This window comes from Cyprinus carpio, chromosome A20 (assembly GCF_018340385.1).
Source record: "Cyprinus carpio isolate SPL01 chromosome A20, ASM1834038v1, whole genome shotgun sequence".
NCBI classification, from domain to species: domain Eukaryota; kingdom Metazoa; phylum Chordata; class Actinopteri; order Cypriniformes; family Cyprinidae; genus Cyprinus; species Cyprinus carpio.
The window spans coordinates 2701452-2807371 of NC_056591.1; the positions used below are offsets into that span (position 1 = coordinate 2701452).

At 37.3% G+C, this 105920-nt stretch overlaps 2 protein-coding genes and 3 long non-coding RNA genes across 6 annotated transcripts; 3 read left to right on the top strand and 2 right to left on the bottom strand.

Annotated features, from left to right (window-relative positions):
* Nucleotides 1-10050: 10050 nt before the first annotated feature.
* Nucleotides 10051-65744, top strand: LOC109110747. The gene is made up of 7 exons (XR_006162711.1): nucleotides 10051-10801; nucleotides 11239-12498; nucleotides 12665-12774; nucleotides 12944-13023; nucleotides 13174-13254; nucleotides 65213-65387; nucleotides 65699-65744. It is a non-coding gene; the product is annotated as an uncharacterized LOC109110747 (long non-coding RNA).
* LOC122148929 (collagen alpha-1(X) chain-like) lies at nucleotides 13566-18174 on the bottom strand. Its single transcript, XM_042777364.1, has 3 exons — nucleotides 18051-18174; nucleotides 17550-17673; nucleotides 13566-15945 (listed from the first exon to the last, which is right to left on the bottom strand). The coding sequence occupies exons 2-3, from the start codon at nucleotides 17656-17658 to the stop codon at nucleotides 14075-14077; spliced, it is 1980 nt and encodes a 659-aa protein (XP_042633298.1). The 5' UTR covers nucleotides 17659-17673; nucleotides 18051-18174; the 3' UTR covers nucleotides 13566-14074.
* On the bottom strand, nucleotides 31277-33628 carry LOC122148931. The gene is made up of 3 exons (XR_006162714.1): nucleotides 33100-33628; nucleotides 32340-32403; nucleotides 31277-32127 (listed from the first exon to the last, which is right to left on the bottom strand). It is a non-coding gene; the product is annotated as an uncharacterized LOC122148931 (long non-coding RNA).
* Nucleotides 65745-65921: 177 nt separating the features above from the next.
* LOC122148930 lies at nucleotides 65922-82225 on the top strand. Of its 2 annotated transcripts, XR_006162713.1 has the most exons (5): nucleotides 65922-66806; nucleotides 74380-74561; nucleotides 79228-79383; nucleotides 80076-80151; nucleotides 81245-82225. It is a non-coding gene; the product is annotated as an uncharacterized LOC122148930 (long non-coding RNA). The 2 variants fall into 2 exon arrangements; XR_006162712.1 differs by lacking the exon at nucleotides 80076-80151 and having other exon boundaries at nucleotides 65941-66806.
* A 1525-nt stretch (nucleotides 82226-83750) lies between these two features.
* LOC109073796 (dermatan-sulfate epimerase-like) lies at nucleotides 83751-103712 on the top strand. The gene is made up of 6 exons (XM_042777365.1): nucleotides 83751-84135; nucleotides 85993-86451; nucleotides 90233-90486; nucleotides 97740-97979; nucleotides 99003-99210; nucleotides 101196-103712. Exons 2-6 carry the CDS (start codon nucleotides 86039-86041, stop codon nucleotides 102919-102921), a joined length of 2841 nt encoding a protein of 946 aa, XP_042633299.1. The 5' UTR covers nucleotides 83751-84135; nucleotides 85993-86038; the 3' UTR covers nucleotides 102922-103712.
* Nucleotides 103713-105920: the final 2208 nt, after the last annotated feature.

Consider the following 105920-nt stretch of genomic DNA (forward strand, 5'->3'; position numbering starts at 1 on the left):
ACACCCAGGAACTTGGTGCTGCTCACTCTCTCCACAGTCACACCATTGATGGTCAGAGGAGCATGCTGAGTGTGCACTCTCCTGAAGTCAACAAAAATCTCCTTCGTCTTTTCCACGTTCAGAGAGAGATTGTTGTCACTGCACCACCCGGCCAGGCGGCTCACCTCGCTCCTGTAGTTTGTCTCATCTCTGTTGCTAATGAGACCCACCACAGTCATGTCATCCGCAAACTTAATAAAGTGGTTGGAGTTGTGTGATGGTGTGCAATCTTGGGTCAGTAAAGTGAAGAGGAGGGGACCGTACACATCCTTGGGGGGCCCCAGTGTTCAGTGTGATGGTGCTGGATGTGTTGCTACCGACCCGTACTGCCTGAGGTCTTCCAGTCAGAAAGTCCAACAGCCAGTTGCACAGCGAAGTGTTGAGTCCCAGCTGGACCAGTTTGTAAATGAGCTGTTGAGGTATGATTGTGTTGAATGCTGAACTGAAATCTATGAACAGCATTCTGACGTATGACTCCTTTTTGTCTGTATGCGTGAGTGCTGTCGAAGTGTCGGTTAGACCAATATGCAAACTGGTAGGGGGGAGGGGAGACTTGATATGGTGAATGACTAGCTGTTCAAAGCACTTCATGAGGATGGGAGTAAGTGCAACAGGACGGTAGTCATTGAAGCAGGATGGAGACGGCTTCTTTGGGACTGGAATGATGGTGGTAGTTTTGAAGCATGTGGGAACAACAGCCTGACTAAGTGAGATGTTGAAAATGTCTGTGAAGACATCAGTGAGTTCCACTGCACAGTCTCTCAGTACACGCCCAGGGATGTTGTCGGGACCCGGAGCTTTGCATGCATTGATCCTGCTGAAGGATCTTCTCACGCTGTCTGGGGTCAGCGTCATCTCCTGGTTCCTCAAAGCGAGTGAAGAAGGCGTTTAGCTCGTTCAGCAGGGAGATGTTGCTGTCACAGGTCCGCAGTGGGGGCTTGTAGTCCGTAATGGTCTGTATCCCCTGCCACAGGCTCAGAGTGTCTCTGCTGTCGCTGAAACAATAGGCTATCCTCCTGGAGTACTGTCTCTTAGCCTGTCTGATGCCGCAGGATAGGTTGGCCCTAGCTGTCCTCAGGCCCCCCTCATCTCCAGCTCTGAAGGCAGCGTTCCGAACCTTCAGGAGTCTGTAGACCTCCCCTGTCATCCATGGCTTCTGGTTGGCCCGGACAGTGATGGTCTTTGTGACGGTTACATCATCAATACACTTGGTGATGTAGGCAGTGACAGTCTCTGAGTACTCTTGGAGGTCTGTGGTGTTATTGTATGTGGCAGCTTGCTTAAATATATTCCAGTCAGTGGTGTCAAAACAGTCTTGAAGAGCCTCTGATGACCCTTCCGGCCACACTTGAATTTGTTTGTGAACTGGTTTGGCGACTTTAACGAGCGGTCTGTATGCAGGCATTAGCATGACAGTGATGTGGTCTGAGGCACCGAGGTGGAGGAGGGGGAGGGCCTTGTAAGCTCCTCTCTGTGTGGTATAAACAAAGTCTAAAATGTTTTTACCTCTTGTTGGGAAGTTAATGTGTTGGTGTATTTTTGGAAACACACTCTTTAAGGCTGCATGGTTGAAATCCCCAGCTATGATGAGAAAAGCATCAGGGTGGGCTGATACAGTTAATTTGGTGCATCGTTCCTGTTGCTGTAGTTGTTGTTCAGAGGAATGTATACAGCAACGAGCAGTATGGCTGTATATTCCCTCCGTGGATAGAACGGCTGGCACTTAATAATCATAAACTCCATCCAGGGGTGAGCAGTGTTTGCAGAGCACAACAGCATAGCGGCACCATGCGTCACTGATGTAAACACAAAGCCTGCTGCCGCGGGTTTTACCTCCACGACAAGAGCTCTGTCCATTTGATAGCACGTCAGTTGATCGAGCTGAATAGTGCCGTCTGGAACGCTGTTGCTAAGCCATGTTTCCGTGAACACAAAAAAACACAACAGTCTCTTACAGTCCTCTGAGTTGAGCACAGTAATCAGATGTAGTCCAGTTTATTGTCCAAAGAGCGTACGTTAGCCAGTACGATGGTGGGGATAGCTGGCTTGTGTGGGTTAGCCGTTAGCCTAGCCTGGATATCTCCGCGCTTACCCCTCTTCTGCTTCCTCTCACGCCGCTTGTGGCGCCTCCGCTGTGGGCGAGATGCAGTAGTGGGGGTCGGTGATGGTGTAGGCCTCCGGAGCAGACCGAGGTCCCGCAGCTCTTCCACGTGCATGGAGTTTAACTCTAAAAATGTGGATCTGCGGACATCCAGCAGAAACTCATGACTGTATGCGCGACTAAAGAATTTTTTCCAGAGGGATAGAGGGCAGGTCCATGAGGAAGTGGAGAAAAGGAGAATGAGGCAGAGCCGGTGGTGCAGAAAGCCATGGTGGAGCAGGGAGCCAAGGTGGAGCCAGCAGAGCAGATGACCAGGGCGGAGCAGAGAGCCAGGGCAGAGCAGGAAGCCAAGGCGGAGCAGGGAGCCAAGGTGGAGCCGACGGGTGCCAGTTCAATAAAGTCACTTACATAATCCTCAATACTGCGATCACCTTGTCGGGATTCATTTTTGCTAGTCTGGAAACACTCACAAAGCTGCTGGATATATGTTAAAGGGGTCATGTGATGTTGCTAAAAAGAACACTATTTTGTGTATTTGGTGTAATGAAATGGGTTTATGCGGTTTAATTGTTTCTCCTCTATGCCCCGCCTTTCTGAAACGCTTCGATTTTTACAAATCTCATCGTTCTGAAAAGTGAGGTGTGCTCTGATTGGCCAGGTATCCAGTGTGTTGTGATTGGTCGAATATCTCAAGTGTGTGAAAGAAATGTTATGCCTATCTTACTATATAGTGTTCCTGTAACTCAAGCGGTAGAGCATTGCGTTAACAAGCGCAAGGTTGGGGGTTTGATTCCCCGGGAACAAATTATAGGTAAAAATTGATAGACTGAATGCACTGTAAGTCGCTTTGGATAAAAGTGTCTGCTAAATGCATAAATTTAATTTAATTTAAATTTTAAATGTAACTATACTGTGATGCCGTGTGTCTCAGACCGCAGAGACAAAAATATTGAAACTCATTATAAACGAGGCATTTGTTGCATCCAGTGGGGACATAATTACAGATTATAATGACAATACCAGCATTCCTCAATTCCAGTTCTCGCGCACTCCAAGCTCTGCATATTTTGCATGTCTCTCTTTGTTAACAAACCTGATTCAGATAATTAGCTCATTAGAAGTGAGCTCCGTGCATGAACTGGGTTCCAATTGACATGGTCCCTACACAGTGTTCATTGCTCCCTACTCCCTTAAAAAAAGTTTACTTCACTTCAGAACATTCATTCATGGATTTGCGCTGTGCAACGTCTTCACACACGGACAAGTGTGACATCATATACCTCTGTAAATAAATAAAATTTAAATTCACGTCTCACACACTTCAAATGCACTTTGAGTGGAACATATACAGTACGTTCGCTTCGAACTGGAATCATGGCAGAATATCCTGTGATGTCCACTTTGCAGGGCACTTACTTCGAATAGAACAAATGTCTGAAGCGAAGAGAAACATAGAAAATGTACAGAGCAGGGGGGCACGAGGACTTGAATTGAGAACTGCTTACTTATACTGTCTTTCAAACTTGCATTTGAATCATATGTGGCAGATCCTTTACATATGTAAACGTACTTACAGACTGTGGGTCAGAACAGCCGGCATTGTAGTCTAGTCTCCCAGGATCAGGAAACAGTCCTACATGAAATGCACTGCACACATCTGGATATTTGGGTTGAACTTAACCACTGATGTCTAGTTGTGTTCTCTTTTGGAAGGCCAAACAAAGTAGTTTCGCTTTCACAAGGAAACACACAGCATGTCCACAACATGGCGCCAGCGGCAACAGCGAGAATAAAAGTTACGCCTTCTTTCTTTGAATGAACATTTGGGCGGCGTTATGCAAATCTTCCTACATCATGACGTAGACATGTTAAAATGAGCCATTTCTAGGAGGGTGTGGTTGACTCTTAACTTTTATAAAGAATATCTCTTTGGATTTGAGACTTTAGTCTTTGCAACTTTACAGATATTCTTTATGCACAAAGAGCTTGTAACACTCTAAAGAGAAAGGAAAAGTTGAAATCGCATCATATGTCCCCTTTAACCCTCTGGGGTATAAGGGGTTTTGGGGGCCTGGAGAAGTTTTGACATCCCCTGAGTTTTGTGCATTTTTCAGTTGCTTATAAACATATACATGGCTAAAGTCTGGTCTAGGGGGTTTTGGGGGCCTGGAGAAGTTTTGACATCCCCTGATTTTTATATGTACATGAGTGTGATTTTGAGAAAACAACGTTAATGCGTGGTTAGTGAAAAACTACAATTTTGAAGTCACTGAAATAAGGTCATAAAACACCTAGAGAACATTGGTTCACAAGACTGTCAAACCTGGAGCTTGTAGCCTAGAATTTGTGCTTCAAAATGATAAAATCATCTTGTTTACTCACTCACAGAAAACAATAGATTGGAATAAATTTTCTGAGACACTTTTTATTTCGAAAGGGCATATGCGAGTAGGCGTGATTGACCATGAATATTAGTGTGATTCACACCTGAGAAGACAAAGGCCTGCATAATGAGCCTTTCAGCCAGGTGTGTGACCAAGAGGGAAGAGTTACAATAAAGAATGTGAGGACAAAATAAATTTATAGATTTTTAGGTTTGTAGTTTATTTAGAATATATTTAATTATCCCACAAAATAACTTGAGATTCACTTGCGAGTGCAGTTAAACAGTTTATTAGGAACAATCAAAGCTGACTTTCAAAGCTGAATTTTTAGCATCGTTACTCCAGTCACACGGTCCTTCAGAAATCATTCTAATATTCTGATATGCTACTAAAAAAAACATTTGTTATTATATATATATATATATATATATATATATATATATATATATATATATATATATATATATTATTGATTAATTGAAAGAACAGCATCGTTTGTAACCAGATTATCGTATTTATCATCACTTGTGTGCTAAATAAAAGTTTTAATTTCTATATATACTGACTCCCAGCTTTTAGATGGTATAGTGTATATTGTTACACTTGGAGTAAGACTGGAGTAGTGATGCTGAATTTAGCTTTGATCACAGGAATAAATTAAATTTTAAAATATATTCAAATAGAAAGCAGTTATTTAAAATAGTACAACTATTTCACAATATTACTGCTTTAGCAAATGCAGCTTTCTGTATTTTGGATCAAATGAATACAGGCTTGGTCAGCAGAAGAAAATTCTTTACAAAAACATTAAAAATTTTACTGTTCAAAAGTTTTGACTGGTATTGTTTCATGTTGAAATAAATAAATGAACATCACATACCTGGCACATACCTCATATAACTTTAATATCGTATTGCTGTCTATGTTATACTTTAGAACAGCGCAAAGAGGACAGTAAAATAAAAAAAATACTTGAAGAACAGTCTCGCTGCTTTGTTTGCTGTCATGTGGGCGGTTACCCACCGCAAGCTTCACGTAGACGATTGTAATATCAATAGGGCGCTCGGCACGTGGGCGTGGTCGCATTAGATATACATGAAAGACTGGACATCGCATTGTTTTCATATGGATTACTTTATCACAGAATATTTGTTTTTGATAAGATTTGCTTAGTTTAAAAGTAGACATGTCAAGCTTTCTATAGATATCTCTCTCATGTCTCTTTGTTGAGTATTTGCTGAGTTACAATTCATTTTAATGACGCATTTCTAAATGAAGATCACGCAGAACCAAGGCGGCAGACAACGCACTCTGTTTGTTTTCTTTATTTTATAAATGCACAAAGATTTGTTGTTATTATGTGTGTATACAAATAAAAGTAGACCCTTTACAGATTCGATTGATGTATTGCTCTTATCTGTACGATCAAAACTGAAAGTGTAATTTAAGTTATTTTCGGAGATATCAGGAGAAGATGCCACAAAACGCGTCTCGCGTTGATCGACTCCAGAGGGTTAAGCCGGACGCTCGATAAACCCACTTGATCCGGGTGTGGCTGCGTATTCTGTAACGATGGGAGGCATGACAATGGAATTTTGGATCCATATGCAACTGTTATTGAAATTGTGGTCAGACAAGCAGGGTCAAACACCAGCAAACAATCATAATCCAGGGCAAGACAAAAGAGTAATCCACACAAGAGGCGAAGGCCAACAACAATCAGAAACAAGGAAACAGTCCAGGATCAAAAAGCACTAAGGCAAGGCTAGGCAAGAAAAGAAATCAAGAAACTAGGAAACACAGGAAACCACAAAGACATCATAGGCTATCAATACTCAGCAGTGTGAGTGTGTGTATAGGTGCATTCACGCCATATCGTAACTACTGTGATTACGAGATTCCAACTTGTAAAAAGTGTTCACGTCCTCATAGAATTCTTAATTACAACTTGTGAACTTGTACCACTAGTCCAAGGGTGTGAACAGCTCCAAGTAGAACATCACATGTTGTCATCTCGAAATCACAGTAATTACGACATGGCGTGAATGCAACATATGTGCATCTTTTATAGTGTCACTGATGGAAAACAGGTGTGAGTGTGATAATGAATTTCTAGGCAGAGGTTATGGGAAATGTAGTCCAGAGTAGAGTGACAAGAGTTAGTGGTGAAAGGTAAAGAGTATTTGATGGGGTGGCTGCGCTATAAATAGAGATATAGGTAAATGTATGTGCTGTTGTTGGTTTCAATGACATGCTACATGCTGTATATTTTAATGTTTTAATGACAGCAACAATTTAAAATAATTAAGGTTTCAGGACATTCAGAGCAAACAGTATATGTGCAAAGGGATATAGTAAATGGGTGAATATGATTTCATCGAATAAAACGTTCATGAATGTACATCCTTTTTTATCCTGGAGCAGCATTCCATTATATTTGAGGGGTTTACAGTGTACAGAAGAATTTACACACGTTTGCAGTTAATATCAATTTCAGGCAACGTATGCAGCTACTAAGCTCCAAGAAAATGAACAAACCACAGATAACAGACAGCCAGTCATCACATCACATCATTTTTTTTTGATAACTTTTATGACAGGCATAATAAAGTTCCAACTGAGATCGTTTAGCGAATATTGTGCAGTTCCTTAATTCTTTAGATAGTAGCCTACATAACTCATTAGTATTAAATCACAAAAATAAATGTATAGCCATATATATATATATATATATATATATATATATATATATATATATATATATATATATATATATATATATAGTATAGACCAAAAGTTTGGAAACATTACTCTTTTTAATGTTTTTGAAAGAAGTTTCTTCTGCTCATCAAGCCTGCATTTATTTGATCAAAAATACAGAAAAAAAAACAGTAATATTGTGAAATATTATTACAACTTAAAATAATAGTTTTCTATTTGAATATACTTTAAAAAAATTATTTATTCCTGTGATGCAAAGCTGAATTTTCAGCATCATTACTCCAGCCTTCAGTGTCTATCACATGATCATTTAGAAATCATTCTAATATTCTGATTTATTATGAGTGTTGGAAACAGTTCTGCTGTCTAATATATTTGATGAGTAAAAGGTTAAAAATAACTGCATTTATTCAAAAAAAAAATCTAATAATATATATTCTAATAATATATTTTCTATACTATCACTTTTTATCAATTTAACACATCCTTGTTGAATAAAAGTATTGATTTTATTTAAAAAAAAGAAAGAAAAAAAAATACTGACCCCAAATTACTGACTAGTAGTGTATATTGTTATTACAAAATATTTATATTTTAAAAACATAGCTTCTTTTTTTTTTTTTTTTTACTTTTTATTCATCAAAGTATTATAAAAAAGTATCACATGTTCTGAAAAAATATTAAGCAGCAGAACTGTTTCCAACTTTGATAATGAATCATAATATTAGAATGATTTCTAAAGGATCATGTGATAATGATCCTAAAAATTCAGCTTTGCATCACAGAAATAAATGATAATTTAAAGTATAATTAATTTAAAAACAATTATTTTAAATTGTAATAATATATCACAATATTACATTTTTTTCTGTATTTTTGATCAAATAAATGCAGGCTTGATGAGCAGAAGAAACTTCTTTCAAAAACATTAAAAATAGTAATGTTTCCAAACTTTTGGTCTGTACTGTATATATAATGTATACATAATTGTTTTTAAATTTATTATACTTTAAATTATCATTTATTTCTGTGATGCAAAGCTGAATTTTTAGGATCATTATCACATTCATTATTAAAGTGTTATGTCTTGTCATGTCTTGTTCGTTCTTTTTACTCTGTCTCCCTCTGCTGGTCGTTTTAGGTTACTTTCTCTTTCCCCAGCTGTTCTTCATCTTATCTGACTACCTCGTTTACTCTCTTCCCACCTGTTCCCTTTTTCCCCTCTGATTACTCCCCTATTTCTCCTTCTGTTTTCGCTGCCTCCTTTGTCAGATTCTCGTTTGAGTTTTTCTGGCATGAAGCAGACAACTATCCTGTCCGTCTCCTCTCTAGTTCCATCCAGTCTTGTCCTGTTGAGACCTGCCTGGTAACCCTCCCTGTTCTCTGTTTATCGCCTTCACATTTGTATTCTGTCCAGTTTTGCCTGATGCCGGGAGAGAACCATCCATCCCTGTCTGCCCGCTACCCGCGTCTGCTTTGAGAGACCTGCGGTCGGTCGCCACTATCACTACAGACCCAGACTGCTGCCAAAGGGGCCTATTCAAGTCACCTGCTGTCATTTCTGTTTTGTTTTCTATCACCCTCTCTGCGGGTTGCTAAGTTGCCTTTTTCTCAGAAGAACATTTGAGTTTCACATTGTTGACTACCGGAGTTTACATTAAAGACTATTTTTGTTCAATCGCATTTGGGTCCTCTCTTACTTTGTTAACACAAAGTTGGAAACAGTTCTGCTGCTTAATTTTTTTTTTTTCAGAACATGTGATACTTTTTTAGGATACTTTGATGAATAAAAAGTAAAAAAAAAAGCTATGTTTTTAAAATATGAAAATATTTTGTAATAACAATATACACTACTGGTCAGTAATTTGGGGTCAGTAATTTTTTTTTTTCTTTTTTAAAAAAAAATAAAATCAATACTTTTATTCAGCAAGGATGTGTTTAAATTGATAAAAAAGTGATAGTAAAGAAAATATATTATTAGAATATATATTATTAGAATTTTTATTTTATTTTTTTGAAATGCAGTTCTTTTTAACCTTTTATTCATCAAATATATTAGACAGCAGAACTGTTTCCAACACTCATAATAAATCAGAATATTAGAATGATTTCTAAATGATCATGTGATAGACTGGATGTCACATGTGACACTGAAGGCTGGAGTAATGATGCTGAAAATTCAGCTTTGCATCACAGGAATGAATTATTTTTGAAAGTATATTCAAATAGAAAACTATTATTTTGAGTTGTAATAATATTTCACAATATTACTGTTTTTTCTGTATTTTTGATCAAATAAATGCAGGCTTGATGAGCAGAAGAATATAGTAATGTTTCCAAACTTTTGACCTGTACTACTGTATATTTGACATGCATAAATTAACGCAAATACACTTAAAATGAATTACATGTTTTAATCTAGGAGCTTACTCTAACAATTAAAGTATTTAAATTTTTATGATTTTTTTTTATTAACCAAAATACGACCATGAAAAAAATCATGTTTGCAGTTTCATTTTTAATAATAATATAAAAAAGCCAATGATTTTGTGTTGAAGTTTTATTCACAAATATGGAGAAGGCGTGACATAGCTACACGAAGAACAGAAGTCTTGAACTGAAGACATCTTCTAAACGTCTATTTGACATCTAATAGGAAACGTCCTAGACATGTTGCAGATGAACAAGCACTCTAAAAAATGTCTTGCAGATGTAAATGCAGACTTCAAAAAGACGTCTCCATGATGTCTGTTAGGGTTTACCTGTATACCCCGGCATTTAACTTTTGCATGATTTTCAGCTAAAAATGGAATCAAAATTCATGGAGCAGTGAAAATATACAAAAATTAACAAACCATTTTTGCCAACAAACATGTCAAAACACCCATGTTTGTTTATTCAAAAAAATTGCAAAAACATGATATTGAAATCTTTGTTTATAAAGAGAAAATTAAGAACGCACGAACACACACATAGCCAGCACGCACTTTTTTTTGTAATCGATGACTTGAAAACTTTATTCGTGAGAATAATGGTTTGCAGCGTATAATCAAAAGTGACATGTTCCTGTCCATTTCCTTCGCGTTATTACGGTAATAGCACCCGGGAATGCGCGAATATTCAGAAATTCTTACGTTTGTTCAAGTATGATACAAAGATCCGTGTTGTTCATATGCAGTGTTTTAACGGGCACCGCAATATTTCCGCGTGAAATGCCGAAACACGTTCTGGGGGTGACTGCGCTTTCGCTGTAACCCTTTCCGTAGAAACACAGCTTGTAGTCTTTTGTGACATTGTTGTCGCCGCTATCCCACGTGTTGCAGAAGAGACAAATGCATTGCAGACTCCCGCCACCGAGCGAGCGAGCTGCATCGACAGCTTTAAGTCATCGCTGTCACTGCAAGATATTACGAAACTGTAGTCTTTACAGTTCACATCTCCCATTCCTTCCAAAGGCTATACAATGAGTGAATACTTCTCGCTGTCGGAGTGTGATGTAATTGGCTTTGATTTGGACCACAGGCTTTGTCGGTACAATTTGAAGGAGACCTCCAGGGTGAGTTGCACTGGCATCATGCATATGATGACACAACCGACCTCAAACGCACAATAGGGCTTACACTGCACGAACACTTACACAATGGTTATGATAAATCAGAAATACAAGATTGGTTCTGTCTGCTTTACATTAATGGACCTGAAGCGGAACAGTGTTGATGTGCTAATCTAAAAGATCGATCTATTCGGCAGGCCTTGTGAGAACACATTGAGATTACAAGAGGTTTGTCTCCTTTATCTGTCATTCCAGGAGGATATTAATGCAAACACCATTTGCGCTGATTTCATCTGACGTGTAGTTTATGGGCAGCGAGATAAAGCCTTATTGTAATAACTCGAGATTAAGTTTTATTTATGGTTAGGTCTGACATCTTCATGTCACTGTACCTCCACTAGTAGCTACTTAAATTTATTTCTTCTTCTGTTTCTTTGCAGCTGATCTATGAGAGTTTTGCAAAGTATCTGGTGGAACACAAGGGCTATGATAAAGATCTGCTTCATTTAACACCCTCTACTTGGGATTTCCGGGGAGTTTTAGTAACAGATTTATCAATAAAACTGAGAATACTTGCATGGAACCAGATTTATCATGACCGATGCCCATATATACTCAAAACAGATGCAGATGTTGATGCTAAAAGACCTTGATAGTTAGTGCCATTAATCGTTCTTTAATAAATATTTAAATCATTATTAAGTATTACATAACTATTTACAGCATAATTCAGAATCAAAACTTCATTAAATCTTTAATGGTTGAACAAGGTCATGACCTTAATCACATCATCCAGGGAATCAAACTGCTCACCCTTTGTCAAAATTCACCATTTTGAATGCAGAATCACTCATCTATGTTTATGTGCGAACAGGTTTTTTCCTTGATAAATGTTAGAGGCTTTTTTAAAGATATATATACACAAAGAACATAGAATATAGTCATATATATTTATTTTATTTTTGCTGTTAAAATATGCTAATTAAAAACAATAGGACAAATAAAAGAACAAAGATACAAATTAAATAAACGTAAAGTTTCAAGTTTTAAAATGAAATAAAAGTTTTTCAGGTACAATTGGTTTATTTAACATCTAGTAAGATGTCCACAGAAATGGAATAATTAAATGTAAATAAAAATCTGCATAGTTTTCACTGTATTATTTAAATATAAATTAAATCTTATTAGAGATTGATACAAAAGTTAAGCAGTCAAGAGCAGTGAATGATTTTTTTCTTTATTTTGCTCTTTAATTAACATTAAAATACACAGGCAGCAGCAGGTTCATTAGGCTCCACATGATGGATATTGAGTACATCATGCACATGCTATATTGGAAATTTACATGCATATATAGCAAAATCTCTAACGATAGACACTTTATACTGTTGCCGCGATATGTCATCATACTGCCAGCCTTACTCATTAACAAACTGAATCTTGTTTCATGCAAGTATTCTTGTCACTCATACAGATTATGAAAAGAAATTAATTGGTTATGTATATATCTATAATATTTTCATTTGCGTAGGCTTTTTTTTCTTAACAAAGAAATAAGTTGTTGTCCTAGTATGAGCCTGTTTATCTCTCTAGTACACAAACACAGTTGCTTGTTGTCATGTGACCAGTTTTAAAGGTCTTGTGGTGCACCTTGAGGAGGGCAATCTTGTCAAGTTGGCAGAGGACGGTACTGTCTTGCGGTGAGTCAATTTTAGTATGACTTGTGTGTGTATAATTGATTACTTAGCAGTAAATTTTAAATCTCCATTTTCTGGAAAAAGATTAATTGTACATAAAGAAATATATAAATTTCTCTTAACCTGTTATATTAAGCTGTTAATCTATTTAAAACATATTCATTTGTAGAGCAACTCATGGCAGTAAAAACCTTAGTACTGACGACATTATAAAGCATTACGGTCCAAAAAGAGAATGGAAGCATTTTAATAGCCTCAATACCTCATATACACGATCTGGTAAGGATGTGTTCTTGAAGTTCATTTTATAATGTCTGATGACAATTTAACAATTTTTTTTTGTGATGTGGTATTTATTTTTGTACAAATTTAGTGTTTACCATGTGATCATATTATCAAATTAATGTCCTTGCTTAAATATGTGTTTTAATGCACTCATTTGTTGCAGCAAAATACTATTTTTATGACAACTATTTTGACCTCCCTGGTGCTCTTCTCTGTGCCAGAGTGGTGGATATGTTGAATAAGGTAAAAATAAATCAATGCTTTTCAAAAATGCTATATTTCTATTGTAGATCAGAAGCAGCTTTTGTTAATTAGCTGTAAGGGTAAATGTTTAATTAACAAAATGTATGTTGTCACATGTTAATGTTTTCATTTATAATTTTTTAATCCTAGCGAGGAGCTGAAATCACATCTGATGTTTGGAAAGACATTGTTGCTGCTATTGACCATAATTACAACACATCTGCATTTCGGGTATGTAGAAATAACCCTCTTATAACTCTTATACTCTGTTTATGACCAGCACTTCAAAGAGTATTTTAATTCTGATATTATATAATGGCTGTAAAAATCTAAAGTTTGTTTATCAGACTGGTACAGAACACAGTCTTTGACCTATCTACATAACATTTTGTATGTTTATTATTAGTTAGCCTAAGATGATTTGCAAAGTTTGAAGTCAGGGTATGATATCTTTCAGGATGAAAAGGTAAAGGTCTTTGTACTGAGCACTTACCTTTGAAAAACATTAACCTTTTACCACAGTTATAAACAAACAGCAGCACTAGCACTAAAACTTTATTTGTGTTGGTTATTATAATGCACACCTTGTGAGATAATACAGAGTTAAATGAACAAAAACAAACAAAAAACAAAACATACAATTATTATTATTATTATTATTATTATTATTATTCACTTAGAAATCCATTTTATTTCAAAACCTGGCTCATTAAGGATACTAAACACAGGAACCTTTTGTTAAAATGTGAGCACAGGAAAAAGGCAAACACATAGCACCATTTTAATACAAAACCATTAGTTGAGGTTTCAGGCAAATGCAACAGGTCTGTTGTCTAATTTCTTGGATAATTTTATTGATGTTCCATAATAATTGAGTTAATAAAACTATTTCCATTTCAGTAGGTCTTATGTAAATCAACAAGCTACGGACATATTTTCTAAATTAGTCATCCTTTTTCATTCTGCATGACTCTTGGGGCAATGAGAAAATGAGTATAAAGGCAGACAATTTTTGAAAAAATAAAAATTGAGGTTTTCTCGAGTGTGTTTATCACGTTGAGGCAATCAAGAAGCCAGAGAAAGAACAGTGAACATTATCATCAGCATAAATGCCGTTGGACTGGTCATCTGGAACCTGGATGTACACTGTGTCATGGGAATGCAGCATGAGGACAGTACTGCCAGACATCTGGTCAAGGAAACCTTTGTTGTACTCATCATATGAGAACATGACTGGCTCTCTGTTTTTGTAAAGTGCTACCAATGCATTTGCTCCATTGACATGCATATGGAAAGAAAAGTAGTAAAGTCCTGGAACCTGACAGGTGAATATGCCAGTGTTAGGATCATAGTGGTTTTCTCCATTGTATACAACCTGGTTGAATGCAATTGGTGTTCCAGCATTAGGATAAGCTGTGGTAAGCAGAGCTGTGAATGCTGACATGGGTGCCTTCATCAGCTCGTGACTAACAGGCATTACCATCTCATGGGATTTAATTGGCATGCTTTTTTCGTAATGATAAACAATCTCGCCTGGGGGTCCAGGTGGCCCAGCAGGTCCTGGTTGACCTGGGAGACCATCATGACCTCTGGCACCAGGAATTCCAGGAGGACCCTGAGGTCCAGAAATTCCCTTGGCTGTGATCCCTGCTGGGCCAGGGGGGCCTGGATGTCCTGGATGACCCTTAAGCCCTGGTGGACCAGCAGGTCCGACTGGGCCTGTTGGTCCTCTTGCTCCAGGGATACCATTTTCACCCCTTGCACCTGTTGGCCCTTGAAATCCTGTATGTCCCTTTTCTCCTGGTGGCCCCTTGCTACCTGGGATACCTGGTGCACCAGTAAATCCTGGTTCACCCTTGGGACCCTGATGCCCCATATGACCTATTGGACCTGGTGGACCTGCTGCACCTGGAATACCAGGTTTTCCTGAGAAGCCTTGTGCACCTTGTTCACCTTTTGCACCTCTTAAGCCTGGTGCTCCAACCAAACCAATATCACCTTTAGCTCCCTGTGGACCATGTTCTCCCTGGAATCCCCTAGCACCCTGAGGACCTGCTGGACCTATTTGACCAATAGCACCTGGCTGACCTGTGTGACCCATTGGCCCTGGTTCTCCCTTTTGGCCTGTTGTTCCTGAGGTTCCAGGCACTCCCCTTTCTCCTGGAAGTCCAGTTGGTCCAGGTTTGCCAATACCTGGCAGACCTGGAGCGCCTGGCTGTCCTGCTGGTCCTTGAGGACCTTTTTGTCCTATTGGCCCAGACATACCTGGAGCGCCATTCAGGCCTGGTTTTCCTGGTGCTCCTATTCCAGGTGCCCCTGTATGACCCTTTGGTCCTGGGATTCCCATAGGACCTGGTGACCCATCCCTACCTGGCATTCCTGACTTTCCAGGCTCTCCAGGAAATCCACTTGGTCCAGGTTTTCCAACTCCAGGCTGACCTGGCTGACCAGGAGGTCCCTGAGGGCCCATTGGACCTTGGCCACCAGGTGCTCCTGAAATACCATGGCCAGGTTCTCCTTTCTGGCCTGGCAGTCCAGGAATTCCAGGATGACCCTTTAGGCCAGATTCTCCACGTGGGCCCATTGCTCCTGGAAGACCGTGTGGTCCAGGCTTTCCAGGAGCAGAAATGCCAGAAGGTCCAGGGCTTCCAGGTGATCCTGGCACTCCTCTTGCACCTTGAGGTCCTGCAGGCCCTGGATATCCCTTCTCGCCTGGAATTCCAGGTGCGCCTGGTTTTCCAGGTGAACCTGGGCTTCCAGGTTTACCAGGTGAGGAGTAGCCTGCTGGACCTGGTGGTCCAGGTGGACCAATCGGACCGGGGTGTCCAACTCCATTCTTTCCAGGAATCCCTGGTGGGCCAGGTAGGCCGGGGGCACCAGGTTCACCTGGGGCACCTGGAATACCAGGTTCACCAGCAACAGCTAAAAATAAGATAAAAATATAATGTAATTTAGATACAATCTAAAGAATATAAATAAAATTACAATTCTTAATTTGCTTGTAAGACATTCCTTAACATACACACTTGGCTTAATAACATGGTGACAACTTAATTTAAACCTTTGAAATTTGACAAGCTAAATTTTCATGCTTGACGTTCTTAATAAGAGATCGATCAGTTGGTATATTATCTGTCAAATGGTCAATTTTTTCATCTCACTGGTGATTTAGTCACGTGTAGACAAAAAAGAAATATATTAGAATAAATAAATATATTAGAATAACGTTTATTTTAAATGGACTTAATGCATTGTGTGTGCGTGTGTGTATATAGGTTTGTAAAATGTCCTCACTATTCAAAAATATAGTGAAACCCGCTAAACACCAACTAGTAAGCTGGACCTCACTAGTTAAAAAGGTTTATAATGTCGGCGCCAATAGCCTCGTGGGCAGCGTGCCGACATGTAGTGCCGTTGCACTTTGGGCATCCCGAGTTTGAGTCCCAGCTCGTGGACCTTTCCCGATCCCACCCACCCCTCTCTCTTGCCGACATTGCTTCCTGTTGACCTACTGTCCTATCTAAATAAAAGGCATAAAACGCCAAAAATAAATCTAACAAAAAAAAAGGTTTATAACTCCAAATAAGGTTACAATTTAAATATCTAGTGATTTGCACAAATTTCTGTGAGGGTTGTTTTTAGGGGCAAGGGTAGAGTTAGGCGATAGAAAATATTAACCTGATATAAAAACAATGGAAGTCTTTGAGATTATATTATTCCTCACTATCATAGTAAAAAACGTGTGTGTTAAAATGTTTGTAAGTTGTTATACCCTTTGTTTAGATAGTTAGATAGTACTTGACAAGAGACATCTTAATCTAGAAGTGAATCACCTGCACAAGTATATTTTAGAGTAAAATATGCTGTTAAATTAAGTATATGTAGAGGCTGCACGGTTGGGTTGGATTGTTTGACCACCTTAGAAAACGCAGGGAAAAGCCCTTTTTTCAGTTTGAAAGAGTGCTTGTCCAGAAACTAATGGTATAGTTTAACACCACAATGTGGCTTATATTGGGCATGCCTGTTGTATAATGTGGTTACATCTGTTTTGGAGATTTTACAATTTTCTAAAGTAGTAGATTGTATAAACTGTGGTGTATACCAACTGAAGAGTAATTAACTAACAGTATTTGTAATTATGCTCTTTGGACAAGGATATAAGCACTATTTCTCCCTTTGGTAAAGTTAATAAATTCTGGGCATTGCATGTAGTTTGGCAATTAAAGAAGTGTTGGATATCTAAAGTGATGTTTGATACATTTGTTGACTGAAGATCCAGATCATAGATCCATATTTGTGTACATCTGAGTTACCCTCATGGCAAAGAGGCAAATCTAATTTTTCAGTCTAATTAGTTATTTGTATATATGTATGTATTTTTTGGCAAGGCAATCTTCCTTAGTGTAGTGTCTCTTAATGTTGCACCTGCTACTGTTATTCTGTATAAATATTCTGACGTATTTCTCATGACAGAACATTACAGTGATGAAATACATTAATTTTATATACAACAGAAGTAAACTCACTTTCAGATTTTGTAGGATAAGGCTGTTTCCTCACATGATAGTATCTTTCAGGGGTGGCCTCAGCCAGTACCACAAGAAGAAGAAGAATGCTTGTTACTCTGAGGTCCATTTTCTAAAGCAAAACCTGTAAAGAAATTATGAAATAAAAACAATAATGAATAAGTGACAAAGAAATCAGAGGACAAACATCTCCCTCTCATAACACTTAAAAATGGGCATTATTAACAAGATTGTGATTTCAGTATATCTAAACAAGCTGCATAAAATCAACATAAAAACCAAATTACTAAAAAAAAATAAAAAAGCATCAGATGCATGTCTAATCACCCAGAAAGCCTGGTCATTCAAATTGCATACTTAATTAACATAGCCCAGGAACTCATTGACACGCATACAAAGGAGCATCTAAATGAACATCTTCTCCCACCGGTTCCAGCAGTACCACATGCTTCCCCACCAGCATTAAGCTGGAGCAGAGGGCTATAGAACAGCTGTACCTACCAGCAGGCTGGAGCTCCAGAAGTCAGAGGTGGTCGGGCTGCTGTCCCGGCCAATCTGTATATTTGTAAGTTTCCAGTCAGTCCGTGGAAGTCCTGTTCACAGGAGTGGATTCTGCTATTTATACCAAATTTGCTTCCCCAGCAGCACCCAAAATCTCCCTCCCTCCTTGTGTGATGTCAGTTTTAATGAAGGGTATGGTGTCCCATGTGAGTGCATGGCAGTTCTGCATAATATGATAGTTCCTATCATTTTGATCTGTGGCCATGCTTTCTTTTGATCCTTACAGACAATAATAACAATAATCAAATAAAAAAAATGGATGTTGATATATTAAACACTGTTCTTTAAAGGGACATTTCCACTTTCTTGAAGTATTGTGCATATTTTATAAGGTTTTAACTTAATGCATTTTTGAGGAATCTCATTCCTTGCAGCTGCTTTGTGCAGGTGTTTTATTTATTTATTTATTTAACATTTATTATGTTACTGTGCATGAAGGATGGTTATTACATAATGTTTTTGTATAACCTTTCAAAGGTAAGATAACTGGTTGAAAACAGTGTAGCATTTGTTTATGTATTTCCTCTCCTTTTTGATTTATTTCTTTAAAAGCATCTCAGGATCAGTGTCAAACCACAGCTCAGAATATGGGTGGAAGTGTGGTTAATTCTACTGTAGGACAGCAGAGGGCAGAACTAAAGTCCTTTTTGTCTTCAGGTAGGAACTGTTGGGTGCACTAGCCACAGAGGTCATGATTAAGGTTATGTTTAGGATTTTGATGATAGGAAAGTGTCAGATGAACAACATTGGTCAATTGAAGTTTTATGCTTGTAATTATGGGTCATACATAGCTGTCAATTATGTGTTCCAGTCATGTTTCCGTGCTGTTTGGATTTGTGGAGTTTTCACTATTTAAAAAGGAGTTTTAAAAAAAGTTTACTTGCATGGTGTTAAGGCCCTTGCACATATTCATTCGAAATTCTCACTCGTTAAAAAATAAATACGATCTCACGTTGTGTCAATCACATTTGCACAATGTTTTGTAAATTTTTTTTAATCAATGTATATTTGGATCAGGTTTGATTTTCTGCATTTTTTGCATCCATAGTAAGCATTTTAAGAGGTGTTTTGACAGAGTTGAATTGTTTTGACAATTCGTACAAGCGAATGCCAAAATTCAGAATGGCATCTGACAAGTTGATCCACTTCTTTTCACTGCACAAAGCACTGTATAGGTCTTTACATACTGAGTTCACTGAAATTGGTGGTCTTCTTTTTAATATGTGGCTCCAGTATCGCTAGCAAGGCATCAAACTGAGCCACTGACATCCTGAAGTAAACTTTGAATCGCCCGGGATAATCCCGCACTCTCCAACCCAAGGCACTCTCCTTGGGTTGGATGATGGATCCAATATTTAGGGCCCGAGCACAGCAGTGCGAGGACCCTATTGGAATTGCTCTGTTTATTATTATTAGGGCCCGAGCACCGGTGGTGCGAGGACCCTCTTGGAATTGCTCCGTTTATTCTTCTTCTTCTTCTTCTTCTTCTTCTTCTTCTTCTCCGAAATGAATCGCATTTTTGAGGGCCTAAACATGCTCCAAAACTCACGAAAGTTGTCTGAGTCTTTACTGGTCACAATGACCTATGAATTATCGGTATCGGCCCTGAAATTCCATATCGTGCACCCCTAATCAAAAGTGACACTGAAGATAACCTACATATTGATACCAAAACTTTGACAGTTTAATCTCTTACTTTGTGTCTGATTCAAAAACCAGAAGCAAACCAGACAGTGTTCCCATAATGAGTTCTGCTGTGGTTTTACCCAGAGCCCTAAGGAGTTTGGGTTTTGCTGTCTAGTGAGGTAATCTGCCTTCTCTCTGATGTGGTCTTCCACTGAGATTCTGTCTTGAGTGGAGAGGTGGTGCTGGAAAAAACTTAACGTTCATTTACAGAGCTCCTATATATAGTTAAATACACTACTATCACTTTCCATATGTGATACCTTGTTTGCTACGTTGAATCCCAACTGTACACAGTACAAGTGATATAAATTTGTTTAAGCCCATTTTCTAACTATAGCTATCACTCCCGAATTATAGAACAAAACCAATAAAAGGCCTCAAATCAGTAGACTACACATATATAAGTGTCTCATATAAAATTATCTCATAGGCCATGTGTTACAAGCACTGACTATGTTGTACTGCCCATTTTCACAGAAAATAAAAAGATAAGCTCATAATGTCAACATTCACAAAGCACAAAACGTCAAAAAAACACAAGCATGATTTATCTGCATAATATTAATACAAATCATTGTACTGTATGATTTATGAATATGTGTAGTTGTCTAAAGCCTCGTTCAGACTCGTTTGTTCTTGATTTTAATTCACCTATAAATAATCATTGTTGTAGTATTTTTCCATCTGTCAGACAAGTAGTGGAGTTAAATTGTCTGGCAATGATTTATTTTTATTTTGGGCAATTACAGTATATTTGTTTCCTTAGATCTACTATATTAGGAGAAACTTGCGTGAATATTTTGGAAACGTAAACATTGTCCGGGATGGTGAAATTAAAAATTTAAGCTAATGTTTTGTTTTGCTTTGTTTTCATTTCCCTCCTGTTTTAAACCACCCCCTCAAGCAAGAAAGGAGACTGCATAACTGAAAACTTGTCAGACAAAATATTGACTGAGGTTATGTTGGGTTAGAGTCAAGAGCACTTAAAGATAGAGTTGACACATCTTGTTTCCCAAAATGGATACTATACAGGTCCTTCTCAAAAAATTAGCATATTGTGATAAAAGTTAATTATTTTCCATAATGTAATGATAAAAATTAAACTTTCATATATTTTAGATTCATTGCACACCAACTGAAATATTTCAGGTCTTTTATTGTTTTAATACTGATGATTTTGGCATACAGCTCATGAAAACCCAAAAATCTCAAAAAATTAGCATATCATGAAAAGGTTCTCTAAACGAGCTATTAACCTAATCATCTGAATCAACTAATTAACTCTAAACACCTGCAAAAGATTCCTGAGGCTTTTAAGAACTCCCAGCCTGGTTCATTACTCAAAACCGCAATCATGGGTAAGACTGCCGACCTGACTGCTGTCCAGGAGGCCATCATTGACACCCTCAAGCGAGAGGGTAAGACACAGAAAGAAATTTCTGAATGAATAGGCTGTTCCCAGAGTGCTGTATCAAGGCACCTCAGTGGGAAGTCTGTGGGAAGAAAAAAGTGTGGCAAAAAATGCTGCACAACGAGAAGAGGTGACCGGACCCTGAGGAAGATTGTGGAGGAGGACCGATTCCAGACCTTGGGGGACCTGCTGAAGCAGTGGACTGAGTCTGGAGTAGAAACATCCAGAGCCACCGTGCACAGGCGTGTGCTTTTGAACCAGAAACAGCGGCAGAAGCGCCTGACCTGGGCTACAGAGAAGCAGCACTGGACTGTTGCTCAGTGGTCCAAAGTACTTTTTTCGGATGAAAGCAAATTTTGCATGTCATTCGGAAATCAAGGTGCCAGAGTCTGGAGGAAGACTGGGGAGAAGGAAATGCCAAAATGCAGTGTCAAGTACCCACAGTCAGTGATGGTCTGGGGTGCCATGTCAGCTGCTGGTGTTGGTCCACTGTGTTCTATCAAGGGCAGGGTCAATGCAGCTAGCTATCAGGAGATTTTGGAGCACTTCATGCTTCCATCTGGTGAAAAGCTTTATGGAGATGAAGATTTTGTTTTTCAGCACGACCTGGCACCTGCTCACAGTAGAAAAACCACTGGTAAATGGTTTACTGACCATGGTATTACTGTGCTCAATTGGCCTGCCAACTCTTCTGACCTGAACCCCATAGAGAATCTGTGGGATATTGTGAAGAGAAAGTTGAGAGACGCAAGACCCAACACTCTGGATGAGCTTAAGGCCGCTATCGAAGCATCCTGGGCCTCCATAACACCTCAGCAGTGCCACAGGCTGATTGCCTCCATGCCACGCCGCATTGAAGCAGTCATTTCTGCAAAAGGATTCCCAACCAAGTATTGAGTGCATAACTGAACATAATTATTTGAAGGTTGACTTTTTTTGTATTAAAAACACTTTTCTTTTATTGGTCGGATTAAATATGCTAATTTTTTGAGATAGGAATTTTGGGTTTTCATGAGCTGTATGCCAAAATCATCAGTATTAAAATAATAAAAGACCTGAAATATTTCAGTTGGTGTGCAATGAATCTAAAATATATGAAAGTTTAATTTTTATCATTACATTATGGAAAATAATTAACTTTTATCACAATATGCTAATTTTTTGAGAAGGACCTGTACATGCCCAGCGACCATTACTGGGTTGTTGGATTTGCCAAGGTTGTTGCTAGCTGATGTGCCGCTATTGTATCCTGGGACAATTAACTATATGTGGATGCATGTTGACTGCATGTTGAAGTTTTCATTAATCTCCAGATGTGTCAACAAGATACTTACAAACATTTTAGCTTCTGCGTTTGTGTTTACATTTGGATTATCAATATACAGTTTTTCTCTAAAAAGTATCCAGTCACAGGGGTATTGCCTGGCCATTGCCATTTGGTCTTTCTATATGACCAAATTGCGACTGTAATAGGGAGTTGGGGAGGCAGACATCGACCCTTAATGAGAGGCTGTTCAGTTGAGTCAGGCCACCATGGAAATAGAGACCTGTGAGACATGTGAGGGTCACTATGAAGGCTTGAATTATTCTTCCTTGTATAAACCAATAGCTGGCTAGCAAAATCACTGTAATTGCCATAGACTCTAAAATGGTCCTGTAATAACCATTGGTAAAGGCGTTGGTTGTGTGGTGGATCCAATGTCAATTTTAGCAGAATTTAAGGAGTAAGTCTGCGTAATTTTCTGAAATTTGTCTCAAATTCTCTCTCTAATTCTATGACTTTGGCTGAATTCACACAGCAGCAGAATAAGGTGGCCAGTCTGGTTTGGAGTGCTAAATAAAGTTCTGTTTATACATGGTTAGTTTTGAGAGTGAGAACTGAAGTCACTACATTTTTGGACAACAAGTTCTATTGATACTGAATGTATAGTATATGTTGTGTTGAACAGAACAGCAATTAGTTGTGTGTCAGGTCATTGACACCCATGACATCAGCCATGCAATGCTGTTTAAAAAAAAAATGCAGCAACGCAGTGTGTATATGTACACTGACCAATTAAAAAAATTCTCACACTTAAAATGCTTAACTCAGGTCATCCTAAACCCTGGTTTACCTCTCCATGTTTCATGCTCCTCAGTCTTTACCCTGGATTAGGAATTAACTGAGTATTCATTTTTCACATTTGAATATGATTTTATAAACACAGCATGTGACCCATTTAAAGAACAGCTTGTCTTGCTCTTCCTCATCAGCTGCACTTATATTCCTGACTGTGCCACACAGAATGTCCTGAATAGGCTTTTGGGACCAGGACCATAACCTTAAATGGCAAGTGAATGTTTTTGTGACTATACAAAACATACAAGTATTTATTGAGGCAGGTGCTATTTAATTTAGGATTGATAGTTTGCTGCTAAACATGTTATTGCATGTTTACATGGCATTGTTTTACACTGTATACCTATTTGATACCTGTATATGCAGTCATCATTTGATCTGTTCCTGTCTGCTGTTGTATGTAAAGGACAAACTGCTGATACAAACTGTTTATGTAAAGGAAAATAAAATTAAAAAAACAACTGTACCAAATTAATTTAAAAGGTAATTTAATTTTTGGGTGCTGCTCAGGACCATTATCTGCTTTTAGATAGAAATGCTATTGCATTGCAAAATTAAATGGGTCATATGATGCGATTTCAATTTTTACAAGATCTTGGTGCATAAAGAAGATCTGTAAAGTTTCAAAGACTAAAGTCTCAAATCCAAAGAGATATTCTTTATAAAAGTTAAGAGTCAACCACACCCCCCTAAAATGGCTCATTCTAACACACCCCCACATGTCTACGTTACGATGTGGGAAGATTTGCATGCCATGTTGTGGAGGCGCTGTGTGTTTCGTTGTGAAAGCGAAGCTACTTTGTTTGGCTTTCCCAAAAAGGACACAACTAGAAATCAGTGGTTAAGTTGTATTTCAACACTGTTCCAGAAAAGTTCAACCCAAATATTCAGATGTGTGCTGTGCATTTTATGGAGGATGAGGACTGTTTCCTGAACCAGTAGTATGCAATGCGTCTGTGGCACAAAGGCTGTTTCTGTAAATTGGGGCAGTTCCAACTTTGCAAGGACAGTCTGGTGCTTCTGACTCGCAGCCTGTAAGTAAGTTTTTTATATTTAAATAATTTGCCACTGATGATTCAAACGCGAGTTTTGAGCAGTGTAGAGTAGCGCTTGTTGTTTGTTGTTTCTCAGATCACAGATGCAGGCATTTTTTTATGTTTCCGCAGCGCGATATGCAATGCGTAAAAATACAGTATAAGCCATTATAATCGGTAATTATGTCCCCGCTGGATGCAAGAAATGCCTAGTTTGTAATGGGTTTTATTGGTTTTGTCTCGTCATGTGATCGGATCGCGAAAGAATCGTTCTATTCAACCGGATATTCTTAGTGCAGGGTTTCCGTGGGGTCTTAAAAAGTCTTACAAATTCTTAAATTTAGTTGTAACAAATTTAAGGCCTTAAAAAGTCTTTAATTATACAAGAAATTCTTAATTATGATATCAAGAGGTCTTAAATTTGAGGAAGGAAAGACCGGAATTGCAATATGGCTGAATGTGATGATTAAACTTTAAAGGCTATGATTTCATTAAATAAACATGAGCGCTGCAAGTTCAAATTCTGGTGCTGCACTGCTTTGTGTTCTGCTGTTACCGGGGAAACAGTTATAAAGCACTCCACCTGCTGGCATAGAATGAATGAGCATTTTCAATAATACTTGTTTTGTTCAGAGTTCATACCAATGCAAAAACTGCCCCATGTTTTTACCCTGCAAACATGCAGATCTTTAAATGTGAACTGGTGGATCGATAAGAAGACAATGCATTATAAAAATCTAAACATAGGGGTGTGCGATATGTATGGTCTGCGATAATATTGTAATTGTTGTTTTAACAATGTGCGATTTGATATTATCGAGTATTTCCCGAAAAGTAAACAAAACACACATACAGAGTGTGCGCATACATTACGTGATGAAGTCTAGCAGTTTAGACTTAGGCCTTGTTTACACAGCCAGTTAAAAATGACCCAATTCCGATTTTTTGCTCATATGTGACACAGATCGGATCTGTTTTATGACAGTGTAAATGGGAAAAAAAATGCATGCATTCGGATATTTCAAGATCGGTTTCAGACCTCATTCATATGACAAAGTCAAGTCAAGTCACCTTCATTTATATAGCGCTTTAAACAAAAAAGATTGCGTCAAAGCAACTGAACAACATTAATTAGGAAAACAGTGTATCAATAATGCAAAATGACAGTTAAAGGCAGTTCATCATTGAATTCAGTGATGTCATCATGCAGCTCAGTTCAGTTTAAATCATATCTGTGCAATAATTTGCAATTAAGTCAACGATATCGCTGTAAATTGAGTGTCCCCAACTAAGCAAGCCAGAGGCAACAGCGGCAAGGAACCAAAACTCCATCGGTGACAGAATGGAGAAAAAACCAGGCTCAGTCGGGGGGCCAGTTCTCATCTGACCAGACAAAACCAGCAGTTCAATTCCAGGCTGCAGCAAACTCAGATTGTGCAGAAGAATCATCTGTTTCCTGTGGTCTTGTTCCAGTGGTCGTCTGAGACAAGGTCTTTACAGGGGATCTGTCTCTGGGGCTCTAGTTGTCCGGGTCTCCGCTGTCTTTCAGGGCTGTAGAGGTCCTTTCTAGGTGCTGATCCACCATCTGGGCTGGATACGTACTGGATCCGTGTGACTGCAGTGGCCCTCTGACTTGGATACAGACTGGATCTGGTGGCTATGGTGACCTCGGGATAAGAGAGAAACAGACTAATATTAGCGTAGATGCCATTCTTCTAATGATGTAGCAAGTACATCGGGTGTTATGGGAAGTGTTCCTAATTTACCTAATTAATGCAGCCTAAAAATCCTTTAACGGATTTGGATATTAGAACGTATTAGTGTGCTATGTGTAAGCCAGGTTAAAGAGATGGGTCTTTAATCTAGATTTAAACTGCAAGAGTGTGTCTGCCTCCCGAACAATGTTAGGTAGGTTATTCCAGAGTTTGGGCGCTAAATAGGAAAAGGATCTGCCGCCCGCAGTTGACTTTGATATTCTAGGTATTATCAAATTGAGTTTTCAGAACAGAGTGGACTTGGAGGACTATAATGTAACAAGAGCTCGTTCAAATACTGAGGCGCTAAACCATTCAGGGCTTTATAACTAATAAGCAAGATTTTAAAATCTATACGATGTTTGATAGGGAGCCAGTGCAGTGTTGACAGAACCGGGCTAATATGATAATATTTCCTGGTTCTAGTAAGAACTCTAGCTGCTGCATTTTGGACTAACTGGAGTTTGTTTACTAAGCGTGCAGAACAACCACCCAATAAAGCATTACAATAATCTGAACTTGAGGTCATAAACGCATGGATTAACATTTCTGCATTTGACATTGAGAGCATAGCTGTAATTTTCTAAGGAAAGGTTGCTATCAAATAGCACACCTAGGTTCCTAACTGATGACGAAGAATTGACAGAGCAGCCATCAAGTCTTAGACAGTGTTCTAGGTTGTTACATGCAGAGTTTTTAATTCCTATAATTAACACCTCTGTTTTTTCAGAATTTAGCAGTAAGAAATTACTCGTCATCCAGTTTTTAATATCGACTATGCATTCCATTAGTTTTTCAAATTGGTATGTTTCGCCGGGCCACAAGAAATATAGAGCTGAGTATCATCAGCATATAAGTGAAAGCTAACACCATGTTTCCTAATGATATTTCCCAAGGGTAACATGTAAAGTGTGAAGAGTAACGGTCCTAGTAGTGAGCCTTGAGGTACTCCATACTGCACTTGTGATCGATATGATACCTCTTCATTCACTGCTACGAATTGATGGCGGTCATGTAAGTACAATTTAAACCATGCTAATGCACTTCCATTAATGCCAACAAAGTGTTCTAGTCACAAAGTGATGTGACATACAGCCAAGTATGGTGACCCATACTCAGAATTCGTGCTCTGCATTTAACCCATCCAAAGTGCACACACACAGCAGTGAACACACACACACCAGTAAACACACACACACCGTGAACACACACCCGGAGCAGTGGGCAGCCATTTATGCATCCATATGTGGAAATATCAGATCTAAATGAGATATGTGCCAGTGCGACTGTCATGTAAGCAGGCAGATTGGATTTTCTGAGGCACTGCGTTCTGTACGTCATTAAAACAGTGACAATTTGGTACTTCTCCACGGTTTAATGACATCATATGTGGCCTGTGCTGGCAAAATGAGTGTAAATTCGCACTGGCTATTTTGAGCTACAGGCAAAAAAAAAATTCATGCAGACATTATCTGCTCTGTCTTAAGTGAACGCTTAGGGAACTTTTGTGGGAAAACATCTGATGTGTAACATTATATTAGATCCATGCACTACAGTATAGGACATCTGTATCATTATCATAATGTTAATCTAACAATAAAAGAAAAGAGGGAATCACTCGCTGCACTTCATTGAACTGCTTTTGTACTTTTAATAATCAATTTATTCGTAATGAACACACTTAAGTTATTTTTTACATTTGATTGTTTTTCGTACATGAATGCCTTAGTTTAGATACAAAATGATAAATGTAATGCATTATTTGTTTCTTTTTAGGCTATTTGTTCTGCCGTTTTTTTTTTTTTTTTTTTTTTTTTTTTTTTTTTTTTTTGCATCTGTTCTTATTTATAATAGCAAAGATAAAATAAAAAAATAGCTGTACTGTGATTATTAATATAGTAATTAATAAGGAAAATTGCTTTTGTGACTCGTTTTGTCAGCACAAGTCACATTATTCTCATGAGGAAGCACATGTGGAGATGGTAAATGCCAAAAACATTTCAGATGGTATGGCAAGTGTAAACACGTGAATTGGATATGGGTCACAATTGAAAGAACGTGTAAATGGACAGCAAAAAAAATCAGATATAGGCAACGAATCAGAATTGGGCATCAAGACCTGCAGTGTAAATGAGGCCTTAGAGTGCGTTCTTTCACTGCATGCATTAATCAGTCTATTAAAAATGCATTTAGAGTTATCACATAATTCAAGATGTAGGGCAGAAAATATATTTATATTATTTCATATAGTTAATCTCCAAAAAATCAGCTTGATTACAAATCTGATATTGATTTTATACAGCAGTTTAATAAACAAGTAGTTAATATTAAGAGATTTACATTTTAGACACCCTGTTTCTTACATTTTAGACATTTCCTGTTTTTGCTCTATTTCTCCCAACAAAAATCATTCCAAACACAGCCACAGCGCTGTTTTGCGTCTCTGAGCAACACGACAGTGTTTCGTTCCTGAATGAATCACCCGTTTAAATGATTCGGTTCAATCACAATGACTCACTTAACAGTGACTTGCTGCCACCTACTGGCGGTTTTAATTTCATATTTAAAGCTGCAGTCGGTAACTTTCAAGTAGATATAACTGCAGGCTGGAGATCTCCAAAATGGGGCGTGAACTCCAAAATTGGGCAGAACCTCCAAAATGGGGTGGGGTCTCCTCGCGCAAAGACTTTCACCATTGGCTCTGGCTCCAGCCAATTGTTATTGACTTACATTTCAAAATAAAATTTTATAAATTAAACATTGTTTCTAGTTCATTTTATTTTCATAAAATAAAATATGCTATATAAATAAATATTCTCTGTGAGAGCAACCCCAAAGCTTGTGGCCAGTGATGTTCGGACTGGAGTTTGAACCTCTGCTTAATGATAAAAACGTGAATCACCCACGAGGTCTCCCGCGAGCCGTCCCAGCGCAGCTCTAACGCTTTTTTCTCAGCAACGGGGGCATCCTGGGGCTCGAAATTTGCAGGGTAGAAAGGGGTAGTGACGCTGGGTGTAACTAAAAAGGTGCCATTGTCCAGCGAGGTTCCCGCCCCCATTTGGAGATCTCCAGGCTGCAGTTATACCCTTCTCAAAAAGTTACGGAGAAGGGTATAACTACAAACTGGAGATCTCCAAATGGGGGCGGGAACTCCAAAACGGGGTGGGAGCTCCAAAATAGGGCGTGGCTTCCTCCCATTGACAGACAGGCACATGACAACGCAAGCGCAAATTCCCCCCCCCAATCAACTTAAGTGCAAACGCCGCCCCATAACTGATTCTAAAGATTTTATTGGTTGTGTCAGTTAAAGTGTTTGTTTCCTACACTATGCGATATGAGATCATTCCATAACTCCCCAACTGGACCTTGCCGGACAATGGCACCTTTTTAGTTACACCCAGCGTCACTACCCCTTTCTACCCTGCAAATTTCGAGCCCCAGGATGCCCCCGTTGCTGAGAAAAAAGCGTTAGAGCTGCACTGGGACGGCTCACGGGAGACCTGGTGGGTTATTCACGTTTATATCATTAAGCAGAGGTTCAAACTCCAGTCCGAACATCACTGGCCACAAGCTTTGGGGTTGCTCTCACAGAGAATATTTATTTATATAGCATATTTTATTTTATGAAAATAAAATGAACTAGGAACAATGTTTAATTTATACAATTTTATTTTGATATGTAAGTCAATAACAATTGGCTGGAGCCAGAGCCAATGGTGAAAGTCTTTGCGCGAGGAGACCCCACCCCATTTTTGGAGGTTCTGCCCAATTTTGGAGTTCACGCCCCATTTTGGAGATCTCCGGCCTGCAGTTATATCTACTTGGACTTTTGGGGCTCGCGTCTGGCGGAAGAGCATTGTAGCCGGAGCTACTTCTCCAATATAAACAAAATCCACCGCTCCCGGCTCTTCTGGTCCAATCAGCGCAGGGCTGTGCCACAGTGTTGTTTTGTGTTGAAAATGTAAAAAATATATATAATGAGCGAGTACATAATGAATCCATTTTCCAAACCGTGTTTTTGTCTTATCCTGAATCACTACGGTACACCTATAATAAGTGTTTATATTCTGACTATTTTAGTCTGGTTGGGGTCGAGAAGGGTCTGTCTGCAGACTGCAAGACAGGGGCGTAACTTGTAGTGGGCGTAACTTGACGCAAGAGGCGTAACTTGAAGTTGTCCAAATCACACAGAACCACGCGAGATGTCAAAACGAGATTTTGTCGGGCTGCGTTCGAAACCGCATACCCTTTAATTAGGCCCTTAATTTCAATAAGAACTAATTTAACGAGCGATAAAAAGAGTACATACTCTACAGCCTGAATGCGTATTTGTGTATGAAGCATTAATGCGATTTGGATATCATCATCCGCTATGTTGATCATGTGACCTACAAAGTTAAAATGAGCAAACTTAAAAGATATGAGTGACAGGTTTAATGAATGTATTTGTATCTTGATAATGAAGATTGTAGTATAGCCAATACTGTTAATTTAAGTTTTTATATTTTTAACTCCACTAATGTGATTTTTTTTTATAGAATTAGAAAACCCAAAATCGTTATCTCTAGAATATTTTTTCAATTATTTTATGTGATTTTTTTTTCTTGTATAGTATCTTATACTATGATGAACACGTTATTTTTTTATTTACTGTTTTATGGCGTTATGATTGTTAATGTTAGATACAACCGTCTTACCATGATCTTTTATGTAATAAGTTTGGCAATAATAATAAAAAAGAGGTACAGGTGCACTACCACCTCACAGCATCACTAACTCAACAGTCCAGTACAGTTTCTCTCTCAGCGACTCTGCAATATCTGCACAAACGAAATCGTCGAACAGCTGCTCGAAGATCTCACCTTTGGAGAAGATTGTTGATTTTTTACTCTTCAAAAATTAACATTACCCCATAATGAATTGCATCTTTTGCTCACCCCAACACTTACATGCAATAATAATGATAAATGCCAACCAATAATTATATAATTTTTTTTCCTTAAAATTACATTTTAGTTAAAAAGAAGCAAAATGTTTTTTCTGTCGTGACATAGCTATACATGAATATACACTAATGCAGTTGATGTGAATACATCAGTTTTCAGTCAAGCAATTAATACATGAATAGATAAAATATTTATATTTTATTTACTGACAACAAGAAACATGTCTAAATGATTAAAAGAATGTATAAATGTTAGCATCACAATAAATACAGACATGTACAAGTCAACAACACATGAAACAAAGCTTCTTTCAAACTTACTGTTCTAACAATCATGTATTTACTGACGGTGAACCCCACATCTTACTATCATCTCAACACAGCTGAGACAGTTCTGGTGCTGCGCTGTGCTTCACAATCTCACTCTTCTCAACGGGGATGTCGTTGAGCAACAGGATGAGGAAGACCTTGATGACGGCTCTCTGAACCACACAACCTTGAAACGAGAGCAGAAGAACACATGCAGGACAATCTGAGTGCTGCTGTGTCTGCTCCAAACAATCGTGTGCTGCTCTCCATGAGCACCACTACCTGGAAAACATTTACACAGAGTTTACAAGTACATGCATTGATTTATTACTTTTGTAGTGTGCTAAACCACTGAACTGGTTCAAAACTGTGCTTGAGCACGGCTCTTTTCTCCAGGTTGATCAGAGGATTGTAGGCCCCTGTAATAAGAGCACTGTCAATCACTTCAGATAAAAGCTCCATCACATTTTTTGAGGATGCTTTTGAAGCTTCTGAAAGTCAGCCTTCGTCTTATAAACAGAAACCAGCAGAACAAACTTTACCAAAGTCAAATCCTCAGTGTCTTTTGGTCTTTCTCTAGATGCTCTCGCTGCTCTGGGGTCACTGATGATGAATAGACCACAGCAGCATCTGGTCTTGATGAGACAGTAATAGCTGGAGTGATGGAGCGTCTCATCCGTGTCTCTGGACCATTTCCGGATGCTGCAGTGGACTTCTCCATCCTCAGTGCACACACCAGTCTGCAGACATTTTCATAACCTACAGAAATACACACACACAATACAAAAAGTCATTACTTTATTCTTTTGTTTTTCTGGTTTTTCCTTTTTTTTCCCCTTTCCTTGCAGGTCCTGCTCCACCACAAAAGATCTGCAGCAAATGCACAGAAATCAACAATAAGAAAAGTGCTGTAATAACTGTTTGAAATTACACTAATTAAAATGTTTTATTTATTTTTGTAGTGTACTTACACAAATCCTTTGATGGCAGCATTCCTTCATCAGTCACTCTACAGCAGATAAACATAATCTGTTCCTGTAACATCCAGACAAGAGTCAAGTAACCTCTGTGATTTATCTGTGATATACAGTACTGCATCTGCATGTTGAGTTAGTAACTGATGTAACTCGCTTTTTATCCAACACAAATGTTCCTAAAATTATCAATATTGCCAAATGGACAAATAAAATAGATAACTAGTGTTTAGTTACTGTATGTAGATTTGTTTGTTTACATGACTTACACTCATCTAAAGCAGTGTTGTGAGTGAATAATAGCACACAGACATCACTCAGATGCCTGTTTCATGTCTGTTAAATGTGCTTATCTGCAATACTTATTAAAGACTATCCTGTCAGATGATAAATAGACAATTAGTAATAGTCTTCAAGATGTATATATGGTTTATGTAAATCCACTTTAAAAGAAGTGTACTTAATGGAGCTCCCCTGTTAGTTATTCATTATAAAACGTGTTTTTACAGCACAATCACAAATATGCTATATTATGTAAGTAACAAACAGGGTTTAGATTAAGCCAGGATCAGGCCATAGCTCAATTAGTCTTGTCTGTGAAACCGGAGGATAGCGTCTTTACACCTTTTGCTTATATGTTGCTGACTTTACACCTTAGTTTTTAAAAGATTATTAACTCCAAAATCAATAACACTGTATGAAAATAACTTGTACTCTTAAATTTAAATTATTATTTCGTGAAAAAATATATTCTCACCATTGTAACTCATTGTAACTTCTTTCCAGTTTAACGGCGGTTGGCATCCAGCTTATTGGTGCAATACCGCCCTCTTCTGTCCCGGAGTGTGGATCAGATAATAGATTTTCCTACTAAACGTACACATCACTCACATTGTCCCCTAACATTAATATCTACACACACCTTATGCATCAAATCCTGCCTAAAACCCCTGCTTTCCTTAAAAAAACGTAATCAATATTCTACTCTGTGCCCTACTGAAAGAAGCCATATTGCCAACAACTTATCATTTTGACATCTCGCGTGATTCTGTGAGATTTCGACAACTTCAAGTTACGCCTCCTACTTCAAGTTACGCCTCTTTCAAGTTACGCCCCTGTCTTGCAGTCTGCAGATGTACACGCTTGGGTTGGGGTCGGCAACGCTGCGGAGTAGCACAGTACCTGCGTGACTCGCCATAGATGTAAACAGAGAGAAGTAGCTCCGGCTACAATGTTCTTCCGCCAGACGCGAGCCCCAAAAGTTACCGACTGCAGCTTTAATTTTTTTTTTTTTTATAATTTCAAACGTCAGTTTTCAATGTTTTATGTTTAAAATATCAAAACATTATTTATGCATTTGTAATTGCAGGTCAAAGTATTTATTGTCCCTCAGAGCTGCATTAAACAGTGTATAAATGCATCTAAATGCCACTTCTAATGCCGCTTCTGTGTTTCCTCTGCATTGCAAAGATAGATTTTGTTGATACTGATTTCATTTGATTGGTAACAGCCCAAATGCAAGAATTTGACACAAAAGATGGTGCACACTTCTAGAAAAAAAATGGCTTAAAGGTAAAAATGCCCATAAAACTTGTTGGAAATGATTCATTTCTATCACTGCTGTGAACTGACCACACAAAATATGAAGAATATCCAAAAATTCAGGAGTCAGCTATCCATTGTAGTCCTTAAGATATCAGCATAATAACAAACTCAGCAAAATATTGTCTAATCATCGTTATTAATAAAATCTCAGAAAATTATCTAGATATTTTTTTGTCATTAACACACACCTAATTTATTTAATTAATATAATAAATTATTGATAATAATTGTTTAAATTAATATAATAATTAGCCTAATACTTTTGACATTTAAAAATGGTTTAAAGGCTGAAATGTAAAGTTTATCATTTTATAAAACTTTTGTTTTTGTAAAAACTTGTATCTGAACTGTAAATTATGCTTTTTACAGTAATTTTACAGTTTAATATGGTACTATAGACATTGCCTCACCACATTCATATGGTATTCATTTTATTTGTGCTGTTCTTTAAAAAATTCTTAAAAAGTCTTAAATTTGAGCATAAAAATCCTGCAGAAACCCTGTAGTGAACCGGTCTAACCAGTTCACCAAATCAAACTGAATCGTTTGAAACGGTTCACGTCTACAGTATGCACTAATAAACAAATTACTTGAGTTATTCGATTTATAAACATTCCTAACACTCCCTCTGACGCGAAATCAATATCCACCAATATCCCGAGTTATTCAGTTACTCCAGTACATTGACTGAACTGCTAAAAGAGAACCGATGATGGGATGTGCACGAGCAGAGCAGCTGGACTGAGTCTCGTCCTGCTTGGAGACGGCATAAGCACAGTATGGTAAGGGCCATAACATTTCCGTCACACACTTGAGGCATTCGGCCAATCACTGGTTAGCTGGCCAATCAGAGCACACCTTGCTTTTTTAGAATGATGAGCTTTGTAAAAATCGATGCGTTTCAGAAAGGCGGAGCATAGACACGAAACAATAATGTACAGTATATGGAAAATAATGTGTTTTTTTAACCTTAAACCACAAAAACACATTGCATTACACCAGATGTACAAATACACCAACACAAAATAATGTTCTTTTTAGCAACATCATATGACCCCTTTAAAGGGATAGTTCACCAAAAAATGAAAATTCTGTCATCTTTTACTCGCCCGCATGCTGGTTCAAATCCTATTCTGGAGTAGTTCACTTCCAGAATAAAAATGTTCTGATAATTTAACCACACACATGTCATCCAAGATGTTCATGTCTTTCTTTCTTCAGGTGCAAAGAACTGAAGTTTGTTTTTGTTTTTTTAAAGAAAACATTACAGGATTTTTCCCCATATAATGGACTTGGTGTTCCCCAAAGGATTGAAAGTTAAAAATGCAATTTCAATGCAGCTCTACATGATCCCAGCTGAGAAATAAAAGTCTTACAGCAATCAGTCATTTTCTAAAAAAATAAATAACAATTTATATACTTTGCTTGATGGGTGAGAACCAATGAGGTTAATTCTTGTGTGTTACGCAGCACGTTTGAGCTTCCGTAAGAACCAATGAGGTTTGCGTCAAGCATGTACAGTCCAGTTTTTGTTTCTGTTTGCTGATCAATGTAAATATGTGAATAAAAGCCTGTTCATCATTTAAAATGATCAAGTCTCTTCAGAACATTTTGGACTAAACTGCTCAATTCATATGGATTAGTTCTCTCTTTATGAACTTTTTGTAGTAGTTGCATACAGTAGACTATCAATGGATGGACAGGAATCTCTCAGATTTCATTAGAAACATCTTCATTTGTGTTCCCAAAATGAACGAAAGTCAAACAGGGTTGGAACGATGTGAGGGTGAGTAAATGATGACCAATCTTTGATGACTATATGAAGGCAAAATGTATAAAACATGATGTTCCCTGCAAGTGAAAGAAGTATTTACATTTTTAATGATTAAACAAATGACCTTAAAAATGTATTCTCAAACACTGATGGATGTAAGTTTATGTGAATTAAAGACATAATGGAGAAATGGGCTAAACTCATTATTACACCATGTCATTAATTGAGTAGCATTTCATAATAAAAAGTCATATATATTTGATAACATACACATGCAGGCCTTTAAATTCTTTGGTCCACTGGTTCAGAAGCACGTGTAGATTTCCATCTAAATGATATTGTGTGTGGCGGTCTAAGCTGCTTGGCCAGTCGTGATTCTGTTCTAGAGCTCTGCACAGTTGTCACCCTGTTTTCCTCTCTATTTAAAGCCAAATGTTCCACCCCAAATCATATGTGGGAAGAACACATATAATTGTGGCATGCTTTGTTTACATCCTTATTTTCTACTTCTGTTGACCTTGAAGGATTTTCTGCGAGAGGATGATGAGTCATGATTGTCTGCCTGTTGTCTCAGGAGTGGTTTGATGTTGCTAAAAATGAAGACAATTTTGTTTGCTGCTGTGTGTTTTCTTTAATTGGTGCATCCTTAAGTTCCTCAAAAAGTCATTACCCACAGTGTTTGTTTCTACTTCTGTTTGGCTGCACCAATTATTTTTGAAGACATTTGCATTTGACTGCTTACAGTGGTAGCCAATAGGAACAAGCTTGGAAATCACTGGGTTACCTGCATCCACACAAACATTCATAGTACCTTTTCCTCACACACTAACCCTGCATCCCAATGTGCATACTTGTGGTTATATGTGGGCTAAATTGTATTTGTTATTACTAATATCACATAGAATTTAGGAAGAATAGTATGCACATTGGGACGCAGGTATAGATTACATATCCTTAGATGTATATAGATAACATTATGTGAAATAAATGTTACACACACATCTGCTTTCATTTATGCTTACACATAATTTCAGTTTGACTGTGGAAGATTATTTTGTTAATTTTTTTATTAGAAATTAAATGTACTAGTACATGTTTAAAACGATGTTATTATCTTACCTATGGTAAACCTGTCATAATGATTTAAATACAAAGCTGTCGAGGACAGTTTGGCTGGAAATTTCAGGCTTCTGTCATCTGTTTTTGTGTGATTGATTTTAAGGATATTTCTGATTATATTTGTACAGTAAACAGTTTTGGTATTTTGTTGTCTCTATACCTGATGTCCAGTATGAAATCTATTTGAGGTCAACAAGATTTTTTGAAAGAAGTCTCTTTGGCTGCACTTATTTGATCAAAAAAAAAAAAAAATCTAGTGAAATATTATTACAACTCAAGATAACAGTTCTCTATTTTTTTATATACTTGAATTTTCACTGAACCTTTGAACTGTATAGTGTATTTTCTTTCAATCTTAAGCTGTAGTGATCATGTGAACAGAACACATGTTGACATGGCAACATTCCTACTGTTTATTTTTTGGTGCATGTTAAACCTGTCAGATGAAGCTATGGAACCATGATGAAATCCTTTTTTCATGACCAAAGTAATTTTACAGTGGAAAGTTTAACATGTTTGTCTCCACATTGTCTGGAATCATTAGAGAAATAAATAGACTTATAGAAACCAAACTGCTCTTACATACATACAACTTAACTATAGTGCTGTTAAATGAGCTGTACTGCCATCGTAATGATTTAATACCCTCAAATAACTATGCAACTTTATTTTTTAAACTTTATTGTGAAAAGTGTTGGTTTTGCTTAAAGTAGAGACCTGCACAGGATGGATTTTTCAGTCCAGCTCCCACAGGATTCTGTCCCACACCCACAGAAATATGTTATCTCGTCCCGCTCCCATCGCAAAAGCCTGCATAAAATTAGCCTATATAGTTTTATTTTCAGTACATCCATGAAATTTACATTTAGTTCTGTGTCCCCTAGCCACAACAGCATAAATGCTCCAGATAAAATATTTGTTATTAAAGCATCAACTTTCACAAACTACTGTTCTTTTTTTAACAGAAAAGCAAGCATAGGCTGCTGTGTGCATGGTTTGGCATGGCAGAATGTGAGCAAAGAGCACTCCCGTTATATTCAATTCAATTCAAGTTTATTTGTATAGCGCTTTTTACGATACAAATCATTGCAAAGCAACTTTACAGAAAATTAAGTTTCTACAATATGTAGTAGTAGCTTATCAGTGATGACTGTCAGTTTATGTGCATATGGCAGAGATGTTAAGAAAAATCAATAAAAGACGTAAACAAACAGACGATTGACACTATTAACAGCAATTATGCAATCAAACATAGCAAAATGTGGTAGTTCTGTATGTTGTCTCTGGGTTAGCATCATCTGAGGTCCTCTGAGGGGTTGGCATCATCTCTTCTCAGGTGTTCTGGATCCAGACTGGAGCTTGTGTAAACAGAGAAACAAATAGAGACATAATTAGCATAATATACTCACTAAAAATCTGACATCTCGGTTCATTGCGATCTCACAAAGCCCTGTTATAACACAATGAATATATGCACAATATATCATTCATGAAGTCTAAATTTTGCGTGTTATAATGAAAAGACTCATGGGAACACAAATTTCCGCACTGTACAAGAACCGCGGCGTTTTGAGCGGTGAGTGGATTCTCACTTAAACACCTTTGATTGGCCATTGCGTTCCAAATATCAACAGATATGTCTGTGATTGGCTACATTACTCAACGCTGCAAACACATGTTAAAGAAACTCTGCCTATGTTTGCGCCTGTTAAACGCTTTTATTTAATATAAGTTGTTCTTGTTGCTTTTGTGCAATAGATGAATAACAATATATGTGACCCTGGACCACCAGTCATAAGGGTCAATTTTTGGGAAATTGATATTTATACATCATCTGAACGCTGAATAAATAAGCTTCCCATTGATGTAAGGTTTCTCAAGATAGGCCAATATTTGGCCGAGATACAACTGTTTGTATTTATCCAGTCAAATAGATATAGATTAAAAAATGTATTTCTTAAGATTTCAGTGAACGAGTGCTAGCATGCATATGAATACATAGAGCATTAGAATAGGAGTGCAATTATTTTGACTAAAATATTTCTGGTTAGACATTAAAGTTTGAAATTCTACATCTAACACAAGTAATTGTATTTTGTGAGAGCAGTAATAGTAAAGGTACTATTCTAAGTAAGGGATAATGTACATCCAGCCGGTTGTTCTAGCATGAATAAACCCCAACAGGGTGATCAGGACCCCGATGCGAAACAAACCAGTTTGTCAGTTCTCTTATAATCCATTACAGGGTACAAAACAATCGTAGGAAAATGGCAGCAGCTGGGTTTGTATGAAACGAGAGCGAGTCCGAGATACCAGGATGACATAATTAAACAATTGTACACCATTTTGAATCAAGTTTTAATATTTTATTAGCTAATCAGACAGAAAGCTTCCACCAAGAACAAAAATAGTTCAAGCAAGAGTACAGCGCCGACTGCTGTTACGAGCCTGTGTTATTAGCTTTTACAGGTTGTTATTCAGGGATAACATACCTAGGAATGTCACGACTGACCAATCAGAATCAAGTATTCCACAGAGCCGTGTAATAATGGTACCAGTTAACATTTAAAGGTGTCATATGACGTTGCTTAAAAGAACATTATGTTGTGTATTGGGTGTAATGCAATGTGTTTATCCGGTTTAATGTTCAAAAAACAAATTATTTTCCATATTATGTACATTATTGTTGCTTCTCTATGCCCCACCTTTCTGAAATGCGTGCGTTATGCCCCACCTTTCTATCCAGTTCGTTGTGATTGGTTGAATACCTCAAGTGTGACAGAAATGTTACTCCCCTTAACATACTTTGATGCCCTGTGTCCCGGGCGCAACAAGACGAAAACGGTTGCAATTTATTTTAAGGTGTCCTTGTTACAGTGTAATTATCCATTTAAGTACTGAGTAATATTATTTAACTATATGTACTTACTATATGGTTAGGCTTAGGGTTTGGCTTAGGGTTACTTGCATGTAGTTATGCATGATTAATTGTTAGTATAATAGAGATGTACCATGTGTAACAAGGACACCTTAAAATAAAGTGTAACCATTTGTTTTTTTTTTGTTTGTTTTTTTTGTTGTTGTTGTTTCTTTCCAGAAGAACTGCAAGGTTTAAATGTATATATGTAGGAAAATTAGGAGTACATGACCTTGCACAAATTTATAGAGCTGTGCAATTAAAATTACTCAGTTTTCAGGCTAGTTTGAGAAGTAAATAAATGTCAAGGTCCCTCAGTTCAACGTGGCGGTAATTGGCTCTGGGTGGGAACATACACAGCATTAAAGTTAATGTAAATACTGGTTGATGTTGTTTGGGCTGTAGTCTCTTTAGTACTGGCTATGAGATAAGTGTGCCAGCTTTGTTATTCTTCGATCAAACACAGGCCGAGGACATAGTGTTTAAAGTCAAAGTAAAGCAGGAACAAAGTCCTTCATTTTTGCAAACATATTTGGCAATATTTGTTTGTGGGGTGGGTGCAGTGATTGTTTATTTGGTCAAAAAGGCCATGTTTGAATGTGTTTATATATTGATATAGTCGTTCTGTCATGCAATAACTGGGCCTTGACACTGGGCACAGATTTCAAAGCAGGTCATTTTGTGACCACAGTCATTTTTGCACATTTTAATGGCCTCTTAACTTGCTCTTATCCCAACTGAAACACTGGAAAAAAGGATAAACTAAGATCAGTCTAAAATGTTTCTCTTTTTGTAAGTATTAAAGTGTCCCTTCCACCTTTAGTACAAGGTACCACTGAGCCTCAGGTCTGTTTTGGTGGCATCAAGGACAGTAGAGAAACTACAATACTAGACCTGTTACTAACCAGTCAGTTCTCAAAAGCATTTAATTTTTTTTTTTTTTTTTTTTTTTTTTTAACAGTATTTGCTAGGGTTGTTTATGTTTGCTTTCTGTCCTTGCAAGTTTTGGTCTTTTGTTTTTTTTTTATAAAATCTAAATCTGCATGGGGCGAACTCTTTCCAAGCAACCATGCAGCTCTCTAAATTTATGTTAAAGTTAGAGAATTTTTTTTTACGTATTTTCTTGTCAGTGTTCCATGCCATTATGATCACCTTTTAATACACATTTTTTTCTCTATTGAACAAATAAATATAATTCAAAGTGATCTAATGCTTCTCTGGACATCATATATTTGGAATGGTCAACATCAAAAGTACACAGTACAGTACAAGTACTAGTGGCAGTGTTACATTTTATTTTTTGGGAAAAGATCTTGGTCAGCTGCTTTCAGAAGACCCACTGTGTCCTCCTACTAGGCACTTGCTCATTCAGTGTAAAGTTGGGCACTGAGCCCATATGTCCAAAGTTAAATTAACTAGAACTGACCCTGAAACTAGCCCCCTTTGCAGATGGTTTGCTAATACACACATTCAGGTCCCAAGTTGGAGTATGTGTGTACAGTATGTGTGGCAAACTGTATTTGACACTCTCAGCTGTCCTTCAGCACAAAGAGCTGTAGAGGAGTTAGGGTTATCTGCAATCTGCACTCAAAAAATGTTTCGGTCTAAATTTACATTTTATGTAATTCAATTACATAACACATTTCCATCCATTTAGATTAAATAGTGTTAATATAAAAGAATTCAATAAATGTAATGTGATTTATATGTGTCAGTCATACGTGAATGAAACAGGTAAGATTTATGTAACAGTTCACAGCAAAGTCCCCACACTGTTCAGTGTTCATGTGTTTCCACGTATGTCTTTTATTTCAGTTGATTTCATCTTTGTCTGTGGCTGAAGTAGGTTTTTTTTTTGTTTTTTTTTTTTTTTAAGTGTATGTGTTTGTTTAATTTTTTTTTTTGTTGTTGGTGGTCAATCATCACATAATTATCTTCTAAACTCCAACACTGCTTCAGTTCTACTTTAACACTCTGTAGTGTGGAAACACATGAACACTGAGTGTGGGGACTTTGCTGTGAACTATTACATAAATCTTGTTTCATTTACGTATGACTGACGCATATGAATCACATTAAATTTATTGATTTCTTTTATGTTAAAGCTATGTAATCTAAATGGATGGAAATTTGTTATGTAATTGAATTACATAACATTTTAATTTAGACCGAAACATTTTTTTTTGAGTGAAATTCTGTGCATTTTTCCACCAGAATAAAAACTAGAAGTTATGTGGAATGCATGTTTTATTTCTGCCATTTAGGTGCCGTTCACTTCATTCACATGCATTGTGAGAATGCAAAGTGTTCCAGATTCACTTTGTTCTTCACATTTGTGGAACCATGACAATGTCATGTAATAAGACAACAGAAGATTTGAAGTTAAACTGCCTACTCCATGTCCTGCACATTCTTTGGTTTTCAGCACCATCTGCATATTTGAAATTGTCTAACAGTGACTGTATGCTGAGATTCAACTTTTCATTTTGAGGACAGTTGAGGGACTAAATTACGCAAGTATTATGAACATTTACTGATGCTCAAGAACTGGGGTGTTAAAACTTTTTAAAGGAGGCAGGATAACATAAACTCAACAGACTTTTAAACGATTATGTAACAAATATTAATATTTTACTTTTCTCAAAGACCCAAAGAGGTTCAACATCCTTGTACTCAAAGTTTGGGGAATTTTTCCTTTATTCAGAATTTTAACAGTCTAACACAGCAGAGAAGGCTTCAATCACTTTTGCATACTTTCCCACAAGCCCACATTTCCTGTGGGAAACAGTTCATTACCTCTCGCAGCACATGGAATTGTGAGGTGTTGGTTTTACTTTGTGACAGGTCTTTTTTTGCTTTTTCTTTTTTCTTTTTTTGAAGGCTGATTTGGTAAAGTGTTTGGTAAAGTCAACTACAAATGCCAAAATTGCCAGCCACTTAGGGTCTGAACGTTCTATCATTGCAGGACACTTTTCGTCCAAAAACTGGCCATTACCCCTTCAAAGAGATGAACAAACAAGCTGCAAGTCACAATGAGACATGTCAGCGAAAAAAACAGTTGATTTGTGAGAATTCATTTTATTTCTAAAATAGAAATAAATGTGAACACCTCAATTTCAATCAAATTAAGTCTCATTTAAGCTCAAAGGTGCTCAAAAAGGGAACAAGTAAATCAAAATCCTTTTAAAGTTCTCTTCAGCATAACCGATGAAGGAAATAAAATTAATTGAAGTAAAATTACGTTTTAGTTTCAAAGGGTGACCATATTTTTATTCAATTTCAATAAAAGCTGGTTCTCAAAGTTCTAGGCCTTTATTCTTGCTCTTTTTGGAATGAAAGAGTCGCTCACAAGAAGCAGATGCAGGTAGGGAAGTGATGAACCTTAATGACATAAATTAAACATCTGTGAGTTGGACACATGTAAATGTAATGAGTAAAGGTTGTCTTCATTTCAAATAAAGTGGAATAAAAAGTACATATGTTTATTCAAAAATGTACATGTAGTTGAGTAGAGAGTACATAATACCATTCATGCTCAAAATGCATAGCAGCCAAAAAGATACATTAGTAACAAAGTCAACAGATTATACACCATGCAGTGCAATCTCCCAACATAACATCATTGTGATAAATTACATCTCCATTTTTGGCAGAGGGAAAAATGTCAGAGGGAAATTTCTGAAAATGGCAGTGGTACAGGGCTTTGGCACGGATAGTGGCTTTCACCGGTGACTAGGAATGTGTACCGAAACCTGGTATTAAAAGGGCCCTGGGTCTAAATTATGAAAGACTGGAGTATCGATAAGCTCTGACGTTAACGGTTCTGCTGTCGGTACTGAAGAGATTATGAAAGCACACATACATTTGTTATTGCTATATAGACATTATCTTGCCATTTCTATCTCACCGGAGTCGCCAGCTGTTTTTATATGCAATAATATTCAGACATTCACATTTCAGAAGCGAGATCGCGCTCAGTGCATACAACATGAAAGCCCTGTTTAATTATAATAGAGGAGAGAACTAAACATTCAAACGTCTGCTTAGACTTTAGGACTCTGGCTGTGATATAAGCTAATTTTATATTTTATTTCGATTTTGGCTTAAGGATTATAAAAAAAGAAGATTAGAGGTAAAACTATTAAAAACTAGCCGTGTTTAACTTTATTCCCTTAATAACGGTGCACATTTGTTCCTCCCTAAAACCCAAACTTAACGTTAGAATCAGCACGGTTTGTTATTGTTGTGAAATGCCGTCTTTACGGTTGCTAAATTGTGGGACATGTTTGATAATAAAACGTTGAAAGCACAATAATCTTCGCAAGAGACACTGTTCCCCAGGCTGAAATGTGTGTTAAAACCTTAACAATACCCATCTGTACCAGTGACAATGGGATAGTGTACCCATAAACACATAGGCCAGCGATTTCCCAACCCTGCACCTGAAGAGCTATTGTTCTGTAGATATCAGCTTCAATCCTGCTCCAACACACCTGGCTGTAAGGAGTGATGTCGTCATCCAGCTCAGCTCAGTTCAGTTCTCTTCCAGTAGTGTCTGTGCGCGTTGTTGGGTCTTATTTATTTAAGTCGGGTCTTATTTTGGCCACATCTTTCCCTGTGTTTCAGCAAATGGAATGATTTTTGGTGACCAATCTTTTTTTACACATATTTTGGGAAAATGCTTTGAAACTCAAAAATACATTTTGGGCAAATTCACTACCCTTTCGTTATGTTCGTGTATTAAAACATCCACTAAATTAAACTGCTGTAAAAATGTATCAGATAAATATTTTTTTCTACTTTTTTGCATAAATCTATTAATCAACCTCAGTCCTGATCAAAACTACCAAATGTTTAAAAAAAATCCAAGATTTTAACTCTTTAATTACCAAGTTCATAAATGATGTCGCTGATTTGAAAAAAAAAAGACTTATTTTCAATATAAAAAGTGATTGTGGACTGGATTTTTTTTACCTTTTATCACAGTCGTGGGCATGTCAAAGATTAGTAAAAATATTGGCTTTGATGCATTTTTAGTTTTTGTGCAGCATTAGATTTTAATTTTTTCTCCCTCATTTATTGTTTGTGGCTGTTTTTGCCCCATTGACTTCCATTATAACGACATTTTGTGATTGCAAAACCATGACACCATATAATCATGCATTCTTGATTGTTCTCCAGGTTCACACACTCTGTCTGTGATGCGTATTTTTTCCGAGCCCATGTTAATGGATCAGAACGTTCACACTGCTCGCGGTAAAAGATGTGAACAGAAAATGTTAGAAATCGAAAGGTGTGAAAAGAATGAATATCTAGCGCATGAGCATAGAGAGAGTTGTGAGTGAGTGAGTGAGAGGAGACATGTTTTAAGTGCGCGCACTCTCTCCGGGCGTGAGCAGCATGTATCTGAGCACACGTGTCTGTTTTTGTTGCAAAACAAAGGAAATCTGCTTGCAAGCGGAGAGATTCGCGGAGCGGAGAGATTATTTTAATGTGCTTTCGCGTTACAATAACGCGCTCTCGCTGCTGCTTCTGCACCACATACACATACTGTATACGCACTGCAAACAGATTACGTGTGAACCTTGGGCAATCAATATATTTCAGCACCAGAGGCACCGCTACAATTAGCTCTATGACCAATGCATGGCAAAAAAAAAAGCCCTGGACACGGGTTTTATTTTATTTTATTTTTTATTTTTTTGCCATTTGTCTAGACGTTTTGTTTGACATCTTTACTTAGTGATTACTTTGACTTATGTCTGTTCTAGAGGCATGTTATAACTTTTTGATAAAGCTCTCATTGGTTTTCTTTTGGAAATATGTTTCAAATTTATACTGAATGCATTTATGACTGTAAAGCGTCAAAATCGTGATTAAAATCGAAATCGCAAAATTGATCAAAAAATCGTGATAGGTTTTTTTGTCCATATCGCACAGCCCTAGTTAAAATCTTGGATTTTTTTTTAAACATTTGGTAGTTTTGATCAGGACTGAGGTTGATTAATAGATTTATGCAAAAAATAATAATAATAATAATTTGAAAAAAAATATATATTTATCTGATACATTTTTACAGCAGTTTAATTTAGTGGATGTTTTCATCCCGAACATAACGAAAGGGTAGTGAATTTGAACAATGCACAAGGGTTAAGCCGATAATTTTGTCATATATCAAGTGTCCCAAAATAAGCAAGCCAAAAGGCAACAGCGGCAAGGAACCCACACTCCATCTGTGACAGAAATGGAAAAAAAAAAAAAAACCTTGAGAGAAACCAGGCTCAGTCGGCAGGCCAGTCCTGGCCAGACAAACCATAATTTGGTGACATTCCAAAAACATCACAAAATGTGCATGGTTACTAGGTGATAGTTGGGTGCTCTAATTTGATCAAAGGTTTTCTACCTGAAAACCTGAAAAGTTTGAGAAATACCGTCCAAATATATATATTTTTTGAAGTAATTACATTTTTTAAAGTACATTTTTTATGGGGTGTGCATACTGTACTTTAGAGGTAAGCCCTTTGTCTCATTGGAAACCATGGTTTCAACAATGACTCGAGAGTAAATTCAAGTTAATTTCTGGTTCTCCGGAACCAGAAATCAACTTGACTTTCACTTTGAATCTCCATTTGAGTCATAGGACACATTGCTGATGTCTTGCTTTGAAAGTGGGCTGAAACATTTTGTAAAACTGTTCATTTGCCTATGTTGCTCATTACTCAGCAGTTACTGTTGGCAAAATGTTGAAGGGGAAAACCTAAATAAGATCTTAATGTTTTCAATGTTTCCAAATTCTATGTTAAATATACATCTTTCTAGTAGTGTATTGAAGTTAATCCTTTCCAGTTGGATGGATTTTACTTTGCCTGTCATTAACCTAAGAACTGCCTTTCCCCTCTGTATTTTAATGTCCTTGAGAGAGTGAAAGTGTTGGATTTAAGAAGGAATTACTGACTTCTGCATCTTACTGACTCACACAGCACCTACAATCATCTTTGGCTAGGTTTGGGGGGAGGTGGGGGTTGCCCACTTGAATCTTTTGAAGACATTATGGGAGAATATATGGTTTAATTGCAGAGTCATTTTTTAGCAGATTGCCACAATCCATGGTGAAGGTGTGCCTGCCAGGTCGGAATGGGCTCCTGTATACCAGATGATTTCTGCTCATTCTATTACCTTATGGTTCAACTTTTTCTCTCTGACTGCTGATCACTATTTACAGGCATGACTGCCAGCTTGGCACAGGGGTCAAAGCACAAAGTTCTAGAAACCATTTTGTTTTTGCGAGATTCTCTTGTTTTTGGGGTTCAAGCATAAAGAGCTTTTTTCTCCCTTAAAACAGAATGTACAGACCAAACTGTAAATGGGTGATGTGAAATTTGCACTGAAGGTTTGAAACATCAGCCTCTACAGGAATATAAGGTAGATGAATTGCCCAACTGGAGGCAATATTGATTTATTTTTTCTAACCTGCTCCTGGAGTTCCCTTGTCAATAATGGAAAAATATGCTGAATATTTGAATTTAAGATGACAATGAGGGTGAATTAGGGTCGGGCAATATGGCCAAAATTGTCATGATACATTTTTTTTATATATCAGTCAATATTGATAATTATCACAATAAATATCAAATCTTTATTTATTAAAGGCAGATTTCTTCCCCTGAGTGAAAGTTGTCAGAACATGGCAAACACTTGCCCAAACAGGTGAACATTTCACAAATCTAAGGTACAAAGTGCATGAGTAAACTTAAGTAAAAATCTTTTGCTGTCTTTTTTCCTTTACAAAATGTCTTAATAGAGAAATTAATTTCTGCATGATCTTAACGGGTGATATTGTTTCAAATCATGAAACAGGTTTGTGTTCCCTAACTTTGATGGCTTTGATAACTTCATTCAAATCCTTCCCAGTTAACACATGAAGTACAAGTTATGTGATTTATTGGTACTTTGCTTTTATTTCACATGTTGCATGCTTGTAGTTTCTTTAGTCTAATGATATACACCGCGCGACAGAGTGCACACTACGAGCACAGTATATCGTCTGACAGGACAGAATAGTTCATTTTCTGAGGTGAAAGACTTTTTATTTCATAAGTTACAAAAATAAAGATTGAATAATGACACTGACATTAAGCCTGACAACATCTCATCAGACCACAGATATTGAATAAGAACAGTGCTATTTCCTCAGGCACTCTTTACTTAAACTGCATCTATAGTTGGGGGCAGCTGTGGCCTAATGGCTAGAGTGATGGCCTTGTAACCCGAAGGTCGCAGGTTCGAATCTCGGTGCTGGCAGGAGTTGTAGGTGAAAAGCACTCTCTTCCACCCTCAATACCCATGGCTGAAGTGCCCTTGAGCAAGGCACTGAATCCCCAGTTGCTCCCTGGGCACTGGATATATAGCTGCCCACTGCTCTGGGTGTGTGTTCATGGTGTGTTCACTTCTCACTGCTATGTGTGTGCACTTGGATGGGTTAAATGCAGAGCACCAATTCCGATTATGGGTTACTATACCTGGTAAATGTCATGACTTTCACTTATTTTTCAGGGGAAGTCGTGGCCTAATGGTTAGAGAGTTTGACTCCTAACCCTAAGGTTGTGGGTTCGAATCTCGGGCCGGCAGTACCATGACTGAGGTACCTTGAGCTCCGGGTGTGTGTTCACAGTGTGTGTTTGTTCACTGCTCTGTGTGTGCACCTTAGATGGGTTAAATGTAGAGCACGAATTTTGAGTATGGGTCACCATACTTGGCTGTATGTCACACCACTTTCACTTTCATAGTCTTTGATCTGACATAAGTGTCAACAGCTTTCACACATCTTTCAAAATGAAAGTCTCGCATCAGAAAAAAACATTTGGAATCCCGTTTTTTTTTTTTTGTTGTTGATTTTGTTTCTTTGACTGTACACTCCGAGACTCACTCAGGACCCACCAACAGAAACACTAATCTATATTATCACAAAGTTAGATCATCATAACCAATGGTAAAACATTTTATCTCAAATATAGACTGTTATAGATAATATTTTGGTTTTTCTTTTGCAGATGTGTGCAGAGGAATTAACTCTGACATGGTGCCTGATTTTTCAGCAATCATATGGTCCCACTATTATGGAAAAAGTCAATCGCAACAGCTGAACCCATAAAATTTGGTGCTTTTATTAATAATGATTTTAGACCAGTTGCTATAACATCCATAGTTATGAAACGTTTGGAGAAATATGTTGTGTCCAGACTGAAAAGCAATATAAATTCATTGTTGAATCCATTCCAGTTTGCTTATAAGGAGATAAGAGGGGCTGTTGATGCTGTCAATACTGTTGTTCACTTGACTCTCATGCTTATGCATGGTTACTTTTTGTGGATTTTAGTTCAGCTTTTAACATGCTTCTGCCAGAATTACTCTTGGACAAGCTTGTAAAAAGTTAAATTTAATCATTTTATTATTAAGTGGGTTTTTTCCTTCTTAACAAATCGTACTCAATGTGTTAAAGTAAATAACACACTATCTGATGTTAAATCAATTAGTATAGGTGCCCCTCAAGGTTGTGTATGCTCTCCCATTCTGTTCACTTTATATACAAATTGTTGCTTTAGTAGAAATAAGAACAACTATTTTATAAAAAAGACCTAAAAGTATTTTAGGAAAGAATCTGGACATAATAAAATATCAGGCTGAAATTAGGAACTTTGTGCAGTGGTGTAATGTAAATCACCTTATTTTCAGTGTTGGAAAAACTAAAGAAATGATAGTGGACCCAAAGAGATTGGGTGATTACAGTCATTATTCAAGGTAACACTGTTGAACAAGTAGATACATTCAAGTATCTTGGGGTGGTCATTAAACCATTCATTGACTTGGACAGCCCACACTGATTATCTCTGCTCAAGATTCCAGCAAAGGCTATATTTTTAAAGAAGACTTTGGTTGGTTGGAGTAAGTAAAATCAGAGTAAAATCATGTTGTTGTATTACCAAGCAGTCTTGTGAAGTTTATTAAACTATGGAATACTGACTTGGTATGGCAAACTTTCAGTTTCAATCTTCAACTTGTACGTCTTGCCAAAGTTGCTATGAAAATCATAGGTGTAAGAGTGTATACATCACTTCAGTCCATTTTTGAGTTGTTGGTTTTTAAGAACGCGCAAGCAATAGTAAGTGATTCAAGCCATGTTTTATTTTCAACATATCGATTACTGCCATCATTCACAAGCATTATAGAGTTCCATCATGCAGAAGCAATAGCTATAAGAATTATTTTATACCTGTATCTATTAGGATTTTAAACAGTACATTGCAGTAATAGTGATGGTATTTTAACTAACAAGTGTTGTTGTTGCTGTTTTGTGTGGTTGTTGTGTATTGCTGCAGCTTTGAGTCCAAGACAAATTTCCCTGCAAAGGACAATAAAGTATAACTCTACTGTAGACCTCCAGAGGGACAAGGGAGAAGTGGCGTTACGAGGGCACAATCGCGGTCTGGGGGCTCCTAAATCAAACCGAAAGGGGATATTGTGAAATATTATTACAATTTAAAATAAATTACAATTAAAAAACTTTTCTGTTTTAATACATTTTAAAATGTAATTTAGTCCTATGGTGTAAAGCTTAATTTTTAGCATCATTACTCTTCATATATCATTCTAATATGCTGATTTGCTGCTGCTTCCTGTGTCCCCGTAAAATAAAAGGCTTTAACCTGTTAACCTGCACCCCCCATTATGCGACTTACAGCTGAAAATGCCCTACTTAAAATTGCAACAGTTCCTGACTTCAGTGTGCTACACACAAATTTGGTGTCTTTGGAAAGAAGAACCTTTGGGCTTTACTATCCATCATCCAGAGTTGATAATGCTCAAAAAAATATACAAATTTATAGGCACTGAAATTTTATTTCATATAAAAATACATGATATCAGTCCTGGAGCAAACCAGAAAAGTAATGGGTTGAAAGTCAAATGTCTCATGAGTTTCTATTTCAAATCTAAGAAGATACCATTGAAAATTACATCCCCTCCACCACCCACATTGATACATTTATCAAATGTATTGAAGGGTCCTACAAACTATTTTAACATACCACTGCATATTTTTTCAATTATAAAACAATAGACAGAATCTTAGACATCGTATAAGTGATTTATTTGAGCACTAGAAAAATACAATAAGAATAATTTGTGTAATAAAAATAAATAAGAAAAAAAAGAATTAACTATGTATGCCAATTACAGTAAATCCTGAGAATAATAGAGATACAGCATTCACACTGATGAATGCTCATATAGTAAGTGATCACATGCTGATGGTAATCATACAGATGCGCCATATAGCGAACAATCACACTCTATTCATATATACCGCATTCACACTGATAGCTGTGATTACACAGTAATCACATGCTGATGTGCAGGCATACAGATGGTAATCATGCAGATACAGCCACATTCCCCACAAAACACACACAGATATACTGTATGAAAAATGTTGACGAAGAAAAAAAGAAAGAATTATATGTGCAAAAAGCCGATCGCTAAGTTACGCCCCCATCAGATGACAGGTGCGTCTCAGCGTGCATCACGAGCCGTCACGAGATAGCGACAGAATTCAAATAAACAATGTTCCGTATATCTTTTACTTTTATTTACACTTTCACCTGGCTTCGTTTCGCGAGCTTCTGCTGACTGCGAGCGCACCTTCCCAAACGGACAAGGCTTTTATACTTGTCACGTTCGCCGCTGTACTATTCCTTGAAACAACAGGGGGCGACAAGGAGTAATTGTCCTCTAAAACCATTGGGAATGCTGGTACAACATTTCTCGCATGATGAATGAGTTGATGAATTAATAATTTCTTTATGTACAAACTGGTTAAAATAATCGTAAGCTTTTTTGTTTATTTTGCATCAAACACAAGACAACTTTAAGCAAATAGTGTATAAATACTGTCTGAATTCTGTTCTTATTTTTATACAAAAATAAACGTACTTCAATTAAAAAGCCTTGGACAAACTATGCAAAAAAAAAACAAAAAAAAAAACCTTTGCATTGTTTTCCCTCAAAGCGTTAAAATTTGCACCTGGTGGAGTTTGAACTTAACATCAAACTACTTCTGTTTCACACAAATGCCGGCACAGATGTGCATGTTCGGCTAGAGTCGCTTTGAACTCCTGTGTCTTCGGAAGCGGAGCTGTGCAGAAATTTACACAAAATGTTGTGCACCCCACCACGCAAAATGAGGTCACGCACACTCAAAGCGAACTTCCATCAACACTGCGATGATGTCATATTTGCCGCGTGCACCCAAGCCCAAGTGAGCATGCAATGTCGTAGTAGTTATGTCATCAGTTAAGTCATGAATTTACCAAAAATGCAATTAAAGGTGCCTTAAAACTGTGCATGCATGTATTTGTTACATGAGTCACATTTAAGAACATGTCGCTGAAATGCAGTGGTTTTCCAAACTGTCCTGGATCTGCCCAGCACTGTCTCCCTTATCTAACACCCTCGATTCAACTCTTTAGAGACTTTAAGAACTGAAGTAGGTCAAAATAGGTAGAGATGTGTGTCAGATCCGTGTCACGTTTAGCATCGGCAGCTCTTAAAGGGGACAGCAGACAAAAAAAACTAATAACCAGCTGCTGTGATGTTTGGTGATCAAAGATAAAAAAAAAAAAATGAAATCAGTAACTTTTTTAGCTTTAAGTATTCATTTTTATTTAATTAAGAATTAATTGTTTGATAGCTTTATTTAATTTCTGTATATTTCATGAAGGGCACAGTTAAATATGACATTATAACAGGTTTATGTGAAGATTGTTTTGAGTTCACTTAAATTATAAGTTATTTTAAGTAGTCTAATAAATGTTAAAGTTGATAGCTTTTTAATGTTGAATGGCTAATCGATGTTTAAATATTAGGGGGAAAAATATCAGAGTGATACTGGCCTTCATACTGGCCATCTTTAAAAAGATGTCATTAAACAAATATTAAAAATGTACTGTCTTTGTTATTTCTACATTAATTTGAAGATTGAATGTGAAATTATTGCAATGTAAAAGTATTTTTAAAAACTTTAATGTTAGGTGGATTTAATCGTGATTCATTTCAGAATTTTTTTTTTTTTTTTTTTTTTTGATTGACAGCACTATATTAAAACCATTACACCTATGGAGAGTCCCCGTAAACCACAAATTCAAGTGCTTGCATGTATTCAGACATGAGCCTTGCATCATCAAGATGGTCTGCCAAGTCAAAAATAGTCAAACTTAAAAAAACAATAAACAAAGTGTACCAATATCGCTACATGTTACCTAAGAAACATGTCCTATCAAAAGGAGGTAAACTAGCCTAACAACACAGAGCTTTCTTAAGACTGGTTTGTCAACTAGCCTAGTTTGCTTGATTAATGTGTCACGCATGCTTAGATATGTATGTGTTATTTTACAAAGTATTTGCATCTGAATGTCTTTGAGCGAAGTGCAAGTTCTGAAGACCTTTTCCTTCACTCCGAGAGATTTGGAAGTGTGGTTGGGGTTTCTGTAATGACAGATTGTTATGTCCACAGTTTTCCACAGCCTCCGGGGATGAGTTAAGGGAAGGCTTACTTTGAAACTGGCGTCTGAGACTCTTAAATCTTAACCAAATCCCACCCTTAAACCCAACGCCCTGTTTAACTCTTTTGCCATTCATTCTTCTATCATACCGTTTCTCATCCATTGAGTTTTTAATTGTAACTCTCATACAATGTGTAGTTCTGCTTGGCATATGATCTTTATTCTTAGCTGTGAGGAAGAATAGCATATGCAGACGTAGGAAACCAAAACAACCTACAGTACAGCTTTCCGGAGAAAGTACTTATGGTTCAGCACTTGTGGTCAGAAAGCATGACTTTTATTTTACCTTTAACTGCTCATTTGTGCCAAGGATTTTTGATCTGTCTGTTGATTGTGTTTCAGTTGGTGAAAAAAGCAGAGAATACATCAGTCAGGTAGAGTGTGGTAAAATGAGTCAATGAGTTAGCAACTCAGCCTTAATCTAGCAAAATATACACAATATTATTATTATTGTTATTAATTAGCATGTGTTGTTGTTGCTGTATACTTTTTTAAGTTTCAAATATGATTACACTGGTCAAATTATTTTAAGTTAAAGCAAACTTAATCAGATCTAATGTACAATACATACTTGTCAATTTGGAGTAAAACCATATAAATGCTTTGGCTGAAGACTAACCTTGAAAATTAACTTTATATTTCAATGTTATTTTAAACGTTTAGTGGCCAAATTGGCTGGTGAGTAAGAAGTTAGTTGTACATTTAACATTTACATTTACAAATTTAATTTCAATGATAAAGAGGCTCTACAGAAAACCATATAGTGTCATCATTCAGCTCAATTTTATTTAATTATTCAATGATCTCATTCGATTAGTTTCAAATATATTGAAAATTGATACAGTTTACTAAACAGAAATTGGCTTTGAAGTACTTACTGAGTGATCCAACATTGAAAATTGTTTCTTTACAGTGTACAGCTTTGAGAATTTTTCAATTTCCAGGCTGCTTTCTAAAAAATGGAATAAAGTTCAGCTTTTTTTCATGGGGAGATTTGTAGAGGCGCCACAGAGGAAACACGCTTGCTACTGTTTTCTCTCAATTCTTATCCCCTGCTCTGATTGATTCTGTGTGATATATTCAGTGAAGGAGCTGTTTGACTGATTCCAACCATTTGGCAAGTCTTTCAAATAATTCATAAAAAGATCCGACTAATAAGATTAATTTGTTCATGGTCAAGCTGTCTGTTTATGTGTGCAGTCCACGAGGACAACTCAACAGAAGCACTGCCTGTCTTTGATTTGAAATTGAACCTCTGTGATTTTGTGTCATAGATGCTTCTAATTTCATTTGAAAACAGTTCACATCACTGTTGACATAATGGATTATAATTTTGAGTACTGTATTATCTTTACCTCAGTCTCATTTATGGTTGCATAGAGGGTAAAAAAAGAGGAAAAAGTGGCACAGCATTCACCACACTCCCATTTAGTTCATTCCTATAGAGCATTATATGTTTAAAAGATGGCATGTGATGATTTTGCAGAGTTCCAAATTCACTGTGTTTAGGTTCAGCTGGGTTTTTTGATGACCCTTTGAGACTGCACATTCAGTTCCTCTCTTGTCTTTTAGCAACTGCAGAAAAATGCCACATGGGACACGCACTCATTAGTGGCCTTGCTGCTAAAAATGTTGAGGGGTGGTTTCTTCAGGCTGTTTTACCAGGATTCAAACAGGTGTACAGCAGAAAGTAATGCAAAGTCAAATAAGGTCACTGCATCCTCATACAAATATTATAGATTCAGTCATGCCTTGTGTAGGTAAGGCAGAAAATAAAACTTAAGGCCTTTTTCCAGTTGTCACAAATAGACTGGTTGATATAAAAATATAAATAGCTTTATTTTGTGAGAGATGAATAGTGTGTCATGGGTGTGTGTACTTTGCAGTCTTAAATGGTCAGTATCTCTTTGATTCATTTCTTTATGAGGAGGTCACTGTGGTGTGAGTGGTTCTAAATGCAGTGGCACAGCTTATTTTGTCATCTTGCATTTTGTCTTTAAAAGTATTTGAGGATCTAATTCAAGCTTCTCACAGATGCTCAGCACTTCCACTGCCAACCCTGCACAGCACTAAAACACAGTAAAGTAAGTTAACACATAATAAAGCATAGAATGACATGACTGTTTTTTTTTTAACACATTTTTGGTTCCTCGTCTGTAATTTTGTAGTATTTTGTGCTATGTGTATTTGGGGTAAACAGCACCCTTATTTTTGGAGTACAATAATTTACATGATAAAAAGGTAGATGACTTTTCTATTTGTTGATATGACATGGTTAGGTTCAAATGCCCAGTATAGATTATTAAGATGAGTCACCATATTTATAAATAAACCATCACAAATAAAATTTGATATTAATCTTATAAAATTGAATTTGTTACTCTTAAAGCCATATTCAATTATTATTATTATTATTATTATTATTATTATTATTATTAGCAACAGTGTAAGAAGCTTTCCGTTTTAAGATTAACAGTTTTTAATGACAGTGTATTAAATAATTGTATTAATATAAAAATAATATGGTGCAAACTGAATTGTTGAATTGATTGTTTTAAACAAATATTAGATATTATGGCAATCATATTACTTGAAGATGCTAAAGTAATAAGCATTTGTATTAGTGCTGGGTGCCTTTTGCCCTATGCTGGTGAGCCTTTATTCTGAGTGTGGGATAAAATGCCTCGCCACCTTATATATTTATATGATTAAAAAATAATCATATAAAAAAAAAATATATATTTATCTTCCCACAAAATGTGTTGCGCTGTCAATGTTTAATAAACATATATTTTAGTAGAGAAGCACTGATTGCAATTTTCTTGGCCGATTCAGATTTGTTTGTTTTTTGGGAAGTGTGATCTGCCGATAAGCATATATTTTAGTAGAGAAGAACTGATTTCTATTTTATTTTCAGTTTAAAATTATTTACATAATAAAATAAATTATTAAACATTACAATTCCCCCAATCTGAACTAAGTTACAGATTTTCTCTCACTTAAACAACTCTCAAAATAAAGTGCTCTGTGACTGGAAAGAGGAAGAATAAGTTAATAAGGTTAGGGGAAAAAATTTTATTTTATAAAAATAGCAGGAAATTACATCTGTTTTGTTACATACAGCAACTCATTTTAAGTTAAATGTCATCTTTTACATCAAATTCTTACTTTGTTTCAAAAAATTCAGTTAGAATAATAAGAAACTGTAGAGTTGTTACCATTCAAATTAAATTAGTATTAACAAACTCTGTCTTTCCACTGCTGAGGAAACAGAAGCTGCATCTGAAGTGGCATTAGATGCATTTACACAGACAGTTTGATGAAGCTGAGGTGCCATAAATGGATTTACACTGCGAAATTTCAAATGCATAAATAACTTTATAAGATAAATGTTTTGCATATTTTTTAAACAGAGAAATAAATGTTACTTTTAAATATGACTAAAGCACCATTAGGTGGCGGCAAATGTCTGTTTTAATGAGTGAGTCATTTACTCATTCATTCAACCGATTCATTCAAACGGCTGATTCATTCAGAAATTAGGCAAGTGACTGTCCTTATGAATGGGCCAATGAATCAATGACTCACTCGATTTCAAAAATGTGGATTCATTCAGTAACTAAACACCACTGTGTGTTGCTCGGAGACACACAACAGTTCTGCTGTGGCTTTAAATGGATCTATTTTCGTCAGCGAAATTGAGCAAAAACAGTCAATATTTTGTCTAAAATCTAAGTCACTTAATTTTTACTTCTTATTTACTGAAATACTATTGTCTAAAATAAGTGTCATGTTGCAATCGTGTTGATATTGATATTTGGGGAAACATGGCCATATAATGTTGCTTACCTAAATCATATTTTGTAATCTTTTTTTTCTACCGCAGTATGCATCTATAAATTTCTGTGAGTTACTTTGTGTGTGCTGTCTCTCACACACTCACTCGGGCTGTGCAAGCCTCATCTGGCACAACATAAATACATTATCAATTGCCGTTTGGACTAAATGCAATTAAAATTAGAATCATTCTCACGCGAAAAGACATGTTTACACATGACTGTAAGTATGCGTGTGGCTGTGACTGTTAGTATGCTGCTGGAAATAAAAGGATTGGCTCGGAATCGGCAAGACGTGAGACTGACCAGCCTGTCACCGATCCGGGCCGGTCATGTGAAAAATCGGCCGATTCCAATCACTGGCCGGTCAATCGTTGCATCTGTAATTTTTAGGAGTAATGAAAAGCAATTTTCCTTGAGATGTGCCTTTAGCCCCATTGTGACCTAGTTATGTTCTGCTGATTAGTTCTGCAAATCTGCAGTGTTATTATTTATAGTACGAGGAGCAGTGTTGTTTTAGCCTACCTCTCTACAAGTTACAAGAACTTGTGGGGAAAGTTGTAACATTGGCAGAAAATATATATATATATATATATATTTATTATTTTTTGTATGTGTATATGTGTTTTGTTAGCTTATCATTCAATGAATCGTCAGTCTATCCGCTTATATTTAATGTGTCCGTGGTTAAATATTTATTTTGAAATTACAGACCTTATGCGCCAGAGAAACAAGCACAGAGCCATCTTTAGAATTTTAACTTTAGTAACTTTTGTCATTTCATCGCTGTTGAAGAGTAATTACAGTAGCTGGTGAAGTGGATTTACTTATTGAAGTTAACGAAAGTTATCATGAACATAGTAATGCTGGAAGTAGCTGTCATAACAAATGACCGGGAATATTTTAAAATAAGTAGTTCATTCATAAATCCGAAAGATCTTACCTTCATGCCATGAAAATACAAACCAGAAGACCGAACACAGTGCTGAAAATGGGCGGGGCTACACAATGTCTATATTTGAAATTTAAAACAGTGTTACAGAAATTTTGCGACAGATAGTGTTCAGTTTATGGCACTACTCATTCATTCCTATCTGAGTCTGCTATCTGCAAACAGTGGTTGACAGTTGTAAATTACTATAATGCAGGGGATGTCCTCCAGGAGGGCCACTGTCCTGCAGAGTTTAGCTCCAGCCCTTATGAAACACACCTGAACCAGCTAATCAAAGTCTTCAGACTCACTAGAAACTTCCAGGCAATTGTGTTGAACTCTGCTAGACATTGGCCCTCCAGGAGCAGGATTGGACACCCCTGCTACAATGTAACTATAACTAATGTGATTGGTTTATGAGGCACACATGATGCAGGTTGACCCTTATATTTTTTCTAATGGTAGAGCCATAGAGGTTGACATCTCCGCATATAAGAAGTTGTGTGTTGTGCTTTATCTAACAGTCAGCAGCCCTGTAAAACCCCGTCAGAAAAATGGCTCGTAATATTTAAAGCTTTGGTTGTGCAGCCATCAGAACACTGCTTGGGTTCAAATTCACTGCCTTCAACAATCAGTTCCAGTGTTCAGTTTTGCTGAATCCACATGTTTATTTGTGAGATATTGTGGAGAGATTAAAGGACTTTTTTGGAGTCAGTTGCAGATTCGTTATAGCGTGTTAAAAGCTCCCAGGTGAGTCGCCTAATAATTGAATTAGTAATTTAGTCATTTGTTGCAGTATACAGTGGACACAATAAACAGCCGTATACCGTGAACTAGGTTTTGTTTGTTTTGGTTTGTAGTTGTTAGCAAAACATCTGAAATCACTTATAGCCTAGAGTTGAAGTGTTTTTAAAATAGCATAATAGCTGGAAAGAATGATAGAACAAAAATCTCTAAGCGGAAGTAGCTGAATGAAAAATGTTGAATAATATCAGTCCAAAAAGTCTGACTTGTGATACAGTCTAAAATGACAAATCACACAAAATTTGTTTAATTGGCCAGAGGAGCTGGATAACCAAATGAGCCTGGTTTCTCCCAAGGTTTTTTTCTCTATTTCTGACACCTGATGGAGTTTAGGTTCCTTGCCACTGTCGCCTTTGGCTTGCTTAGTTGGGGTTTAAAAGATGGGGTTTAATATTCAGTAATATTATTAATTTGACTGCACTGATACAATCGGATGAGAACAAAACTTGAACTGAATTGAGCTAGATAATGATATTTTTGTTTTCAGCAGAGCTCCCTTTAAAGTCATTTCATAACTGATGAACTTTGCAACATTGACACTTATTGGACTGAACTGAATCAACAGCTAAACAACTTGAGCTGAATGACACTATTGTAACTTATCGATTTGCTTTATAGCTGAAATTGAAGTCATTTCATAATTGATGAATTTGAATTATTAGTTATAATTTCCGAACGTAGGTTGAAGAGGAGTCTAATCAATCCGTCCTATCAATCTTCATTGCATCCCTCCTCCTCCCCATCTCTTCCTCCTGGACAGGGGGGTTTAACTTGTGGATCAAGCCGAGCCTTGGGATCGATCCTTCTTTGAGGACAGCAAGCCATGTTCATTTTCCATTAGCCATTGAGATGAGAACTCGTGAAACACAATTTATTTATTTATTTATTTATTTATTACTGTGAATCCGCTTTGAATGTGTATTGTATAAAGCATATACTGTATAACCAGATGTGACTTCTATAGCATGTTACTTGCTCACAGGTGTCTGGTAGACAGATTTAATAATTGAATTATTCAGTAATTTGTTGCAGCATTCAAAATAAACTACTGGATCCTGTGAACTGGATGTTGAATGTTTTGGAGAAAGGGTGTGTAGTTCAAGTTATTGCACCTTTCAGAGGTTTTTAAGTGTTTTTTAAAATAGAATAAGAGCAGGAAATAATTTGAAAATACTGCAAATGTTAAGCACATACCTGTAAAGCACAATGCAGTACCTTCATGAAACCCCGTATTTTAGCAATGGTTAGTTCTCACCGCGGACTTGAAAAATGTAACAAAAAAAAAAAGCGGATGTGGTAGGCTGTGGAGGTGAAGGAGGGGTTACGCACAACACAATGGCTTCTGACTCAGAATGCTTAAAGCAGCATATGCAGCCTGAATTAAAGCCATTGCATGCAGCAAAATGAGCAAATACATTATATATGGAAAATTGTATAATACGTATGTGGTTTTGTAAGCTCACAGTACACTACAAAAATACACGCATATTCTGTGATACATATTTTATAGGTACTATATGTAAGAATCAAAACAGCTTGTATTGATACTGGTGGTTGTAAACTGCAGCCAGCTACCAGTTACTTGTGCATGCACTTTCAATAGAGATTCGAGTAAGCATCAGTCAAAACAGTGCCGTAGCATGTAAGAGACTGAACGATATTCACCGGCATCATGTTGAGGGACGAGGCAGCCTAATTAAAATGATACTGTTAAAATTTGTTTTACTATCCTCCAGGAATCAAATGCCCTGGGGATGTTCAGCCTAGTCGTTTGCGTTTTTGTATTGGAGCCTGTATTGGAGTTTGGGGAGCCGGCTGTTTGATTACATGAGTGGGCTCCATCTCTAAGCTGAAGTTAGCTAGTGTTGCACACAGTTGTTACTGTAGAGAGCAGAAAAGAGGCATTAAGGCAAGGCCCTTGGGAGTGAGCATAAACGTCACATCCTTTTGATTTTCCCAGCAAAATCTTCCAAAGTCCTGAAATGAGTCCTCTGCACAATGTGACTTTGCTGCAGCCTGGAATTGAACTGCTGGTTTCGTCTGGTCAGAGGAGAACTGGCCCCCCAACTGAGCCTGGTTTCTCCCAAGGTTTTTTCTCCATTCTGTCACTGATGGAGTTTTGGTTCCTTGCCGCTGTCGTCTCTGGCTTGCTTAGTTGGGGACACTTAATATCCAGCGATATTGTTGATACTATTTAAACTGAACTGAGCTGAATGATGACATCACTGAATTCAATGATGAACTGCCTTTAACTGAAAATTGAGTGTTTACTATTGTCATTTTGCATTGACACACTATTTTCCTATTTAATACTGTAAAGTTGCTTTGATACAATCTGTATTATTAAAAGCACTATATAAATAAAGGTGACTTGACTTGACATAAAAATCAGTCAACAGGCTTTCATAGGCAACCTAGGTGCATTAATACTTTACATCGAAAATATATGTTGATATCGAAAATGCACTGTGTGCTTTAGTGAGACTTATTTTGTGGTGTTTGTACCTATAAGCAGTGTCATCAGTTATATCAAGGAGCTCTAAACACCGGTTACACTCATGGGATGGATAGATTGCATTTGTGTCAAATGTCTATAGAAGATCATTTATGCCATGCAAAAGCTCTCACAAAGCAAAAACAAACACACTTGTGATCCATGAATGCATCTCTCTCTTGCTGTATTGATGAGTCATTGATGTATTCTAGGTGTGAGAAAACGTCACATTCTGTAACGTTGACACAATAAAGATTTTAACTCATAATTAAAAAATAGTGCATAAAAGCTCAAAAAGAAACCAGTTTTCTCCTACAGTTAAAACTAAAAGATGCTAACACTGTCTTCTGTGCAAACATCTCAGAGAATGTGTTACATGCCCCTTTGAAGCCCTGAATGTGAGCTCTGATCGTAATCATTGTGTATGCGGGTGGTCGCTGACTGCGCTCAGACGTCAAAACTACAAAGCACTGTTGTTTTTGTTTGTTAGACATTCCAAGTTTCACTTGCTGCTTCCATCAGAATGCTGGATAAGATCACGGGTCCACCCAGAGAGTGTCACGCTTCTGCTGACACCCCAGACCATTGCATGTGTCTGTCTGTATGGAGGAAATGCAGTTACAAAAGCAGAAACAAACAAATAAATGGGCATATCCTCACATTATTTCATATTCATCCCCCTCTGTGGTAAAGTTGTCCCTGTTCCCTTTTCTGCTATAGACATATTTGTTTTATAATTGTATAGAAGTGTTTCGGGTAATAAGAGTCGTTTTTTTAAGTATTTGGTTGCGTTAGCTATATCAGTCATGTGTGCACAATTTCTGCTATCACATGTGAATGTTCAGACAATATCCATGTTTCCGTGCATTAGTGTTGGTGAATACAGTGGTGTGTATCAGCTGCTAGAAGGCAGGAGTGAGTGCGATCTAATCAAACAATAGCGCTCTCTACTGATCATTGCTTAAAACAGAGATTCTCCACCTTTGATTTAGATGAGGGTTTGCTATTTTAATATATTAATAATAATTGAAATACTTTTAAATCATCCTATTTCCCTTTTGAAGTCTGCTGAGTCCCTCTAGAGGGTTCCTATATAATTCTTGTTTTTGTATTTGACAGAGGACTTTTTTTGCTCACTTGTTACCCATCATCACCAGTGACTGAATCATGATAAGAAAAATAATTTACTTATTTTTCATTTTCTTTTAGTGAATTATTAAAATGACAATCCACCCGTGTGCACCCCTTTTTATCGCTGTATTTTGAACTGCATGTGTTTAGTAAATCCTGACAGTAGTTTTGTTGCTGTCCACAGACCACCAGGGGGCGCTAGGCTGTCTGTTTAAAATTAGATTGAATATTTAAGAAAAGATTATAGTGAAAATGTGATTAGAAAAGCAATTAATATCTTTTAGATTATATTTTAATCAGTTGTTTTGTTAGTGTCATGGCAATATAAAAGACAATAATTTAAATTTGCAACACGTTGTCTTTATATATTATGCATTCTAGGGTTTTGTGCTTTTATCTATAATGCCCAGAAAGACAGAATCTATCTGATGATTTCTGTCTCACTAACAGTGTGTCCGATAAAAACCTTCAATGCTTTCAAAACAGTTTACAACACCAAAACCTTGACAAACTTTATCCTCAGTATCCAGCTTATTTGAGGTTCTTAACATCAAAATGTTTTAAAACTCCTGTAATCATGGACAAAAGCTTTTTTTCAAATTTATTTAACCCAACATCAATAATAAGAGACAACAACAACAATTTCTCAATGAAGTCTGAAAACATCTTTTCACATAAGTGCACTAAAAATGACATTAAATGTTTGTTTGTTTTTTAAAGCATTGTTGGAGTAATACAAGATGTTAACCACATGGGGGCAGCACAGTCAAAGTAATTCACTTGACTCTGTTGTTATGCTTTTTTTTTAAAGATTTGAATGTGTGAACCTCTTATTTTGTACAAATTGTAAGGCTGACAAAAAAAAAAATCAATTTAAAGGAGAATGTCTATATAACTGGTGTATGTCTAAATATTGTAACAGCAGTACTCTGATAAGATGTGTCCTTGCAAACACTGTCCACTTTAACACTCCAGAATCTACAAGATATGAATATGAGCTCTTACCGACCTGCGTGAACAGGCGAGCAAATATTTATGCATCTAAATAAAAATTGTGAGATGTGCAAACAATAGTGTTTCTGGAAGAGACCACTACTGTAAATCCTTCTATTCGCCTTGTAAATTTAAGTTTATTCTCTTTCTGTCTTTTATTACACACATGCTTTTCAGCAGAGCGCAGTGTGTTGTAGGCTGACAGCTGTTGTTGCTGTGTGAGATGAGTTGAGGGCTTGGGGACGTGGCTGTGTGTACGTGGTGCGGCAGTATTTGCCAATATAAACTGAAGACTAGTGAATATGCCTGTTTTTTCCTAAATCTCCTGTTCATGAAATGAAAACGCGGGACTTCTCACATATGGAGCACATTCCTTCACTCCAGGCAAGCATAGTCCACTTCCTGTTTTAGTAAGCCCGCTGTATACTGATACTTTTACTCTTTTACTAACTACTCTCCAATCTACACACCGCAGTGGTTCTATTTTTCCATTCTTCTTGGTTTTATTCCTCAAGTAATTCGGATCCGACATTTGACATGTTCTTATACTGATTTGTTTAAATCTGAGCGTGTCAGGGCAGGATGTGTGTATGGCTTAGGTTGAGTGCTGAACAGTGTTCAGTGTGATGCTCAATCTGGCTGCGATCTGGCGAACTCGTTTGAGAGATGTGGGCTGTGGAAAAAGTTTTGGAATCTTGAGTTGTGTGTCTGATTGATGTAAAGCATATGGGCTGGGTTAGGTCAGATAGAGCGTTAGGATAAGAAATAAAGATGAGATAGAAATAATATAAAGGATGTAAAATGCTATAGGCAGGGTCTAAAATTAACACAAACATTGTCAGTACAGACTTTTTACAGTATTACAAAACAATACTGTTCTTTTGAACTTTCTATTCATCAAAGACTCCTGAACAATTCCAGTAAGCTGCACAGCTGTTTTTAACATTGATAGTGAAAGAATTATTTTTCTTGAGCATTAAATCAGTGTATAGAATGATTTTGAAGGAGACAGGAATAGTGGCTGCTGAAATTTCAGCTTTGTATCACAGGAATAAATTACATTTTAAAACTTGTTGAAATAGAGAACAGTAAAACACATGAAAAATATTTCAGTATATTCATAATTCTAATAATGTTTTAGTATAAATGCAGCCTTGGTGAGTATATATGATCTTAAAAATAAACATATCTTAAGATCCATTTGTTTAATAATTGTACATATATTTCTTAGTCTTTATGGTTAATGTTAGTTTAATGTTTATAAATTAGATTTAAACTATGTTGTTTGCGAATTTAATGTTATTATAAATGTGATTATTTGATCTAATAACTGTTGTTCTATTATTTGTTGCATGTTGCTATTAAGTAATACTGTGGCATGCCTGAAGTTTTTTCAGTTTCTTTTATTGATTGATTGCTCACCAAGGCTGCATTTATTGTAAAATATTATTAAAAAATATTAATATATTGAAATATGTTTACATGTTTTACTGTTCTGTATTTTAATAATTTCATTACTGTATACTGTGTTACTCAAATTACATATTGATTAAAAAAAAATGTTTTTTGCTTTGTTTGAAACTTGTGAAAAATTTTATATAGATTCTATTCTTTTTCTTTCTGTTGTGTTCTTAAATGTTTAATGTTTAGAGAACACTGGGATATATTTCCCCAGTGTGAAGTGCTGTCCTGGCCGTTATCTGCAGCCCTGCTCCGATGCGGTGAAGAGATGGTTGAGGAGCATGAAGAACAGCGGTAAAATCATGCTGCTCATCACCAGCTCACACTCGGACTACTGCCGCCTCGTGTGCGAGCACATACTCGGGTGCGGTTTACGTCCTCCACAAATACACCATACACAAAAGAAATAAATGAATAATAAAATATTGAAATGAGAAAAAAAAAATGATGTTTTATTAAATCAAGACTTTGCCAGAGATATTAACAATATAAAATGATCAAACCTTTAGAATTTAAAGTCTTATTTACACAGTGAATAAGATCTAGTGTTTTGTTCGAATGCTCTATTACAAGGCTCAGTAAGAAAATGACATGGGAAATTACTTTTTATTTAGCATAGGATTCTGGGCAAGGCATTTCAAATATCTCCCTACAAATAATTTCTCATTTTTGCAGAATGGACTTTGAGGAGCTGTTTGACATCATTATCACTATTGTTCTGTGGAGCCTGGATTTTTCTTTTTTTTTACAGAGGAGAGATTTTTGAAGGACTTTTTGTGGGGATATAAGATGTTTTTTATAAGATGCTACAGTGGTTATGCTGTGTGTTGTGAGGACAGTGCAGAAAGATGTTCTCTATTTATTGGCTTTGTATTATTATTCTGTCAATTCAGACTTCAAATTCACACTTCTGCTAATGTTCAAGAAGCACAAACATAACTGAACATGATGAAAATAATTTGGTTCTGGGAAGTATTTATTTTAAAAAATGGAGCCAGTTCTAAATTAGAAGCAGTTCTTGATTCATAACCCACATCATAACATGCTTTTGATACAGTATTATAACTTCCATTTCTGGTACACTGTTTAATTCTAAGGGATTTTATTTTCCATGTTTTGTTTTTAACTAGATCACAGTTCAAGTTACAGATGTTTTGGGGTTATTTAAGCAATGGTATTTCATGCCATTACAGTTATTTGAAATGTAATTTGTTCCTCGGGACTAATTATACCTAAAATGGAAGCAAAATGGCTGAAAATCCCAGGCTTTTCACTACATGCAAAACCTAAACTGAAGAAATTAAGTTATTTTGTGAATTCTCCAGTAGCATGCCAATATTTTAAGAGTATAACACACTATGGGTAACAGATTGTGTAATAGTTTTTGCAGTTGGTTATTTTTATAGTAAGAAGACTGACTTCTTTCTTTGTTTATTTTTATCTCTGGTAAAGCATTTTGTGTGGATTTAGTCTTAAAAATATATCTGCACAAATGTCCAATATTTGTATCATTTTCATATTTGTTAAACCATACATGCTGTAGAAAAGCCATGTGTATTTAGTATTACTGTACAGAAGTATTATATACTCGTTGTGTATAGATGCAGTTTATTTCATCGGTCTTAAAATATAACCCACTTTCTCTTCTGGGTCTCAATAGTGAATGATGTTGGAGATAGTGAAGGACTGCCGTCTCTGGAAAAGCCTGGTTGGTATTCTCAGGGCAACTGGCCTCATCTACACAAACTACTGAAGACCATGACCCAACAAATCAGAGCCCAAGGTAGGACGGGACTGTTTCCTAGTCTTTCGATCTGACTGCAGATACTCCCTGTGTCAAGTCAAGTCACCTTTATTTATATAGCGCTTTAAACAAAAAAAGATTGCGTCAAAGCAACTGAACAACATTAATTAGGAAAACAGTGTGTCAATAATGCAAAATGACAGTTATAGGCAGTTTATCATTGAATTCAGTGATGTCATCATGCAGCTCAGTTCAGTTTAAATCGTATTTGTGCAATAATTTGCAATCAAGTCAACGATATCGCTGTCTAAGCAAGCCATCGGGTGTTATGGGAAGTGTTCCTGGTTCTGGTTTACCTAATTAATGCAGCCTAAAAATCCTTTAACGGATTTGGATATTCGAAGCGTATTAGTGGGCTATGTGTAAGCCAGGTTAAAGAGATGGGTCTTTAATCTAGATTTAAACTGCAAGAGTGTGTCTGCCTCCCGAACAATGTTAGGTAGGTTATTCCAGAGTTTGGGTGCTAAATAGGAGAAGGATCTGCCGCCCGCAGTTGGTTTTGATATTCTAGGTATTATCAAATTGCCAGAGTTTTGAGAACGGAGCGTCGTGGAGGACTATAATGTAACAAGAGCTCTTTCAAATAAAAAACATGTAAAGGTTTTTTTGATTTGTGAGTAATAAGCAAGATTTTAAAATCTATACGATGTTTGATAGGGAGCCAGTGCAGTGTTGACAGAACCGGGCTAATATGATCATACTTCCTGGTTCTAGTAAGAACTCTAGCTGCTGCATTTTGGACTAACTGGAGTTTGTTTACTAAGTGTGCAGAACAACCACCCAATAAATCATTACAATAATCTAACCTTGAGGTCATAAAGGCATGGATTAACATTTCTGCATTTGACATTGAGAGCATAGGCCGTAATTTAGATATATTTTTGAGATGGAAAAATGCAGTTATACAAATGCTAGAAATGTGGCTTTCTAAGGAAAGGTTGCTATCAAATAGCACACCTGGGTTCCTAACTGATGACGAAGAATTTACAGAACAGCCTTCAAGTCTTAGACAGCGTTCTAGGTTATTACATGCAGAGCTTTTAGGTCCTATTATTAACACCTCTGTTTTTTCAGAATTTAGCAGTAAGAAATTACTCGTCATCCAGTTTTTATATCTACTATGCATTCCGTTAGTTTTTCAAATTGGTATGTTTCGCCAGGCCGTGAAGAAATATAGAGCTGAGTATCATCAGCATAACAATGAAAGCTAACACTGTTTTTCCTTATGATATTTCCCAAGGGTAACATGTAAAGCGTGAAGAGTAATGGCCCTAGTACTGAGCCTTGAGGTACTCCATACTGCACTTGTGATCAATATTATACCTCTTCATTCACTGCTACGAATTGATGACGGTCATATAAGTATGATTTAAACCATGCTAATGCACTTCCATTAATGCCAACAAAGTTTTCTAGTCTATGCAAAAGAATGGTGTGGTCAATAGTGTCGAATGCAGCACTAAGATCCAATAGCACTAATAGAGAGATACAACCACGATCAGATGATAAGAGAAGGTCATTTGTAACTCTAAGGAGAGCAGTCTCAGTACTATGATACGGTCTAAATCCTGACTGGAAATCCTCACAGATGCCATTTTTCTCTAAGAAGGAATATAATTGTGAGGATATTACCTTTTCTAGTATCTTGGACAGAAAAGGGAGATTTGAGATCGGTCTATAATAAACTAGTTCTTTGGGGTCAAGTTGTGGTTTTTTGATGAGAGGCTTAATAACAGCCAGTTTGAAGGTTTTGGGGACATATCCTAATAACGATGAGGAATTAATAATAGTCAGAAGAGGATCTATGACTTCTGGAAGCACCTCTTTTAGGAGCTGTGTGTAATGCAGAGTTACAGAAGTATGACAGAAACAGGCTTGTGTGTATGGAGGCTTAGGCTTTTAGCATTTTGAAACCTACTTGAAATCCTTCAGGTTGTTTAGATCTTCCCATGGGTATTTTGAGAGGATTTTGCTCACAGGTGTGTCAGATGAGATTTTGGGTACAACCCTTTATCCCTACAGACACACAAGAGAGCTCATTGTATAGTTATTTTTGGGGAGCCTTCTGTATCAGATCACAACGCATTGCGATTCTCTGAAACAATTCTGAAATTTAATCGATTGTTCATTCATTGATTCTGTCAATGAAACACAAACACACAAGCATTGAATAAGAGTATAAACTTGCATAAAGTTTCATGTTTGAAGTCTTTAAGTATCTGGAAAACCTTTAGAGCACTGCTTGTAATTTGTTTCTATTTTCCCCTTAATTATTTTAAATTTGCTTGTATTTTGTGGAGCTATATTTTGTTCAATAATTAGAATAACATGCAAGTGTTTTGTTATATTATTCATTAGTAAAAATCGTTTTAGAATTGGATTGTGGTTCCTAAAATCGGAATTGGATCCAATAGTGCAGGGGTCGGCAACCTTTTCCGCATGACGTGTCATTTAAAATTTTTCTGGTTAACCAGTGTGCCACCGCAGCCCCCAGTACCCCACTGTACATTTACATGGAGAAACAGCAACGATTAAAAATCGCTGTTTTTTAAGTAACTAAACTCAGCTTCATTGTTTGTAGAGAGAGACACAGATGCAGATAATTTACACATCTCTCTCTCTCTCTCTCTCTTTAATCTATTAAAGTTGCCATATTTGAGAAAACAAATTGAGTAGTTTGCATCACTGGATATAGCTATTGGTCATTTAACATTTCTATCATAAAACGTATTGTTAAAATACTTATATTAAATGATTTGCAGCTTCATCTTACCTTGCTCTCTTTAACGTTAAACTGACGCTTCACACTCTGCTTCTGTGAACAGTAAACCCCTCCAACTTGGATTTGATTGGCCATCTAAGTCATTTTGACATTGACGAGCACTGTTAGACCGCTGAGGCTTTGATCTGAAGTGCCTAGTATGTGCAGCGGTCGCTCGCGCTTCCGTAGACTAGAGCAAGTTAACTCTCACACTTTAATAATATTTATAGCTCCTAACAGGCTGTGTGACTATGAGAAGTTATTACCTCAAAATGTACGTCAGTATGCAGTTTTCCCTATTGCTTGCTTGCCAGCGATTATCCCTCTGCATTCAAGTTAGTCTTAATGGCTTTGCTACAAATATTTGTACATAATATCTTTCATTATTGAGTGCTTAATTTACATGCAAATATGACTATGTATGAAAACCTAAAAATTAAAGTTTTGTGGCATCCTGACTGTTAAATTAGGGAATGCACCGATACCCCTTTTTCCATAACAAGTCTGATACTGATACTTTAATTTTTGGTACCTATTCCTATATTTTCATTTTGGGGTGGAGTATCCCTTTAAGTGTCCCCAACTAAGCAATCCAGAGGCTACAGCGGGAAGGAACCAAAACTCATATCGGTGACAGAAAAAACCCTTGGAGAAACCAGCCTCAGTCGGGGGGCCTGTTCTCCTCCGGCGAGACGAATCAAGCAGTTCAATTCCAGGCTGCAGCAAAGTCACATTGTGCAGAGGACTCAACTGGTTCCTGTGGTCTAGTCCCAGTGGCAGTGTAGGAGACAAGGTCTTTTAGTGATTATAAAGGGAGCGATCTTTGTGCCAAAGCAGTGAATGGCACAAAATATATGTGCATTTAGGCTAGAGCACCCTCACTCATTTCAGAAGTACCTCCAGTTGAACACATTCAGCAGAGTACAGCATTATAATTTCTTTCAACAAAATCAGCTAGTGAGATTTGTGTGTGTGTCGGTGTATCAGCACAAAATAGATTCACCTAGTAACCACTGAGCTATAATAATATACAGTGGGTACGGAAAGTATTCAGACCCCCTTAAATTTTTCACTTTTTGTTATATTGCAGCCATTTGCTAAAATCATTTAAGTTCATTCAACTTTTTTTCCTCATTAATGTACACACAGCAGCCCCATATAAGTGACAGAAAAACACAGAATTGTTGACATTTTTTTGCACATTTATTACAGATGAAAAAAGACTAAAACTGAAATATCACAGTGGTCCTAAGTATTCAGACCCTTTGCTGTGACACTCATGTATTTACACTCAGGTGCTGTTCATTTCTTCTGATCATCCTTGAGATGGTTCTACACCTTCATTTGAGTCCAGCTGTGCTTTTGATTATACTGATTGGACTTGATTAGGAAAGCCACACACCTGTCTATATAAGAACTTACAGCTCACAGTGCATGTCACAGCAAATGAGAATCATGAGGTCAAAGGAACTGCCTGAAGAGCTCAGAGACAGAATTGTGGCAAGGCACAGATCTGGCCAAGGTTACAAAAAAAATTCTGCTGAACTTAAGGTTCCATAGAGCACAGTGGCCTCCATAATCCTTAAATGGAAGACGTTTGGGATGACCAGAACCCTTCCTAGAGCTGGCCGTCCGGCCACACTGAGCTATCGGGGGAGAAGAGCCTTGGTGAAAGAGGTGAAGAAGAACCCAAAGATCACTGTGGCTGAGCTCCAGAGATGCAGTCGGGGGATGGGAGAAAGTTGTAGAAAGTCAACCATCACTGCAGCCCTCCGCCAGTCGGGATTTATGTCAGAGTGGCCCGACGGAAGCCTCTCCTCAGTGCAAGACACATTAAAAAACACCTTAAGGACTCCAAGATGGTCTGTGAGAAATAAGATTCTCTAATGTAAGCGGTATGTGTGGAGAAAACCAGGCACTGCTCATCACCTGTCCAATACAGTCCCAACAGTGAAGCATGGTGGTGGCAGCATCATGCTGTGGGGGTGTGTAACAATAAAACTCCATAATCACGGGAAGAAGGAGGCGGGAACCGGCGGACATTCAAATTAAACTTTAATAACCAAATAAAGATAAAACAGCGCGACAGCCCCTCACGGTCGACTGCCGCGCACAAACAAAAACCAAACCACAAAATAAAACCCAGGCCTGGTCCTCTCTGGTCCTTCACTGCTCGTCGCTCCTTTTTTGTATTCTTCTGATCTCCTCCGTGGGACTCGAGACCGGTGAGTAGAGCAGGTGTCACTCATTTCCCAATCACTCCACCGGCATCGCTTCGTTCCCACGGCTCTCGGCCCCGCCCCACTCGTCATATACCCCTCGGGGGGTACTCCCGAGACTGCACTCTACCCCCCCTCCCGGTGACCTGCAGGAACCTGGGGGTAAGGACAGACAACGAGGCGAGAGAAAAGGAGATGGAAGGATGAGGAGCCACAGAGACGAGAGAGGGGAGAGAGGAGAAAAAAAAAATTGTTCCGGTTTCCCAGACACGCTGCCGCTCGGCCCTCCACCAGCTTTGTAAACTCCTCCGTGGTGCCTGGCGGTGGCACTGGATGGCCCTCGGTGGACGGCATGACACTCCTCCGCCACCCGGTGGACAGCGACGGCTCCTCCGCTTTCGGGCAGCCGGCAGGAGTCCCCCGTTTCCTGCTCCTCCCAATTCCTCCGCTCCCTCACGGATGGCAGCCGTCCCTCCACATCGCGGGCGGCCGGCAGCGAGTTCGTCCGTTCCTGGCAACTCACTCCAGCCCACCGCCTCGTGCATCCACGGCGCCATCGAGCAGGACTAGCAGTCTGGCGCCGTGGATGCATGGCACCGTGGGCGGTGGGCTGGAGTGAGTTGCCAGGGACGGGCGATTGATCTTAGGGGGAGGGTATCTTTTTCATCACGTGTTTCAGCACCAGTGTAACAATAAAAACTTCATAATCACGGGAAGAAGGAGGCGGGAACCGGCGAACACTCAAATAAAACTTTAATTACAAAATAAACACATAACAGCGCGACAAATAAACACATAAAACAAACAAAAACCAAACCACAAAATAAAACCCAGGCCTGGTCCTCTCTCGTCCTTCACTGTCGTCCCTCCTCTTTTGTATCCTTCCGATCTCCTCCGTGGGACTCGAGACCGGTGAGTAGAGCAGGTGTCGCTCATTTCCCAATCACTCCACCGGCTTCGCGCCGTTCTCACGGCTCTCGGCCCCGCCCCGCCCCACTCGTCACAGGGTGTTTTTCAGCTGCAGGGACAGGACGACTGGTTGCAATCGAGGGAAAGATGAAGGGATATCCTGGACGAAAACCTTCTCCAGAGTGCTCAGGACCTCAGACTGGGCTGAAGGTTCACCTTCCAACAAGACAATGACCCTGAGCCAACAGCTAAAATAACGAAGGAGTGGCTTCACAACAACTCCGTGACTGTTCTTGAATGGCCCAGCCAGAGCCCTGACTTAAACCCAATTGAGCATCTCTGGAGAGACCTGAAAATGGCTGTCCACCATCGTTTACCATCCAACCTGACAGAACTGGAGAGGATCTGCAAGGAGGAATGGCAGAGGATCCCCAAATCCAGGTGTGAAAAATCTTTCCCAAAAAGACTCATGACTGTATTAGATCAAAAGGGTGCTTCTACTAAATTCTGAGCAAAGGGTCTGAATACTTAGGACCATGTGGTATTTCCATTTTTCTTTTTTAATAAATGTGCAAAAATGTCAACAATTCTGTGTTTTTCTGTCAATATGGGGTGCTGTGTGTACATTAATGAGGAAAAAAATGAACTTAAATGATTTTAGCAAATGGCTGCAATATAACAAAGAGTGAAAAATTTAAGGGGTCTGAATACTTTCTGTACCCACTGTACATAGATATAGTGTATGAGATGTGGTTGTATATGATTTGGTAATATGGAAGAGCCTATACACTGGTCAAAATTGGGCTGACACCCTGATTTTTGTAAGCATGTTTAAAAATTATTGGTAGCTCGGGAGACATTCGGGAGGTGCTCGGCTTGGCTCGTAATTTCCTCCCAAATGATGCAAGCCACTACCATATGAGCATCAACGATTTCCATGTGATTTCTCCTGATGGGACAAAATCATGTACAAGCTTGTACAACAACAAAAATCCTTGCAAGTTGGAATTGTCCCATTTTTCACAAACAGCCTTTGTGCACAGCTGGCCTTGTACTTTCCCAGGTTCAGGAAACTGTCCTCCATAAAAATGTGCTGCACACACTCAAACATTTGGGTTGTTCTGTTCTGGGACAGTGTTGTAAACAAATCTTAACCACTGATTCCTAAATGCATCCACTTTCGGAAGGCGTTTTTGCTTTCGCATAGAAACACACACCATCTCCACAACATGGCAGCAAACACTGCGGAGATACCTGAAACCACGGCTTCTTTCTTTGTGTATTAATCTGGGTGGCATTATGCAAAATATTTTGTCATAGTGACATAGATATGTGAGGGAGTGTTCGATCTGGGCTTTTTCGGCAAGCTCTGGTCAGCCTTCTCTTTTGGATCGAAAGAAATCCTTTTGTGGCAGACTTTTTAACTTAGCAGGTTTTACACATCCAAAAAAACAGCTATGTGAAAGAAAAAGGAAAACATGTAAAAGCATCATATGACCCCTTTAAGAATTACATAATGTAGTAATGTTGGTTATTATAAAATGTTTCCATAGCTAGAAATGAAATGAAATGAAATTAAATTTAGTTTGGTGTTGTGTGATTTTTTGTGTGTGTGAGCATGGGTGCACACTGATCTGAGGCTATGTGTGTGTCTTATCTGCAGGTGGTGTATTTCGGAGACAGCATGCACTCGGACATGTTCCCAGCCTCCAGCTTTGGAAAGTGGGAGACTGTGATGATTGTGGAGGAGATGGAGGGGGAGGGCGTTCCACGTGCTAACGCGACCCCCAGTAACAGCCCCACCTCCCGAGTGAAGGGCCGGTGGAGAAAAAGGGCAAATTTGAGGTGAGAATGAAAGGCTGTTTCTGTTTAGTCACACTCCATTTCAGGGGTACTGTGAGTTGGAAATATGCATGTACTTGCCTGTATGCGGCACAAATATATCACCATCAAAAAAACTATTTTTGTTCAGTTTATTCTGTAGGATCTTATTTTATTCCCATTAGTTCATAATAATCCTATTGGGAACTATGTAGTTTCAAAATATATAGTTTGTGTTTTGTTAGAATCCTATGATAAAATTCTTATTGAGATCTTTTGGAATGAGTCAGAAGTATGCTAGTAATTCCAATTCAAAAAATGCATGTGCTACATATATTGTGATCTTGAATGTTTCATCGGAGATCTGAAAAACAGCTGCATGTTTCTGCATTCAATCAGATGATCTGAATTGTATAGAGACACCACTGAGAGGAAATGCAGTTAGCAGGAAAGAGGATGTGGAGAATTACAGGAAAGATAGTGGATGTTCTTTTAAAAATGTGTTTATACAGCAGAAATATCATTTTTGAGGAAATAATTTTTAAGAAATCTGTTACATCAGTCAACACTTTAGTGTGTCATTTAGGGTTTATAATTCAGTTTTTGAGGTGAATGTATTTGACATTTTCCTTCATTTTCACTGAATTTTGACTGGTCTTTGGAAAGGTAACTTTGTCTAAAATGTTTGATTACGAGAAATTAGAGATATTGTAAACCAAATGTAACAAATTATTTTTTTAGGGTGTTTGTAACTGAAATTAAGAGAAAGAGTACATTAGTAGAATCATGGATTTTTGGGAAAAAAGACACTCCTCTTTTTTTCAACAAGACCAAATGAATATTTTCTCCATGTAAATGTAGAAATATGTGCAATTTAAATCATGCACAATGTCTTAGATTAAGGCACTGACACATCTTACCCTAATTTCTTTATCTCGTTCAGTTTTAGTGACCCTAATGATATTTAGTCACTGCTTATGTAATAATCGTATTCCAGTTTATGGACTATGCTCAATTTTATTATACTGATATTTTGAAAAACCTTGTTGAAAATTAGAGCTTATAAGAGGTTAATTTTTATTGGGAAATAAATAGATTTACATCTCAGACTTGGTTTCCTTTGTATTTTGTGATTCATTTATTTCCTTTTCTTCAAAAAGTCACAGAGCCAGTATTATGCAAGTTTATTTTCTGTCAAACTATGGGAATTTCTGATCAAACGCTTCCTTTTTTCACAGATCAGAGAGTTTCACTCTATTTAAGTCCTTCTGTTCAGTTACATCTTGACAATATGCTGAGAGAAATTGTTTGCTTCAGGTCTCAGCTTTTATACTTGGACATCAAATGGTGACCCAACTCAAAAACAATTCCTTAAACTTTTAATTTAATTTATATTTATTTTCATTGTCAATCATTTATTGGACAAAACGCTTGGTGTCTGGTTGACATGTTTATTCTTATTGCAAGTTAAGTCATATTTTCTTTTGCCTTGTGTGTTTTTGTGTTTGGTTTTTAAAGATGAATACATGTCATGAAACTTGAAACTTGTCTGTGTTGGCATCTGCCTATGTTGTGATGACTCTGCACCATAAGAGTGAAGAGTTAAATTGGATGTTGTAATAAAAAAGATATGGTAACATTTCCCACCTACTTTTAAATGTTGTTTAGAAGTCATAACTATAGCCTTGCTGTCAGCACTCCGACATATGGCTAATCACCATCTCTTAACAGTAAGGTATGATGTTTGGTCAGCGGCATTTTTTGCAAAATAAATTGACACTGGTTTATGATTATCTACAAAAAATGGCAAGCTGACCAAACATTACCAAATCAGCCCTCATGTCAGAGTCCATTAACTCTGAAGCATATTTTGATGGCTTGATCTCCTCTAGGACTCTTTACTTTTTGTTATGCTACGTTTACACGACAACAGTGTAGTCAAAAAGTTTTTCCCTTGCGTTTTTAAAAAGTTTCACGTTTACACGACAACATTTTCAAAACTATTTTTGTTTACACATATCGGCAAAAACAGCCAGAAACGCTGTATTACATATGCCAGGCCAGTAGTTGGCGCTGTCACCTTGTTAGTAAACAGTACCTGTAGGGAAGTGATGATTATATGTTGTATATGATGCGTCTCCGTTGTCGGTTGTAATATTGGTGAAGTAAAAACACACTTTGCTGAAGAAGTGTTAACAAACTCTTGAGCAGCAACAACAGTACCCCGTACTCTGCCATTGTTGTGTATGTTTGTTCGCGCTTGCCTTTAAAATCGTCACATTCTGCACATCTACATACCTTACACATACTACGCACGCACATGATGTCACCGTTTTCAAAGATTCCTTTATTGGGTGTTTACACAGAAACGATAACGGTGACGTTTTCAAAAACTTCGCTTTGAAACCCATTTTCAAAAATATGCGTTTTTAGACCCCAAAACGCCGTTGTTGTGTAAACGAACAATCAAAGCGCATGAAAGGTTTTTCAGTTTTTGACTGAAAACATTGTCATGTAAACAGACCATTAGATTTTTATGAAAAGGTTTTTAATGAAGTGAGACCAAATTTAGTTATAAATGTACTTTTTGAAGATAAGCGTTTTTCTTTTTTATTTATACTTATTTATTTATTCACTTTTAACGTTTTTCCACTTGTTTCTCCCCGTGAATATAGACACAGTAGCTGCTATGACTCTAAATTAATTATAAACATTCAGTAAAACAACCAGGTGATTAGGATACAAAGTACATTAGAAACTGTTCATTAGTGGTTACTATAGAAAAATGTTTGACGATAGAATACCACGATTGACCAGTTAGTATTAAGAATTTCATGTCTGTTAAGCCTATTGATTTTGCTTTCCCACTATTGGATGGCTAGTAGCACTTTTTATTTTATTTTTTGGTAACACTTTAGTTTATGGTTACATCTATTAGTTGCTTATTACTAATAACTAAGACTTTTCTCTCAATAAATTCTTAATTTTCTGCTTATTAATAGTGAGTAAGTTAGTTGTTAAGTTTAGGTATTGGGTAGGATTAGGGATGTAGAATAAGGTCATGTAGAATAAGGCATTAATATGTGCTTAATTAGCACTAATACATGGCTAATATTCTATTAATATGCATGCTTATAAGCAACTAATAGATGTAACATAAAATAAAGTGTTAACTATTTTTTAATTTAGCAGTGTTTTTTTTATTTTTTTTTAGAAGAGAACAGTACGATGGACAAGAAGTGCAAAACAGATTACAATTCTGAAAACAAAATAATTTACAAACGCAAATGCAAATCTAAAAAACAAAATAATAATTCAGAAAACACAACAACAATTCAGAAAACATTATAAAAAGTCAGAAATCACAATGACAAATTCGAAAACAAAATAACAAGTCAGAAAACACAACGACAAATCAGACAAACCGGAAGAGGTAGGTATAGTTTGAGACAGCGCCATTGGTTTGGGATTACTCACCACTGACTGGACGAGACATCTGTCAATCAACGTACACAGAAAGAACCAGCCGAAAAACAGCAGAGTCGTGGTAGAAAGTTTGGAGATCGTCTTAAAATAGCTTGGTTTAAATGTATTATATGAATTGTGCTTACTATGGAATAAAACATACAGAGTGTCTATTTATACTTTGTCCAAATAATCTGCCTTATTGGCATTTTGGCATTGGTATTTTGTCAGCTCCAGTGGCGCAGGTGATTAAGTGTGTGTCCTTGGCTATTTGACGCGTTCAATCCCACCTTTTGCCGAACTTATGTTTTCTCCATTTTCAAATCTCGTATCACATCGTAATGGCATTTATTTTCAATAAAAATTAAGGAAATAAAAAGTTGAAAATAAAGTACAGTGTAGGGTTAGGGTAGGTGTAGGGAGGGCTTTATTGTACCAATATGGTGGCATCCATTTAATAATTTGAATTAAAATTATAATTTACACTTAATATGTTATTATTGCATACCGTTTTAATGTACTACAATACTGAAGTGCAGATAATTGCCACTATTTGCAACAAGTAGTATACATAGCAGAAAATCCTGCTATTTTAACATAGTGTTAATAGGTATTTGCACTAAGTGTAAATAGCATATTGCTAAAAATATTGCTATTTTCACTTAGTGTCAATAGAATCGATTGCGAATACGAGATTTGAAAAGGGAGGAAAAAAAGTTTGGCAAAAGGTAGAATCGGACCCGGGTTGATCGCATCAAAAAGCCAAGGACACACACTTAACCACCTGCACCACTGCAGCTGACAAAAGACTAATGCCAAAATGCTAATAAGGCAGGTTATTTGGAAAAGGGTAAATAGACACTCCGTATGTTTTATTTCATAGTAAGCGCAATTCATACAATACATTTAAACCGAGCTACTTTAAGACCATCTTCGAAATTTCTACCATGACATGTTTTTCGGCTGGTTCTTTCTGTTATTATTTGTTAATAACTAATTTGTTATTTTGTTTTCAGAATTGTTTTCTGTTTTGCACTTCTTTTCCACCTTAGAACAGACCTTTGACCCATTTTTAAAGTTAAATGCTATATCACAAATCTCAACACAGTCTCTCTGGCATGCGGAATTATGTAGCATTATGTCTGATGCTGCACACATGGTTTTGTCAGACTTGACTGACCTTGTGCTCTTTCTCTTTCTCTCTTTCATCTAATCTTTCTTTTAGGATCAAGGAATGAAATCTCCTTCAGCTCTATCAAACCAGTGGGGCTCATATTTTGTTGACGTGCAAAAGAATGAAGGAGAGGAGACACGGAGACTCACCTGGTGTTGCCAGAGTATCCACACATACAGCACCATGGCTATACCCAGCATATAGCAGGTATGTCTATTTAACATACAGGGGGTACAAAAGTCTCAGACCGGTAATGAAAATGTTTCCATTTTGCATATTTCCTCATTTAGAAACGAAGATTTGTTAGTATTTAGTGTGTGTGTGTGTGTGTGTGTGTGTGTGTTCCATTTTGCATATTTCGTGTGTGTGTGGGTGCCCACCCACCATATATATATATATATATATATATATATATATATATATATATATATATATGTATGTATGTATAAACGTAATATTTGTCATTTCACCCTTTTCATTTAATGACAACTTTCCTTGGCCAGTACAGTTGAATATGTTGCAAGAAAATGAATGTGGTTTTAGATACATTTTGAACTAGAAATCGTACATTATTTCAGAAAAGATTGAGGCTTTCAATCACGTCTGAAGCTCTTGGCGCCTGCTGTATATATTGAACACATCACTGAGGAAACAGTTAACAGGGGTTTTCCATTCTCTTTCATTCCAAAGCCAAACCTCAACATGGGAAAATAAGGATCAGAGAGGATTGCAGAGTTTGATGAATCTCAGAGTTTGATGAACTGACTAATCAAAGCCTTGAAACTTACAGGGGACCTATTATGCTTTTTTGGACTTTACCGTTCTTTTAGAGTGTAATGTGGGTATTTGTGTATGTAATCAATCAGCAAAGTGTGACTTTGTGCTTTGTAACTTTGCAGATCGATTACACTGCTGGTAACTGTTTCTTCAGTGACGTGTTCAGTGCATACAGCGGGAGCCAAAGGTCTGATGCTGGTCAGTGTTTCGTATGAACATGCAGTTTTTACCGTGATGTAGAGACGTCTTTCAGATAATTTCAGAGCAGATCTGAATCTGTTTCTAGATCTGAAATGTAATAGAGGAAAATAATAATAATAATAATAATAATAATAACTGTGAAACATTCAGAATGTCAATATATATATATAATATAATATATATAATATATATATATTTAATAAAATATATGTATATATTTATTTTTTACATTTAGCTCTCATTCTAGTAGAATACTGTAAATGAGAATAATAGGGGCCTTTTAAATTTATCAAGACTTCATCTGGATTTTATATTTTAGATAAATCATCACTAAACTCTGCAAAAACCCTTTAACTATCAAAACATTTCTAGTGATGTCTTTCAGCATAACATGTCATCACTTGATGTGTGTGAATAATGGTTTGCTGCTATGCAATTTTTTTTCTAGACCATGATGAGATATTATAACATAGAAACACGCAACACGAAATTAAAATTGTATTGAAAATCATTTGCACTGACCTGAAATAGTCTTTACATTTTTAATGATCAAATATCTAGACCAAAACCGAAACCCCTAAAACATATTTTTGTGTTCTCTGCTTCTCTTTATTTAGCTTTTATTGACATTATTCAGTTTTGCAAACTTTTTTTTTTTTGTGATGTTTTATATTGTAAATCACTTTGAATAAAAGTGTGTTCTGAATGATTAAATGGAATGTTACCTTTTAAAGATTTTTGGCTGATTAGATCATCCGTATATTTATATAATTTAGCCCATTTCAAAGAATTTATCTTTAAGTACGTATTTCTGAAAGATAAAATAATTATTATTCTGTAATATCAGTAGTAATTAATTATATTATTTTTTTGACGTATACTCTTATTTAGTGTAAAATGGTACCTTTTCAATTGGTACAGTTGTCCCCGACCATCTGGGGCATTTGTTGCACTCTTAAATTATTTTTATTCAAATTAAATATTTCAAACTTAAGTCTTTTTCTGTGTAAATATTTAATATTTATTATGTACATAAAGTTTGTTTTATAGTTTGTCTGTAAAACCTCCACCTGTTCCATCTCTCTTCTAGATCTTTCTCTAGACTTTAAGTTCCAGAGATTCTCTCCAGATAAGCCCATCACGACAGGTTATTACCCCAGACCTCCAGACTCACTGCTGAAATGGGAAGAGAACTAGTCCTGAACCCTCAGGCCTGTCAGCACAGATCAGGAGATTTTTTCACCGTTACGTTCTGGAGCTTCCCCCCAGAGCAGTCAGTGATAAAGCTGTGTGAATGTAACACCCAGAGCACCCAGTGTCTGTGTGTTTTCTTCTCACCCCTTCCTGAATCACATACACAGTATGACGTTGTGTGTGTACACGTGCTGAAATATCCGTACATTGATCATTGGATGTAGGAGGAAGTCGCAGTGTATTGTGTCTCACCAGCGTTGTGCACTCACTACCATTAAACTACTTTTAATGGTGTACAGAGAAAAAAAACATAGCTTTCATTTGAGCTGTGTGTTGTTGTTTTTTTGTTGTTTTTTTATTCTTGTCTGTTTTTATATCGGGAATGTTATATGTTATAGGGTTTGTTTTTGCAGCTGTTGTAAATGCTTTCTGAGGAAAGCAGGCACAAATTATATTGAATATGCATGCAATTTAAGAAACAGCCATGAGTTCTTGGCTCCTTTTGGGATTGTTTGATGTTTTGAGAGTGTTGTAAACTGCAAGCTTTCAGATCTGGACTGGTTAATTATAGAATAATGTCGTTTGATTTTAAGTACTTTGGTTTACTGTAGTTTACTGTATACTGCGGACATTTCTGTGACAAATGGGAAAATGGACATCATACTTCCAAGTGCCAGTGTTATGAGGAATAGTTTACCCCAAAAAAAAAAAAGTCATGATTTATTCACCATCATGTTGTTCCAAACCATTGAGCTGTTGATGGAACATAAAGGCATCGCTGAGGAATCTTCACACAGCTCTTTCCATACAACAACAGTTCATGGTGACCACATATGTCAAGCTCAAAAAAGTACAGAAATAAAAGCAAATGAAACTAGCCTGTATGAATCATGTGCTACATTTCAAGTCATCTGATGCCACAAGAAGAACGTTTGTTGTTATTCATTGATCATTTTCCCTTCAATGAGTTGTTATAGAACCATTGGACCAGTTCACTGATTTTAGTGGGACCTGGATCATTGAATTCATTGCTATTTTGAGGTGGGTCAGGAACTAGTATCCGGTAAATGACGTGTTTATAATCAGACTGATGTTTAACTTGCAGACTTGATGATCCAGTTACAGGAGTTCTCCAGTTAACAGCTCACACGGGAAAGTTTATCAGTAGAAACAAGACTCACATTTTATTCTGTTTCTCTCACAAAACTATCATAAGACTTGAAATACAGCAAATAAGAACTATGTATGGTTTAGGTGTTTCAAGGAAGAAAGAAAGTCATACAAGTTTGGAGCAACACAAGGCGGGTAAAGAATTCATTTTCAGTTAGTCGTAAATGCATTGTTTTTCAGGTCCTCATTGTTATTGAATGAAGAGGGGTGTTTTTAATTTATTTATTTATTTATTTATTTATGTATGTAATGTTATCATAACATTGTGATAAAAAATAATGTGCTACTGTTAGGTGATAGTCAATGTAAACAGTCAGTTTCTGTCATGCACAGGACCAGTGTTGAATGGTGCCAAGCTTTACCCACCCATTTAGTGACTGTGTGTGTGCTGGCCCTGTGTTTTAATAACAATTTGTTTAAAGCAATGTAAGTGGAATTAATGTTTTTATGTTGAGTGCTCTGATGAGGTTTCTGCAGTGGTAGGCTGTAATGGATTTTACATAAAAATTGTACAGTGCACACTGCATGATAAAGATTTTACAGAGATGCCTAAAACTTGGTATTAAGTGACACAAGGCAGCTTCATCACAGGTACAGAAGTGTGGAAATCCTTGTCATAAGCATGACCTGCTTCTCTCAAATTAAAAGATAATGTCTCTTCTTCTGTATGTGATGAGTAGCACTAGTGCTTGTTCATTGAGTGCAGGGAAACGTGTTAATATGTGCAGATAAAATAAAAAAGAAAAAAAAATGTAATCAGTGTTTAAGAGATTTCATGTATTGTTGCTCCTGATTTCCATTGCCTATTTGCAAATTATGCAATATTAATGTTATAATGTTAAGTGATTTATTCTATTTAGAGGAGATGGGTAAGGTATGCACAGAAATGCATTTCATTTTTTCACATTTAAATATAAATATTCAGTAATATTCTATTTGGATACCTGACACATACGCCTAACAAAATCCCAATTTTCTTTTTTTCTTTTTTTTTTTATGTATTTTGTTATTTATTTAAATTTACAATAACATATGAGAGGAAAGCTTGTTTGTTTTTTTTGTTTTTTTGCCTACACTAGTTAATTTTATTTAAATTTACAATAACATATGAGATATGTATTCTAGTTAATGTGTGTGTGATTAATAGTAATTCATAAAAAATATAGGTGGTAGAACGTCAAAACCACAACTCTCAAGAGCATGTAATGTCCACTACCCAAATTTCATTATTAATTATTAAGGTGTCCTTATTAAGGTGTCGTATTGTAATTTGTAAGTAGCATACTACAACGATACCTGTTTACAGTTATGGCAAAACACAGTTGTTTGAATACGGTTGTAATATAAGTGTGTGGTCATAGTATGTTACAGGCTACATTGAAAGTGTTACTGAAGAGAGGAAAGACCCACGGGGGGAAATGATTGTTTCCCCTCCCTCTCCACCAGACCGCACCTCCTTCAGCAGATGTGACGTTGGTTTAGTGACTTTCTGCGCATCTCTCGACGACATACACTTTCAGGCCCACGGATGCTCTTGTGGATGCTTTCCATCAGGCATGAACCCCATGATTTCGGCGTTTTTTGGAAAGGTTAAGATAGCGCCAGTGGATCTGAGAGGTAACGGAACTCATTGTAACTTCTTACGATCGATAGCAGTTTTGATGTCTTGAACTTGAACTTCAAAGAGCGTTTTGAAATCTTGATTCGAGTGGAACAGTGAATCCTCACTTGAAGTTAAAAAAAAGTTCATTATGTTTGTTTTCCTTGTAAGCTATTATACTGTGTAGGCTACATTTGATAAATTGCTTTATTTAAATCCTGTTTTCGTAGATCTTTCACATGGGATATTTGCGATCGGTGACATTGGATGTTTTTTTTTTTTTTTTTTTTTTTAAACACATTATATTATAATTAACAAAATAGATTACAATGTGCAATTGAGGTTAGCTAAAGAACATGGGCTAATTAGATATCTCTCTGACAACATGTTTTTTTTTTCTGTATCATAGATTTAAAGAAGGACATTGCTAAAAAAAAAAATGTACATGCAAGGTATCTTTTTTTTTCGAGACAAACTGGATTAAAACAAGCCTGTTCTCTTCATCTTTGAGTGTGTGTGTGTGTGTGCTCGGATCCTTCACACACACCTAATGCATGCATTAGTTGTTTGCCCATGTGTTTCCTAGCTGGAATACCGAGGTTGAGGGGTCAAGGGCCACTGCTGTGGCTTGCCCTGTTTGGTTTCACCTTTCATAAAGAGCTATGTGGAATCCACTGAGTGCAGTACTAACTGGAAGGAAATTATGAATTAAAGATACAGCTTAAGTTGTGATTAGATCATTCTTATATTGAGCAACAGGATGGAAGAATCATATTTGAAGTAAAGGCTGGTTTTGTCTCTCTCTCTCTCTCTGTGTGTGTTTGTGTGTGTGTGTGTTTACATGTTTTTCTATCCTGTTGGGGACCTGAATACACACTGACTCACGGGGACTTGTGTCACTGTGGGGACCTAAATTGAGGTCCCTATGGGGAAACAAGCTTATAAATCATACAGAATGAGTTTTTTTGAGAATGTAAAAATGCAGCAAGTTTTCTGTGAGGGGTAGGTTTAGTTGTAGGGTTGGTGGAGGGCGATAGAATATACGGTTCTGGATGTGTGTGTGTGTGTGTGTGTGTGTGTGTGTGTGTGTGTGTGTGTGTTTTAAAACGGGGTAATAGATACCGGCTGCATTGGACACATGTCTAGACACCCCATAAAACTGGACCAGCTAATTTTCCATTTGACCAACGGCATGTTAGTCAGTCTGGAGGAGGAGCAGAGAGCTCACATTCCTGCTCTTGGAAAGACACGGTTGTGGTTCACTGAATATTAGCAAGTTCTGACTTTTCTCAGACACAACAGGCTTAAATGCAGCTAATCAAAACAAATAAACAGTAAGCAGTCTCTGTGTCTGGACAGCTGAATACTTATTAAAGGTGAACGTTTACTTTCACCTTTCTTAGCTTGTATGGCCAGTCAGATATAAGTAAGCTATACATAGGTTGACTTCCTCAAAAGTGTAAACACTGTGGCTTTTGTTTGTTCAAACCAAGGAGGTCTGTGATTCCTGGAGAAAGCTATACATTAGCATTCCCATACATCTCAATGGCAAATGCTAGGCTAATGATTGACCCCATCGGATATGTTATTTTAAGCCAATAATTACATTATAAATGGCATGTGACCAATTTTTCTGGAACTGTGATATATAGCTTTCAGGCATGAGTTGTTTTCTGTGCATGTAGTGCTTTCAGGCATGAGGTGTTTCCTCCTCCTTGATGAAGAAAAGCAGCACGGTGAACTTTCGTCTCCGTTTCATAAATGCATAGAAACCCAGAGAGATCAGCCCTACAGCTGGCTCTAATTACTGCAGGCATTCAGACCCGGGAGTGTAACACAGGGAAAATAACGTCTCTCTCTTTCTGTCTCCTCAGCTGGGAGGGAGCAAGGTGATGTGGTCGCTCCCTCTCTGATGTCAGAATGAGAACTTACACCCGTGGGGCACCAACAGTGTTCTTTATAAGTGCACTAGTGTCCCTAGCTCTGGCTGAAGCGGACCCCAGCGGAGGCATTCTGTTCCTTGGAGGGAACTACGAGGGAACTCACCCCATGCTGTACTTTGGCCGGGCAGAGGTTGAGGAGCTGCAGCGGGTGGCAGTGGGGACACACAAGGCTTTGGCCCGACAGATCCGGGAGGCTGGGGAGGCCATACTGGAGCGACCAGAGGAGTATCTGCCCCCTTGGAGCCCTGCTGAGTTTAGTGCCCGCTGGAACGAAGTCTATGGGAACAACTTAGGCCTGCTTTCTATGTTCTGCCTGCTGTACCCGCACCGCGCCGGTGCACTGGAAGTAGCCAAGGAATACATGGAGCGCATGGCTGTGCAGCCCGACTGGTAAAGTAGTGTGTTCGTTTATTTCTGAGCTCATGTATTTGATGTGCTACTTTGCCATGGAAGCTATGCCTGGGTCCTCTTATAAGAGCTGTGCATGTAAACGACTGACGGTAGTAGTTGCAGTCTTTAGGGTTCCTGTGCAAGTTGATCCACTCAGAGCAGTGCGAGTAGGATTAGAGTGTGGTTTAGGCAGGGGAGTACTGTGGAGGCTGGCTTGTAAGAGCTATGCAGGTGAACCTCACTCCCCTGTCATCAAGAGTCACACTAGAAATTAGCCCTAATGGTTGCAGTCTTAAGCATTTTTGTTAGCGTGCCCACCTTCCATGTCGAATCCTACTCTGACCAGTGTGAGTAGGACCAGTTACATCTGCAAGGTGATTTGTTAGAAATGTGTCCAGTTATTGAGGGAAAACATTCATTAGACCTTTGTAGTGTAGGCTAAGTTGTAAAAGGATCCTAGACAACAACTGATGGTTTTGTAAACCTTGTCCCCTCACTGGCATCCACAGAACAACCCTTAACACACACAGAGTTTAAAAAAGACTTTATCCAACAATTTGTCTCCTCTGTGTCACTCCAGATCAGCGTAGCACCATTTTGGCAAATCTGTGTGTGTCACTCCAGATCAGCGTAGCACCATTTTGGCAAATCTGTGCACACAGAGGAGACAAATTGTTGAATAATTTTTTTTTTTTTTCATGTAAGTCTTTTTTTCATCGATGTACAAAAAGTATTTTACGTTCGAACCACTGATGGCAGATGGACTATTCTGACGATGCTTTTCATACTTTTCTGGACCTTGACAGTGTATTTTACATGGCAGTCTAAGTTGAAACAACAAATTAACCATGTTAAATCCATATAACACCCATTTTATTATTATCATTATTTTTATTATTATTTTTAAAACTAACCATATAATAAAAAAGTTATTTCATAGAATAGGTTCTCACACAAAATATTCATATTCACAGCAGGTGCATATACACAAATTTGTTTACTTCCTCATTCTAATGTTGATGAATCCATATTGTTCTAAGAGAGTGTTTGTGGTTATGAACTTCATTTCCATTCTGCAGAACCTCTCCTATACATCCATTTGTTAGTTTCTGCAAACGTATTTACATTTCTGCATTTGGCCTAAAAATGACCTCATGTTAGTCCAAACCTGTATGAGTTTCTTTATTTGTTAAACATAAAAGAAGACATTTTGAAGAATGTGGGTAATCAAACAGTTGCTGGTCCCCATTGACTTCCGAGGTATACTCCAGCAACTGTTTGATTACCCACACTCTTTAAACTGTCCTTTTAAAGACAGTTCTGAGACATGTAGCCTGTCAAATTTATCAAAGGCTTAATTGCTGTCTCCAAAATATCTGGTTTCCATGTCTTCAATAATCAAAATAAAAATTTAGCTGATGGATTTAACTTGTTCACTTGAACTGCGAATCACATTGACCCAGATTCCACTGTCATCATTTCATTCCGAAATATTCGTTCTTATTTGGAAAGTGTGTGACCTCTGCCTATTGCATAACAGGAATCTCTAGATGGCTCTATCTCGGTTAGGATGCATCTTCAGCTGTCTTATACACTTGTGAACAGTTATGGATGGCATTTATTCTTAATTATACAAGTTATTATTATACAAGTACATACTGGCTACTGAAGCAGCATCACATTCTTTCATTTAGGGAACCTGGGTTATACAATATGCATAACCCAGTCTATTAAGTTCTCTGTTTCTGGAATATTTGGAGTTATATGGTTTTCAGAAATGTAGACTTATATGTGTGCATAGCTCTTAAAACTATTTTTAAGTCCTAAATATTCATAGTGCAAGTTTTACCTACTCCAGTGTGTTCAGATGTGACCCTCATGTTGTGCCTCAGAATGAGCGCTGAGTTTCTGTGTGGATGGTTGGGTTAACTGCTGCGGTTCTGCACTCATTTACACTGCCGCCAGCATGTAGTGGCCAACCAAGACCAGCCTAACGCAAACCTCCAACTTCTGGAACTCAAAACCTTGTTGTCATCATTACTCACACTGCAGATTGTAGGTATATGTGTGGCACTGATTCAGCTCTACAGCATCTATGGCGCTTAAGAAGCTTAAATATGAGCATTTATATTACATCAATTGTACTAGCAGGCACTTTCTTCCCAAGTTAACTTACAAATAGTAGTTTGCATATACTGATTTGATGTAAACACATGAAACTCGCAGCAAGCTTGTAATTACAGTATATACTTTTTTCTTCATTTCTCTCTTAGATAGTGATGCTGTCCAATGAATTGCACTTCACTTGTCTCCTAAATCCTTATTTGAATGCATGTAAAAACATACTGTAGTGTGGACATTAATCTATATGGGCATTGTTTATCTATGAATTAATCTGAATCAGCTCTCTTTAAAAACATTAGTGGATAATATAAGTTATTGCAATGCTAATGATAAAATAAACAAAAAAATATATATTAATTTATTTGTTTATTATATTATTTAATATTATTTAAATCTATATCTATCTATCTATCTATCTATCTATATATCTATCTATATATATCTATATATATATCTATATATATAGTCTATATATATATATATATATATATATACTATATCTATATATATATATATAGATATATATATATATATATATATATAGATAGATAGATAGATATATATACAGGGCTCCAAACTGCAACTAAAACAGTTGCATTTGCGACCATAAATATTAATTTGCAAGTGACGTTTTTGCTGAGGTCGCCACTGGCGACTACCCGCCGAAAGCTTCTCAGGATTTAACTGCTAAAAAAGTTTTCTCAGGCGGATGATTTGCTTCATTCTAGCAGCGCCCCGTCTGTGATAAAACGAACTCGGGACAATCTACAAGATGGATTAAAATGCTGATAAAGTCAAGAAAAGATGAGACATAAACACACGACAGTATGATTGAAATGTTGAAATGTAAATAAATAAATAATAATAATCTTAAAATAAATAAAACACGTTTATTCTGTGGCACCTAAAAAAATTATCTGTTTCTGTTCAGTTAGTGGTATGTTTTGTCATTTTTGAAATATTTTGTCCACTTTGCATGTCAATTATACATTGTTAAAATTTGCTACTGATATTTACTATGTTATGTTCTTTCCTGAGTAGAATTAAAAGAATCAGATTGGCTAAAAATGAACTGGAAAAAGTAGGTTTGTCACTTTTAATGTTTTGCAATTAATTCTTCAAAATAATGTGATAATAAATAAACATAATTAATTCTACCCTCTGACCTGAATGCAAATTTTGTATAAGGAATTCACACTTCTTTAGGAGCAGTGTAAGCTTGAATTACTGAATAATACTACTACAGTATAATAATACTATTTTGATTGTCAGTTAACTAACCTACAGTATTTTTCTCAACAAAACTTAAATTCAGTTACCAGTCAGCAGAGAGTTTCTTTATATATCCAGGTATGATGAAGCTTCTTATAAAAGCTTCAATAATCGATATCAGGATCTTTTTTGGTCACTTCACATGACAAGAATGTGGTAATCTCTATGACTGTAAAAACCTCTATTGTCAATACAAATATCTGTTTAGATTGCAGACTACAGCAGCTTTTCTTTCAAAAGCCATCCAAAGGCTCACATATAGACACTCTACAACTGCTGTTTTTCTAGGCTCTCTTTTAAAAAAAGGCAGAAAACACTGCTTGGTTGCTGTGAGATGTGTGAGAGTATGTGGTTCAGAGATTTACAGGTGGCTGTTTTGTTTCAGGATGGTAAAAGATGCTCCGTGGGATGAGGTTCCCATAGCTCACTCTCTGGTTGGCTTTGCTACAGCATATGACTTCCTGTATGAATACCTCAGTAAAGTTCAGCAGGAGCGTTTCCTGCAAGTGATTGGGAATGCTTCACGCTACATGTATGAGAAATCATATCACCGCGGCTGGGGATTCCAGTACCTCCACAACCACCAACCCACCAACTGTGTTGCTCTTCTTACTGGCAGCCTTGTGGTCATGAACCAAGGTGAGTCTTTAGAGTGTTGTATATCCAGACAGTGTGAAAGCATCTGTATGTGTGAAGCTCCATCAAGGTGCTTTCAAAGCATGTCACATTACACACATCTCCATGAACTATCTACTGACTGGGCAAGGAATAAAGTTTTTCAAAATTACATTTCAAATAAAAAAGAGTCAATCTGTTAGCAGTAGTATCATAACTTCCGCTGAAGTCTTGTTAAAAAAGCTATTTTCCAGGCTGGTCCAGTTAACGCACATGCAATATTTATAGTAAATGGTCTTTGTGAAAAAAAAAGTGATTGGCTCTTTGAGATGAAAGATTAGATTTCTGTTCTTATAATCACTACATTTTATTTAACCTATGAATGGTACCCTTTATATAACCTTTGGCACTATGGACAGCATGTCTGACAAGCTGTTTAAAGTAATGCACTTGAAGTTGGAATTCTATTGGGCAATGTTTTGCAGAAACATTTAAGAAGTCATAAAACAGAAGTTGCAACAGACTTTACTACCATATTGTGACATATCTCTGACTGAAATGGTTATTGAACAAGAAAAACACTAGGCGTTTATTGGATTGTGAAAAATGAGCGTTGTATTCTGGAATGAACACAGATCTGATTGCCTTAGATGCATAATGGACATCAAGTGGGTCATATCATAGGAAGATATTTCTGACATTTTAATTAAAGATTAAAAGAAAGTTTAAATATATATATATATATATATATATATATAAAGAATACTCATTCACAATAAGAACAGTAACTACGAAAGTAATGTTATAAATCACTTGCCAATCTTTTTTGTGAACAAGTCTAACAAAATTATGAACTCATAACATTGTCATAAAACTGGCAAACCTAGTTATTTTCACACGTCGTGTACAGAATAACTGAAAAAGGACAAAACTTAAATATCTGTAAAGTACATGAGTTAACTCCAACCACAGGACTTTCGTCTGTATAGCACAACCAGAAGTTTACAACAACTTGAAAGCGCATTTTAAATGTAGCAAAAAAGGATTTGTCTAGAATGTTTTGCCCCATATGCTTCAATTGCATTACTGTAAACTAGGGCTGCACAATTAATAGAATTTCTAATCGTGATTACAATTATGGATGCCACAATTACGTATTCATTCAAAGGAGCAATTACAAAAAAAGTCCACTTATTCTACGTGCTTAATTCACCAAAAAAAAATGTATTCTGTAATCATTTATTCACCCCCATGTCGTTCGAAACAGATCTTCGGAACACATATAAAGACATGTTTAACATTCTCACAATCATTTGTGTCTATCCATTGAAAGTCCATCCAACCAAAACTTTGATGCATCATAAAATACAAAAAGACGTTGGTTAAAATGTCTTGTTTTTTTTTTTTTTTAAACCAATGCAGGGATGGCCTTTTTGTATGGCAGAGTATGGTATAATCGCCATACCCTAGCCTTCCCCACCATACCCCAATTTTTCATTGCCATACCCCTATAGCAATCGTCCCCCTCATGCCATACCTTATGGTTTTTTGAAACACTGCCACTGTACCAATGTTTATTTGTGCTTTTGTGTCAAAGTTTTGCTTGCATTGGCTTTCAATAAATGAAAGGAAATGAATGAAAGATAATAGAGTTTATATTTTTTTGTTTTTTGTGTTTTTTATGTGTTTTTTGTTTCTTCTAGTTTTTTCTAGTGTTATCCACGCCGTTTACTCTATATCAGTGCTGTTATTTTATACAGAATCATCTGCTATGAAACTGAGCTGGGAATGCTGGGAAGAGTGGGGTAAAAAGAACCCCCAGATATTTGGACAGATATGAGAGAAGCCGACTGAAAAGCAAAAAGAGCAGCAGGACATACTTTCAGGGCCAAAAACTACAGATTATGTTATGAATAGCTGCAGGGGAGGAATACAGACAGAGAGAAACACAAAAGAGCGAGGGGGGGGGGGTATCTGTTCCGAAATACTGAAGTCAAGTGGAGAACTGCTTCACTGGAGAAATAATTATGGAGGCTTAAGTTCAGCTCTGCAGAATGACCCTGAGCAGCCTTAAAATCCAGGCAGGAATGCTGAGCGAGGGGGCAGACCCTTCATCCTTCAAAACGTGTGTGGGTGTGTGTGTGTGTGTGTGTGTGTGTGTGTGTGTGTGTGTGTGTGTGTGTGTGTGTGTGTGTGGCAGTACAATGAACTTTAAAACCATATACCAAAAAACATATGTCAGTTTATGTGGGAGTAACAGATTGGCCACAGATTCAGAGGGGAATAGTTCTGAAACTGAGAATTTCAGTTTCTATGGTATTAAAACAAAAGACTCTGATTAAAGATGTGCTGTTACAAGTATTTTCTGGGTTTAATAAAAGGTCGTATAAAGCACGTTACCAAAAATTGGCCCTATATATATATGTGTCAAGTCAAGTCAAGTCATCTTTATTTATATAGCGCTTTAAACAAAAAAGATTGTGTCAAAGCAACTGAACAACATTAATTAGGTTCAAACAGTGTGTATGTGTGTCAATAATGCAAAGTTCATTAAATTCAGTGATGTCATCGTGCAGCTCAGTTCAGTTTACATAGTGTCTGTGCAGTAATACGATATCGCTGTAAATGAAGTGTCCCCAACTAAGCAAGCCAGAGGCGACAGCGGCAAGGAACCAAAACTCCATCAGTGACGATGTCGTGGGAAACCAGGCTCAGTTGGGGGGCCAGTTCTCCTCTGACCAGACGAAACCAGAATTTCAATTCCAGGCTGCAGCAAAGTCAGATTGTGCAGAAGAATCATCTGTTTCTGTGGTCTTGTCCTGGTGGTCGTCTGAGACAAGGTCTTTACAGGGGATCTGTCTCTGGGGCTCTAGTTGTCCTGGTCTCCGCTGTCTTTCAGGGCTGAGGGGTCCTTTCTAGGTGCAGATCCACCATCTGGGCTGGATACGTACTGGATCCGGGTGACTGCATGACCCTCTGACTTGGATACGTACTGGATCTGGTCTCTACGGTGACCTCAGAATAAGAGAGAAACAGACTAATATTAGCGTAGATGCCATTCTTCTAATGATGTAGCAAGTACATCAGATGTTATGGGAAGTGTTCCCGGTTCCGGTTTACCTAATTAATGCAGCCTAAAAATCCTTTAACGGATTTGGATATTAGAAGCATATTAGTGTGTTATGTGTAAGCCAGGTTAAAGAGATAGATCTTTAATCTAGATTTAAACTGCAAGAGTGTGTCTGCCTCCCGAACAATTTTAGGTACTGTAGGTTATTCCAGAGTTTAGGAGCTAAATAGGAAAAGGACCTGCCGCCCGCAGTTAATATCAAATTGCCAGAGTTTTGATAACGCAGTGGACGTGGAGGACTATAATGTAACAAGAGCTCATTCAAATACTGATGTGCTAAACCATTCAGGGCTTTATACTGTAAGTAATAAGCAAGATTTTAAAATCTATACGATGTTTGATAGGGAGCCAGTGCAGTGTTGACAGGACCGGGCTAATATGATCATACTTCCTGGTTCTAGTAAGAACTCTAGTTGCTGCATTTTGGACTAGCTGGAGTTTGTTTACTAAGCGTGCAGAACAACCACCCAATAAAGCATTACAATAATCTAACCTAGAGGTCATAAACGCATGGATTAACATTTCTGCATTTGACATTGAGAGCATAGGCCGTAATTTAGATATATTTTTGAGATGGAAAAATGCAGTTTTACAAATGCTAGAAACGTGGCTTTCTAAGAAAAGGTTGCTATCAAATAGCACACCTAGGTTCCTAACTGATGACGAAGAATTGACAGAGCAGCCATCAAGTCTAGGTTATTACATGCAGAGCTTTTAGGTCCTATAATTAACACCTCTGTTTTTTCAGAATTTAGCAGTAAGAAATTATTCTCATCCTGTTATATCGACTATGCATTCTGTTATTTTTCAAATTGGTATATTTCACCGGGCCGCAAAGAATTATAGAGCTGAGTATCATCAGCATAACAGTGAAAGCTAACACCGTGTTTCCTGATGATATTTCCCAAGGGTAACATGTAAAGCGTGAAGAGTAACGGCCCTAGTACTGAGCCTTGAGGTACTCCATACTGCATGCGTGTGTGTATAAATACAGTATATTGTTTACATGCCCTGAGGTTATTAATAAAATAGGCTTTACAGTAGAGCTGCACAGTTACGACAAAAATCATAATTGTTGTTTATTCCCATGAAATTGTAATTGGCATTATTAATAACGATTATCACAGTTTACATTAAATTATGTTTTGAACAGCTTTATACTGTTGTTTGAAGCAACTGCATGCCATATTTTATATGAAAATAAACAAGCTTTTCTATAGTATTAAGCCTCAAATATGCATTGGTTTGCTTTCTTCTTTAAATAAAAAAAATAAGTAAAAATATGCATGGCATTATATATTATATTAGTATATGTGATACTAAAATTAAAATTAAAACAATGGAAAAAACCCTCAAGATAACCTGTAGAAAGAAAATAAACACACACATCCTAACCCTTTAAGCACAACCTAGCTCCTAGTAATCCCAGCCAACCCATCAGTTCTACATCTTGCCAGTCAGGACAGTTGGGAACTTGTGGGTAGTTTTTTTATTTGCCATTTAAACTTCACTTGGCACTTTTTGATGACTGCCTGGTTTTGGAGTTTCACACGTTATGTGGCACATCTGATCTTCAGTCAACCAACAGCGGACCACATCACAATGTTTTGGTCTCGCTTCATTTAGATGACAGCATATGGTAGCTGCCCATATCAGACTCAAGGCTCTGATTTTGGCCATAAGAACTACCGCTAGAACAGCACTCCACTACTTCACCACACTACTAAGTGTCTATATTCTACCACTGTCTGGTGGTCCATCAAAATGGTACAAAGTCACTTTCCAGAATGCTCTCACATTTCCTGTGGTGGAATGAGCTTTGAGACGTTTGACTTTTGAGAATGAGATTATTTGATTAATTTTTGATTAGAACTTTACCTGTAGTGTGTTATTCAATATTACATTTAATATTTCAATAGAAATTACATTGTCTGCATTTTTTCACAAGAGCAGGAAACAGCAACAACACTTGCAACAAGTTTTATTCAGCCCTGTAACACATGAAGTGGTTACTTTGGAAAGATGACTTATTACAGAAATAGATCATCTAAAAATTACAATTCTGTCCCAGACTCAGACATCAAGTCAAGTGCATTGAGCTTTATGGCCCTGCTGTGTACTCTGGTTGTATACTGTACACTTATTTAAATGTAGACAGCACACAAACAGCAAAAATAGCATACAGTAAGTGGTGTGGTGGTACAACTCTCCAAACATAACGTTCTCAACCATGCCATTGAGCTAAAAATCGGAGGACTAGTACTAGAACATACTATGTACTTTGTTGTGAAATGTAACAGAAAAAGACTGTTAGTTGAAAAAACTACTGTTATTTGTGGTATTTATCATATTTGTGGTATTTAACAATATATATTTGTGGTATGTATTTAAATGGGGGAAGACATCAAGGGCTTTGTGGAATGAAGGGTGTTTTCTAATGTGGATGTTTCCTTAATAGGCTAAATCCTGTTTGATAATGTGTGTGTGTGTGTGTGTGTGTGTGTGTGTGTGTGTGTGTGTGTGTGTGTGTACAGAATAACTTAGATAGCTGTTTGTTGGTGGACATATAGTGTGTTCCAGGAAATCTGTGGTGTGACAGGGTTGCTCAATAAACTGATGCACTGTGGTCTAAATATTTATGTGGTTCTTCTCATACTCACCCAGGCATGCAGGCAGAGGAGGTGGGAGTACATTCAAAACATTTTCCTGAAATTAAGTCTTGCTGTGCATGTGAAAGGTGGTGTTATACTAAGAGTTTAGTACAGGAGTTAAGTACAATTTAGTTCAAATTAATACAGGAATTCACAAGGGTCAATTTACAAAAGCAGTTTACTGAGCTTTGCAAAGAGTCTTAGTGTCTGTATTCCTTGTGCTTCCCAGAGTCATAATTATAACTGTACAATTCATCATTTATACCATCAAACGTAACTTGATGAAGATAAAGTAATGTGGTTTCTGTCTGATCTCTCTATGCTGAAATGAGCTAGATGCAATGGCTAAGAATTGCTTTTTGCTGACACAAGCCCATTTACATGCACATATGAAAACAACTTCTTCCCGGGTTATGGCACAAAGACACAACAACATTCTGTAAACATTAGTGCTATTTTCCTTAGACCATTTAAGAAATTAAATTGTTTAGTCATGTTATGACTGATGTTCTTGTTTCATGGATAAACAACTAAAATATGCACTTTTTGGGTCTGTTTTACCTCAGGCAGTCTCCAGTCTCAGCAGCTTTCTTGCATTCAATGTACAAATTGTAATGCTTAAGTTCAAGATCAAGAAAAATATTTATTTGTAATGTTCCATTGCAACGTGCTATATATTCATAGTTGAAATGAATATAATATTATTATTATTTAATATTCAGAAATTGCTGATTGTCAACTTTAGTGCCACAACCATCCTGTCTTCAGTTCCTGTTATGGTTTCCTTAGTTCCTCAATTCTATCTTTTGTTTCCATATAGCTATCTATTACTTCCTTGTCTGTTTTCTTGGTTTCTGATTAGTTTTACATGTGTCCTGTAATTCTTTTGTTAATTGTTTTCTTTGTTTCTTTGTTGCAATTAGATTTATTATTTGCTGTGACATTCAGGAGATCAAAGTAAATATTGTTACAAAAGATGTATATTTAAAGTAAAATGCTGTTTGGTTTTAAAATCCTGAACAAAAATTGACCGTTTTCACTAAAACGTTAACCAACACAACTGTTTTCATCCTTGATAATAGTAATAATAAGAAGAAATCTTTCTTGAGCAGAATGATTCCAATGATTTCTGATAAATCATGTGACTGCAACAGTTTGAATTGATTGTGACTGAAGACTGGAGTAATGATGCTGAAAATTCTGCTTCACCATCGTCAATTAATGAATTACATTTTAAAATAATTGTAATAATATTTCACAATATTCCTGTTTACTGTATTTTTGATCAAATAAATGCAGCCTTAGTAAACATAATTGAGTATTCAGTCGAGAATTCAGACTTTTTAAATGGTAGTGTAATTTGCTTCATTGAATTAAATATGTTAACAGATAATGTCCAAAGTGCACCAAAGTTCACCATATTTATAAAGCTGACTTCTCATTAGAACAAATTCTTCTCTGTGTTGCCATTTTTACTACTTTGCTCTGTATTTCAGGATACCTCCAGGATGCGTACCTCTGGACAAAACAGGCTCTTGCCATCATGGAGAAGTCCATGGTGCTTCTCCAAGATGTGACTGATGGGTCTCTGTACGAGGGTGTTGCGTATGGAACTTACACCACTCGTTCACTCTTTCAGTACATGTATCTGGTACAGAGACACTTTGATATCGGCCACTTCAATCATCCCTGGCTCCACAAACACTTCGCATTTCTCTACAGGACAGTGTTACCTGGTAAGGCTTTGCTCTATCTGGTTCTTTGACTGTATATTACAAGCACAGCTTTTAGAGGCGTCATATTGGTTTTGCTGTTGGGACCAGTAATATTTTGTGCTTCCCCATCTTTCAATAACAGTCTCTTTGCAAAGCCTGCATTACAGTTTGACAGACTGACACATTTTGTTTCGATTAATGCGTTTACAATATGTTTCAGGAGTATGTTGAATGCTTGCTTGCTTTCTTTTTTTTTTCAGAATATGACCCCTTAAAAAATTTTAATAGACAATTGTGTTAATAAAGTGCTTTCCACATGACAGTCAAAGTACAGTAATATACTACTTTTACAGATCACTTGCTTGGTCTCACCTTAAAACGATAAACGGGTATCCTGGCCAACGCCAAACCAAAGTTCAGGCCATGTATTGTAACTGCAACAATAGCTCCCTGTGCACATCAAAGAACTAACAGCCGTCAAGCTGTTTGTGTGCGTCTACAGACAAGTCAGGTTTGGACAGTTTGCAGCCTCCTGCCAAAAGCCATTTTATTGTAGTGGAAACCAAAAAATCAGGAGACGGAGAGGGTTAGCGGTCACAATACACTCAGTTCCCTCTGGGAATGCACACAGATGCAGTACTGTTAAGACTATATGGCCTCTTCTTAGCCGTTTTTGTATTTCTATCAGTGTAACTAGCAAGTGTTTTGGTTCTCTTTGGAAACTCTTTGGAAACTGTTGCACTGTTCTAAAGACTTTCTTTTCCGTCATTCTTTTACACAAAAGTAATTCATTCTGGCTAAATATTTTCTAGTGGTTGCAAGGTTTATTATCCCTTTTCACAGTAAACTGCTGTTCTTCCTTGAATCTTTACCCAACCTCCTTAATTAAAACGTGTTTACTTCAACAGCATTCAAGCAAGCTTCTACTCACTGGCTGAAATAAATGCTGATTGTGCAGTTTGAGGGAAACAATATGAACAATTACATTTTAGTTGACCTAATCCCACATACTTGAAGATTTCAAAGTATTTTTTTCTTCTGCAGGTTTTCAGAGAACTGTTGCAATCGCAGATTCCAACTATAACTGGTTCTATGGGCCAGAGAGTCAGTTGGTCTTTCTGGATCGGTATGTCATGCGAAATGGCAGCGGGAATTGGCTGGCTGAGGTAATCAGACAGAATCGAGTTCTGGAGGGCCCAGGACAGGCAGGCAGGGGGCAGCGCTGGTGCACACTGCACACAGAGTTCCTCTGGTAAGATTTGTTATGTTCCTGAGCATGGACCTGATAACTTATTTGCAAACATGTTTTGAATACTGTGTATTTAACTCTCAAAGATGCAGGCTTTGATTTTGATAGACTGATTTTTCGATACAGATTGGTGATATGTTTCCACCTTAAACATGTCTGGAAGAAGCCATTAGTCATTGGTCATCATATTTTCTTTCGGGATAAATTACAGTGTTGCAAAATTTTACCATTTACTTTTTCAGGTAATTTGACTTTCTTTAGAAGCTTTGTAGGTCACAATAATTTAAGTAAGATTACATTATTATATATTGTAGTCACTATAATTTAGTCTTCTGAGGTCAAACTATGATTGTCCTAATACACTTAAACACACATTGCAAAAACTGCCTTTTGAAGAATGATTATAACCGCTTCAGTGTGAAATACCATTGGCTCTCAGGTGTTCATTGAGTCATGACTGATTGCAACATGTTAACGTTTGAATTTATCTTTGGAATGAGATACGACTGCCTTCACGGAGGGCGAAAGATTTGCCCTCGCAGATTTTGAAGTTTCTTGGTTTAAAAGTGAAAAAACTTCTGTAATCGCTGCACTATTGACAACAGACAATGAACCTGCAAAATTTTGCTGAAATTTCACTAATGTGATTGTGAACGGCCCATTAGAGTGCTATTTACTTATTTATTTTTTTGTCATTTAAAATCAACAAAAAAAAAATTAATGTTACTACACTTTTATTTACCCATTATATATGTTTGTATATATAAATATATATATATATGTATATATATATGTATATATATGTGTGTGTGTGTGTGTGTGTGGGTGTGTGGGTGTGTGTGTGTGTGTGTGTGTGTGTGTGTGTGTGTACATTTCTCCTACTTTTCCAAATACAGGAGCAGCTGATTAAATGCAAAGAATTAAATATGTAATCAATATATTATACATCTTTAGAAATAAACATGAGCATGAACAGAGGATGACCAAGATAATTTGAGAAACTAACTTTGTAATCATTAAAATATCAAATGTGTACATTAAAAGTTAAGCAATAGGCTTACAGGCTATGTCAGTAAGCAAGTGGAGTCTGTATAGAGATGTGCAGAGCTCTTGGACATGCAGAAGACCCTAATAAACCCACATACTGTACCATATAAAGATTAGATTAGATTAGATTAAACTTTATTGTCACTGCACATGTAAGGTACAAGGCAACGGAATGAAGTTAGCATCTAACCAGAAGTGCAATAAGCAGTAAGTACAGAATATACAAGGTCTACAATATGTACAATAACTATACAGATAAGTATTATGGACATAATTTACAGATTTTAAATACTATCAGCATGATATACAGATAGGTGTACTATGAACATATGAACATAGTAAAATGTACACATGTGAAAGTGTATGTACATTATAGGCAGAACTATGAACATATGAACAATTTACACTATTGCAATGGAAAGTAAAGTGCATAGAAAATATTTCAGTGTGCAAATGGGATATTCAGTGTTTCTGGATGAACAAACAGTAGTGCAAGTAATAGCAAGTTTACTGTTTTTGCTTGTTGTAAATAAATAAATAAATAAATAAATCAGTCAGATGTAGTGATGAAGTGAGGGAGGAGTCTGTGTGTATGGTGCGGGGTGTCAGAGGGCAGAGTTCAGCAAGGAGACAGCTGTAGGGAAAAAGCTGTTCCTGGATCTGCTGGATAAACCCACTTATCTTTAATTTAAAGCTTGAGGAAAAAATGATTTGTTTCACAGAAAATGCACTTATTTATGTTGCACTGTTATTTTACTTTTTATTCAAAGATAATTAAACGTTCAGTTGATTTGTTTGGGATTAAAATGAAATGACATGCACATGCCATTTGCTGTGAAAAGGTCAAGCTGAAACCAAACATTTTCTGATTGTCCACGAACTAGAACTTTCTCTATTGTGGCTTAACTACAGAATTTCTATGTGCTTCTCCCACTGTATAGGTATGATGCCAGTCTGCAACCCACTCCACCTCCTGATTATGGTACATCACACCTCCATTATTTTGAAGACTGGGGAGTGGTGACCTACGGAAGTGCTCTACCTGCTGGGAGAAACCGCACATTTCTGTCCTTTAAGTCGGGGAAGCTTGGTGGACGTGCTATTTTTGACATTGTTCACCAAAACAAATACAAAAACTGGATAAAAGGGTGGCGGAACTTTAATGCTGGCCATGAGCACCCGGACCAGAACTCCTTTACCTTTGCTCCGAATGGAGTCCCGTTTATCACAGAGGGATTGTACGGTCCCAAATACACCTCTCTCAACAATGCCGTCATGTTCGGGCCTGCTGTGTCTGAGAGCTGCTTTGCACCATGGGAAGGCCAAGTTACTGAGGCTTGTAACTCTAAATGGCTTAAGTACAAGCACGGTCAAGCAGCAGACTGCCAAGGTCAGGTGGTGGCTGCTCTGGAGCGGCAGGGCATGGTGTTTATTCGTGGGGAGGGTCAAGGAGCTTACAGCCCTGAGCTGAAGATCAAGAGTTTTCAAAGGAACTTACTGCTGCTTCATCCTCAATTGTTGCTGATGGTCGACCACATTCAGCTGCATTTAGGCAGCCCAACACGCAGCATGAGTGCCTTCTTCCACAACACAGACATGCCGTTTCAGATAACCCAAGTCGACGGAGTTCACGGTGCTCTGATCAGACACGGAAATGAAACATCCAAGATGTTCTGGTTGGATGATACAGGCAGCAGTGAAAAGGCAATAGTGGGATACAGGAGCTATCCCCGTGGATACCCCTATAATGGTTCAAACTATGTGAATGTGACTATGCCACTGAGGTCCCCTACCAGCAGAGTGGCCTACATCTTCTTCGGATCCGGAGTGGATGTTCAGAGTTTCAGCGTGCACGGAGATTCGGAAACACTGGACATCTATCTGGCCACCGGGGATAACACCTACACCATCTATCTGTACACAGATGTGGTTCCCACCAAGCCTATGGCCATGGTGTTTATGGACCAAAAGAAAGTAGTGTTTGAAAGGACAGCAGGGACAAATGAGCAGCCATTGGGGGAAGTAGAGGAGTACGTTAATGTTGTGGAGGACAATCTGCAGCATGTCAAACCAGTCTTCCAACAGCTGGAGAGGCACATCCTTTCACAGGTTCTTAATTCGGACAGTTTCCACAAAACTGCTGAGCGCCTCCTAAAGTCCTCGGACAAGAGGAAGACACCAGGGACTATTGAGAAGATGTTTTCCCTTTCTAAGAAGCAGGGGAAGGGAGGCAAGAAGTCGAGCTTTTCCGATAGCCTCCCAGACATCTTTGCTCAGATTGAGGCGAGGGAGAAAAAGGAGAGGCAGAGGACGATGAAACGTGTCTATGAGGAGGTTCCAGAGGAGGCAGACGGCGAATCAAGGGCATTCATCGATTACAGTGATTTACGAAAGGGCAGAAAAGTGGGATTTGTAAAGGGGCGGAAATTCAAACAAGTACGAGTTGGGGCTACAGCAGAGAGTGACAATATGTTGAATGCCACCTCATCCATTCGCCTTTTCCTGATTTTAAATATAGCCACTTTCTTTGTGCTGCTGGCCGTGCTGTTGACACGCTTCCAGAGGGCGCAGAGTTTGCATACACAGCGTTGCCTCTACTGCGTCCTCCTCATAGACAGCTTCATCCTGCTCTGTCTGTACTCTTCCTGCTCGCAGACACGGTGCTGACATCATCGCTGTGAGACATTCAGCCTGGCGCAATATACCAGCCCTTCGCCCAAGTGTTGACGCCGATACTGCGGCAGAATATCCCTGTTTGCAGCAGCAGTGCATCCTAGTGAGGCAACATCAGTATTGGGACATGGTTCTTTCTCACAGGCACATCATTACTGTGAGACAGATGGAAGTACTCCGTGCTACTCATTCTGAGCCATTGTTAGCAAACAGGTATCTGGGAAAAGTTGATTCCAAATAGGAATTAATCTATGTTGCGAAGATGGCCAGCCCACCTCAAATCAAAAGCTTTTGTGGAGCTTAAAAATAGTTTACATGAACTTTGCCTTGAAGTATAGCGGCCTGTACATGACATAAGGAAAAAACTGAATTCCTTCCCACAGTGCATTCATTTGTGGGAAATAAAAGTTTTTTAGTTGAAGTAGTAATTTATTTTCCTTGTTTTAGTTAAATCATAGCCACAGTTTAACTGATACAAGGGAACAAATGTGGCAAAAAAATTAATAAGTTAACTAATATCTAATAATTAACTAATTCCTAAATTGCAACCACGATAGTTTTTTTTTTTTTTTTTTTTTTGGTCAACGTCATGTGCGGGCCTCCGTATTATAGTGGGATTCTCTATGGCTTCCCACTATTCAGATTCACTGTAAGCTATGCACATTTGGTAACAACATGGACTATCTTTCATCATAGAATGTGTAAAATGTATATATGTTGAAGCAAAGTATATTTTTTGGATGTTGTTTTATACTCTTCTATTAAAAGGCGACTACAGAAATGTGTATTTTGATTTCTGGTGATTTCTTTATATTTATCTAAAAATATACATTCAAGCAGACCTTTTATCAGGTAATTTAAATTTAAATAAATTAAATTAAATAAATAAGGTAATTAAAAAAAAATGATTTCTACCTAGCAGTAGAAATTAATACAATTTTGAAATTACATTGACATTTCTGTAGTGAATATGCTCAGTTTTAAAAGATTTCAAAGGCATTTGTAGTGTTAATTTATGACAGAATATTGTGCCTTAAGAAAATAAATAAGAGGGGGGAAAATTTACAAATTTAGGACATTTTATTTAAAAATTTTTATCTTACAGAAGAAAGTAAATAAAGACTTTTTTTAAGGAAATTAGAAGATATTTTATTTCTGTGGCATACTGTTCTGCATATCGTATATCAGCCAGAAGAGCTAAGATGGAAGTCAATTGGAGGGCATTTCCCCTCATGCATAACTTAGGAACATAATACTGTTCTTTGTGGCTCTTCATATAAATTGTAATGTGAATTTTAGTTTAATGTTACAGTTTATGATGTGCTTTTTGTTTGAGGTACTGGTGTTATCTCAAATGAATGGAAATTTGATCTTCAACCATCTCTTACAGGTAACAGTTAATTTGAATCACTATTACCCACCCTGTTAAAATCCACTTTGTAGTCGTTTATCGTCCCCCAGGTCAACTGGGAAACTTCTTGGAGGAGTTGGATGTGTAACTGTCAAACTTTCCTGAGGATGGTACTCCTCTGGTACTGCTCGGTGACTTCAACATCCACATAGAAAAAACTCAGGCTGCTGACTTCAACACTCTGCTTGCCTCATTTGATCTCAAGCGAGCGTCTACTACAGCTACGCACAAATCAGGCAACCAGCTAGACCTCATCTACACATGCTGTTGCTCCACGGACAACACTTTAGTTAATCCACTGCACACCTGAGACCACTTCCTCATCACTTCTAATCCCACACTTACTCCTGACATAGCACACACACGTCCGCAGGTCACCTTTCAATGCAATCTATGCTCACTCTCTCCCTCTCGCCTATCCTCTATGGTTTCATCCACACTTCATTCACTCTCTCTGTTTTCAGCACTGGACACAAACAGTGCTACTGACAATCTTTGCTCAACTCTAACCTCTTGCTTGGAAAACTTTTGCCCACTGTCACCCAGACCAGCACGCACCACCTCATCTGCCCCCTGGTTGTTTGATGTTCCCCGTGAACATTGCTCTTAACTCAGGGCTGATGAGAGGAAATGGCACAAATCAAGAAACTCTACCGACCTCAGTGTGTATCAGTCACTCCTCTCTTCCTTCTCTGCAAATGTCTTCACTGCTAAAACAGCATACTACCACAACAAAATTAACAACTGTTCTGACTTTCGCACAGTTTTCAAAACTTTCTCTTCTCTTCTTTGTCCTCCTCTCCCTCCTCCTTCATCCACTCTTACAACTGATGACTTTGCAGTTTTCTTCACAAATAAGACAAGAACCATCGGTGACCAATTCTCCACACCACAGACGGATGATAACTTCATAATGACTAATACACACTCTTTCTTCTCCTTCTCTCCACTCTCAGAGACGGACATTTCCAAACTTATCCTTTCTAATCATCCTACTACTTGTCCACTTGATCCTATCCCCACTCACCTCCTTCAGGCCATTTCTTCTTCAGCCGTACCTTCACTTACTCACATTATCAACACCTCGCTTCACTCTGGTACATTTCCCACAGCATTTAAGTAGGCTCGTGTAAGCCCACTGCTTAAGAAACCATCTCTAAATCCAGCACTTTTAGAAAACTACAGGAGGTATCCCTTCTTCCATTCATTGCAAAGACACTTGAACGAGCTGTGTTCAACCTGCTCTCTATGTTTCTTGTACAGAACAACCTCCTGGACAGCAACCAATCTGGCTTCAAAAGCGATCACTCAACTGAGACTGCCCTGCTCTCGGTTACTGAAGCCTTGCGACTGGTGAGAACAGCTTCCAAATCCTCAGTACTCATGTTGCTGGTTCTGTTTGCTGATTTTTTTTTAGTTATGCACTTGTTTATCATGTTTGTCCTCAGAAAGATGGGCATCTCTGGAACCGCACTCCTGTGGTTTAAGTCCTACTTCTCAGGTAAGTCCTTCAGGGTGTCTTGGAGGGGTAAGATTTCTAAGTCACAACTTCTTGCTGCTGGGGTTCCTCAAGGCTCTGTGC

What these genes read in the sequence shown, in the direction of transcription:
- LOC122148929 (XM_042777364.1), bottom strand. Translation starts at nt 17,658, where the DNA reads ATGGACCTCAGAGTAACAAGCATTCTTCTTCTTCTTGTGGTACTGGCT. An exon ending in TTATCCTACAAAATCTGAAA is followed by an intron (nt 15,946 to 17,549) that starts GTGAGTTTACTT and finishes TCTTATTTTTAG; the next exon opens with CTGTTGCTGGTGAACCTGGT.
- LOC109073796 (XM_042777365.1), top strand. Translation starts at nt 86,039, where the DNA reads ATGAGAACTTACACCCGTGGGGCACCAACAGTGTTCTTTATAAGTGCA. An exon ending in ATGGCTGTGCAGCCCGACTG is followed by an intron (nt 86,452 to 90,232) that starts GTAAAGTAGTGT and finishes GTTTTGTTTCAG; the next exon opens with GATGGTAAAAGATGCTCCGT. An exon ending in CTACAGGACAGTGTTACCTG is followed by an intron (nt 97,980 to 99,002) that starts GTAAGGCTTTGC and finishes TTTCTTCTGCAG; the next exon opens with GTTTTCAGAGAACTGTTGCA.